Below are 108,690 nucleotides of genomic sequence, written 5' to 3'. Positions count from 1 at the left end.
AATATCTCATCCTTATTTCCATACAGCAAATTATTTCTTCAGCCATGACTCTCGAGATTTCACAATAGTGTTGAAATAATAATTGCATCTCAAGGATCTGAAAGAGGTTTGCAAACCATGGACAAGGTCCTGTCTCCCTTGTCAGGAGCCACCCCAAGTTCATTCTGGAGCCTCCAAAGCTGCAGCGATCTTGGAGACTGAAGTAACCTTTCTGTGGGAAGTAAACTTAAAAGCCAGTATCAGCTCCCGTATCATATATCTGGCAAGATACACCAGAAATCCCTGGACCACCACCCTGAAGAAGCAAAACATTGCTTTTTCACTCCTGTTAGGGTCATTTCTCTACCGTCCTGTGGGATTTCCTGCCCCACACCAAACACTTGCAGGCTGTGGTTCCAGGTCATTCATGGTGCCAAGCAGTGGCAGACACAGCTCAGCATTGTTCACCTCTTGATCCAATTTCCTGAACTTTAGCAGATCCTTTAGGAGTATGGCAAAGGGTTGTCTTCCTTTTTTGTTGCATGTTCTAGAGAAGGAAAACATCTCAATAGGAAAATCTGGAGCAGCGTGGCCTGCTTCAAAGACTGCAGGTCATGTATTTGTGATGAAGTTTTCTGTTCAGAGGGGTCACTCACCCTGCCTCAGGCAGGAGCTCTTTTCTCCCTGGGATCCCTTTTGTGCAGCAACTGGAGAGGAGCGAGGCGACCCAGCTCCCCTCCCCACAGACCATGTCACATCTTTTGCATCTTGGAACATTATTTTTTCACCCAGTTTGCTTGTAACCTTGCGAAATGCAGGGAAAACAATTCCAAAATAAATCTGGAGAGCTGTTAGGCTGAGTCTGGGTGAGCAGTGCAGGCAGTGTGGTGCACTGGTGATGGCTGTGTGCTGTGCAGGGAAGGGACAGTAAATCCCTGCAGTCCAGCACTCTGGTGGCACTTTGTGTTGCCCCTTTGTGATCACTCATTTTCCAGCCCATTCTGGCCACTGGGCATTCATTTTGGTTGTGTCTTGTCTTGTCTGGTGTTTGGCTCTGTCCCAACCACATACACATCTTCCCTGAAACAAACAATACAAGTGAAACATCTGTGCCATCATCTCCACAGTCATTAGCTAACCCCATCCCATACTCATCTGGGTAGAAAACCCAACACTGAAGCATTGCTCTTCCCAAAAGGACACCAAAGTTTTCTGTATCATATTCCTCCTGGGGAAGTTTCACATCCTTCCAGAATAACTGCAGAGTACTGAAATCTCAGTCTCACCAACAGGTGAGCAGCTCACCCAGGGTTTAAGATTCTCTTAAGGCAGGGCTAAACTTAAAGGTAGCCTTTGTCTTCTTTTTCTTCCCTTTAGAACATGGTGTCCCACTGTTGCTATGTTTTAACTGCAGAAGGTTCAGCTGTTAGTCCCTGTTGTGAAACCAAGCGACAGTTTTGTTAGCTTCTGCTGGGTGACACAGGAGAAGTTAACGAAAACGAGAAGCAGAAAGATGCACAAGTGGAAAGATGAAGATGAAAACAAAACTATTCAAACAAGAAGCACTTGAAATGATCAAAAAAAAAAAATCAATCCATGCCTGTAGGGAAAAAAATAAGACTTAAAGACAGAAAATTTGGCACAAGGGCAAACACAGAATTATCACATTCCCAAAAATGGATCCAGTCACAATGCCAGATGCAATGCAGAAATAGTTCAGATCCAGAACATAGCTTTCCAGGGCCTAACTATTTCTGGGATAATCAGTACCATGGGGGAAAGGGAAATAGAAACACTATAAAGTTTATCTAAGGGATGGAAACACACCCAGCATTTGATGGGAGAACAGAAAACGTGCTGCTATCTAGCATGTGTCCTGCAGGAATGGCCACAGGCCCGGGCTGGGATCAACATCAGCAGTCTATGGAGCTGAACTGCCTGAGCACACATGGAGAGGCTGAAGTGAAAATACTCTCTCACCATCTGCTCTGATATCATCTGAGCAGAACATGTACAGACTGGCGGTTTAGGATTTACCCCAGACAGCTCAGAAATTATCTAAAAGTCCCCCATAATTCATAAAACAAAACTCAGCAAACATTTTCATGTTTTGCGATCTTTCTTTGAGTACGTAACAGAAGATAAAATGCTTCAGCCTCTGCTGATCTAAAAACTTACTGAGATCAGGTGAAATGTTCCTATTTGCTTCCACTGGAGAATTAGGTTTCCAAAACTTGTTCATCTGCTCCAAAGATGTTGGAAACCAGATATAAAGTGTCTTGCTGGAGTTTTGGGCAAAGGCAGCAAGAAAGAAGAGTTTGCACTTCACATAATTCAAACAACTGAGCCAGAGAGCCAGAGGAGAGAGGGGAAGAGGATCAGAGAGAAGACCAGACAGATCAAGATTTGAGGAGTGGCTAACAACTTTGACTGTCACATCTTGTGCCAACTCCTGGCTCTGCTGGCTGGACCTTAACTAAAATTCACTGCCTCTGCTTTTCACAGCCATCTCAAGCTGCCTCGATGATACAGCATCATGACCTCTTTGGAGAAGGAATTGCCTTCCATTCTGAATGGGACACCTCCTATCTAAATTTAGATACCAATAACATAGATGTAACTCCAACTTCCCTTGCTGTTGATGAAGAGAAGGATACTTTCTCAGAAGATCAGCTTTAGGGCACTACTTCATGATATCCCACTCTACAGAAACCGTATTTTCTGTACTGTTTCCACTGTCTACAGTTCTGATGTGGCACCCACATCATAAACTTCCACACTTGGCCACCTAAATCCCAGCCTGTGCGTCCCTGTCTCTGTTCCAAGGAGCCCAGATTCCAGTCAGGGACTCAATATACAACAATAACACAAGTAATGTTATATACCTCTGAACACACTGAGAGACTGGGCTCACAGCCACCAGTTTTTTAGGGACTCAGCTCCTAGCTTGCACCATGGCAAGGAAACCACTGGGAGCCAGGGACCTAAATGCCTCTGTGGATAAAGATCCAAATTCCAGACTTACTGGAAGTGGAAGGGCACTGACCTTTACTCACCTTTCAAAGGCTTCAGCAGAGCTGTTGTGGTTTCATACTCCCTCTAACATCCACTGCTGCTGATCTGCTGACCTCAGGGGTCCTGGGATGCAGCCCACATTTGGGGCAGGATGACAATTGCTCTGTTCCTTGTTCCCAAGAGCCAGCCTATAATCAGAAACTGGCAAACCTCAGAGAGGCTGGTGTGCCATCCAAAAAGTTCACATGAAACATTAGGGCCAGGAACTGGGATCCAAATCTGCTGAGACCAAGCAGGGTTTCTTACCATAGCAGGGCAGAAAGTGCTGGTAACAAGAGGCATTTTGTGGTGTTTCACTCTGAGCCCAAACTGGAGCCAAGGAGAGCACACACCATCTGCAGATGTATTTTAGACTGCAATGAACCTTTTTTTTAACTACACGTTGGAGTGAAAAAAAAAAGGCTGGGAAAAGGCTCTGGATTGTCACTTGCATCTATTCAAATATAGCTAGCCAGTCACTAATGACAACCTACATTGAGACATGTCCAAAACACAAACCAACCCTTTGATGGAGGTTTTTAAAAGTCTGAATAATAGAGGTTTGGGTTTGTTTTGTTTTTGGTTTTGTTTTTTTCCTTCTCCTGTCTTTCTTTTCCCTTCATTTTTTCAGGGTCCCTGGATCAGAAGCAGGAGTGCCAAGATGCAGGGGGAGCTGCCCATCCTGCCAGGTTCCCTCAAAGCAATGAATGCTGCTATTCTTCCTGTCCCACAGCAGGCTTTCCCCAAGGTCTCTGCCTGCTTTAATTCCCTGATGTGAACACGAGCACCTCCCTGGTGATCAGAGCAAGTCTGCCATGGGCAAACTTCTGACAGGTAGAGCTGGAATTAAACATCAGCTTGCCGGGCACAGAGCCCTTCTTGTGCAGCTGACCTGACATGTTTTGGGGGAATTTAAGCCCTTCAGATTTGCTCTGTGTGTCCAAATAGCTGTTAAAATATTTCCATCTAGATAAAGGAATCTAAAAAGTATCTTTTCACTCAATGAACTTGTCTCTTCTTTTGACACCTTGACTAGCACCTCTCAAACTTCCAGCACAGAGGGACCTTGATTAAAGCTATTGAGGCACTGCAGGTTGGGACGTTTTACTGGATACAGGCTTGGATTTTTCTCTCTGCTGATACATCTTCAGTCCAGCAAGAAAGAGCTGGCACGTCCAGAAATACCTGAGGATTACTCATTTTGCTTTTCATGCTTTGATGGAGACACAATTCAGGGAAACACAGAACTGCCGCATTTTGTGAGAGGGTCCTGGATGTGAGTGAAGCACCAACGCCGTGCTCCTGACAGTTGTTCTACAGGCCCCCCACTGAAGTCAGAGGAAGCCAAAATCTTTCCCTTTGTGGGCTTTCAGAGAGTGATGATTGCCTTCAAATCCCACCTGCATTTAGAGGTGAAAACCAAAAGCCAGGCAGAGGGGAAGGGTAGGATGGTCTTTGACAGCCAGCTCCGCCTGTAACTGCCCTGATGGGATCATCTTGGAATTTCCACCGCCCAGGCTGTTTTCTGTAATCGTGTGAGGGAACACAAACAGACACAACAGACATCCTGGCTGCCCTGATAAGATTGAGCAAATGTCTAAACATCATCCTTCCAAGAGATACACCAAAATGCCAGAGTTTGTCTTCTTCTTTTTATTCTTTATACCCCTCCCCTGATTCTGAGTAGGAAAAGCTAAACAGAAAGCCTCTGATATTTCTAGACATTTCTATTTTAAGCCTTTTCACTACACTAGCTAGGAAATGCTGCAAAAGTGCCCTAGATGCTCAGAGATAATTGAGCCACTAAGTGCAGGACAGTTCATTGAACCACACAGAGCTAAGGAACCAATTACAGTCTGACCTACTGAAGAGTCTTTTCATATCTATCATTTTAATTCTACTCTTCCTTTTAATTAAACAGTTTATTTTCCAGCAAAGAGGAAATCCCAAATGCCATTACTTGGGAATTGTCAAGTAATTCTTGTCTTGCAAAGTCTATTCCTGGATGCTTGAGGATTTATTATAGATCTATACTAACTAATGAATGTTTGTAGACCCATTTGTAGAACAAATGTAAGTTTGTAGGAAGGTCCTATGGGCCTAAAGAAAGGCCTGCATGGACACCAGATCATTTCTAATCAGTAATAACTGGACTTCAGGCAGATCAGGATTAATCCTACTGTGTTTTTTCCTGAGACTAGAGAGCTTTTCTCCTTCAGCTTTCCATACCTGTCAATATCTCATCAAGGATCTCATGTTATCTCAGCACTTAAAATGTCATTTGGGTAGCTACAATTAATAACACTAACATAAATCATTCTGCAAGACATCCAATTACTCACGGACTCATATAAACCTCCTTCAAGCTGGAAAACAATGTTGCACCAGCCAGGTAAAGACTTAGAAATATTGTCCCTCCATCAGATGTTCATCAGTTCTGGTCAACATGGGAAACGTGCCTTCTCCTCACACCTAGATCTGGATAATGACTTTAAGTTCAGATAAGCAGAGCTTTGGTATAAAAAGCCATTGGAGTCCTGACCATTTAAGGAGAGGTTTTTCATTCTACTCTCTATTGCTTCTATGTGTGCTGTTCTCCCTACTTTTGATTAGCACACTTAAAAGGACTGCAGAATAACCTTTGTTTATGCCCATAAAATTAATCCAGAGGAAGTCAAACGGCTGATGAAGAAAACTGCAAGTCTGCCAAGGCAGCAGATCTCCTTGAGCACTGCAAATCAAAATCAAGAATCAAGGAGTTTGTTGGGGACAAGAGATGCATGGCATGAATGAAATCCAAACAAAGGGTACGCAGGAACATTTAGGTGTTAGGCACAGAAGATAATAAATCATAGCCGTACTTATATCATTTCAGTAATCCCAAAGGAAATCAGGATTACAGATTACATATGGAGATATTTCCACCTTCCTCAGCCTACATTATGACAAGAGAGAATAAGAGAATCACTGCGACCAGAAGTAGAGAACAAAATTGCACCCAGCTGAAGCTAGGGAAAACCTTGGTACAAAATCATTTTACTAGGGAAAACCTTGGTACAAAATCATTGAAAAGGGCTGAAAACAATCCCAGGAGTCATGTACCACCTTCTGCTGTCCCAAGACAGCAGCCCTGTGGAGAAGGATTTGGGGTGCTGGTGGAGGAGATGCTGGACATGACCCAGCAATGTGCACTGGGAGCCCAGAAAGCCAAACATGTCCTGGGCTGCATCAAAAGCCCCATGGGCAGCAGGTGAGGGAGGGGATTCTGCCCCTCTGCTCTGCTCTGGTGAGAGCACACCTGCAGTGCTGCATCCAGCTCTGGGGTCCCCAACACAATAGGTACCTGCTAGAACAGGTCCACAGGAATACCAGGAAAATTATCAGGGGGCTGGAGCACCTCTCCCACAAGGAAAGGCTGAAAGTGTTGGGGGAGTTCAGGATGGAGCAGAGAAGGCTCCAAGGAGCCCTTATTGTGGCCTCCCAGTACTTAATAGAAGCTTATAAGAAAGGTGGGAACAGAAGTTTTAGCACGGGCTGTTGCAGGAGCACAAGAGGTTGTGGTTTTAATCTGACAGAGGGCAGATTTAGACTAGACACAGGGATGAAATTTTTTACTATGAGGGTGGTGAAACACTGGAACATGTTACCCACAGAGCTAGCTGATGACTAATTCCTAAAAATCTTCAACATCAGGTTGAACAGGGTTCTGGGCAATGTGATTCATTTGAAGGTATCCCTGCTCATTGCAGGGGGTTTGGACTAGATGACCTTTGAAGGTCCCTACCAACCCAAAGCATTCCATAGTTCTATGAAACCAAGATTTAATCTGTTCCCACAGATCTCTGTGACAGATCCCACAGCTAATGCTGCTGATGCTTCACTGCCTTTCTACTATTCCTAATGCCTAAATTGTTTTTCTTCTCTAATTTATGCTCATTGCTCCCTGTCTTGGTTTCATATATAGACAATATATAATTAGGAAGCCAAACTCTGAGGTCTTCATAGTACTGAATTCTGGAGTGCCAGACAGCCTAGATCTGATTTGCTGGGGTTTTTTTTGTTTTTTTTGGTTGGTAGCCACAAGTTAAGCTAAACATGGCATCTAAATGTCTCTACTTGCCCTCAAGGGACTGCAGATCCAGCATCTCAGGCTGGGAGCAAGCAATCAAGCAGCAGAGCAAATTTTACTTCTCTTTATTCTGGCAGGAACCACTGTGGAAATGTGAGTAAACTGCACCTTTGGTTTTATATTGCCTAAGAGAACAAGAAATATAGACTGGCTCAGAAGTAAAAGGCTTCAGTGGGATATTGCTGAGCTATGGGGCAAAGTCCTTAGCAAATATATCCCAAGTCCTCAAAAAAGAGATTGCTGGCAGGAAGGAGGAGAGATGGGCAGGCGAGGTGCTAAAGCCTGCTCTATGAGGCCTGGGGCTTCTCCCAGCTCAGCCAGAACACCCTTTTGGCAAATATTTCAGGGCCTCAGAAAAGGTCAGATACCTGCTTAGCCCTCTATAAATAGAGTGCAGCAAGAGGTGGGAAGAGAGGCTGCTCCTTTCAGCTGCCTCTTGCAGTTGCCTGCCAGGCTCCTGGCCTGGCCCTTTTCAGTCTGTTCTATGATTTGGCTCCATGGATAATGACAGAAGATGACATTTTGATAGCATTCCTAATTTTATCTCCTTTCTGAGGCCTTGCTGAGAAATCTGCCCTTTTGCTGTTTCACCAGTTCAAGTCCCCTATGAACTGTGAACCCCCAAATTATGAAATCACAGACATTACCAGAGGAAGCTTAGGAACCAGCAGAGGCATTTTGGCTGGCCCAGCAGAGAGCTTTTGAACCAGCAGCTAATTCTTTTAATAATGTCTCACCACTTCATTTACTGATGCGAGCAGAGTGTCTGTGTGATCGCCAGGGTAGGATGTCTCAGGCTGTGCACTTCAGAGAGCCTGTGAAAACACCCTGGGTTAGCCTGCTTAAAACCCCACTGCCAGGCTGAAGAGAGAGAGAGAGGGACAGAGAGACATCCCGTGTCATCATCAGGCCCATCTATATTGAGGGAGACAAAAGTGGTGGCTGTGCCTGTCCGGGAAGGTTTGGTGATGATTTCTAACTCACACAAAAACATTCCTCTGTTTTGGTGATGGATGCCCAGCTCAAAAGTCAAGGCAAAGTTTGCCCTGCTTGTGTAATCCAAACTTCTCAACTTCCCCCTTGTATTTTGACCTCTGCTTCATCCTCCAAGCTGGGAATGCTCCTTCAGGAATGCTATAAGACTTGAAATGGTGACAATGGCCCCTGGGCTGCGAGGCTGTGGCTGTGTGGTCAGATAGGGTGGCTTCACTCAGCTCTTAGGCTGAAGTCAGCAGTCACTGAGTCCAGACAAAGCACGAGTCCCAGCTCGACCTCAGCACACAACCAGGCTGGGAGAAGTGAACTAGGAGAGTTTGGAAAGAAGTGAAGGATAGAACCAGTTCTTCACCTCTGTTTACAGATGTTGCCACTTCAGTTGATTCATCAGTTACCAGAGTATCTCTCTGGTGTCTGCTCCTCCCACTCCATCACCATGGACAAGTGCATCAGCCAGTTTCTCCCTCCAGCTCCTGCCAGGACTGCTAAAATCAGCAAGATGTCACACCTTTCCACAGTGTCTCAGATATCTCCTCTGGAGGAAGTGAAGGGACCCTGGGCAAGCATCTCTCGCTGCGTTATTGATTCCTCTGCTTCACTCTTCCTTTGATACTTCCACCCATGAAAGGAGTTTGGACAGGGTACAGATTGGGTTTACTGCCCCAGCAGGTGCCTGTCTCTGAGAGAGTGATGGGTAATTTTGGGCTTATAAGCTTCTTTTAACTTATCACCTGGGTTTTCTGCCCCAGCTCTCTCTACAGAGAAGCTGCTGTGCTGCCAAAGCTGCATCCTGAGACTGGGCTGTATGAACATGGCCCTTCACCAGCACTGTCTGAAAGATGTGATGCTCCCTTCAGTCTTTGAAATAAGAAAGAAATTTTTGAGCTTCTCTGCAGTGGCCTGCATACCAACCCACTTCACTCCCAGGGCAGTAAAACAGAGCAATCTGCACCTTTCACCTCAGCCATCTGCTTTTCATTTTCCCCTTTAATCACAAGCAGACTTCAGCTATCAAGTGTGAAAGTTTAGCAGACCCAGAGACCCCTGCAGAGGAGGAGATCCAAACTCAATGCGAAATTCATTTTGTGCCTGCTGATATACCTGATCCCTGGTTTGAAAAAGGGGATTTGCTGAATGTTTTACCCCCATAGAGAGAAAGAAAGAAAGAGGGAAGATTTACACTCGCAGGAAGGTAGTTAAGCAAATACCAGCAGTACTATAGACAGTCTCCCCCTACTTCAGGAACAAAAACCACCTTCTCTGTGATAAAAAGAAACACAAACCACAAAGAAAAATGTGCATGGTGACTGATTCACCTAGCTCAGTGCCAGCTGACCTCTGCTCATTCCCTGATGTGTTCTGCATTTGCAAAGCTCCTTGCACTGTGAAAAAAGAATAACTTCAGCTCCCACGGGATGGGTCCCAATAGCTTAAAGCCCAGCAGCAGGAGAAGATGGGGGAGAGACAGGGATGCACACTGACTGTAGGGTCAGGCATGCTCCAGGGGTGTATTCACATGGAGGTTTCTCACAGGAGGATCTGTGAGATATTTGGGAAGGGTCTCCAGCTGAAGGATGCACGTGGATAGTCGGTGCAATCTGCAAGAGGCAGTGGGTGGCTTCTCAAAGCCAAATCTAATACAAGGAATGATGCAGAGTGCAGCAGGAGCAGCTCCCCAGGTGGGACAGTCTCTTCTGGAGTTGTTTCCATCACCCTGTGGACTGCTCAGTCTGTCAGGCTGGAGTAGGGTGAGGTGTACATGGAGGAACAGGTCTGCTCTGAATGCAGCAGAGCACACCAGGGAAGCTAAAGAAACAGGGAAGCTAAAGAAACAGGGAGCTGTTCCTCCTCAATGCTGAGGGAGGAACAGCTATACTAAAAGACTTTTTTTAAAGTTTCTTTCACAGCCATCAGTGCCAGCTTTGCTTTCTACACTCTTATTTATTTTAGTGACTTTATACAGCTCCAAACACTGTTCAGCTGAGCTTGTCCATACACAGGATATGAAAACACATTATCAGGGCAAAGCATTTGAACCCAACCTCCAACATGCACACCCAGTGCCCATGAGAGTTGGGGGAGCAGAGGGGCTGTCCTGCAGAAAGCTTTTGTGAGCAAGATTTTGGGGACTCACCATTCATCTCCAACCATCTGGTTCCCTAAGGAAAATCTCACAAACACCAATGGCTGCTTCTACTTGTCTCCTCTCACCATGCCTGGCAGCATCCCATGCATTCACCTTTTGAAGTGTGTTCCCAAGGCCATGTTGGCCATGTCAGTCATCCCCCACCCCTGGGCTCTTTGAATTTGTTGACAAATTCTCCCTGCTCAGCATACCAATATCTCACCACTTGCATCCAGCTAAGAAGCCACCTCCCCATTCCTCTTGTTCTTGTAACGTGTATGCTGCTGTGATGCTTGAACTATTTACTATTTTTTGTCTGGGGAGCACACTGCAACTCAAATTGTAGCACGAAAACCCATCTCCAGCAGTGTATCTGTGTGACTTCTATTAATCTCCTCTGAAAAGCCTCCCTTCTCTGAACCATCTCCCTTCTCTGAACCATTAGTTAACATTAATTGTCCAGAAGTCAATCAAGATTAGAGTCTTATCATCTTAATACTTATTTTTGCACAAAAGAGCAACTAGTCTTGTGTACAGAATAGAAAAAAATGTAGGAAAAAAAGGGAAGTGACTTGATAGGGACTTGGCACAACCACTTTTCTCACTGGCTGCATCATGGCAGCAATGGGCTCAGGATGTGTGTGAAGCTGCTGTCAGCAGATGCAAGGTCCTCAGGATCATTCATTTACCAGATTCACTCTCCTGGCCCTACCACACCTGAGCTGAGGATGAAATATCCCCATGCACAGGGGATTTTGGAGAAGTTTAATTATTCTATGTTGAAGTTTTAGTTATTTTGTGCTTATTCTAGCATTAAGGTACTTTTGTACCATAATATTGACAGTGTGGCCACATAGGCACTGTAGTACATATTGTATTAAAATAACATCTCATGGTGCATTTTAATGGGGATCAAGGCTGAAAAAAGTTTTAACACTTTGGTAAGTCTGTGCCTCAAGTTATTTTGCCATGCAGTGAAACAATCCCACATGACTCTATATTTTTTGCTCTCTGACATTTCCTACAGTAAAATGTTTCAGAGAACCAAAAGGGATTAGAATAGACAGGAGTAAGCTCATCCCTGGTGTAGATGGAAAGGATTATTCTAGTAAGCTGAAGTGGCTGGAGGGAGAGGGCATTTCTACTGAATTTGCTGCTCTGGCTAATAAAAGAGCTGAGGCTTCACTTCAGTTGTTGTCAGACTTGCACTGGTCCTGTGTGATGTGCAGCTCCCAAGCCAGCACCTCCCCTGCACACAATGGCACTTGTGAAAACTGGGATTGCCTGCTCCTCTGCAGAGACAAGACAAATGGCTTGTCTGCAGCCAAACAGCTTTGTCACCTGCTGACACGATGGTCCCGAGGGGACACTGCTCTGACCACTTCAGGAAAGCAGGCTGCAGTTTGCTGGGCACAGAGGATGCTGTGGAGACCTGCATGGAAGGGTCACCGAGAGCCACCCAGCCCTGTGCTAGGGGCAGAGGCCCTGGCTTGCAGCAGCTGTTGCCCCTCCAAAAGAGATCCTCTGGCTTGTCTCCTTGGCTTGGACACATGCAGAAATGCACTTTCCCAGCTTTTCCCCCAAATAAGTTGCAGTGGTCAGCTCCTCAGCAGCAGCAGCCACCAGAGGAGAGGCTGCTCCCTGCCTGCAGGGGAGGGCCCACAGCACCTGTGCCTTCAGGAGCCACCCCAGTCCCTTCAGAGGGCCCACGCCCAAAAACACTTGCTCAGATTACCACGAATCCCAAATTAGACACACAGGAAGCACAGCAATTTTCAAGAGAATCTGCATGTGCAAGTAGATTTGAAGTCACTTGGAAATGTCACCTCACTGGACTTGGGGTGGTGTGGGGCCACAGCCTCCCCAGCCATACAAAAATCCTTAAGTTCATGTCCCTCTGTGTCTCCCCATGCTCACCACATTGTAAATACTGTGCTTATATCCTGTCACTGCTATGAACCTGGGACTTTGTTCTGATACATAACATTTTCCTTTCCAAGGACAAACATAACAAACTGGTTTCTAATGTGCTGGAAATGTTAGGGAATAGTCTGTGCTCAAGATAACAGTCCTCTTGTGTTGAAGGCCAGCTATCCTAAATTAATCCCTTGGCTCTGAGCTGGGAAACACTCACTGGCACTGGATAGCTCTAATCCTGGAAGAGTGACAAAAGCAGGGAAACCAGGTAGCATCAACCCACCCAGACACAAACACCCCCAGACTTACCCCCTTCAGAGGAACACCTGCACACTCCAAACACGGCAAAGACGCAGAAGTTTGAGTGGGATATCAAGAGCTGGAGGTACCATGGCCCTGTTACACCCGTGCTGTTTGCTGTATGGAGTAAAAGCAGTTTCTTGCTGCTGAGTTTCAGAGAGGTTAAGGGTCCCTAGCTGATGGGAAAGGTGTATGCTGGAGCAAAAGGTCACATCTCAACTTACTAATATTTGTGGGCATTGAGGCAGAACAAAAATGAAAGTTTGGACCTCAAACTGGGAATTTCAGGAGGCAGACGGTCTAAACCTGCCAAAAATGCCAGTTGCTTGTAAAGCCCAGCCTGGTGTTAATCTCTTGCCAAACAAGGTACCAATAAACTTACCAGCCGTGTTACTGGAGCTGGGCATCAGGGAGGAGAAGGAGGAGGCTCACAGATGAGTGCCAGGGCTGGCGAGCACCTTGCTGGCCAAAGGCAGCGTTCCCTCAGACCTCATTGAATGTGAATTCTGCCGCTGTGCAAGGCTTGAAATCTCAATGTTTCCTGACATCCCATGCTCCTATTAAAAATAAACCAAAAAGGTTTCCAACAAAGCACCACATTTTATATATGCCAGGAAGAAAATGAATTAAAAATGCATATCTTTGTTTCTTCCTGACAGTATCACATTGATTCAAAGCAGTGAGCACACCAGTGAGCAACAATCAGCACTCTGCAAAGAGCTGCCCGTAACCACACAAGGAGGAGGTTTTGCTCCCCAGCCTTGGACTATGCTCACCAACAATCTGGATTTCCATGCACATCTCCCTCCCCGCCATGGGGAAATCTCAAGGCCTATTTGTTTGCAATGACTCTTGAAGGAAGAAAGCTCTTTAAACCATCCCTGACACTGTGGAAAAATCAGGAAACTTTAATTAAGGGAGCAAAAACAAAAAACCACCCACAAGGCATTTTTGTCCTTACTTTCACTAAGTGCAAAAACGAACTTCACAGGAATTTCATCCCACAGGAATTTCCAATATTTTAGTATTTGTTTCCGTTATGACTGGGGACAAAATGTTGAAATAATAAAGCATTTTCATAGGATGAAGTGTTCTGGGAAGCAGAGTTTTTTACGTCATTTTGACGTGTTTCAGGCTTGAACTTGCACCTGGCTGAGCTGCCCAGCCACCTCCATGCTAGCATCTTGTGGTACCAGGCTCCTTTTTTGACCAGCTCAGAACATCCAGGGCTTCCCACCCAACACTCATCACCAGGTCCCATGGCACCACACAGAAATCCAACAAGGCAGAAAGCAGTAGTGCAGCACAGAATTCCTAATCCAGCCAATGGCTTGGTCTGTGTAGGAGAAGGGGCCATCAGATTTCATTCTGTGGGAGCTGAGCATACAGAAATGCTCAACACAGCTGAGCCCAAATGCTTCATTTCAGCATTGTTGGCCTTGTTTATTTTTTAGCATAAATGATGCTAAAAAATAAATTCTTAGCATAAATTCTTAGCCAGCTGTATCAGTTTATTGGTCTGTCAGCACTCCAGGGACATCCCCAAACTGCACAGCAGGACTGCACTCCTGTTGTCTTCCCTGAGACACAGATGGGGGAGAGTGGGGCTGTGGTGGCCAGCGTTGGGAATGTCTGTCCCCATCAGGATGTCCTTGGCCTGGATCCATTCTGGGGGCTGGATCTGTCCATCTATTCCCTCCATCACCATCTTCAAGACATCAGGCTCTCCCAATGAATCTGTCCTCCTCTTGTGGTCATTTGTCCCAGCCCTGCCCTCAGAGTTTTCTAGAGGAGATCAAGGTCAGAGCAGCAAGTAGGGCCATCAGGAATAAAGTAATCTTGGGAGAAAAGGAGAAAAACCTCCTTCTCAGCACAGAGCTGTGACAAAAATTCCCAGCAGGACAAGAGCCCTTGTGCCTTTTTCTCCTGGCCAGTCTCAGCATCAGGTTTTACCTCACCTGAAAAGGATGGCAGAACTGATCATGAGCTTTAATTTTTCAAACATGTCTGGCCTAAAAACTGCTATTGTACATTTTCCACTTCTCACATATTGTTACTTTCTCATACTTTCTCACATATTGTTTTGTGCTCTCCAACCATTGCCTTTCTGGGAATTCAGGTGATGTGTGGCTTTTGCAGGCATTTCTTTGCCTAACTTCATTTTTCCAGACATTTTTGGTATCAAGAAAAATAAGACCCACTCCACACACACACTTTTTCTTTCAAACCTCAGTTTCTCCTGGAGCAAGTGTGGATCAGTAGCTGGCCAGGACCACACACAGCTCTTCTAATATCCCAGCCTGATGAACAAGAAGGGGATGGAGGAGACAACCAGCACACTGTGCAGAAAGGAAGGAGATGAAACCCAGCCATCAAAAGGAATGGACTGTGCATGGGCTTAATGAACAAAGAGAATTTGTTATGTGTTCCATCAGATCATTTCCCCTAAGATATGACAAATTTTAAGGTCCAGACAGTGGAAGATTTTACTTATGAGAAGACTGGGCAAGATGGAGCAAGTATGGAGCAAGTATCAGCTGATATTGACTGGGAGGAGGCCTTTATCTCTCAGAACACTACACTAATTCAAACAGTCCAGATTTCCTCAGAGTCTATGGTGGCAAGCTCAGGCTGCTACAAGAACCAGGAGTGTTCATAAGACCAGACTCATCTGACCAGACCTAAATCCTAGAGGTAATGTAACCTGTTGAGAAAGCACCTGAATTATTGATGGGGTAGTTTATTGATGGTCCCACTGGTGTATCATCTCTCATCCAGATGTCTGATCCCACTTCAGTCCAGGACTTCAACCCTTTTGCTTGCCTCAGTGCCAAGAACCCTGAGTCTTGTGTGCTGGAAAAAGCTGAAGCACATGGCTTCTTTCTAGCCAATCACAAATTTGCAACTTTCCAGGAACCTTAACAATGCACAGCTTAGATAAGCTGGGACAGAGCCTGACATTTTGCATCTTCAAATCCATCTGAGAGCTGCCCAGTAGGAGCTGATGAGGAGCCACTCCATATAGGGAATAATTTGCTGGTGACAGAGAAATCAAATTGACTACTTCTGACTCCTGCAGTAGCACAAAAAAAACTACATACTTGTGGCATCAGGTTCAGGGATTTTGTCTCAAAAAAATTCATCTCAGTTTATTTGAAGAAGACACCCGAGAGTCAAAGGACACTTCTCAAAGTGTGATTCCTAAGGACTGTAAGAATCAGAATTTCCAGATGCAAAGTGCCATCACAAACTCCAAGAAGAAATGTCCACACACACTTACAGACAGGGACAACTGCATCCTGAGCCACCCTGTTTGCTCACTGCTGGCCCCAGCTTTGGGGGGCTGCCCTTTGGTACCCAGTCGTGCAGAGAAGGGTTCCATGTTGGCTGACAGATCAGGTAAAATCACTCTTGTGGTCTGTTCCCTAGCTACACTTTTTCAGGGTAATTTTGCCTCTCACATTTTTTACTCTAGCCATAAATAATTTGTTTTCTCTGCGGTTGTTTCCTATTCTGCTCCCAGACCTTGCCACCGCCTCTCCTCCAACGATGCCGAGCACCTTCTTTGATACTCCATGCTAAATGAATTCTTGCCTTGGAGACCTAAAGGGTGCTAGAAAAAATATTTCCTCATATTGTTTTTTGGGACTGCCACTTTTCAGATGTGCTGGCTCCACCATCGAAGGAAAGGTGAGTCTGGAATGGAAGGAAGAACAGCATAGATGGAGGAGGAATGGAGAGACCTCACAGAAATGCTGCCTGATGGTTGAAGATGGCACCAATACCTCAAAGCAGCATCTTGCACTGGTCAATGGCAGCATTTGTAAGAGAACTCTGTTTCCTGTGCATTTATCACCTCTGGGTCCAGATCTGTAGGAGATGGCCACAGTATTACAGCCAAGCAGAACAGAACATTCCCTAATAACTTTAAAAGTGGAGCCCTTTGACTCAAATATCTCTTTATCTTTATCCTGTATCATCTGCAAAGCTGGAGGTGAGTGTGCAACAGCATCTACTGGCAGGTGGGCTCACTCTCTCTGTATCTTCAACAACAAAAATTTTAAAAAATAAATTCCCAGCACAGACACAGAAGTAGCAGAACTAATTTTCTAACAGATGCAAGAGACTGTCAGCTAATGTAGGAAATTAAATGTTTAAGGAAATTATAGAATGAAAATATAAACTCTTGAATGGGAGCCAAAAAATACAAATTCCATCATTTATCAAAAAAAACTTCCAAAATGGGCCTAAAACGGTGTGGGGAGAGCTGAATGAAAGGCTATATTCAGGCAGCAGCACTGTTTGGCTTACTTTTTGGACCTTTTCCCCTTATTGATGCTGTTGGGAGGTGCTCATTCCAAAACCTGAAATGCTGTCGTGTTCTGGGATGAGTTACTAAAAGCAGCCATTCTTCCACATATGAAAACATTTGATTATTTGCATGTTCGGTGTCTTTAATGCCTCTTTTGTGCCTCTGTTTTTTGTGGGGGGAGGCAGATGAGGGATCTTGAATTTCAGCAGTATTCTGATATAAACTTCCTCTGAGAGAGGGAAGGCAAAGAAGAAAAAGTCTTTGCAAGGCTGAAATGGAGTTGAGGCAGGCTTGAATTTGCTTCTTGATTTGCTTGAATGCTCTGATGAAGGTGTTATTCAGGTCTTGTGCAGTGCTGCCAGCCCTGAAGTAAAGACTCAGCTCTAAAGCTGAAGCATTACCTAGCATTCCTTGAGCCATGTGACAAAAAATGCCCAATCTGAACTGTCGCAAACTGCTGCTGTGGCGGTACCAATTCCAGCACTGTGCACAGGACAGATGAAGGGCTCAGAAAGCTGCTCCTCAAGCATCTCCACACAGAAAGGGGGGGATACTTTCTGTGTAAGGGGTGAGGGTGTGCAGTGCTAGGCATGAAATTGGGGCTGAAAACCTCCTGGCAAGTCACAGCAGTCAAGTCCAATCTATGTGGCCATCGTGGCTCTCTTTTGCATGGGCTAGAAGGTTACAGGAAAGCTGGAGGCACCTGGCCAGCCACAGACATGTTACCAGCATCAGGAAATACTTTAAATACTATCCAAGTGACCTGTGAAACTCGTTGCTACAGGGCATTACCAGGAGTCTGGGAATAAACAGATCATGGCTTGCTCATTAGCACACTGGATGGCACTGAAGCAGTCTGGTGCTGGGGACATCCTCCCCTTCTGTAAACGCAGGCCAGAGCTTGGCTAAAACTGCTGCTGAGCTTTGCTGTGCAGAGGGCTAAGAGCTCTTAAATGGCCAGTGGAGAAGTGGTAATTCATTATGCCATGGTACTTCAACTGCTTGTGATTTTCCTCCCATGCACAACAAACCTAGCAGGAATCCAAAAGAGAATGGCTTGCACTTATGGCTAACAAGATTAGCTGGTCACAAGAGCCAGAATTAAACAAACAAAAACTAAGATGTTTGGATGAAATAAAGTTCCTCAGAGTTTAAACCAGTGAATGGGGATTAGGAAGATGTTTCTCTGAAGTTCAGCTATCCCTGAACCCCTGAGGTGTGCTACATCTCCTCCCAGAGCCTCCAGCCTGTGCCTGGGAAATACTGGCATGGGCAAAGCTTCACCTCAGGCAGGCAGGGTCTGCAGGGGACAGCCAAAGGAGAGTGCCCTGATGAATCCCACAGTGATCCATGATTACTCTCCAGTCTCAGATCCAGTCTCTCTGCATCCCATTTTTGACTGACCAGTGTTTGGCCCTGGAGCTCAGGATTTACCTGGCAAGGTGCTCTGAGCCGCCCTGGTTTTCTCAGTCCCTCTGACTTGCTCATTTTACACTGCTTTTATTGGAGCCTTTATCACCGGTGAATAAAGATCCCAGCTTTGCTTTCCCGGGACAGCAGCACCATCTAGAGCCTCCTCTGACATGTGCAGTCCCCATCTGCCTGCGAGAACACCTTCCAGCCACAGCTGAGAAATACAAGAGACAAAAATAATGTGCAGGTGTTAGGGTGGAAAAGAGAATGTGGCAGACTGAACAGCACCTCTGGGGCCAGTAAAGCTAATGTACAGTCATATACAGCTGGTGTATTGCACTAAAAGCAGGGAGGTAGGCTTTGTACTGTTGGAGGCAAAAGGGGGTGATTTGTAGCTGTAATCTCGTTCTCAGGTAGCACTGTTATGTATTTGGAGAAAAAAGCTCTTCAGGGGTGTATGATCCTTGTATACTGCCTCCATGATGTAAAACAGGGAAACAGCTTGGGCAGAGTTGTAAAAGCAGCTGGTGACAGAGCCAGGGCTGCAGCCTGTGGCCACTGCTCACGGTTTCCCAGCCAACAGTGGGGTCATTGCTGCTTTTCCAAAGGCAAACAGAGAGGGTCACTGCCTCCAGTGTCCTCAAAACTGGTGTCCCAAACACCCACCCAGTTCAGAAGGCACAGTTCCTCCATGCACCTGGGCATGCAGGGGTGCTCTGCAGTGCTTCCAAGGGCCACTCAAGGGGCCAACTGATATCCTGCAGCAGAACACCTTGGGAAATCACTCTGATGTGCCAGTGGAAGAGTGTCACCACATTTCTCTCCACAGAGAAAAGCAAGGCACAATTCTTCCCAAGAATACTTCTGGGTTTCACATTCCCTGAACCTCAGCGAAAGAAAAAACAATTCTTACCTCATTTAATGCTCCTGTGCTGTTCACGAGTGGAATGCATCGTGGAAGATTGTTTACCTGAGGGGAATTGGTAATTGGATTCTGGTGTGAGTGTTTTGATTCACTGGCCAATTGAATCCGTGTGTGTGTGTGTGTTGGGACTGTCGGCTGACAGTCACAAGATGCTGTGGAGATTCTGTGCAGTCGGAGCACAGTTGAGTTCCTGGCAGATCCAGTTTAGATGTAATGTAATATAATGTAATATAGTATAGAATAATATAGTATAATAAAGTGATTAATTAGCCTTCTGATAAGATGGAGTCATTCCTCTCCTTCATCGGGACCAAAAATAGCCACTATAGAAGAGAGCCTGAGAAACCCAGGTCTCTGGGCCATTCACTTAAGAGTCGGGCTCCATGATCCTTGTGGGTGCCTTCCAACTCAGAATATTCTGTGAAATTCAATAGGAAGGGATTTGTAAGACAAAGCTCTGAGATAATGCTGGCAAGCAGAGCATGCCCCATGCTCACAGAGGAGAGCAAAAGTGAGAAAAACACTTCTCACATCTATCTTCTGGTCTGGGGGGAAACCCTGCCTCAGGACCCATCACTTCAAACTCCCTGGATGGCCTCTGAAGGACTTAGATGCACAGGGAACCTGCTACCTATACATCAGTGTGGGATAGTGTGTGCTTCCCCAAAATTGTCTGGAAATGTCATTTCCTCAAACCTGGGTTAGCTGAGGTTTGTACAGGAAAGGATGGTCCTGCATGGCCCCAGTGCTAAAGCCACCGCTGAGGAGGTTACAGCAGCTGGGCACATCTGCACTGTGGTACACACAGAAATGTGGCAGGAAGAGCTGGGTGCACCAAAAAAAAATTGAACAAACTGTCCTAACCTAGCCTCTCTGTTTTTGCAATAAATCTGTGTTTTGTTTTGCTGCTACAGGAGCCATGGAATAGTGACCACAAGGAACAGACAGATTTCTCCCTCTCCTCCACAGAAAGCTGCTGTACTGGCAGCAGCTGAGCCAGGCCCCACCAGCATTCACTGGACAGAGGTCCTGGAGAACAGATTCCACCTTGTGGCTACATCCATACTAGAATGGTAGTAGAATTTTCCTAGGAAAAATACCTGTCTATAGTCCCATGAGTGTCCTTGGCCTCCCACAAGATGCTGGGGCACAACAAAGCAGCATGGGCCAGGAACTGGTTTTCCAATAGGTAATGTGGATAGAAACCTTTGCCCCTCCTGAGGAATAGTTATAATCACTTTGGGGAAGTGGTTATGTGCAGTAGGACAACCACAGTTTTGGGTACCCAGGATCGGCAAGACGCAAGTCCCAAAGCCACAACTGTAAAAATTCCTGGCAGGAGGGAGCAGAGATTTCCCAGGAGATGCTGAAGTGCCAGGACCACGTGTCTTTGATCTTGTTCACTGCCTCTCTCCCTGAGTAACAAAGGACTGTATGGGAATAAATCAGCATATTAATGGGAATGCTAATTGCAGCTGAATCTGGGATGGACTAAAATTTACACGTTCCTTTAAATTATGAATTCTACAACCCAGTTTGAACTGCACTGGGAACAATTAATGAGAACAACTACTATTTTAAAGATCAACCATCCTTTCAGTGGCTTTGATATTTAGATTAAAATAAAAAGTCTGCTAACAGGACAGATCCCCATTTCAACATCACAGCATAAAGCAAACCACCTCACTTACAGTGTAGAAGCCACTCAAAGTAACTGAGGGCCCAGCATTTGAAAGTGTGCCTTTTTAACAAGAGGCAGAAACACACTTCTGTTCCTATTTCTCCTTGGCTGAACAACCTGCAGGGATGTGTAATTGGCATTTCAATGCCTGTGTGCAGTGACCACGTTCTTGAAGTGTCTGTAACTACAAGCCCTAAATATCAGTGTATAGATAGATAGATAGAGAGACACAGATAGAAAGATAGATAGATAGATAGATAGATAGATAGATAGATAGATAGATAGATAGATTGGGGGGGGGGGGGGGGGTGCTGATTTCTTACCATTCCTCCCTGTGCAGAGGAGTCAGGGTGTTACCTGTTATCCCATTTCAGTTTCCCCAGCCCAGAATGGCTTCACAATGGGGCTCAAACATCTTTCCTTTCTTTTTAGGTGGCTTAATGAAGTCTAAAAGAACTGAAGCATTCCCTCACACCCACAGAGCCCTCAGCCTTGCCTTGCCTTGCCTCTGCCCCCACTGAAGCCAGTATGAGTAAACCAGTGTCAAAGACCACTCCCTCATGGGAGCCTGTCTCAGGAGGGGATGGTCTACAGGCACAGTCATGAAGGTAAAACGTGTCTTACAGGACTCTCCTGAGGGCAAGGGGAGAGGTGAGAAACCAGGTTCTGGACCTTCCCCGCCTGATTCCAAGCTCTGCTTATTTTCTGCCTCAGAGTAAGTTCCCAGCCCCCACAGTGTCCTGCAGCAGTGAGCTCTGTCACTCAGTCCACTACTTTGTATGAATTACTCCCAGACTTTGGTTATCTAATGTAGCCCTGTTGTCCAGTCTGCCTTCTCTTGCAGGCCATTCTCCTGCCAGGAGATTTTTCCACCCTTTATTTTATTATGGTTATGGTCCCATTCTCCAGAGTGAGGGTGTACCCCACTGGACACCACTCAAGCCATCCGAGTCTCATCTGCATTGTGCCCATGCATGATATCTGAATCTGCATTAGCTGAGTAGTTCTTGAGCTGGGGATATTTCCAGTAATAGAGAAGCTGTGATAGACCTTGGAAATAATTTTAAATATTCCCTATTTCCTATTTTTCTATTGTCTTTCCTTTAAACCTTCTGTAGGTCCCAAAAGCACCTCACTCAGGTCTGACCTCACTGGCATAAGAGCAGCATCCAAAGCTACTCTCTCTGACCTCTCCAGAATGCCACTGCCAAGAGGCTCCTCCAAATCTCTCCTCCCCCACCCACATATGGCAGTTCTTCATGTCCTTCTGTGTTTGTCACAGACTTCATGCCTTCATCCACCCCAAAATGTTTGCCTGGAAATTAAGACGTTTGGCCAATTTCCCCATTATAGCCTATTCTCATTTCTTTCTGTGTCCTTGTTCAGAGAAAGTGAATCTGTCTCAGGTGACAGCTCAGACCTGAAGGGGATTTAATTGTGATTTAATAGCCCAGAGCTATTATAGCATCTCAATCTGGAATATAGCTCTACTCCTAACAGAAAGGCTCAGAGACTAGGGCCAGGAATACATACATGTCCTTCTAGACTGAATTTAACTTACGGTGTGTTGTCATATAAAGAGCTGTTAAGTGGAGTGCTAATCTTTAAGGGTGAGCTGTAATAACACTGGGGACTGAAGAGGCTGCTGCACATGAACCACCTAAGTCAGATCTCTGCAGACCTTCTGCCCTGCAAGAGAGCCAGGGAAATTATAGCACTGCTGATGTCAGTGTATGAAAATATATTGATTTCTGATTATTCTAAATATCCTGATATCTCTGGTTATCTATGCACGCATATGAAAATTTGCTCTGCCGTTTCATGTTTTACAGGTATAGGCAGAGACTGGCTTTGTTTCTCTTGCAGAAACCTTGTGACTGAAACATCCAGGTGGGACCAGAGAGTCCCCAAGGCCCCAGGGACAGTGGCCCTCAGTGACACTGCTGCAGGCACGTGGCACACAGCCCCACAGGGACGTAAAAAGGAAAAGGCCAGAGGATAAGTGGTGCTGGGATGGCTCTGGATTTACCACCACCAGTCTAACCTCCCTCAAGAACTCCTTGTGGGGACATTCCAGACAATTGTGGAAGTCATCCCTGCCTTACAGGATGGGAATGCTAAACCAGCTTTGAGTCCTCCTCAGCCCTTCTGGGGTTTTGATCCATCCCATCCTAAAGAAGGATGCTGAGAAGGTTGACTCCCCCTCTGGAAATGCCTTTCCCTCCCCAGTGACCAGGCAAAGGGCAAGACAACACACTCATGTCAAGTACATGTTCTCACTTTTAAAGAGCTGCATCCATCAAGAGCAAACCCCCCTCATCCTCCGTGAGTGTGAAAGGACCCTCTAGAAGACATGTCCAAGGAGGGGGAATAAGCCAAATTCTGGGTGAGGATACAAGCCCAGAGAGGGTTTTCAGCCCCAGGAAGGGTCTCCAGCTGTGAGCCCCAGGCCCAGCAGTCCCCACAGGGCTGAGGGAAGGTGCAGACACACATCACTGCTGGAGGTCAGCAGGTTTCTCCATGCTTCAGCTTCCCCATGGGCTGAAGAACATCTGGTTCTAAATAGCTCACCAAATAAAAACTTCAGTTGCTTCAAAATAATTAAGCAGAAGGACCTCACCTCTAACCATGGCTTCACGAGCTCGCCCTGCCACAGGCATGGCTGGAGTGAGTGGGCAGTGGTTGAACTGGGCAAACACGCTGTAAAGTAAATACAGAAAGTATCAAAAGTAAATAGTATGTTTTATAGTTGTTATATTTATTCTGCTGAGGTGTTTTGATACCAGATTCAGGGGGGAAGAGGGTAGAAGTTCAATTCACTTAATGGGAACTGGCTCCAGTATAAATATCCTTTCAAGCTTTGTCAGCCCCCGCTATAAAAGGGATGGCAGGGTGGATAAACACACCAGCTCCTCAGTCTTGCATGTTTACGTTCAGTTTCACAGCCACACACTGGTTCCAGCTCCTTCTGGATCAGCATGCCCGTGGTGTGGGGCTCTGCTCCTCAAACTGCAAGCCCCTGTATAGGTGAGGTTCTCAGCTCCTGGCAGAGCATAAGCTCTCCCTCTGTCATAAGACATCACAATGGGGCAGAAAAACTAAAGAAAAAATGCACAGTAAGGAAGAACATTAAGATTAGAAAAGGCCTCTGAGGACATCAAGTCAAACCAGTAACTCGACACTGCCAAGTCCGCCACTAAACCATGTCCCCAAGTGCCACATCCACACATTTTTTTGGACACCTCCAGGGATGATGACTCCAACACTTCCCTAGGCAGCCCATTTCAATGCTTGACCACCCTTCCAGTGAAGAATTTGTTTCTTAATACCCAGTCTAAACCTCCCCTAGCACAACTGGAGTCCATTTCAAACACCAACATACAAAACCATTGTCACATAAGCCTTTGCTGCTGAAGCTTTCCTCATGACTATTGGCATTTCTGCAAGAGAAAACACCAGGAATACAAACAGGCTCCCATTTAATTTACTGCAAAAGCAGAGCTTTTACCCAATGGTACTATGCAGCACACAAAAAAACCTCAAAAGAGCTGAAGATCCTAAAAAAAATTTAGCCAGGCCCAAGCCTACACAGCAAAGCACCATGGGATTTTAGTTCCATATAAACCTTTACCAAGGAGGCATAGGAGCAAGTGCCTAAATTATAGCACAGGCCAAGAGAAATATGACAAAAATATGTGAAAGTCAATGGAAACACACTGGGGGTTGGAGGGCTCATTGGCTGCTCCCTAAGAAATGGTTTCTTGTGTTTTCAAACGTGCTAAAGCAGGAGCCAAAGAAAACCTGTGGGTTTTCATAAAGAAAACCAATGAGAGTAAATGTCTCTCCTTGGTGCTCTCACACAAGAAGAATTTTGCATTCAATGCCTTGGGATAAATTTTTCAGGTGTGTCCTTCACCCTTGGGCTGGCAGATGTCCAGCCAGGCTGCCACAGGAACTGGCAGGACCCTCCTGCCAGATTGTGTCCAAACAATTCCTAGGTGAAGGTTTTAAAGGCGCTGCTGCTGGGCACAGGAGCAATGGGTCTCTACTGGGCCATAAACTACTCACCCCAGTATTGTATTTTGGTTTCCCCCAGACGAAGGAAGGAATGATGCATCTGACTCCATGTTCTCAGAAGGCTTATTTATTATTTTATGATACAATGTTATATTAAAGAATACTAAACTAAACTGTACTAAAGGATACAGAAAGGATACTTACAGAAGGCTAATAAAAAAAAATGAAAATTATTAGCTCTCTCCAGAGCCCTGACACAGCTTGACCCTGATTGGCCAAAGAGTGAAAACAACCCGCAGCAGAAACCAAAGAAACAATCACCTGATGGATAAAAAAATCTCCAAACACATTCCAAAGCAGCAAAACACAGGAGAAGCACATGAGATAAAAATTGTTTTCCTTTTTCTCTGAGGCTTCTCAGTTTCCTAGGAGAAAAATCCTGGGTGAAGGGATTTTCCCAGAAAATGTGAATGCCACACCCCAGCTCCTCTGCTCTCCTGGCCAGGCTCAGTGGAGGCATCAGGGGCTATCCGGGAGCTGTGCATCCACTGATGGTCTTGTTGGCAGCTCTCACTGCACTTGTGTGGACACTGGGCATTCCCTGACTTCCCCCAGGTGCCTCAGCCTATGTGTGTGTGAGATATAATGATGTGGGTCAGACCAGAGGTGCTCTGGAGCAGTGTGCTGGCAACAAAGCAAACCAGTGCCAGAACTTCTGGGGGTGATTTCCGGAGGAAAAAAAACAAACCAAACAACTTTCAGACCAATGTGGAAGCAAGCACGGTGTATGTGATGGGCTGATGATGGGATAAAGGGGAGCAAACAAAAATGCAATGAATTTTACTGCCTCACTGTGATAAAAAGCATGTGAATTGAAGCACTGGAGGATGATGTCCCAGGAATGCAAAAGCTAAAGAGTCATTTGATGAACACTGAAACTCCATCAATGGGAAGAATGAAAAAAGAATACAATGCTTTGGAGTTTGGTTTTTGTTGTTGGGGCTTGGGGTTTTGTGTTGTTTTTTTCTCACTTGAAACCAAGGAATGGAGGAGAGAATAGAGATTTCTGCTCCACAGCTGAGAACTTTGGCATCTGCAAACAAACCAGGAAGCTCAAATGCTTCCTGACTCAAGAGAAAGCTCTCTGTGGGACCCAAGATTTTCAGGAGGAATTACTGCAGGCAAAAAGCTAGACCTGCAAACAGGAAGGCCATTAGAAATGTCCAGGGAGAGGATGTGATCAACAAACACTGGAGCTGAGCAAGGACACAGCTTCAAGTGAAGGGAGGCTGGGAATGGGGAAATTATCTATTGCAGGGCAGTGCAGGGATGTAGAAAAGTGAAAATGTACTTACATTTTGGACACTAGAGCAGGGAGAAAGAGTTGTACTTTGTGTCCCCAGCTAGTCCTACTTGCCAGAAGTTAGGCCAGGAAAAAGCAGATTTCATGAGTCCTTGGAACCCTCCAGTACAATGGCAGCTGTTCGAGCAGGTCTCAAGGCCAGGTGGAATTAGACAGGGTTAGAGGATTTTCCCCTCCAGTCCCCTCCCCTCTATGTAAAGATGCTTTTACTCCAGGACAGGATGAGTCAGGGACAGGCTGTCCTGAACTGTGGCTCTGAAGTTGTGCTGCCCCCACCATGGAGCAGAGCAGAGCAGGACAGGCTGAGCTGATGTCCCTGGCATCCTGGGCACTGAGAGAAGAGCCTGCATCCTAAAGAAAAAGTAAATGTGAAGCACCTGAAGGCTGACAGCTCTCTGAACATATCCTCAGAGGTGAATCTCAAAGAGGTGTCACAGAGACAGTCTGGACCCAGCTGTGAATGTGCTAAGCAAGAAGCCAGCCCCAAACTTCTGAAACAGTGCTGAGCAACCAAGGACCAGAGAGGGGAAAAGCATAAGGATAAAACAGCCAGCAGCTCCCATGGACTCAGGTGAGGGAAGAGCCCTTGAATGGATCCAGTCCTTTGGCTTCATGAATAATTCATAACTCCTCACCATTCCAAACTCCAGTCATGAGCCTGTCCAACACAAGCAGCCCAATGTCCCAGGAGCTGCTCCTTGGGTCCCCTCCTCCCCTTCCCAGAGGTGTCTTCTCCAGGAGACCTCCCAGACCCCACATTTCACAGCACACAAGCCCAAAACAGCAGGTGCCAGTTTCCCAGGGGCCCCAGCTGAGCAGCAGCACTGCTGTGCTCACCCTGCAGCAGCAGCCTGGCTGTGTCCCCACCCTTTGCCCCTGGTGGCACACGCCAGCCCCAGCCCCATGCCCTGGCACTGCCCAGCCGCTCACTGGCAGACCCAAGGCAGCCCCCTTGTTGGATGGCTCAGAGTATTTTAAAGCATATTCAGCTTTTATGTTTGACAGTGGCTTGCTATGCACATTACAGTATAAAGGATTTTATTTGTTCCCATTGTTGCAATGTTTATTCCCCAAACTCTTTTAATAGTGGGCTTTTGACAAAGTGTTTCCCCAGCAGTGGGAACTACATACACAGCCCAAAGCAAACACTTGCAAGATAAACATCCTTCACATCCCAGGCTGGTCCTAACCCCTTGGAGCTTGCCATTACCTCCCTTGGAGCAATTCAGCACAACTTAATCAAAGTTAAAAATGATATTGTGTGATTTTATTTTTTTGTACTTGCTCAGCGAGCTTTTATTGGCAGCTGCTGCCAGGATCTGGGACTCTGCCAAATTCCCTGGTTATATTGCTCCAGTGTGGACAAACAAAGAAGGCCTATTTAAAAGTTTATTGGACACAAATAAGGTAAAAAACACAAAATAAAAAACAATGAGTAATTATTTGTTTCCTTTATGAAGGGCCTCCTTCAGAGTCCTTTGAAATCTGTTCTGGTTTCCACCTACTAAAGTCACCCAAGTGAATAATTTAATATTAATAGACATTCCTGAACCAGAATGTTACAACCAGAGGCACAAAATCCAGGGGGAAAAGGCCATCTACCTTTCCCTTTCATATTACACTTCCTGAGCCAAAATACTGACTTCAGCTCCCTGCCTTTCCCAGTAATATTTGCCACTTCTAAACACAACTCAAAAAACTTTGTAACTTTGTATTCAAATTATTTAAGCATAATTGCACTAATTCAGAATTTTATAGTAATTAAATATTAAGGCCTCTGTCAACAACAAATGCCTTTAGAAGCCTGGGTTGATGTCCCCATCTTTGGCATTTCTGCAGGAGTGCTGCCACATTCCCATGTCCTCTTGCAGGTAATGATCACTCCTGTGTGAGTGACACTGTGGGCCTGTCACCTTGCTAAGGTCACTGCCATGGCACTGGCTCCTTCAGCAGTTAAAATGTCAGAAACACAAAGGCACTGCTGAATCCACAGCCTGAAATTCATCCCTTGGCACAGCACAGCCCCTCACCCCATATCCTCTACAAGAGGAAGAGGTGCAGAGAGGACAGGAGAGAGGGAAAAGCAGGGAGAGGGACAGAGAGAGAGAGGAGAGAAAGAGAAAAGAGACCAAAAAAAAATCTCAGTTTGACAGGGCTATTTGGCAGTATTTTGGAGCCAAAGTGCCTCCTGTCAACAACACACACAATGTGCTTTTGAAAAACCAGAAATGTACATGTAGTTCCTTGGCAATTGGAAATAATAGTCAATATAGGGACAAACAGATTTTGGAGCATATGTTTTTGAACTCCCTAGAAACTGCAGCTTTTCCATTTTTTTTTTCCAGGTCACAAATTTATTATGCAGAGGCAGTCACTTGCTAGTGTGCACAGTCCTGAGTCACAATAAAGATTAAGGGAAAAAACCACCCCTCTCTCCCAGCAGAAAAGTCTGACAGCAATAGAGGGCTTAAAAAACAAGCTTCTTGTTTCCTCACCAGTGGCTTCAAAAAGGAGATTAGGGAGTAAATAAAATCCCTGTTTTCCTTCTCCCTCTCACTCAGCAAGTTTGTGTCTGAGAGAACCTCTTAAAACTCATTTAAGAAGTTCCAAGTTTGAAAATTCCAAGTCTACATAAAATTCAGGTCATTTGCAAGGATTTCTTGGTCTCTGGAAACATCTGAATTCTCACCTGTAATAGAAAGAAGGAGCTGAGGTGTCTGCCTTCTGTGCTAGACCATCTTCCCCACCTGGACTCCACCCTGGCTCAGCAGGTCCTCGTGCCACCATCAGACACGTCAGCCTGCTCCCAGCTGGCAGCTGCCAGAAGCTACCTTTGCCCATGGACACACTGCACTTTGGGCAGCCTCAGGGACATGGGCACAAGGGCTGGAAACCCTTCCTGCTGCAATTTGGCTTCCTCCACTCCTGGAGACAGAGACAGCCCAGCACCTGCAGTGTCTGTGCCAGGGACATGAGCCAGAGCACACATGGATTCGTTCTGTGCCTCATAAAGATGCTGCTGTCTTATTCTACAAGGTGGGTTTGATTCCCCTTATTTCTATGCAAGGAGATGTTGGCCCTTCCTTGCTTTTGTCAGACTGTGACTTGGGTTAGGGTGGAGAGGAAGAATTGAGACTTCACCTCATTGTTGTTGAGATGATGTGGGTTTCTGTTGGTGCTAACCCAGTCCCCCAAGTTTTGCAGTGGGAATAAAGTAAGTTGACAGTGCACAGTTTGACAGCCAAGGCAGAAGCCCCTGACTCCTTCACACAGCCAGCTGCAGATGGTGTGGAAATGCTGCCTTGTACTTTGCTGTGTCTTGTCTTGATTGTCACAAATTTCCCATTCAGATCCTTCTTGGTACTCTTGTGTGGACCTGGAGACACACTCACTGCTAATCCAGGGAACCACACCCCTGCCTGGGCCACATCAGAGGACCTGGAACTCAAATTGGCCCATCCAGTTAATTTCTCCTGCTATCTTCATAATCTTTAAAGCCCTTACCTTTATATTCTACTGATTGTCAATCAAACCAAAACACAAGCTGCAGTTGGTTTTACTTGCAAGATTGCAGTTGTAAATCCCTTTTATCCATTTCTTTAACATCTTCTGGATTTCACAGCCACAAATCACAGCAAAATCCAATTGAAAGATGCAGTCTGAAGTAATTACTTTGTTGGTTGCCAGGAGGATAAAGTTCCTATAAATAATATTCTTTACAATGCTGAGAAACTGAACATTACTGCGAGCACAGCAAGTAATTAAGCACACAGTAATGTCACACTTGGACAGGCAGTACAGCCAGCCTTGTCTGGAGCTATCAACCTGCTTTGCTCCCTGTCCATCCACGCAAATCAGCTGAAAAACACCTGGCACACATGCAAAGTGCTTTCCTGTCAGTGGATCAGGAGTTCTGGTCAGCTGTGTGTGCTGGGTTTGGCTGGGATAGAGTCAAGTTTCTGCACAGAATCTGCAATGGGGCCATGTTTGGTGCTGGAAGCAGTGTTGATAAGCCAGGGGTGTTGGTGTTATTGCTGCCCAGGACTCACACACAGCCAAGGCCTTTCCTGCTCCTCACCCCACCCCAGCAGTGAGGAGGCTGGGGGTGCACAGGGAGCTGGGAGGGGACACAGCTGGGGCAGCTGACCCCAAATGACCCAAGGATGTTCCACACCACATGGAGGGCATCAGGCTCAGTATGTAAAGCTGAGGGAGGGAGGAGGAAGGGGGGCTGTTCAGAGTGGTGGCATTTGTCCTCCCCAGTCACTGTTACATGTGATGGAGCCCGGCTGTCCTGGGCATGGCTGAACACCTGCCTGGGGAAGAGTTGAATTTATTCCTTGCTCTGCCTGGCTGCATCCACAGCTTTTGCTTTACCCATTACACTGGCAGTACCCTAGACCATAAATTGTCTCACTTTCACCTTCTGATTCTGCCCCCAAACCCACTGGAGGGGTGAGGGAACAGCTGCATAGGGCTGAGTAACCAAATGGGGTTGAACATCACAGCAGGATTTCTGGGAGGTGCCGAGCCCCAGTGGGGCTGTGAGGGACACTTCACATCCCTGGCAGTGCAGGGCATGGGGGGCTGAGACCAGGCTGCCTGACCAGACTACTGCTGATTTGTAGTGGGACCTCTGAGATAAACTTACTAACACCTGCCTGTGAACCTCTCTCCTCCACAGCACACAAAGATTTTGGGATATCATTTGTAGGGTGATCACTTGGCTACTTGCACTCAGGATACAGTTGGACCCTGAGTAAAAGTTGCACACCTATTTTTTTGCAGAGGGCTTTGAAACTCTCTTCTTGTGCAAAGGGGAATAGTCAATTCTCTGCAGTCAGGCTCACGCCCAGAGATCCCCAAAAATGACACCAGAGCCCAGCAGCTCCAGCTCTGATTGCACTTGCCACAAGTTGCATCTTGCCCAGCCAGTGCTGGGATAAAAATGAGTAGATGGATTTTAAAAACATGCTTAACTTCCTAGCAGACAGATGCAGATGTAATCTGCTTCTGATGTCCTAGGAAGCTTTGGTAAGACAGCAAGGAGTGAAACCTACAGATATGTGCATATACATATGGACACATATACATCTATATGGACACATATATGATGTATGGAATGAGCAGAAAAAAGGCAAATATCCTGCCAATATTTCCAGCTGCAGTTCTTTTCCTGACTAAGTTATCATAGATGTTCAGAATAGATCTAATCCTGGAAATTAGGATTAGGTACTGCTAACCCCAAAGGTCCCTGGGAGACTGATTTCTTTCCAGATGGGACTCTTTCTCTCTCAGGAGCCAGCCAAAAAAAATAAATCAATGTTTACTCTCAAGTGTACACAGATACTTCCTAATTTATTTTTTTGTGTGTGTGGTCTGAATGGACATAATCTTCTCAGTCCAGACCAAGGACAGCTCATGGTACGTTCACACCTGGTACAGATATTGATCAGTCACATATTTCTCTGTCACCTCATTCCACATCACCAGCTGGTGTCACCACCAGCATCCTCCTTCTGCCTCTGAGCTCTGTCATTATCCAAGTGCTTTCCCAGGGCTCCTCAAATGGTACAACAGGACAACAGCACTTGGAAGAATGAATTACACATCGCTGCCAGACAAACAGACTCCAGGCTGCACTTTGCATAATTGCCACTGCAGGGATCTCAGGCTCCAGAAGGAGGTTAATAACTCTCACTGCTTGTGAAGAGCCACTCCAAGCACTGAAATATCCTGAGCTAGAGTAATGGATTTGTTGGTACCAGCTGCTCTGGGCTCTGCAAAGGGATGCCCATGAGGAGCTTCTGCCTTGGTGAGGGTCCTAACAGCAGGCACACCTTAGAAACTCCTTAAAAGCACTCATTTTACAGAAAACATGGAGCTGTTTCCACTTTAATTTTGAAACATCACATTTTGCGCATTATAAGTATGTGAAGTTTTACCACGTGCTCTAAGAACAGACACAGCTCCTCTATGGCTTGTCACACCAAGCCATGGAGGAAAAATCGGGAAAAAAGCACCCGAAAAATTTAGATCAGGTTTCTCTTTGGAAGGGAGAGTTCTGGGCATCACCTACATTAAAGAGTTAAATCCACAGCAAATCTACCACCCCTGCTGTCCCAGATTCCAGTCATACTAGATCTGGTCTGGAGACGTCAGATTTGGGACCCAGATATGAGTTCTATTGTTTGGAAACCAACTGCTGGTCAAAACACTCTTTTGGAAAGGATTTTATTTATTTACAGAAATCTCCATAGAAACTACAGCAGAGATTTTTCAAGCAGATGCAATGCTTCATTGTTAATTAGTTCATCTATTGGAACAACAGCTTTCCTATCATGAGATCTGGGCAGCTAAAATTTGAAGTGCTAGCTCCAGGCCACCCCTCAGATGGAAAATCTTAGCAACGCACTCAGCTTTTGGAACTGAAAACCTCAAGTGTGTGGTGTACAAGCAGCAGACACTGTTAATCTCCAGACACCTCCATGGAAAAGAGAGGTACAGAGCACCAAAGTGGTTTCTCCAAGAGCATGTTACTATACAGCCCTCAGATTCCTGTGCTCAAATTCACCTCCTATCACCTAGGTCATTACACCCTGAAATGAACTAAACCCCATCTTCACTGCAACATCCAATAAACAACATTATTTACTGACATTATGGATTATATCTGGTGACTTTCTGCATCTAAACTCTGGGGGCCAGGGTGAATAACATGAAAGAAGATCAGAGTAGCAGCAGATGATGCTGTGATAGGGAAAACAAAGCAGTCATTGCATCTGAGTCTTCTCAGCTTAGGAGCCAGGCTGGATGTATTTTTAGACCAACATTTACCTCTCTTCCAACCCAAACATAGTTCTCCCATGTAACACCAACAATGCCTTCAAACAGAACAGTGAAGCGTGGTGCCATGATCATGAATAAAATTATCAGCTGTCAGGCACAGGATCTCACAAAACTCCTCAGCGTAAAGCCAGGGTAGCTCTTGTCACTTGCCTCCCAGGCCAGTTGGCTTTGCCAATGGAAAGAAAGGCAGGGAATGGTGTTTAAAATGCAAAGAGACAGACAACCAATAGAACTTCCTGCATATTGAAATGTTGCATAATTAACTTCTCCAAAAATGTTCAGTTCCTGGATCTACCATCAAGTGCTGGTTTGTTTCATTGTTTTTGTTTCTTTAATGCTACCTGTCCATTAAATTGGAGACAAATCCCAGATATGCGATTCATGGGAAACATTTGGATTCCTCTCCACCTTGACTGGCACCTTCCTGAGCTCCAGGAAGCACAGCCTGTTCATACTGGCTAATATGGGCTGCTTGATCCCCAAAGCTTTCAGTCAGCTTTGTTATCTTTTTAGCTGGTGCATTCCCCAGAGGAAATAATGGATAACTGGTTTGAAGAACTTATTCTAAAGGAAATGGGTTCATTGAATTTGACACACACATTTACTTGTGTTGGGAGGGGGTGATACAGGCTCTTGATTTAGAGATAAAAATTATATGGCACTGGGAGAAGGTATTAGAAGGAATGAAAAAGTAAAAAGTAAAGTAGTTAACTGGGCTCCAGGATGCAATGTTGCTTAGCAAGCTTGGAAAACAGAGATAAAAGAAAAAACTGAATTACTCATTAGCTAATTCAGTGCCATCCTGCACCATTTCCTCCAGAAGAATCTGAAGCTTATCCTGGCATTCTACAAAAGTCATCAAGTTTGGGACTGAGGTGATACAGAAGTTAATACTGGAAGGGTTTGATCTCCCCACAGAGTTTTGTGCTGCAAGTCCAAGTGGATTTAAAGAGAAGGAGGGAGAAAGAATCACCATATTCGTGTCCCCAGTGGCTTTTTCCTCAAGCCAAACAAGCCATGTGAGACCAGTGAGCACCCCTGGTGCCACAACCTGTGACACTCCACTGAACAGCCCCAGCTGCTCCTGGGCCACCGAGACCTGTCACACACACAGCCAGGCACGCTGGTCCCCAGCTCCAGCAGCTCCTGCAGTGATCTGGCAGGGAGCACTAACCAAGGGACTGTCCCCTTACACACTCAGAGCCAGGAGAGGCTCCATGGAGATGAATCGCAAACCTCTTGAGGACAGCAGAACTTCATTGTGAAACCCTTTCACAACAAGGAGAAGAGAAATCAGGGTTTGACACAGGTTCTGTCTGCAAACTACAAGAGAGACTTTCAAACAGCAGAGACATCACCAGTAAAAACCTGGCAGCAGGAGCTGAAAAGCAAATAGTTGGTGTAAATTGCTGTTATTTGTACATGCACTATCATCAAAAATAGGACAAAATTCACAAGGAACTTCCTTCCCCATGACCAATACAGAGGATTTCGTTTGTCTGTATTAGATGTGCTGGAGAGGAAAAGAAATCTGTAAGAAAGTAGATGCTGTGACTGATCAATTTGTCAAAGTCAAACCACACAGATTTTTCAAAACCATAAAAGGATTATTCATGTCATGATCTAATGACTTTTAAAGAGATGGAGAGCTCCTCATACAGCCAAAGATAGCATGCTGAAATTAAATGCTTTTACCATTTGTTTTCTAATGGAAAACTAGTACTAATTCCCCTTTTCTGCTTTAAGATATTCTGTTGGGTTTTGTTCAGGTAATAAATTCATCCTCCGAACTGAGTAAAAAAAGGAGGCTGTTCATTATTTCTCTGATTTTCTTCTGTGTTTTAATTTTTACTACAGGGAGAAGAAAGATACTTGATTTGGAGGTGTAAGTTGCAACCTAAGAAGTAGAGCTGTATGTTTAGAAGTCCAGCTGAAGTCAGAGTTTGATTCAGCCTTTGCCTGGTTTCAATTTCATACCAAGGTGACTCCTGAAACTCCCTCATGTCAAACTGTGACATTTCTTTACATACTCTTTGCTGTCAAAGCTGCACTACAGGACTGGAAAATTGGTCAACATACAACCCCTGACTCAAGAATCAATCTGGAGAGATTCTCTGACTCCAAAGAGCTTTAAGCCACAATTTCTGAACAGAAGACTTTTAACTGTGCAAGAGACTAAAGTCTGTGCTTGGACCATGATGAATGTTCTGCTGAAAATTGGTTTTGGTGGAACAGGAGTGGAAATGACTGGGAAGAAGGCCCAGTGCCTTTGCTCCACCTTAATCAGCTCTGGGATAAAATACATCCTCCCAAGTACTTCAGCTGGAAACAGGCTGTCTGGAGCAGGAACTGTCATCCTCTGTTTGTACAGCACCTGACAGTTTTTCATATAAGTAATAAATAAAACTAAGCAGGCAGAGGCACCAAGTAGTATCACTTTTATAACCTGCTTGCAGAGCAGACAGTTCACATCAGTAAGTAAATGGCAAAAATGCAAAAAACAAGACAGCTTAATTCTTATCTTAGTAAGAAAACACTAATCCTACTGAAACCCATGTATTTTCCACACAACAGTTCACACAAATTGACTAACATGTATTAGGCACCTCCACTGTACACCATATAGGTGAGTTCTGAGGGGACTGCCCAGCATTAGGATAGTAACAAGAACAATTCTTTAAATAAGGAAGGTAACACTTAAATGATGCTTTCAGGTAGGAATTACAAAATACTAAATTCTTACAGATGGGGTGTGTGTTAAGCTGGAGGTACACATGGCACCTACAGAGAAAAATTAACCATCGTTTCTGAGCAGTTTAAAATTCACATGCCTACCCTACCTCCCAGCCTTTGGCAAGAAAAATAATTATCCAAGGCAGTGCATTGAAGTCAAGCCTCAAGGGCTCACACGTACAAAAGTTGCTCTCTCATCCTGCTCAGTGCCCTGGCATTTTATAGCCATCTCCATTCAAGCATTGCTTTCCATGTATTGTCAGTTTTCTTGTAGGTACTGACACAAGCAGCAAACAAGAGAGCCCTGGGCAGATTTCCCAGGTGGGGTCACAGATTACAGTAGGAATGTGACAATTTCCAGTACTTAATATCAACAAGCAGTAAGTGGACACACAAAGTGCAATTCTTAATACAACTTTTGATATCAGACAAGAATTTTCAGGCACCAAAACAACCCTTGCAACCCTTGTATCTCACATCCTGGGCTCTACTGGCCTTCTGCATTCACCTCCATCAACACTCTGGGGGTGGTGGTGTCTGTACAGCTGCTATATTCAAGAAACAACAAAATATAATTTAACTCTCTTCACCCAGCAAACTGGACCAGAGGTATGCTGCATAAATAACAGAGACCCAGGGGGAAGAATAGAAAGTCATTTTACCCTGAAATACAGGAAGGAAGAGCCCAGTGCTCCCTGATGTAGCAGTTTCCTAGAGGTACACACAAGTGGTGTAATGCTTTGGCAGCTGTAACACAAAAACTCCAGACAGCATTGTCACTATTTACAGTTTACTATTTATCATACATCCCTGTGCAGCTCTTTATCCATTCCAACAGAAATCATAGAGACAATTGTCCTACTAGCATCAAGCACAGCTTGAGAAGAGGGACATCCTCCACCTCTGGAAGTGCTGAGCACCACCCCATAAAGCCCCTATTTCAAAAAGCAGCAGCTACATCTTGTGGAAATATTTAGGATTGCAGGCTTATCCCTAATAAATATCCATTTATCCCTGAAATGTTCTGCCATTTGCTGCCCTCTTTTTAAGCACAATGTACAAAGTGAACCTGCGCCACACATTGACCTATTGTAAAACAGCAGCTTCAGCCAATCCATCAATCCCCCAGACCAGTCTGGCTCATCACAGCACAGCAACGATCCAACAGCAGGGAGCAAAGCACAGGTCTGGCCTCTGGGACTGAATGCTGAGCCCTTCCTAATTGTAGCCAAGCAGCAGCAGCAACTCTGGTGCCAGCCTCATGTGCTGCCCAGAGAATCTGTGGATAATTCACCCCTAGAAGTGTTCGAGGCCAGGCTGGATGGGGCTCCAAGCAACCTGGTCTCATGGCAGGTGTCCCTGACCATGACTGGGGGTTGGAATGAGATGATCTTAATGTCCCTTCCAAACCATTTTATTGCAAATCTAATGAAAAATCCATTTCCATAACTAAGACATGTCTCAAATTAGACCAAGTACAATATTTCTTATCAGTATGGTTATCTCTTTACAAAGGAACATCCCAAGGGCATCCTACAAGCTGACAGTGAGGCAGGGGATAGTGAACTTTGGTTTTGTATGCTCTCCTATGGCTATTTCTTCCCTCTTCCATCTGCCACTTTCCTAAGCTGTAAGTTAAAGAGTACAGCACAACTTCTACAAGGGCCAGGCATTTAATATCATTATTACATGATATTTACATCATCACTGACATCACTGCTGTCACCCTCTCACATTGGTGCAGGAATCACAAAGAACACCCCACAAATCATAAACCATGTTGATTAACTAGCTTTGCTCTATAGGGTGTTCCTGCTACCTACACTGAGCAGTAGCTGCCTCACAGAGGAGTTGACTCTGGATTTCAAGGCACTGCTGCTCATTTTTCCACCTGCCCAGGCAGACCACCCTGATTTAAGGGAAGGGCTCCAAGTGCAGCTCAGCACACTCAGCAGCAACAGCCCTTCTGAGGAAGGTGCATCTACAAGCCAGGGAAGTGAGGGAATAACCTCCCAAGTAATTTTAAAAATCAGAAACCTTAGCTTGCATTGAGACAATCCTGCTGCTGTCTCTGCCAGGTAATAACAGCTTATCCAAGATGTCTGCTATTGCCTAGGGCTGACTTCATCATGGCCTGTGACCTGCAGCCACAGCTCTCAAGGCTCTCCACTACAGGCAGGGCCAGGGAGATTGAACATTTTATAGTCAATAGTGTCAGACAGACTAATGACATGGAAAACCCCAGAGAAGGAGAGCAGCAATCAGTCCTGCCATTAAACCCTCTGCTTAGCTTATCTGCAAAAACAAAATCACTGCAGCTCCTCTTAGTAATAATAAAAACCCAAACCCACAAACCAAAGTCAAAGTTAAGTTCCAAATCTTTTGACATTACTAAATACTTTCCAGCATTTGTGCAGGTTGAGTTTTACTTCAGTCTTGTAACTCTGGAATGCCTTGATTTAAGTGAGTGCAGAGCAAGGGCAAAATAGAGACAGTGCCCATGGCAACCCTTCCCAATAAAGCCAGATAAAGAGTATAGAACTCAAGTTCTTACACAGGTCACAGACTGAAGGTACACTGATTAAAAGTTTTTCTTTTGAGCAATGTGTGAAAATGCTATGAAAGACATTGTTACTTACTGGAAGCAGCAACTGAACATAAGTTGACAGATGCTTCCTACAAAAGATACAGCCAACAATATGGAAGAGTGAATCAAGAATTTTATTTTTTCCCCACATACATTAAAAAAAGTGAATGAACACACAAGACAGCAAGTCAGAGAAAATAAACATATTTACAAGACAGTTAAGATATCAATTTTTTTCCATCTTCAAGATCAAGTCATCACAGATTTTCGTTAATTCATCATTTTCTTTAGTCTGTGGAAGAAAGAAAAGAGTGAGTTTCAGGTATGTCCAAACTATGTTACAACCTTGTAGTGAGCTGATTGCAGTACGTCCTGTTTGCCAGCTTATGCAATAGAAAGTCCATTTACATGATGGTGGCTCATGCAAATTTTATGTAAAGGAGAGTCTACTATGCCAAAGGTCACATGGCACCCTTAGGAGCCTCAGGAAATGAGCCAGAATGCACTATACTGTTTCTGCTTCTTCCACAGACATTCCCATAATACAGGTGACCAACTGACCCAGGGAAACAAGATTATTGGGGCTCAGCTTTTGTTAGGTACACCAAAATTCAGGACATGGACAATTTAATCTTCACAAGACAGACTGTGTAAAATGATGCCTTGATACTTTTACTGACATGTGACAATTTCCAGTTTGTAGAATTCCTTATGGAACAGTTAAACCATATTAATAAGAACTCTTACAGTGTTACTGTATTTATGACAAGAACAAACCTAGTTCTGTGTTAAATGGCTCATCTCATCTCTCCAGTTACAGGCCTACTGTTTCCTCTGCTATGCAAACTTCAGCCATAAACCTGAAGACTTACAAATACGGGTTTTTTTTCCATAATAGAAATCTGCCAGCATTATCAATTTTTGAGTCTTCAATACTGGCAGCAACAAGGATAATGCAGTAAAACTAACAGCATGCACTTCCAGCAGTGACTTTTAATCTTCAAAAAGCTTATTCCTTAGAAGGGTCACAACAAAGGATATGCCTTTATAGAACATTCTAAGACTTGACCTATGCCATATGAAACAATATAAAGTACAAGGACTAATGGCCTGAACAGTATTGAAAACTCGAGTCACATACAGTTAAATATGTGCTAACAGCTAACAAGTCATGTTCATGAACAAGCTGAGCCAGACAGTTATTCAAATTTACTCCCAGATTCTGCTCTGCACCATGTGTAACTGTTAATCACCACCTCCTTCAGCAACCTCCTGACACAGGAGCCCAGACTGGTTTGGAAATGAACCTTGTGCTCCAAAAAAATTTAAACATACAGAGGAGTCCTGACATGACACTTGTCAGGTCTCAATGCCAATTTCCCAAAGCCTGCCAGGACAGCAGCCATCAAAACCAGCACAGTTAGCAAGGCTCCTCCTAGCCCTGATGCAAGGGAGTTCTTAACCCAGTCTAAGGCAACAGCTTGAAGAGACTCACCCACGGTGTTGTGACTGACCTTTTGCTCAAGGCTCCTCTCTAAAGACTGGATCCTCATCTGCTCTTTACGCAGAGTGGCCTGAAGTGCTGCAGTCTCTGACTTTGCTTTGCTGCGAACCTGGGCAATTTCCTCATTGGCTCTGAAACAGGCATAAGATGGTGTTTACACCCCCTTCAGACAGCACAGCAAAACCCTCACAGAATCACACTAGATGCTTGTACTTCAGATTAATAGATGCTTGTACTTCAGATTAATAGATGCTTGTACTTCAGATTAATAGATGCTTGTACTTCAGATTAATTACTAAATGAAATATGTTTAAAGCAGGTTTTGGCACTATTGAACCACATTCTGCAGCTACAGTGAAAACTACGTGTGTCATTCCTGGTACCTGGCTTCTTGACATGGTACTTACTGCTGCAGCTTTTCCTCAGCATGTGCTTTGAGTGCCTGGTATCTCTGCTCCTCTTTTTTAATTCTGGCTAAGTAATCTTCTGCACATTTCTTCAGAACTTCTTCATTCTGTCCCAAAGAAGTTCAGTTAGTTGTTTAAGCAAGTAGATGGCAGAGTCTCCCCACTTGACAAATGGGTTATTTGACTACACCTGAGGGGCAGTATTTGCTCACTGGAGTAAGAGGAACTATGAAATCCCACAGGCCTATATGGACTAAATGGCTTCCCTTTCAACTACCTTAACTTTGCAAACATTTATTCACCATATTTCCCCCAGTACATTATTTAGTTGCAAACTCGAGTAAAGAAGGTCACTAAAATGACAGTCACTAACTGGTTTTGTTTGTTTTGCTCCATTTTTTTTTTTAATCAGCTTTGTATTAAGCTGCAATTGTCACAAGAATAGCTAGAAATCCAACATCTCCAAAGAATCCATGGAAAGATTCAGGCTTTGGACCCTGATGTAAACAAATCCAACACTAACAACAAGAAAGTTACCTTGGTAGTCACACTATGAACATATTTTATTGGCATTGAAGGAAGTTGGAACTGTTGGAAACAATTGCTAAGGCTCTACTAATTGTGGGTCTTGAATTTAGTAATTGCGTTTCCAAGCAATGTTTATCTCCGTGCTAAGCAAAGGGCTTCTGAATTTGGGGTGGAGATGGAAGGGACACAAGATGGAGGAAGTCTAACATGTTAGCAAAGAAAATGAAGTTTTAACAGACACTATGGCTATTTCTAAAACCTAGGCTACCATGAAGCTTCTAAGGGGCTAGATTCTGAGTTTTAGTAAACAGGGGCATTAAAAGATAATTGAGTGAAAAAAATCAGAAGGCACTTTAAGCACCAACTGAATCAATTTTCATGCATTTCATGGAGTAAGAAACCATAGCTTATACTCCTCATTAGGTTCCTTCCTCCAGCCTCTGAAGAAGCTGCACAACGAAGGCTTGACTTTAGCTTTAGAAAAACCCCACAAGCATCTTAGTAGGGAGCACCTAATAACCTATTATTCTGGCTTGTAATTGCACATCCTCTTCAGCATCCATTCAATATGGTGTAGGGGAAACAAGCTGCTCTTAATGCAGCAGTTGCCACATGAGAGTATCTCTATGATTAGCAAAAAAGATGTGCTGCAGCAAGAAACAGCTCGCTTCTGTTTAAGAAACTTTGCCTTCTAAGATACCATTATCTTACTTTAAGTCAGTCACTAAATACAACAAATTAGTAGTTTTTAAAAAATATTTAAATAAACAACTTAGCACCTGTTTTACAGGTAGTCCCTATGCTACCTAATTAATGGTGAAATTTCTAGAGCAGCCATTTCCTCTCCCAAAATAAATGAGACTTAGTGAAGGGTATTATTTGCATTAAATCATCTTACTTTGTGGTAACCCTCTAATGCCTCTTTCTGTTTCTCAAGTCGTTTGAAGATTTCAGAGAAGGACTTCTCCATAGAGTTCAGATCTGAAAGAGCTTGCTGCTTCTCTTCCATCAGCTTCTGTATTTCTTTCCTTGAGGTTTCCTTTTGCTTCTGAGCATCCTCTAGAGAAAGTGGAGTTAACCCATGATAGTTATTGCTTTAGCATAAAACCAGTTCCATAGTACAGACAGACAGATAACCCCCCCACACACCTTCAATTCTTCCCATTACAAAGGTTTCATAACACAGCCTCTCACCTGTAAGGACACCATGTGTGTGCTTTTAAGAAGTCTTTGTATCTTTGTTACATACTACCTCACACCAAACTTAAACATCACAACCATGTGCTTGCCAAAAGCATTTTCTCTCCTGCACTGTAGTCAAAATACTTCACTTGAGTTTACTGTTACAGGAGCCTCGAACATTGTGATAGAAGCAAGGATCCAAAAATATTTTTAATTAAACATACACAACAGCTGGAAGATCTGGAGGAGACTGGGGTAACAAGTCAGACTAGCACAGCAGACTTTCAGAAGACGTTTGGGTTAGTACACCTAAGCTATGTTTCCCATGGCCTTAGAAGAGCACAGAAGAGCTGGCACAGATGTGCCTAATTCAGGTTTGAGCTAAGAAAGTGCAACTATACAAGAGCTTCACTGGATGTCTTTCCTAGTTTTGAAGCCACAAACTTGGCTAAAGCAAAAGGTCACATCTGTCCAGCAAGAACTTCTAGTGATGCCTTGCCACTTAACTGATGTCAGAGAGTAAACATTTAAACACAGAGTGCTGACAACTGGATCTGCCAGTTTTAATAAACCAACAGCTCCAGTGAAGAATAAGAAAAAGTTGTGTTTATGCCTGATTCAAAAAGCCATCATTACCTATCAAGTGATATCATGTCTATTTGGATATGCATAAAATTGTGAAAAAATAAAATCTGTCTTGTCTTAAACCTGACACTTATCCTGGAAGCACTTGAAATATTAATGTCAGAGGTGAAAGAGTAGTAATCTCATTTAGTAACTCTGGGCTAAGCACGTCTCAGCCCCCCAAGGCACTCAAAGTGTAAATAGGGAACTTACCCATAATTTGTGTTATTGTCTGTTCAAATTCAGCAACTATTTTTCTAAAAACCGTGAAAGAGAAAAGTTGAACATAAGTTAGAAAAAGCATCTGGAATAACTAAGTAGATATAAAAGTCAGGACAGATTCATACCCCATTTCTTTGTATTCCATATGAAGCTTATTATACTTCTGAGTCCATTCCTCAATCTCCAGCTCTTTTTCTTGAACCTTTGAGGGTGAAAAGGTAAACCTTTACTTGTTGCACAAAAAAAAATATTAAAGATTTGATACTAAAAACAGTCTGAAGGGCAACTTGGGTATACTTTTAACTTAATACAGAGAGAAATAAGTTCTAATTGCTTAACAGAATCAAAATTGTTTAATTACAAACTTGACTCAAAATTTAGATTAATACATAGATTTTGCATATATGATTCCCAGCACGTTTCCAATATCTTTTCAAGTGGCAAGATCAGAGTCAACTCAGCCAAGAACCCACCTCTTGGCTACTCTTACTCAGTGTCTGTGTAGACTGTAACTTCTGAGAGAACACATTCTCTCAAGTGACACATATTTCCCTCTTATTTTCAGGGAAGACAAAAAAAAAGCACTTTCACAAACCTGCTAATATTAACACATGAGAGAAATACCAGAAAGCTGTTCAACATCAAACTGCTGTTTGCAGTAACCTATACTCAACACTAAATTAGGGAACATGGAAGGGGGAGGATTAAAAGATGCCTCAATTAACTTGAGAATAATGATACCTATTTCACATCAGCTAAACTAAAGCAGAGCTCACAGTAACAAAATTAAGCAGCACAAATACACTTTGTGCAAGCTCCATAACAATTTACGAGGTGTAACCACAGAGCTGACTGCACAGTGGGAGGCCTTCAAAGACAAGAGGCTCAAAATACATAAAAGAAACTGGAATTAAAAAAAAAAGAGAAAGTAGAAGCACATGATTACTGCTAATTTTGTCACAAAACTACATAGTAAAGTGTAGGACACTGATTTTTCAGTATTTATTTTAGAGCAATGTAATTTTTAATATATTGCAATATTTCAGGTGACAGGAAGTAGGACACAAGCAAAACCAGAATGTACTATTAAGAGAAGTAGTGATAGCAAAGCTAGGAAAAAAATATTACAAAAGGAAAAGTATGTGAAGATGGAAACAAATAAGAAACTTGCACTTGCAAGCTCAAAAAGGGTTCAGTAGACCCCAAAAAAAGCAAGCTTTCCTAAGTGCTGTATTTGCTCAGAATGACAACAGGTTCTCACTTTCCTTCTATTTCTGAGTTGTTTCACAGATGAAAAAAAATATTAGCCTGTCTTCCTTTCACGTTGATAAATAAAAAGGCCTGGAATTGCAGTAAGTGACAGCTGGAGTCATCCAGTCACACCTACAACAGTGTTTCCAGGTTTAAAGTAGTTCTTTCCAACATGAAAGAGCAGCACTTTAAAGATACTACAAGCTTTACCCCCTGCTATTAGACAGGTTCTTAGTTTTAGATCAATGCACTAAAAGCTGTCCCCTGTCAAAGCCACATTTATTTTCCTGTACTAGACAATATGCTGAGTGAAAGCCACCTCCTAAATGACAGAAAGTAAGAGTTATTCCTGCAAAAGCCACTACCTCTGTACTCTAAAACAAAAGAAGAACTTGAGCAGCAAATAACCACAGGTCATCTTTGGTGTCCCTAATGCCACTGCCTGCAGTAAAGCAGCCAGGAATTTTGGAAGCTCCACTTTTTGCTGAAGTGACACAATTAGCTTTAAGGACATTTATGCTTAAATCCTCCTCTTACATTATTTAGTGTTTGTAAGGTAACATAACTCAGAAGTCATAATGAATCAAGTACTCCAATTGTTGAAGTAAGTGGATATATAAGTCCTCTTGCATCAGTCAGAAGATGGGCTTCTAAAGGCAATTTCTTCAATTATAGAACAGGCTTAAAATCTTACCAACTACTTCTTCCCTCCTTCACTAATGTATTTATCCTCTGGAGTGAGCTCCAGAGCTCATCTTCACTTTATGAGCAGGACATGTTCTTGTGCATTCAGGTCCCACAAGAACAGAACTGATCATAGCACTGAACAGGTACTTCAGCTTTATCTTGTCTTAGGGAAGTTACATAAGTCACTGTCTTCCACTGGCGTGAAATTGTATTCCTGCTTGTTGAATAAGAAGTATCCAGATCACCGATATCAAGCCCAACTATCCCATCTGATAACATGTGCCTTTTAATAGTGACCAGATATAAGGCAGAACTGGCTAATAATGAAGTTTGTCCTATTCCCTTAGGTATTAGCTCTAAAAAGTCCTATACCTACAGAACCCATCCAGTCCACAGCAAGCTTTTCATAATGAGATACTTATGTCAAGTATGATGAGAAAAATTGCAAAGTAGAAATTTATACCAAATAATCCAAACAAAAGGACCTTCCTATGCCAAGTTCTGCTTTGGAAGGGCCACCATACCTCTCTCTTCACCAGTTCAACAGCTGCGTCCATGTCTTTTTGGCTATATTTTAGCACATCTATAATAGCATCCACTGCAGTGTTTGTAGAAGTAGCAAAAGGGACTGGAGGAACATCACTACTCAGGGAGTCTGGAATTAGGGGACCAGCATCCTGCAAAGAAAAGTAAAATACAAAGTTTCAACAGATTCCTATTGTCATACCACTGATTAGGTGCATGCACATTGTTCAAAGTCAATGTATCTCACTTAAACACACCAGATACCTCCACAACTTGGTTAGCATAAAACTTTCTTACCCTGAAGTTGACCACATAGCTCTAAGAAATACCTGTAAGGTAGAACCAAAACTGCTATTCACCAACTACAGCCATCAGAAACAAAGCAGATGACACCATGCTGCTCTTCACAAGTGAAAGAGATCATTTCAGGATGAGCTGCTGTAGGCAGATCTGTTCAAATTATATGCATCTATGGTAAACTGGATGCTCTTGCATCTATAAAACTAAGTGTTTTTCATCCCACCAATGCAATTACAAAACATAGCTTGCTTTTTGTAGCTTGACTTGCATAAAACAAGATTGCTTGACTAGAGCATTTTCAAAAATAGCTCAAATTCCCTTAGACCGCGTGCAATGGCATCAGCTTCCACAAAAAATACTTTTAATACTCAAGAAAATGTTCATCACAAAGTTCAACTTCAATATAAATGAGTATCCAACCTAGTTTAAAACAACCAATTAAGTAAACATTTATCAGATTCTGCAATCCCTAAAAGACCTGTCTAAGTCTTAAATCCAGAACCTAGTCTATCCCCTTCCTGAACTATCAACATGAAACCTGATAGCATTCCAGACACCCTTACAGAAGTTGTAAATGTCCCCAGAAGATCTAGTCCTTTTGGTTTTTCTTCACTCTGAAGACTCACTAGAGGCTTTCCAGCTTCCTCAGGCACTTTAATTAAATCAGCAACAGGCCTAAAAATGCACAAACATAACACCATTAAATTCAAGTGTTGTCTTTCTTTGCCAAGCTCTTGTACCAGCAACAGTCTGTCCAGAGGGGCAGGGCAGTGACTGTCCCCCTGTACCCAGCCCTGGTGAAGCCACACCTTGACTCCTGTGTTCAGTTTCAGGCATCTCACTCTAAGGACACTGAGGTCCTGGAGCATGTCCCGAGAAGGGCACAGAGCTGGTGAAGGGTCTGGAGCACAAGTCTGATGAGGGGCAACTGAGGGGGTTCAGACTGGAGAAAAGGAGGCTCAGGGGGACCTTCTCACTCTCTACAACCACCCGAGGGGAATTTGTATTGACATGGATCTCCCAAGGAACAAGGCTGGATGAAACAGCCTCAAATTGCACCAGGGGAAGTTTAGATTGGGTTTTAGGGGAAACGGCTTCACTAAAAGGGTGGTCAAGCATTGGAACAGGCAACTCACCAGACCTGCAGTTATTTAAAAGATGTTGCACTTGGGAACACGGTATAGTGGTGGACTCCCCAGTGCTGGGTTAACTGTTGGACTTGACAATTTGAAAAGTCTTTTCCAATCTAAACAACTCTGATTTTATGTACTAAGCCAATACCTACCCAGGCTGAGATGGAGCTGTCATGATACTATCACTTGATTCAATAGTACCATAAACTGGTTTTCTTGGACTGTCTCTCAACAGAGGGTCAAACTTCAAATACAGTGACTGCTTTCTCAAGGCTGATTCTTTGAACTGAAGGGGGGAAAGAGGCATTAACTGACAGATCTGTTTCAGAGCTCAACACACACATCCCACCCACACACAAATAATCCTCTGAAGAGTGGGTGAGCCTATTCTTCAGTGGCCAGAGCACTGTTCTCAGGAGGAAAATTACATAAGAGAACTCTGTGCCCACATGCTTAAGGCCTTATGTAATATCAAGGGAGCTCAATCTGCTCACAGACTGAATCAAAAGGGCAACCATTAATGAACTATTCCAAACCAGAAGACACAGAGGGAAAGAGCATTATAAGCTGAAAAACCAGTGTATGCCATTTTGTCTTCACTTATAAAATCATAAGGACAAACACAATATGACTAAATTTCAATTCAGAACATTCACTGTTCAGAGAGTCTCCTGCTTGGGTCCAGAATAACAGTAAGAATAACTAAATTGAACTGATTAAAACATGACAAGCCCCACTTAGAGACAGATTTTCTGAAACTGGCCATAAAGAAAAGAGCTTTAAAAACTGTTTTTTAAACAATGATCCTGCACTTTTAAAGCATCACGTTTGAGCAGTTTTGGCCAGAAGTGAAACATCATTCACCTCAGTTTCGGAGCTATTAAAAATAAATAACACCTCTGCACACTGACAGCCAGAGACCTTTGATTTTTAGTTCCATTGCTTATAACTACATTTCCTTCTTTGCACCATCACCCCCTACCCAGCCTTGTCATCACATTTCTTTGGAATAGATGAAAATTTCTGCGGACAATTCAAAGTAAAGTTAATTCATGAAAACATTTAAGGCTTGACTCTTTCATCTTTGCTTTCTTCTCCACACTGCCAGGAAGGTAAACAAAATATTTAACATCATACTTACTGATGAAGACCCAAACTGTTCCAGATAATCTATGCCCATTCCAAAAACTGGAAAATGAGGAAACAATACAATGAAGATGCAATACTGCCAAACTGTCCTACCACAAACAGAAACAAACACATATGTGTATAAAGCAAATAAATCCCTGCTCTCAGTCTCATGACTTATGAGCTCTTCATTGCTTAAAATGTCCTTCTCCACATGAAAAAGCAAAGATCTCTAAGCTACGCAAACTTACAACTTCCATTTGTTCCCAAGTACTTGTAAGAACATGTAGGATTTAACACACAGTTGAAGAACTTCTGTTGTTCCATGGCTAGAGTGACAAGCACACTCAGATATTCTGTTACACACAATGCCCCATGAAAGAGCAAGATTGTCAGTCCCATCATTAAAATTAGCAAACAGCTCAGATTTGAAGGATAAGTTATAACCATTTCCCAAATCAGTGATTCCACTCCAGTGTGAAGGTAAGTGACAGACTACACTGCAGTCAAACCATTTGCTCATCCTTCCACACAATGCTCCTACCAGGAATAACCCTTCCAAGTGGTTACGTCACAGTCATGTAGGAAGCTCTCAAGACAAGCACCCTTGTCAGGAAGTTCACTCGCTGCAATATGAAAGCAGTAGTGCTAAGGCCTGCAGTAACCTACAAGACTCACAAACACACAGCTGTGTAGCTCCCAAGCTCTCCATTTACAAAGTCTTTAACACCAGAATTTATTTTAAGGGAGCAATTTTTCAGCCCAAAAGTTGCCACTGAAACTCTAAAAAGATAGTTTCTGTACCGGCCTAAATTCCATCTTCACAGGCCACTGAATTCTAATAGCCAGCTTTTTGAACTTAGCTTAAACCAGAGAAAATCAGAAATAGGCTTAGATACATTTCCCAGCACTGCCAGTCTTTGTGGGTTCTGGAGTCCTTTCAGAGGGCAGAATGAGAGAAAAACTATCCATAATAAAAAACTTAAGTAGAAAAATATCTATATGATTGAATCTACGTTATTGAAATCTACACTATTGAAACAACACATTGTCAGTCTGCTTAAAAGAAATGCCCTTACCTTCTGATGATGGTCTGAAGAACTCTTCAGGTTCAGCATTAGCTGTCTCCTCTGCTCTTACTTCAATTCTAGGGGAAGTCGGTTTAATTTCTTCTGCAGACATTGACTTTTTTCCACTGTCAGTGGAAACCAAATTATCTTGAGAGGGGGCAACACAAGCTGGAGACGTTTTAGATGGGCTCATTTGCTTCTCCTGATGAGAAAAAGAAAATCCTTTTAATTATTAAAATAATGATTTTAAAATGCAATGAGAATCATTTTAATGATCAAATTGTTTGTCATAAACTAACTGGGCAGCCAGTATAATAAAACAAGAATTCACAGGCATAAAAATTAAACTACCAACACTGAGAACAGCTCAGGAGCCACTTTTCTAGAGTCCACACCCTTATGTTTTTCCTTATATGCAATTGATGATCATAAAAGATACTAAATACCAAGGCACCAAATTTGGCTGTCTCTGATGTTACCTTCAAAACACAGGTCTGCACAGTTGACATTCCTTCTAGAGCTGCTGAAGAGGCATAAACCCACTAATTCTTAGACAAAATATCAGAAATAGGTTTCACAAGATTAAGTTATTAAGCCAGAGAACTGTTTCATGGAACAACTTTGTAAGAACTGGCTGTCTTTCCTATACCTTACCACTTCTCTTTTTCCTGGAAGTTCAGCTTCTGCTTGAACTCCTGGCTTCTCTTCTTGAGCTTTTGGCATGTCTTCTACCACACTCTGCTCAACAATTCCCCTAAAGAAAAACAGAATTTCTAAAAATCAGTATTTACATCACACAGTTCAGATTCTGTATTACCAGATGAATTGAACAAAGATAGCTTCCTTGAGAGATTCTACTGCCACAGCACAGGAAACTTTACAGAGGGTGGGGATGTAAATTTACTGTCTTGCCTGGTCACAACTTAGGTGACAGAAAGCTCTCCCATCATGGCAAGTATTGTTTCCTGGGAAGCAGAAAGTCACAGCAGCATCATTTATTTCTATTCACTTCACATTGCTCTCTTATTTTCATTTGTTAGGCTCATTGTTTTTTTAAGTTAAGACAGGCTCTTTGTTTAATTAAGAACAGAATTACATGCAGCCTGCTCCTCTTTCCAAGGCAATGTTGTGATTATTGGTGTGAACTTCATTAGAGAAGCCCAATACTCCACTTATGCTGTCAGCAGTAAGTAAACTTTTCACCTTGGTACACAGGAACTGATCATGTTACACAGGGAGCAAGAGAGCAAACATTTCTGTCAAATGAACAATTTGTTCCAGTCTAGTTCTGGCAAGCACCTGACTGTCTATAGTAACATTAACAACTAGACTTTCTAGGAAAGGTAACAACATATTCCGTCCTCCTTGTGTGCTGCCAAGAAAAATGCAGCCTCATAGCCAGGTGTTTCTACTGGAGATGGCATTTAGATACAAAGAACATGCAGCGAATAAATAGCACCTCGGAGTTCAGCAGAGAACAAAATTGCCTGATCCCTTCCCATGCTGCACCATGCACAACACTGCTGCCTACTTCCCTGTTTTATTTAAAGACAGCAGCAGTCACCTGATTCTCCACACTTTAATCTTGGAGAAGCAGGGAAAGCACCACTTGGACAGTGCTCTTTCCACCTAAGCCTGTTCTCTCCCTTTCTCCCAGACTTAAGAACACCTTTTGCCTAAAGCGAGTCATCTCAGGAGTTTCCCCAATTACAATCTTTCCTGTTGCAACATAATTGTGTTATAGACAACAACAGACTCTGCCAACGTGGGAGGGATGCAGTCTAAGAAGTAGGAATGGACTAGTTTGAGATACTATCTAACTTTCCTCCCATGAATTCAAGGTGCTCCTGCACTCAGCTACAGATTCACTTACAGATTTTTGGGTTCTTCTTTCTCAAGAGTTTCACAGGTACTTGGCCTGTTATCCTGCTCCACTGGAAGAGGTTCCCTTCTTGGTGATTTACTCTCCTGTTCCTCTGGCAGGTGAGCTTTCCGAGAACTGGGTTTAGAACGCTTGGGCGAGGTGGAAATTTTAGAGCCTCCTCCAAATGGATTAAAGTTTGGATCATCAAGTTTGTCCCAATCAAACTGATAAGATGCTTTAGGAATAGGGATTTCATCCTCCACATTACTTTTATCTTGCACTTCAGTATTCTCCGGTTTTGTTTTGGTAACAGGAATTTTTTTGGAAGGTGGCTTAATTCCAGGTCTTTTACCTAGTTTCTTAGGAGGTGGTTTTCTAGCAGTGGTATTATCAAAGTCAAATTCCAGTTTTACTGGTCCAGCCTTGGTGATATCAGGCTTTTCTGCAGGTTTCTCTTTGGAGACACCCAGCTCTTCATCAGGCTTTGACTCTTGTGCAGAGGCTTGTTCTGCTACAGAAGCATTCTGAAGCTTTGATTCCCCAGTTTTAAAAGAGTTACTCACATCAGAACTACTGGGACCTAAGCTGCCAGGTGACTGCACAGGAGGTGTAGGTGCCTCTGCTAATACCACTGAATTATCAGTTTGGCTTGCATCTGTGGAAGCAGACTTCACACCCTGCTCAGAGTCACCAACTGCTTGCTTAGGGGACAGCTTGGATTTGTTAGACTCCAGCTCGCTCAGTGCAGATTCTTTTTCAGAGATGAGAGCCTTGTCTTCACTTAAGCACTCTGTACTTGCTGTGGTTGAAGCAAAAGGAGCTGCATCATCCCACAGAAGAGAGTCACTACTTTTTTCAATAGTTTTCTCAGGGCTGGGTACTTTTACAGGAGACTTTTGTAGATTTCCAGGAGAATGAGGCAACTGTACTGAACTTTGAAAAGGATTGATGTCGTGTAGGTTATCAAAATCAAGATTGTAGGAACCTCGACTCTTCACTGGCATCTCATCATCAGGGTAAGGAGCCACGCTGACCTTCTCTGGCATTTGTGTAATGTTTGTTTCAGCTTCGGTCTTTTGTTGACATGTGCTGCATTTAAAAGAAAAAAAGATGACGGTTACTTTGCAGGCATAGTTTGAAACTATCTTTAGAAAGATTTGCACAAGTAGCTTTGCATGGTCAGAGTAATCAGATTTTTTTTTGGCAATAAGACAGCTGACAGCAAAATATAACAGCCAGAATTCAGTTGTCACCTAAACAGCCAAGGTTTATGAGCTCTGGTACACGTGAAACATAGGGAGATCAACCCCTGAAGTTAACCAATGTTCTTAAGCCACCTGTTTTACACAGCCTTGATACCTTATGCCAGTCATCCCTGGAGACTGCTGTACTCACCCCAGCATTTGGACACTGCCCTTTCACTAGGCAGTGAAACACACACTGCTTAGGAGGAGTGATTGACAGTCAGCAGCTCAAACACAAACACAGCTTGTGGTACCATCTTCATGCAGATTCATCTGAGTCATGACAGACTCAAGTCTGGGACCAAACCAAGTCATGATTCAGGTTCTCCCACACTAGTCATTACTTTGGCTGGGCATTCTGGCAAATGTTTTTCCCACTGAAAGTATGCACCACCATTTGATTTTTGAGGGCCTACATACAAAACAAGAACCTGGATTTCAGGCACTCTAAATTCTGTAAAACAGCAGATCTCAAGAGCAGAGCCATATACAAGAAAATACTTCTCCAGTAAGAGAATGGTTAAGATTTTCTACCAAAAGACACAGGTTAAAGAGTTTGTGTACTCACTATTGCTGAATATTCTACAAGTTATTGCTGCCCACTTTATTTCCCCAAACTCCAAACAACTTCTGAAAGCTTAGCCTCAGACTACAGAGAGTTAAGCCATTACTTCCTGAAAGAGGATTTCCTCCCATTGTTTTGTCCCTCCATAAAGTTATTATTTCTATTTGCCATCCTTATCTGCTGCAGAACAGAACATGATTAAAAGCCACTCACTAAAAACTCCACTTGGATAAACTGGAAAGCAGAGGCGGGAGATAAGAGCTGAAGAAGTTGTTCTCACCCGGTTAGAGCACCTCTTCCCGGCAATAGCTCAGCCCCAGGCTGCGACTACTCGGGTCCCTCCCACTTTCCTTCAGCGTTTAACCTAATAAATGCCAGTCAGGAGCGAGGCACCTGCTTGGAACGTCAGTAGCTTGTGCCGAGGCCAAAGTGACCCCGTTCAGCAACACGGAGCCCTCTCATTTATTTGTTACAAACAAATCCTCACATTTTAAAACTAGAGAGGACACATTCAGCACAAACAGTGCATTGATAGAATCATGCCCTAACTGAAACAATTTGGTGCTGATCCTTTAAACCCACTCGAACTTCATAAGTACTAAATCTTTGTTTATTTGTGCAAGCAATGAATTTGGGGCATAAATACCATTATTTAATTGTGGTGGTTAGTTCAGAAATAGCTTTCTGAACTAGACTGTAGATGGAAATAAACAGTTGAAGCAAACATACACACTTAAAGAACATTTAAGGGTTGCCATCTTTTTCCCTTTTTTTCCCCTCCCAACAACAAAAACAGGGATCAAATGAAAGTATTGGGTAGTTAAAAACAAACAGAAGGGTGTATTTGCATGCAGAAGGCAAAACTAAGACCTGAGACTTCTTGCTGGTGGGAATTACAGATGTCAGATGTCAATACTAGTTTGAAGGAGGGCTAAAAGGCAGTAACAAAATTTGCATTTAATATTGTCACGACACCCCCAAACTGAAACATTGCAGATTTTATGCTCTTCTACAAACAGCTACTATGAGCCACTTTGAGACTCAGGCTGCTAGACTATAAAGGCACATAAACATGTTTACACTTGTGACTGATGGTATATTCACTTTGTGCTGCTAGATTAAAGAAAATCTTAATACTCCCTGATGCAAGGTGTCAATTCAAGCTAACCTTTCAGAAGACTTATCTCTATAGATTTTACTCAAGATACAACAGTACTTAACATACAAGATAAGATATTTTAAGGCTTAGCTTCAGAATAGTTGTGTTCTCACACAGAAACCTTACATCAAGTAGAGAGTACAAAACTGTTTCCTACAGTATCTCTTCTCAAGATACCCTAAGTTACCTTAATGAAATCAGTTACAGAGGAGTCAGGAATAAAGTTCAATAATTAATATTACAATCAAGATAAAATTTTCTTAAAAGTAATGAAAGTTATCTTTGGAAAAGTTAATGCATTAGTCAATATTAATTTTGGTCCTCTTGCACAGTTTACATTTTATTATAGAATAGAAAATTATACTTTAACTATACAGGTTTAAAATAGGGAACGTTAACTTGAGCATGGGTAACACAGCAAGCAGTGGATCCACTACTCACTCAGCATCAGAGGGTGCAAATAAAACATCTGCCACATCTTCACGGCAATCATCAAGTGCAAAAGCAGTCTGAAGTTTGTCTGTCATAGCAGGACTCAGGATTTTTCTGGTATGAGGATCTCTTTGAGGAGTTTGAAAGGTTACCTTTAAGAAAGGGGTGGAGGGAAGAAAAAGGAAAAACATGAGCACAGTATTTTTCAAGCACCAAATAGCACATGCATTCAGTGGCAGATATAGAAGGAGAAAGAATAAAAATAACACAGAACCAGAAGTTTACCTTCATCACTTTTCCCCCACTTTTTGGTGGCAAGTTTTCCTTCTGGGACAGGCGAAGAATAGAAGGTCTCCCTGTGGGTTCCGGCGGCGCAAAGAAAAAGTCGCAGTCTTCCGCTGTTAAATCATCCTTAAGGCTTCCTCCATTTTCTCCATTTTCTGCATTTAAAATCTGCAGACTCATTCTAGAACATCAACACACACAGCACCGCAGCATGAATGAGAGGGTGTGGTCAGCCAGATGCGCTTTGAGATAATGCAAGAAGTTGGCAGCCCGGCACTGACTAGCCAAGACTAACAGCTTCAAAGGGAAAGTTAGAAGCATGGAAAGGCTTCACAGGGAAAGGTCTATCTCGGGAGACTCTGAAGTATCTAAAAGCAGCAGTGCACAGCCCCTCTGCTTTTGGTAGGGGCTTGAAAAGCTAATTGTTGATGATAGGCCTTCCACGGCTCACATTCTAGCCTTACTAATTGCGTGCCTGTCCTTTAAAGGGAGCTCTGTCACCTGCAATGCTTCCTTATTCCCAGCTCCTTCAGCCAGTGACCTACAGCCTGTCTCTTGTAACAGGGCATCCAGCTAAGCAGCACAACTGCTCCTGCAAGGGCCACATGAGACAGATGACAATCACCTGTTTACTCCCATGGTCTCATGACTACATTGCACACCAGCAAACAGCAGAAACAAATTTGGCTAGTTAGGGAGTGTTTGTGATCAGAGTCCTGGATCAAATTAAAATTAGCCTTTTCCTGCACTGTCTGAGCATATGCTGCTCTTGTAAAGCACATAGTACTTAGGAATCCTTTGCAGCATAGCCATCATTGGTATGCAAATGAGAGTGCCCTCATTAGAAAGGTGTTTCTGAAATATTGCTCTTACACTGGACATGCACAAGCTTTAGTAGATTGTTAAATACTGATGTAATTGTACTAGTGTGAAAGACTGGAAACTAAAACCTGGGCTGCAACTAAGAGTAAGCATGAAAATAAATTAGAAATAGAGAAAAAGCACACTTAAAATACACCAGGCAAGCCACCGTGCTGTATTGTACTTGAACTCCGCCTGCTTTTTATTCCCATTGGAGCCACTGCTGTACTTAAAGGTTGAACACTAACACTCAGCGAGGCACAGCTGCTTTTGAAAAAAAGAGCTAGACAGAAGGCAAGGAAGATCTGAGCATAACCACTGTCCATGAAGGATGACACCTGAGAAGTGCAGTTATTTATTTCAAAAACTGCTATCAAAGCAATTTATTTCATGTGAGCTGATGTATTATCTTTGTCACTTGTGCAAGATAACCAGTATCAAGTGGAAGAGACTTGGGCTTTCTGCAATGTTTAACCATTCTAAGTGATCTCAAATGCTTGATTTGTCCAAACATGTCATCCTTAGCCTGTTTTCCTTCATACATTAAGGATTAATCTGTACAGATGATTGTTTTCAGTGTCATAAAGTGGTAACAAGAACACTTGGACTGAAAATTTTAAGTAATGTTTTCAGTCTCCTTGCCCCTATGTATTTAAATTTCTGCACATAAGCCTCCAAACATTTCTCCACGTTAATGTAGGCATTAAGCCTTATGGGAAAATTTGCTTCCTACTCTCCACAGAACTCAGCTGCTTTGTCTGCAAGCCTGACAGAGGCACTTTTAATCAGCAATGGAATGCAAACAATAGCTGCAGAAGCAATGGCATGCAAAGCACGTCAGTATTAGCTATTCCTTCATTCCTTCTTTATTCATCATATTAATGCTTCAGTTCAGGTTATTTTTTGTATTAAGTATTTTTACATTAACCACTTGTAGAACTTGAAGTGAATGCCATTGCTTTCCTTTATTCCAAACTAAAATTGAGACAACAGATGAAGTGAGTCTTTAAAAACTGTATTTTTATGGTAATTACTTTAGAAGCAAGCCGAGGACATGGTAAAGTTGTCAACTTCTAAAGCCAGCTCCATAAGCAGGGGAGGTTTGTTTGGAGACTTTTTCAGCTTTGTCATTGAGCTACTTGTGCACCATTGCTAAACCAAATCCAAACCAAATAAATTGACACCATATACGTATACCACTTTAGATATTAAATCTAAAAATCAAATTTCTTTCTAGGATTAAAATACTAAAAGTAATTAATCAGTTTATTTTTAAAATTTGCAGTCAAATTTTGATCTAAATAAGATTCCACAAGTTCATCAGCTAGCAGCTGTGATAAAGTGAAAGGGTGGCCTTATTCATATCTTTGTTTAAAGTGGTCAGCATCCAAGGCACATAAGTGTTATGAAAGGCAGAAGGTTTTCCCACCATTGCAAAACAAAGCTCAAGGCCAGGCTGGATGGGGCTTGGAGCGACCTGGTGCATTGGAAGGTGTCCATGTCCCTGTGAGGGAGGTTGGACCTAGATGATATTAAGGTCCCTTTCAACCCAAACTTTTCCATGGATCTGTCAAAGTTCACAAAAATGGAAATGCTCCTTATTTTAGAAGGATATTTACATGGCACATGCAGGAACCTCCATTCTACAGTTAAGAATTTACATAAATTTAATGACCTGACATCAGGTAATTAATCCTCAGTTAAGCATCATTTGTAAAGTGCTTCAACCTAACCTGTTGTTTAACAAATACCAGGACACAATATCCAAAACACCACCGTGGTCTCAAATGCCTGAAAAGCCACTGAACATGCAGGGCAGAGATGGAATTTTTCTACTTAATTATCCTTCTGAACTCCTCCAGCAGCTGATGTGCAGAGCACTCACTGATGGCAAAGCAAATTGGTGCTGTGAATATTTCCATACAAACTGACACACAGCTGACTGATGCATATATATATATATTTATTTTAGCGCAAATATCTCACTTCAGAACAAATAAACACTCTCCTGAGAAGCAAGTCTCTCATAATCACCTTCTCCTGACTGCAGGGGAAGAGCAGGAAGGCTGGGGAGCGCTTTTTAGGAGGTCCATCCCTGCCTATCACGGCACCGAAACATGTTTTAAGTCAAAAAAACAAACTCCAAAAAAAACCCCAAAAATCCAAACCCAAGCCTGCCCAGCCCCTCTTTATTCCTGCCTCACCCCGGGCTCCCCATCAATCCCGTATCATCCTAAAAACACAGAGATGCTCCCAAAATCCTCACCTCCCACTTCAGTGGGGCGGAGCACTGAGCTCCACCCATTACCCCCCCAGTTCCTGCTTTTCATCCTTAAATTGACAGAAACAACCCCCAAATATCTTTATCTGAAGCTCACAGAGCTGCCCCAGACGCCCCTAGACACGGAGGTACCCCCGGTCCCACAGCACCCCAAGCGTGAATTTCATAAAGGGGTCGCTAAACTCCCCAAACACCACAGCACCCCAAGCTCACTGAGGAGCCCTCAGCCAAATTCAATTCAAACCCCATCAAATTCAAACCATTCCAGGAGCAGAGGGGTCACCAAGCCTCCTCCCAAACTCACAGAGCAACCCCAGAGCTCCCCTGGCCTGGCACTCCCAGGCCCCTAAACCCTCCCCCAACCCCAAGCTCCTCAGAGAGGCCCCAGAGCTCACCCCCACAGCACCCCAACTTCCCAGAGCGGGACCCGAGCCCTGCAATCCCACAAAGAACTCCCGACACAGCCCCTCCCAGCCCCACACTGCCTCCAGCGCTAACAGAGCCCCAACCTCCCCGACCCCGTCCCTCCCCCCCCGCTCACAGAGGGCTCACCGAGCCACCTGCGGCACCCAATCTCACAAAGGGAAACCTAAACACTCCGCCCCGCCTCACACCGGGGTCCCCGAGCCCCCCGTACCTGCCGGCAGTTCCCGGGACGAGCCCCGAGGGCGCCCAGCTGAGACAGCACACAGCACGAACCGCAGCCCCCGCGCCGCCGCCTCACGATTTCAAACCCAACGGAAGCCCCGGCCCGCCAATGAGAGAGCGGCGTGCGGGGCGCGCCCGCCAATCGGAAGAGCGCCCTGCGGGAGGGGGCGGGGACAGCGGCACGCGTGACCGTTGCGTCCCCCGGAGCCCGCCCCCGCGCGGGGCAGAGCGGGCGGCGCAGGCGCGGCTCCGCCCGGGACGCGCTCCGCTGGCTGCGCCCTGTCCCCGTGTCCCCCTGTCCCCCTGTCCCCACGTACGGCCCCGGCTGGATGGGGCTCTGAGCAACCTGGGCTACTGGAAGGTGTCCCTGGCCCATGACGGGAGGTTGGAATTGAGATGAGCTTTAAGGTGCCTTCCAACACAATCGTTTCTATGATCCTGCAGTCTCAGCTATTCTGCTGAATTCTTTTGCATGAAATCACAGAGAGAAACTTTGCTGCTTCAACAACCCGTTTTTTATTACTGGACTTCACAGTCTATTTAGCACATTAAAACAGTCCTTACTGTTGAGTCACCAGACAGCAACAACGAAATGATTGTTAAAACAATAAAGTTGTCAACAAGGATGTCTTTTAGAATGAAGTAAGATGCACAGAATCCAAGCACGATGCCTCCTCAAGAGTCACTAAACCACCATGAATTCCCGATCTCCATCACAGCAGTAATACATCAGCCATCTGCCAGCGTTAGGATGCCACACTCCATGGGTGGCATTTACTGTTGACTTGGTTTCCCATCATTAGTAGCACGTAACATCACATGCTGTTTTCTGTGCTGTGCTTTTCCAGCTATACAATCTCCCCTTTCTCTAAAATAGAGAAATATGGAAGTTTGTGGTTATAACAGGGTGTGTGCAGGGGGTTTCCTACATCCCGTAAGAAACAGGAATCTTGTGGCTATTAGCTATTGCTTGTACTTCAATAGCAACAACATATTCCAGTCAGGCCTCTCCCTTTACTGTGTTTGGGGGTGTACGAAGATACTTTGAACCTCCCATTAAGGCATTTTAAGGTGCTACATCCCTGTCTTTATAGAAATTATTAGGAAACAATTACATAAAATACACAAGGAGAAACAAAGAGAAGCTTTTCCCGACGCTTAAGTAAAACAGGCCGTTTCCCTGCTTCACAAAGACGCTGCCTTCATCCAACAGAGCTCTCTCACGTTCATAAAGAACTGGAATCGGTTCCTTCTGCCAGGCCTGTGGAGCATGACCTGGAGCACGCACAATGCCTGGGGCCACGGGCAGGGGCTGCGCGTCCCGGCCGGGCTGGGCTGGGCGGGCGCGGGGTGCGGGCGAGCTCCGGCTGCGGCTGGAACGGGGACGTGGCTCGGGGCTCGCAGCGGGGCAGGCGCGGAGGGGCGGGAGGAGATGGATGGAGGGGCGGGAGGAGAGGGATGGAGGAGCGGGAGGAGAGGGATGGAGGGGCGGGGACCATCCGTGCGAGGGGAGGCGGGTCCCGCCCCGGCGGCCCCGCCAGCCCGGCAGCGCCCGCGCCGCGCATCCGGGGGTGCGGCGGGAACTACCGCTGGAGCGGGGGGAGCTGCCGCTGGAGCGGGGGGAACTGCCGCTGGAGCATCCGGGGCTGCCGGGGAACTACCGCTGGAGCATCCGGAGCTGCGGGGGGAGCTACCGCTGGAGCGGCGGGAAGCACCGCTCCCCGCTGGAGCATCCGGGGCTGCGGCGGGAACTACCGCTCCCGGGGACCCCGGCGCCCCACGGGGCGCAGCATGGAGAGCCCCGCGGTGACCTTCACGCTGGCCTACCTGGTGTTCGCCGTGTGCTTCGTGTTCCCGCCCGACGAGGTGCGCTCGGCGGGGCTGACGGTGCAGAGCCTGCTGTCCGCCTGGCTGGGCAGCGAGGACGCGGCCTTCGTGCAGTACCACCTGCGGCGCAGCACCGGCACGCTGCTGGCGCACTCGCTGCTGCCCCTCGGTGAGTAGCGCTCCGGCTTCCTTGGAGTGAGCACCCCGAGCTTTGTGACCAGCGGGCTGTGCCAGAGCACACGCACTCACCAAGGAATTGCAGCTTGAGTGCAGCCTGGGGAATGAGGGGCTGGAGAGCAGTGCCAGAGAAAGGGACCTGGGGCTCCTGGGCGGTGGAAAGTTGAACGTGAGCCAGCAGTGCCCTGCAGCCAGGAGGGACATCCCTGTCCTGGGGACATCAGGCCCAGCACGGCCAGCCGGGCAAGGGAGGGATTGTCCCGCTCTGCTCGGGGCTGGAGCGGCCTCACCTCGAGTGCTGGGGGCAGTTTTGGATGCCACAATATAAGAAAAGCATTAAACTATCAGAGAGGGCCCAAAGGAGGCCACCAGGATGGTGAAGGGCCTGGAGTGGAAGCCGTGTGGGGAGAGGCTGAGGGCACTGGGTCTGCTCAGCCTGGAGGGGACAGAGAGGAGACCTCAGTGCAGTTACAAATTCCTCGAGAGGGGAAGAGGAGGGACAGACACTGATCTCTGCTCTGTGGTGACAGTGACAGGAGCTGAGGGAATGGCCTGAAGTTGTGTCAGGGGAGGTTTAGGTTGGATATTAGAAAAAGGTTCTATCCCCAGAGGGTGGCTGGGCGCTGAACAGGCTCCCCAGGGCAGTGGTCACAGCACCAGCCTGACAGAGCTCAAGGAGTGTTTGGACAATGCTCTCATGCACATGGTGTGGCTCCTGGGGTGTCCTGTGCAGGGCTGAGTGTTGGACTTGATGATCCTTGTGAGTCCCTTCCAGTGCATCATCTTCTTAACCAAGGAATGCAAATTTGCTTTCTTTAGCCATATAATTCTCCTAAAACCAAGTGGCATCTCACAGGTAATTTTATTCAACAGCCAAATTCAGATCACTTTCCTTAAGGTATATAATGTGGGTAAAAATCAGTGATGCCTAAGAATTTACCTCAGCTTGCTTGAGACAAGAGGCCTGAATTTGAAGCCATGCAGAAATACAATACCTCTCTTGGAGGTGAGCTCACTGGTGAGATAAGCATATGATTCAGGGGTATCTGCTTTTGCAGGTACTTGTTTTCTGAAAGTAAGTTCTTTTTCCTTTGCAGGTTATTACCTTGGTATGTGCTTTGCTGCACCTGAAAAACATCTTTGTTTTTTCTACCTGGCTTCAAAAGAGTGGAAAACTTTCTTCTTCTTCGCCGTTCTCCTCCCGGCAATCACCAGTGCCCTGGCATATTACTGGTCACAGAAAGGTTGGAATAATCATCCGCTAGCCCGGACACTCGCTGTTCACGCCCTCCCACAGTCAGGCTGGAGGGCAGTAGCTTCTTCCATCAACACAGAATTTAGGAGAATCGACAAATTCGCTACCGGAGCGCCAGGAGCGAGGGTGATCGTTACGGACACGTGGGTGATTAAAGTGACCACCTACTGTTTACATGTTGCCCAGCAGCAGGACATTCACTTGACGGTGACAGACTCCAGACAGCACGAACTCACCCCAGACTCCAATGTGCCTGTGCAGTTCCTCACCATCCGCGTTGCCAGCGTTAATCCCTATGTCAAGGCATTCGATATCCGGTAAAAGAACTGCTAAACCTGTTATGTTGCATGTGTGCTGTCTGATGGTGCTGAGGGAGCACTTTTGTGACCAATCTGAGACTCCCTCGTCTCATCCCTTCCTTTCTGGTCCCTGCCTGGTCTTTGGGGCTGCTGTATGTGCAGTTGTGCCATGCAGTGCAGGGAAGGTTGTTTAGAAAGCTTTGTACATGTGCAACACTGAATACACAAGGGATAAACAAAGGGATTTGCCTCTTTGATCCATTCTTAGGGAGAGGATTGTGCTGGAGGCAGAAAGAAGTAACTGGATAAAATTAGGTGAGAGATGGAGAACAGGAATGAAAGATAGAATTTTTGGTCTTCTAAATTTTGAGTGAGGAGAAATAGCTACTCATCTGAAACTGTCTGTTGTTCATCCACGACTTTGGATTTTTCCTTGTGTTTAATGCTCACAATTTCATCGCGGCTCAGAAGAGCTCTCACTCTCACTGAGCTACTGCAAGCCAACTGCTCCTAAAACAAGGAAGAAATTTTGGTCACTTTCTGACTTATGTGTTCTCATAGCAGTAAATCATAAAAATTGTGAACTGTTAGGGCTTGTTTTGCAAGGGCCCATGCTGTTTATCTCATCGGTCTCTGTGCAACCAGGCTAAAGTACAAGTTCGGCAGAAACCTCTGAGTAGAAGGGTGCTAAAGTCTTTGTTGCTGTGTTGTTAAAAGCCATCTTAGTGCTCCTAAAATTATATTTGAAAAGGTGTCTTTTTGCTGTAAATTTGTATGTCAGGAGCATTTATTAGGTAATTAAAAGCATGCAGATCACCAGACTTGTAGGGGTGCAAGTGGGGCAAGCACGAGGAATGCAGAGAGGTGATTATGGTAGAGATCCAGGTGAACAGAACTCAGAACAAGAGGTTTCTTAAGGAAAGCATGACACTGCTAAGAAAAGAGACTTTTATAGACCTGTGACAGTGATGATCAAATTAGTATTAAACAACTAATGATCTTCTTCTGCAGGCACTTCAGTGCCAGAGTAAACTACAACCCAGCTGAGAAAATCACGACTTGTTTGACAATTCCTTTTATGGAAAAAAAGTCCTAAGCCCAAACTGTGTTTTGTGACTAAACAGAATAGCATCAAGAACAGTGTTTAAAAGCTGTTCTAATAAGATGTCAGTGATAGTGAATCTCTGCTAGAATGTAGCAGAATCATACAGGGTCACTGTATATATTCAGAATCAGAATCAAATACAGTGAGATGTTTCTGGAGGAAAAAAGCTTTTGTGCAGGTGGGCCACATTTCTCTGCATGTTCAGTGTGAATTGTTCCTCTGGTTATACATGTCTCTGATTTGCATGGACAGCATCTGTTAAATGACATTATCCTGTAGCAGTAAAAACAATGGAGACCACTGAGAGCTAGAGCTAAGCCAGCCTTGCATTGTGCTGGGCTCTGGGAATTCAGAGAGTGGTAGGAAAATGAGGGCAGTCTTCCAGGGACTTCTCCATGAAAGCTGTTTAATGAGTGGAAGCACTGAGCTGGAGAGTTTTGACACTATAGTTCAGAACTCTTAAAAAGGGATGACAACAGGGATATATCACTGTAGGACCTGTGTGAGGTCTCAGGTGCCACTTGAGTGCTGTGGACATCACTTAAATTTAATTTACAGAAGCAGCTGGTGTGAAACACAGCTTGCTGCAGCCTTAAATCAGCAGTGGTTTGTGACCTTTGTGAAATTTCTGTGATTTAGATTGTATCATAAAGTCACAGAACCTGATAGATTGACATTTGTCTGCTTCTTGTGTAGTACTATATCACCTTGTGATGCCTGCTGCATGATGTAACTAATTTCCCCTAACTAAATTCCTTAGAGTTTATAATTGAGGATTTAGATATTGTCTGAGTAAATAGGCATTAAAAACGTGACAGAAATGGTGCAAACAGCACTTTACAGTTAATGATTTACTTATATTGCTTTTGTTCATGCTGATTACTTCAAAAGCCTTTATTTTTGTATGATGTTTTAGCTGATCTCTGACATACTCTGCTGGCAATCTTACACAGATACGAATGAGAACAGCATGTTCTGTTGACCAAGTTGTGCCAAAACCTATAACTAAACAGCAGAAGAAAACAAGAAAACACAATTCTGTGTATTTATTCTGATTAATAAGTACCAGCTTTTCTGTGGATTCACTTCAGGTGTTAACCTCTGCAAGGTACTATCAAGGTATTTGGGTGGATAATTCATGGTAACATTTTGCTCCATCTTCTCTTCTTCAGGTTGAACTCCACAGAGTATGGGGAGCTCCGGGAGAAGCTCCGTGCTCCTATCAGCAATGCAGCTAATGTTGTGATCCATCAAAGCCTTAGTGATTTATTTTTAGAAACCTTTACATCTCTGGTGGAAATAAACCAGACATACCACCTTCCAAGCACTCAGGTGAAACTTTCTATCCATGTGAGACTGTAACAACTATACTTTCAATATAGATGAGCCTGTGATTACTGTGTAAATGATAAATATTTGCCTAGGGCTATCTCAGGTGAATTGTTAAGAGAATTCATGGTGGTGAGGTTAACAAAAAGGTTTTATTAAAAATATGGATTAAACGACAAATTATGATTAAATTAGAATTATCATGTGATTACTGCTTAATAATCCTCATTTAATAATTAAGCAGTATTCAGTCAGTAATTAAATGGTAATTGAACAGCAGTTAAGCACCCTACTGCTCTCTAAACTTGTAATAATTCAGCTAGCTTGCATACAATACGTTTTAGATCTAATATAAGCTGTCACTTACTTTGCTGTAGATAACAGATATCAAGTAAGGGATCTCTTGATCCCGTGAGAGGTCTCCTACCTACCTGAGGCTGCCCTACAGGAGAGCCCCATGGGCTTGGGGGCTGCAGTCACTTCCTTAGATGTGACTGGTGGTTAAAGTGCCTCTTGGTGTGGGTGTACAGCTGTAGGACTTAGAGTTTCATCTCACTGGCCCCTGATAAGACATGGCCTAGATTCCTTAACTTCCTGAGAAGATGCAGCCAAGCACAATTTCTTAGGGTCTGCACAGCCAATGCTGATTCGAGTCAGGCCTCCTGGTCAGTGATGCCAGGAACCCAAGTGCTCTTTGCTCAGTCTGCGTGATGCTTCCTTCACAAATGCTCACCTGCTGTGTCAGTAAACTCGTCATAAACCTTAACTCTGGCTGCTGCTTCTGTTCCTGCTACGGGGAACAAACTGTATTGTGAGCATTACAGTTTTGAGACATAAGAAATTACATCATGAAATAAAGTCCCCTGTAATAATTGCTACTAAAATGTTACATGAACACATTTGGAAATGATGACCTTGCACTTGCAGAAGGGATATGGAGAGCCAGAGCCACAGCTGCTGTTGCTGTTCTTTAGGCAGTTTGCTCCAATACAGCTTGCTTTTCTAGACAGCCAGGTTTTGCTGGATCTTCTGCTGAAATAAACTAATGACTCTTAATTGGAGTTTGCTTTAGTCGTAATTATTACGTCTATTATTATATGGTGTTAATTATAACAGCACAGAGTCCTACTTCCAGTAATAGTCACAGAGACCTGGTCATTATTATACCTGTGCAGCAGTTGAAGTGTGACTGCAGCACTGTCCAGTGTACCAGAGGGAACCAATTAAACCAGTACAGGTGACCCTGCAGAGAGTCTGTGTCCACTGGTTCAGCTAATGGAGTGAGGGGCTGGTATCTGTGGTAATGTTGTGCAGCTTATATGGTTTGTGAACTAGCTAAAATAAAACTGGATCAGGTGTGTCTGCACATTATGTTGTGTGTGTGATTTGCACTGCCAGCAAAAAGAGATGGTCACAGTAAAGAGAAGATATTAAAGCTGCTTTCTTGCAGAGCATTTAATTTGTGACACATTTAAGTGGCAGCTGAGCTACTAAACTTGAGTTTGACATTGTGTGATAAATTACATCACAAATGATGATAAGGACATTAAAAATACAGCATTGAATTTTTCCCCATTCTGAAACTCCATTAATATGTTGAAAAAATTAGTTAATATTTCTATGCTAGTTTTTAAGCAGGAAAAATTCTGAGATAAGACCTAATTTCACAAGCTAAAGCTGAGTAGCTTGTGTTCATATGGGTCTGCTCCACAGCCCAGCTGACAGTGCAGCTGGGCAGACACTTGAGCTGACAAGGGAAGAGTCACTGGAGATGGGAACTAGAGGCCACATAGAGAGCTGTTTTTTGTTCCACCAGGAGCGTTTTGAACAGATTCAGGTCTCTGTGCCTATTCAGTATGCTGTCTTTTGAGCTTTGTCAAGTTCTTGGACAGCTGGAAGACATGAGAAATGCTAATTATTGTTTATTAATTGTAAAACACTTCATAGCAAGATGTTGTCCCCATATGCAACTGCAAGTTTATGTGGCATAATTAACTGTGGGCAAAATCGGTTATTCCAATTTTATCCAAAAAAATTAAGTAAGTTTCTGGACCTTCAGGTTGAATGTCCTTGTGTTCAGTACAGCCCTGGTTTCCTCATTTATGTCTCTTACTTAGAAAAATGGAAGATAGGAACAGTCATTTGTTGTTTAAGTGGTAAGAACTGTTTGCTTGGTTTGGTTTCCTTACTTTATACTGGGCTGTTTTTTTAAAATCAGCTTGAATGACAAAGCTGGCTGCAGGCTTACCTTGCTGTGGCTGCTGGAAGCTCGTCAGAGAGTGAAAGAACATTTATTTTTCAGTCATTTTTGTTTAATCATTAGTCTCATGCAGCAGTTCTGGGTTTTCTGTTCAGAGAAAAGCTTTGCTGTCATTTGTTAGAGAGTGTTCTAGTAAAACCATTTGATACCCTCTGGTGGGGCAGTTCAGCCACAGATGATTTTCTGAAACCCTTTGAAAAAACAGTAACAGGAACCATTCAGTGCAGCTCACAACTTTGATGGTTTTTCTCCTCCCTCAGGAGCTGGAGCCGTGCATAGGGTGTATGCAGACTATTGCCAACATCAAGCTCATCAAGAACTGCCAGGAGCCCAACGAGGGGGAATGCCAGCAGTGCTACTGCCGGCCCATGTGGTGCCTCACCTGCATGGGCAAGTGGTTTGCCAGCAGACAGGACCAGCAGCACCCAGAGACCTGGCTGTCCAGCCAAGTGCCTTGCCCGACTTGCCGAGCCAAATTTTGCATTCTAGATGTTTGCCTAATACGATGAGTAGTAACTTGGGTATGTTTTAACTTTTTAAATTTGACTGCATTTCATAGTGGGTTTGGTTTAAGGCCTGCTAGATCTGTTTCTGAGACTTCCTGTTCCACCAGGGTACAAACTCTAAAGGTTTCTTTTACAGTGTTGAAAACAGATGTAAATCTTTTCAGTTCTTTTCCACTTTTACCTTATCTGTGGATTTTACTCACCTGATGTCAGCTTCTGGATTTTAATTTTGTTTAAACCCCTGTTTTCCTTTCTTACATTTTGGATGAAATAAGGTTATCCTTCTATATTTGCAGTACTGTTGTTTTTTCAGGTTTTAACGTAGGTTAAATTCTTTATATTTTTAAATTTAACTTGGGTTTTGATTCTTTAATAAAGGGCTAACTGAGAAAATTGCTTTGGTTAGACTTCATTGATACTTTTGTTATTCTTTAACCCAGTTGTAAAGTTATTACTCATCTTTGCAGTTGTTTTTCAAACAAGTGCACCAGTTGTGTTCCTTCAGCTACTTCCACTACATCTACCACAAAGGGTTGCAGTAGGCTGAGAAGTGTAATCCCTGAAGATTTACAAATCCTTTATGGACCTTTAATTCCATTAATTTGCCTCTAGCATACTTTTTGATGGATATCTTTATTTCAAACAACAGAAGGATTTGTCAACCCATTTACCTACACTGCTAATACATGGTTAAAATCTGTTGATTTCCAAGAGCTGCATTGCTTAGGGTTTCAATGTTCTTTAGGAGGTGGGACTTTTTTTACATGCATTTGAAGGGCATGCAGCAATCATCTGAGCTTTAATTTGTAAATAAAAATCCCAGGTGGGTCAGATAGAGAAAGGAATACTTTAAAGCTTTGGTCTACAAGAAAAGCTCTTAATACCTCCCATCTGAATAATCAAAATAATCTTACCAGTAAATCATGGGCAGAGGTGGCATGACAAGGATTACATGACCACCTCTTGATTACCATGACAAGCAGCTGGTTTGAGCAGGAACAGGTGGCAGGATGTAAAAATGGTACAAGTATTGGAAGCACAACTGTGAAACATTTCATGAGTCTCAGCTGAGCTACAGGTGGTGAATGCACTGACCTTGCACTTGAAACCAGCCAGGAAATGGTTACAAATGTGGCTGCAAGCAAGAATTCATAGAGGGGTAAGGAATTGAAGACAGATCTGATAGCATTGCTTGAAAACTAACATTTAATTGTAGGTGTTGGATTTTGACTTTGGAATTTTTAAATAATATTCTTTTGTAAAAAGCCAAACTGGTTGAGTTTAAGAACATTGATTGCTTCAGCATATCTCAGTTGCTTTATATACAACATCTACTATGCAAAAAAGTAAACTACCTGTTAATAACAGTGGCTTCTCTGTTTCCATTACCTGCTGTTTTGGATTGTACGGACGTACAGAGTGAAAATTTGACACTGAGAGGGGTTGTGTGGATTTCTCTCTTTCCCAAAGAGATCTTCAGTGGCATGTCACTCTTCATCTGAATAGAATTAAATGGAGCTCTGGAGTTTCAGACAGATTTGTTGGTAAGTCTGAAAACTAATGAAAAAATCTAGGAGTCAATTAGCAACTGAATTTAAAATACCTCCCTAGTACTTCTGTGGGAAAGTTATTTCCCAATTTAAAATAGTCTCTGCAGGACTTTTTAATCTTTGACAGGGTCTTGCAGGGCTGGGTGGTGTTGTCTGACATGCACCTATCACTACGCAGCAGCCTTCACAAATAAGCATTTTGTAACATTTGCTTCTGAAAAGTTTACATGATGTGGCACGATAGAAGGGATGTGGCTCTTGAAATAAGTGCAGAAGAGAGGGTAGGATTTTGGAGCTGTGGTTTTGCCACTGCCAGTCATTCAGTCCCTACAGCACTTAGCTTGTTCAGAATAAAAATATTCATTGTAAAGAATGTGAGGCTAAAATCATAAAGGCCTTGAGAATCTTAGATGCATGTAGTTGCAGATGGTGTTATAGACTAAAGCCAGGTCAGTTGCCCATAGTATCTCATGTAATAAAAGCTTTAAATTCCTAATTACTACTGCAGTAGAATCTACTCTGAGGTGACTGGAAGTTTCCACTTCAGTGGAATTTTGCTTTTGTTCATCCTACCTCTTTTGTCAATATAAAAGTACAACAGAGTAACAATCATAAATGTTTTATACCCTTGCATCTTTTAATACACAAAAGTGCCTCTTAGAAAACTTAGTAATAATTACCAAAACAAAATTATGGTTTATGTTAATGAGACCACCTGACTTACATTCCTTAAAACAAGTAGTTTTCCCCAAGTTTAAATTTTCAAAGTAATCTAACATGCCTCCAACATCTGTGAGCTTCTTAAAAGCTGTGTAAGACGAACAACTTGTTAAAAATCCATATGAACATGAAAATAATAGAGTACAAAACTAGGCATTTGTCAGTGTGATAGCTTCAGGATATCATCCAAAGAGCCACAGGGCCTTTGGATGCTTTAAGGTCCCTTCCAACTCAAACCTTTCTCTGATAATGTAAAACTTGCTAGACTGCAGCTAAGCACCATTCCATTCAGGACGAACCTCAGTAAGGCTGAAGTTCTCAGAGCCATTTTTAAAGAAATGTTTGTGGACTTTGAGCTGTTCAAGGAGTTGAGGTATAAATACTCAAGCTCTTACATGGATTTCAAGACATTTTCTTCCAAAGCCATACTGCAGGATTTCTCATTTGTGGTTTTTGGGCTTCGTGGGGGTTTTTTGCTAGATAGCTTGCCTGTATAAAATGAAGAGTGTTATTTGGATAGCCCTTAGGGAAAAGGCTTAATTAATACATGCAGTTAATCTTAAAGCCCTCTCTCTGAAGAGCTCAATAAAAATACAGTCAGTTCTTTGTAAGACTTCTGGTTTTAATTTTAAAGTTACGTATACCAGGTGAAACTTTATATGGGTGGAAATCAGTCTGACTTATCTGTATGCAGTGTCTTATCTGAGAACATGGGAATAAATACAAACAGGGCTTAAATTCTCCTGGAGGTGTACATGGGAAGTCCTCCTTGGATGGATTTTCCTACTACAGCCAGAATGCAGAGGGTTGCATAAATGGAAGAAGGTGTGTATGAAATCTCTATAAGCACTCCAGGGGGAAAAAAGCCTCCAAATACATTTCAGAACTACCAGATGGGAAGGAGTGACACTGGATGTCATGAAATCAGCAGGGGCAGTGACTAAAAATTTGTTTTTCCAAGGAAGCACTGGCATGTAGCAATGGTGTGTCCTATATAAAACACTTATTTCATCGTGACCTTGCTCAGATTTATTACTGAGCATCAGCAAAAGAATCTATCACATTCCTATATCACATTCCTTTAGTAGAGGACCTGTTGGAGTGCGTTCAGAGGAGAACTGTGCAGATGTTCAGAGGGCAGGAGCACCTCTGCTATGGAGACAGGCTGAGAGAGCAGGAGCTGTTCAGCCTGGAGAAGAGAAGGCTCCAGGGAGACCTTGGAGCACCTTCCACTACCTAAAGGGTCTCCAAGAAGGCTGGAAAGGGACTTTTGACAAGGCCATGGCATGACGGGACAAGGGGGAATGGCTTTAAACTGGAAGGGACTAGGTTCAGATTAGATACAGGGGAAGAAATTCTTTACTGTGAGGGTGGTGAGGCACTGGTAGAGGTGACCAGAGAAGCTGTGGATGCCCCATCCGTGGCAGGGGTCCTGTTCTTGGCCAGGCTGGATGGGGCTCTGAGCATCCTGCTCTAGGGGAAGGTGTCCCTGCCTACAGCAGGGGAGTTGAAGGTAGATCGTCTTCTATGTCCCTTCCAACCCAAACCATTCTGTGATTCTGTGAAACTAGCTAGCCTGCAGCTAAGTACCAATTCAGTCAGGATAACCTCAGTAGGACTAAAGTTCAGAGTGCCTTTCTTAATAAATGTTTGTTGACTTTGAGCTATTTAAGGAATTGAGATATAAATATTCAAGTAAGTTATCTTTAAGGTCCTTTCCAAGCCAAACTGTTCTCTGATTCCATTAATGGTATGAAATGTGGGACATTGTGGTGTGTACATTGTGGTGGCCACCAAACCCTCACGACGTCTAGGAGAAAAATGACTTGTCCCAAAACGAACCCTTGGCTATTGCGTGAGGTAACGCCGTGATGTGGGACCTGGATTTTCCCTGCATTTGCGAGCGGCGTGGGCCGGGGATGCAGCCGGAAAGAGAGGGTGTGGGAGCAATGGTGCTCTCTATGTGAGGGAAGCTCCGCCCGGGCTCTCACAGGGGCCGGGACGCTTTTCTCTCCTCCCATCAGACCGAGCAGCGCTCCCTCAGCACCGTCGCCGTCCCGGGCTCTCCCGGCCGCGCCTGCGCTCCCCGCGGGAGGACGGGCCGCGCCTGCGCTGCCGCCGCAGCCGGGGGCCGGGGCCGGGCCGGGGCCGTGTTGGGCCGGGCCGGGCCCGCCTCAGCCATGTCCGGCGGGCCGCGCCGCCCGGGTGCCGCGGAGGCGGGCGGGCTGCGCAGGTGGGAGCGGCAGCGGGGGGACGGGGAGCGGGACGGGCAGCGCCCCGCTGGGCGGGCGGGGGTGCGGCGCTGCCGTCCCGGGGCGGCTCCGGAGGGAGGTGCCGGCTGTGCAGCCCGTGCTCCTCCGGCAAACGCCCCTTCTCCGGCGGCCTCGCCCCCCGTGCAGGGGCTCCTTCGGCCTCCTCTGTCGGTGGCGAGGGAGGGACGAGCAGCCCCGGGCAGGGCGTGTGGGCTCGGCGAGACGCCCCAGCCCGGCTCGGAGCACCGGGGCTTGCTGTCAGGCTGGAGGGCGGGCAGTGCAAAGCAAATACTGGAATGCTTCTAAAAGACGTAATTTTCGGTTATCATTTTCCCTTACAAACAGTGTCGTACTTAGGGTATGTGTTATAGTGTACCTAAGCAGGATTTCTTTCAAGTGGCTAAATCGAGTAATTGTTTAAGGTGGCTTAGGGAAGGATTGTAATCGTTTATTGCCTTGGCAAAAACTGAGCGGGTTCGGAAGCTGACCATTTGCCTGGGTCTGAGACTCTGAGGAAGCTGTTGGTGCTGTTTGTGCCGTGTGTTGTTGGTAACTTTGAGCCATCTGGGAGCAGGAAATTCCCGCAGCCGGGCAGGGTGGAGGAAGAAGGGAAAGTAAACATGGGCGGTTCACACAGGAGTAAAACATCAAAAATACTTTCTTCTCCCTTGTTGATCTTAGGGCAGAGACCTGGTCAGTACAGAGCAGTGTGTTTGCTGTTAGTCACACATGCAAAAACGTGTAACAGAGGCTGCAGTACCAGATCGATCCCTCGGGAAGGTGTGGCAGTGGATCTGCACCTGCCGTCCTTAGCCCAGAAGCCAGGGCTGGTGTTGGGAGATGCTATAGTTGTGTTTTGTTTAGTAGGCTGCCATTTAAGATTAAAAGCCACCAGAACTGAGATGGAGAATGTAGAGAACTCAAGGAGAATGTAGAGAACTCAAGCCTTAAGCAATCCCTGGCTGACCTGCCAGTGTGTTGGGAGCACTACAGGCAGCTCCCTGTCCCAGGCTTCCTTGTGAGGGCTCCAGAATTTCCTGTGTAAAAGTGTTTCCACATAAACATTTGACCTACTTCTCCCTAGCCATTGTGTTGAAGTGTAGTTTCTGGACTTGCCTTTTCTGTGAGTTTACTACTGGCTGGGGCAGTAAATAAATGTAAAGTAATGCACTGCTGACAGAGGATGGACGTGTCCACAAGTCCATAAACGCTGGTGGCAGTCCTCAGTTAGGTTTTTCTTCCCCACCAGTTTGTTTGCAAAAAGAGTCTATTTGTTGTTATCAAAATATTAAGTGTCTATTTGAAAACTGTTGATGTCTTAATTGCATTAGTCAAAGATACTTCCTCAGCAGTTGCACAACACCTTTGTTAAGTGTGTGTTGCCAGAGTGAGTTGATATGAATCACATATCTGTATGCCAAATCAAATTGTCCGTCTTTGATTTTTATAGGCCATGTTCAGTGACTACCAGTGACTTGGTTTCAGATGAAAATTCTTCTTTTCTAGTTCTGTGCAACATCCACACTGCTGGCAACAAGAGCAGGAACGTAGAAGCTGCAGCGATTCCGATTCTCTGGCGCTTGAGGAATATCAATGTGGCCATTCAGACCACTGGCTGGAGAGGTAAGAAATAAGTGTAATTTTTTGTTTAATTTCCACTTTGCTGCACTCTCCTTTAGGACTCCAAGAAAAGCTTGGATGTGTTTAGGTTGAGTGTTCTCTTCTAATGGAGTAGCACAGGGTTAGGAGATGATAGCTGCATCATGCCTAAAGAGGACCATCCAGTGTGTCTCATGCCACAGTATTAGCAAGTGTTCAGAATGAAAGGGAGAAGGGCTTTGTGCTCAAGCAGTAGTTTAAGGCCTTTATTACTGGAGTCTTCAATATTAGTATAAAACTCCCAATGAAGCCATTTGCTGTTCTTCTTATATTTTTCTTTTGCATCTTTATGTGTAAATGTGGGCAGAGCATCTTTGTCTCTTCACAGTCCAGTTCAGTATATTCAGCTGTACTGCAGTTTTTAGTGAGCCCCTTTTTTTTTCCTGTAGTTCGTTCCTGAGGACAATCTGAGATGGGATAGAATGCTATACATAGGTAATTCTATGACTGTTTTCCTTGGCTTTTGGATATTCGCGACCAAAGACCTGAGGTGGAGGAAGTGGTTGAGACTAGTTGAGACTTACCGTGTGATAGCAAGGGTGAGAAGTGGTGAGTGCTGAGATATGTGCAGGAAACTGAACAGAATGTCAGAGGAAAGGATTTACTGAGGGTACATGAAAATATTTTTAATGCAATTCATACATTTCTGAGTATGCCACTGTATGAAGGGATTTTAGGTTTGGATGGCATGTTTAATTTTGCATCATTTATGAATGAGTGTTTTGAAGAGCTTAGGAAAGGCCTTGTATTCAGGAGTGTTTTCTGTGTCTTTGATGTGGTCGTAAAAAATACTGAGAGTATGGCATGAGTGTGAGACTTAAGTGGATGTGGCAGCAGTGTTTTGTGTTTCTGTTTTGCTGAGTGGATCTGTTCCTTTTCAGTGTGGAGTCTTTGTCCTGTGTTAAAATGACAATGTCAGCTTGCATGGTAATTTCACCTGTTGCTGTGAAACCATTTAGGGAAAGTAAGACTGTCAGCTAAATCTGCTTCTGTATTGTGTTCTGTACATGTCCTCTTACATGCCTTGTTAAATGTTGAGGCCATAGAATTGTCAGAAGAGGACAGGCTGAAAGTGACTTAGAACTGAAATAGAGAAGGAACATGCTGATGGTCTTACAGTGGTGGAGCAGGTTTTGTCCTTTATTGATGTTTCTGTTGATAAAATGTGTTCCAAGCAACAAACATTGCTGTTGAATTCCCATTATTTTCTAGCTCTACAACATCAGAACATTCTAGGCTGCTTTCCAGTTGCCCCAGCTGGGAAGGTAGAACTGAAGAAGGCAAAACAATGAGGACATCAAGTACAAAAATGACCAAGTAGGTATTGAAGTATTGCTGCTTATTGTTGCATTTGGTTTTAGCAACAACCATCTGATGATGTCTGCCTGCTTCACGTGCAATAATGAAGATTTGAAACCACAGACAGGCTGTTTCATATCAAGCCTGAAGGAGGCCTTAGGGAGGGAGTAGCAGTGAAAAGCTTTATCTCCAAAGCTACTTGTGTGATTATTTGAGATGCAGATTTGATTAGCACAGCTTTCACTTTTGTGAATTAGTTGTGCTCACTGTCTGACATTAAGAATAGAGGGCAGTTCTAGAATATGTGTTAATGTAAATTCCTGTAACGCTATTAAAGTTGATTTCAACTTCTTTTTTATGTTTATTTTCAAGTTCTGTTTCAAGCAACTCTGCCAATCCAGCAGAAAGGGAAACTGATGAGGTGGTCCTGAGGAGAAGACAAAAACAGATCAATTTTGGCAAGAATACCCTGGCATATGACAGATACATTAAAGAAGTTCCAAAGTAAGTTGCCCTGTGTTGCAGAGTTCCAGATGAACTCTTAGTTGTTCCTGGTGGTTGTAGAATAGCACACAGCCTTAGTTCTCTTGAAATTCTTCTTCTTCCTGTGTTTTTTACTGCTGAGAGTGACATTATATGGTGTGTGTTATCTGTGGGTAATTTGAGTCAGCTGTCCCAGCACTTTTCCCTCTCAGCTTAGTGTTCACTCTCAGCTTAGTGTCTGTGGGGAAAGGAGAAGGCCTTGAAGCTGTGCAAGCACAGTTCAGTCATGCCCAAAAATGAGTGTGTTTATCAGCACTGTTTTGGCAATTAATGCAAAACACAGCACTGCAGGGACAGCTGGGGAGGAAGGTAACTCCATCCTTGAGAGACTGAGTACAGTACTAAATAAAATAAGCTGCACTTGACTCAGGAAAAGTAAAGTAGGAGGAGCTGGTGGTAAGGGAGCATTGAAGCAGTATGAGTTCTGCTTCTGTTTCATCTTTGTTCTTGGGCAGCAGGGCTCTGCATTTGGCAGCTGTCAGAGTGCTGGACTGGATGAGCCTCCAGTCTGACTCAGCACATTATGGTTTGTTGTTGCTTTTGTGATTTATTTTTGGTGATGTCTTACAATGTACACCTTTCAGTAAAGTGTTTAAAAATATGAAGATTTATTTATTAGGCCAGTGATGCTTGTGTGAGCTGATGGACTAAGGATTGTTTTTAAGGAAAGCACTCCTTATGTTCTGAAATGACAAATTGTCACGGTGTGTTTCCAGGAACCAGCGACTTCCAGGAGTTCACCCTACAACTCCCAACAAGTTCAGGAAGTACAGCCGTAGGTCCTGGGACCGGCAGATCAAGCTGTGGAAGATAGCACTGCATGCCTGGGATCCTCCTGCTGAGGAAACCTGGGATCTGCAGCCCGTGTATGTTCTATGGGGGAATCAAGTCAGGGCTTAAGGAATTCAAGGTGGGCTCTGTGGTTCCTTTAGAGCATTCCTAACGGGGAGAAAAAAGACCTGAATCAACAGTGAGAGTGGTCTTGAATGCTGTGTTTTCCATTAGAATTCTGTTGGTCTTCAAGATATTGCAGTTATTTAGTCTAAGTTAATCTGCAGTCGGGTGTTATGGGGAGAAAGGCATTTGGTCTGCCTGCAGTAGCACATTCCCTTCCCCTTTGTATTTACCCTGGTGGGCACAAGGTAGTGTTTCTTTTCTGGTAAGCGACAGACATGAGCAGAAATTTGGTGATTACTGTTCCTTGACTTTGATAACTTTCCATGTTTTCTTTTCCTGAAGTCAGTGGAACCACATGTGTCCTACCCTGACAATATGTGAGAGGATTTCAGATGTGTTTAAGATGAGGAGGGAGAGATTCCTGTGCTCTCTGCAGGATGGTTGCAACTGTCTTTAAGAAGGAAATTTTTTTATCTTTTCAAATCTTTGAACTTCTGTAGCAGGGCTGGTTCTGCTACCTAATGCCACCTCATCGTTTAAAAGATTTGGACTGTTAAATTGGGAGGAGAAGAGTGAATGGAATTCTCTTAGCTGTGTTCCTGCACTGTGTAAATAGTTTTACTGTGTTCTAATTGACCTGTGGTAGAAGTTGCAGTTTTTACACCATTTGTGTGTCAGATAAACTGGTAATTCTTACTGCAGCTGAACTGTTTTCTCTTTGGAGCAGTAAGCCAGATGGATAGTTTTTTTAAGCTTTTTCTTTTCCCCTGCTGTGTTTAGCAGTACCGAACCTTCAGGTAGTTCCCAGGAATGGTTCTGCAAAGATGAGGATGTTCCTGGCTCCTTTGTCTTTGAGGAAGAGCAGAAGAGAAATGAGTGTGAAGATGAATGCAGACAGAGTGCCCACACACCTGAGAGGTATGAGAGCAAACTTCTGTGCTTGACTTAGGGAAATAACTCAGTACAGGTCCGTGGTGTCAGGTTTTTGTAGGAAATGTTTAGTGTGGAAGGGCCACTTTGGAGTTTGACCCTTTTGCTGTTGAATGTGATCCATCAGTGGTACAGAGCACTAAAGGTGGAAATTTTACCAGCATTGCTGAATTACATGATTTAGCAGAAGGAAAGGCAGTGTTTTTTCAGCTTCTCAGTTTATACTGCGGGGCACTGAGGTTTCTTTAACCATTGCTGGAGTGTTCTGAAAGTCAGGGAGCTTTTTCAGGCGCAGGAGTCCCCATCCTTCGTAGTGTTGTGCCTGCCTGCAGCACAGCAGGGAGGCTGACTGTGTCATGCACTTCCCTAAGAAGTGAAATGTCTTGTCCTGGGGGGATGTGTGTGAAGCTCAAAATGGTTTTGCTTCTAAACTGTGAGAGTTTTGCTCAGTGTTGCTCTGTGTCACTGAGGAATCATAGCCCAAAAGAAAACTTCCTCAGCAGCATATGCTGTTATTTAGCAGAGCCGTGATAAACATCTAACCATAGATCAAAAATGTTACGTGTGTAAAATCTGTTTTTGTAGTTCCTGTTCTCCCAATTCTTCTCCAGTATGGAAGCGCAGAAGAAGAAACAATTCTGACTCCTCTGTGGTTTCAAAGAGCAAAAGCCATTACCTGCAGATGTACCACACTCTGGAAAGGTATGAAATGATTCTCCATGTGGGAAATCATTGATACTATGAACTGACTTTTGGGATATGGCTGGTATTTTCCCCTCCCTTTGTTAATAGCTTTACTTGTATCTGAATGTGAGCAATTGAATGAGGAAGGGTGATCATGTCAGAAAAATTGTGGAGCCCTGTAAATATTTGCTAAGTGTCAGAAGACACAGCTCAGGTCGTATTTTGTGTGTAGATTTAGGCAACACTAAGGATTTTGGCAGTTTAGTGGACATTTCACGCTAACCTTAATAAAAATGTTCATGCAGCTATGGTTTCTTCTCTCTGCTTAGCTTCCTTCGGAAAAATTAAGAGGCGCTGTGTTGCCACAGTGCAGGGATTCAGACATTTTCATTTTCTTTCCAGCCTTACTGACTCCGGACATCAGGATGCTTTTTCAAAGTGCTCAGAGTGGGAAGCCTTTGGTGAAAAAGATGAAGTAATGACAGTGCAACCAAGTATAGAAATAGCAAGGTAAGTCCCCCAGTGATTATGTTGTTATTTCTGTTTGTTGTTTATGCTGTAAAGGTGTCCTTTCCTTTTCTTTTTCATCTTTTCCTTCACTGGTTACTCCCTTTTTTTTTTTTTTCCCTTCTTACATTTCCTCCAGCACATGTTATGTTTGGTTGTTATTTCTGTTCTTTGAGTTTACTTGGCTTTTTGCAATCTGACTCTCCATCTGTTGCTTTCTGCTGCCTCTGCCATCCCAGGTAATGCTGGAAAATGATGAGCCCCTTTCACACTCTGTCATGTGGAAAGAATTGGAAGTTTGCCTCTCACTTGTTCAGCCTAAGAGCTGGAAACTCCCTCTATCTGTCTCCCTAGAGATTAAGTTGTTTTGTAGTGATAACAAAGAATCAAACAAAAAAAAAAGGAAAACAAACCAAAACTAGGAAAAAACCCTAAGTATTGCAGGTGTCTAAAATATTTGTTTAACAAATTTTCTTTTTTTATTATTGTTTATAAATCACTAATAGTGATTTACTTTTGCATTTCCAGCTGTGTGTATGCTTTTCCACATCACTGATTTGTGGGTGGGCGATGTTAGTAATATGAAGCATATTATTTACATGTGATATCATAAAATTAAAAACAGTCTGTGGGTGGACTGTGTCAGTACAAATGCCCCATATGAGTGTATCATGTATTGCCCAAATTTCCCAGCATGCTGCAGCTCAACAGGTCTTTCTCAAAACATGGGTCATGGCTGTATTATTTATTTCCACATTTTTTGGTGTTCCAGCCTATAATATTTTTACTCCATTATATGAGTACCGGTTTTCTATCATGAGGTTTGGCATAGCTTCAAAGCAAGATAGCAAGTTATCGTGTGATTTCTACAGTATGAGTATTTTTATTGTGTCTGTGTAAACTGGACTGAATTGCCCAAACAATTTGTGCCTGTCCCATTCTTGGAAGTACTAAAGGGATTGAACAGGACTTTGAGCAGCCTGGTCTAGTGGAAAGTCCCTGCCCGTGGCAGAGGGCTGGAACTGGATGATCTTTAAGATCACCTCCAACTCAAACCTCTCTCTGATATTGTAAAACTTGCTAGACTGCAGCTAAGCACCATTCCATTCAGGAAAAACCTCAGTAAGGCTGAAGTTCTCAGAGCCATTTTTAAAGAAATGTTTGTGGACTTTGAGCTGTTTAAGGAGTTGAGGTATAAATACTCAAGCTCTTACATGGATTACAAGACATTTTCTTCCAAAGACATACTGCAGGATTTCTCATTTGTGGTTTTTGGGCTTGGTGGGGGTTTTTTGCTGGATAGCTTGCCTGTATAAAATGAAGAGTGTTATTTGGATAGCCCTTAGGGAAAAGGCTTAATTAATACATGCAGTTAATCTTAAAGCCCTCTCTCTGAAGAGCTCAATAAAAAGACAGTCAGTTCTTTGTAAGACTTCTGGTTTTAATTTTAAAGTTATGTATACCAGGTAAAACTTTATATGGATGGAAATCAGTCTGACTTATCTGTATGCAGTGTCTTATCTGAGAACATGGGAATAAATACAAACAGGGCTTAAATTCTCCTGGAGGTGTACATGGGAAGTCCTTCTTGGATGGATTTTCCTACTACAGCCAGAATGCAGAGGGTTGTATTAATGGAAGAAGGTGTGTATGAAATCTCTGTAAGAACTTCAGGGGGGAAAAAAGCCTCCAAATACATTTCAGAACTACTTGATGGGAAGGAGTGACACTGGATGTCATGAAATCAGCAGGGGCATTGACTAAAAATTTGTTTTTCCAAGGAAGCACTGGCATGTAGCAATGGTGTGTCCTATAGAAAACACTTATTTCATCGTGTGAGTAACACAGCTCACTATTTAAAATTTGTATAAAATTTTTTTAAGGGATAAAATCTATTGCTAGGGTGCTTGGCTATTTGCCAAAAGCACACCTTTGACATAAACCATGTTCTCCCTGTTCTGTTACATTACAGGTGGTACATGCATATTCATAAGAGGTTATACATACTCAAACATTTTTTTGAGTTTAGAGTTCATTTGCTTGATTTTAACCTTTGACTTGTCTACATGCCATCTGGTAGCTTAAACTAATGTATTTTATTTATTCTTGTGGTTCCATCGTGTTGTATTTTCACTTCCTGATAATGAGAGTCAATAAATTCTTTTTTTTTTGGTGCTCTGGTTTCGGTTTCAGATATCTTGTCTTTTAGATGAGATAGTCCCCAAATGTGGAGATCACCTAGTTATTTTACACCATTTTCTGAGTTAGTTACATGAAAAATCATTTCAACATTTCACAGTCTCTATTATGCTATGGTCTAAAGTATTATATGTTACACTACTCTTTATAAAAGCTATATGGTGCATATATAAACTGACAGATTATACTATACCAAAAGCAGTAATTACAAATCGTACTATAGCAGGATTTTTGTGATCTATAATAACTTGCAAACAAAAGTTCATATGTAACTGTGAAATCCAATTAACTACATTTATTATGTGTAACACACACATACAGAAACACAGTGTATTTACAGTGCAGAGGCTGCAGTACCAGATCGTTCTCTCAGGCAGGTGTGGCAGTGGATCTGCAGCTGTCATCCTTAGCCCAGAAGCCAGGGTTGGTGTTGGGAGATGCTACGGTTGTGTTTTGTTTAGTAGGCTGCCATTTAAGATGGAAAAGCTGCCAGAACTGAGATGGAGAATGCAGAGAACTCAAGCCTTAAGCAATCCCTGGCTGACCTGCCAGTGTGTTGGGAGCACTACAGGCAGCTCCCTGTCCCAGGCTTCCTTGTGAGGGCTCCTGAATTTCCTGTGTAAAAGTGTTTCCACATAAACATTTGACCTACTTCTCCCTAGCCATTGTGTTGAAGTGTAGATTCTGGACTTGCCTTTTCTGTGAGTTTACTACTGGCTGGGGCAGTAAATAAATGTCAAGTCACTGCTGACAGAGGATGGACGTGTCCACAAGTCCATAAACGCTGGTGGCAGTCCTCAGTTAGGTTTTTCTTCCCCACCAGTTTGTTTGCAAAAAGAGTCTATTTGTTGTTATCAAAATATTAAGTGTCTATTTGAAAACTGTTGATGTCTTAATTGCATTAGTCAAAGATACTTCCTCAGCAGTTGCACTAACACCTTTGTTAAGTGTGTGTTGCCTGAGTGAGTTGATACGAATCACATATCTGTATGCCAAATCAAATTGTCCGTCTTTGATTTTTATAGGCCATGTTCAGTGACTACCAGTGACTTGGTTTCAGATGAAAATTCTTCTTTTCTAGTTCTGTGCAACATCCACACTGCTGGCAACAAGAGCAGGAATGTAGAAGCTGCAGCGATTCCGATTCTCTGGCGCTTGAGGAATATCAATGTGGCCATTCAGACCACTGGCTGGAGAGGTAAGGAGTGTAATTTTTTGTTTAATTTCCACTTTGCTGCACTCTCCTTTAGGACTCCAAGAAAAGCTTGGATGTGTTTAGGTTGAGTGTTCTCTTCAATGGAGTAGCACAGGGTTAGGAGATGATAGCTGCATCATGCCTAAAGAGGACCATCCGGTGTGTCTCATGCCACAGTATTAGCAAGTGTTCAGAATGAAAGGGAGAAGGGCTTTGTGCTCAAGCGGCAGCTTAAGCCCTTTATTACTGAATCTCCAATATTAATATGAAACTCCCAATGAAGCCATTTGCTGTTCTTCTTATATTTTTCTTCTGCATCTTTATGTGTAAATGTGGGCAGACCATCTTTGTCTCTTCACAGTCCAGTTCAGTATATTCAGCTGTACTGCAGTTTTTAGTGAGCCCCTTTTTTTTTCCTGTAGTCCGTTCCTGAGGACAATTTGAGATGAGGTAGAATTCTATACTTAGGTAATTCTATGACTGTTTTGCTTGGCTTTTGGATATTCGCGTCCAAAGACCTGAGGTGGAGGAAGTGGTTGAGACTAGTTGAGACTTACCGTGTGATAGCAAGGGTGAGAAGTGGTGAGTACTGAGATATGTGCAGGAAACTGAACAGAATGTAAGAGGAAATTATTTACTGAGGGTACATGAAAATATTTTTAATGCAATTCATACATTTCTGAGTATGCCCCAGTATGAAGGTGGTTTTAAGTTTTGATGGCATGTTTAGTTTTGCATCATTTATGAATGAGTGTTTTGAAAGGCTTAGGAGAGGCCTTGTATTCAGGAGTGTTATCTGTGTCTTTGATGTGGTTGTAAAAAATATTGAGCGTATGGCATGAGTGTGAGACTTAAGTAGATGTGGCAGCAGTGTTTTGTGTTTCTGTTTTGCTGAGTGGATCTGTTCCTTTTCAGTGTGGAGTCTTTGTCCTGTGTTAAAATGACAATGTCAGCTTGCATGGTAATTTCACCTGTTGCTGTGAAACCATTTAGGGAAAGTAAGACTGTCAGCTAAATCTGCTTCTGTATTGTGTTCTGTACATGTCCTCTTACATGCCTTGTTAAATGTTGAGGCCATAGAATTGTCAGAAGAGGACAGGCTGAAGGTGACTTAGAACTGAAATAGAGAAGGAACATGCTGATGGTCTTACAGTGGTGGAGCAGGTTTTGTCCTTTATTGATGTTTCTGTTGATAAAATGTGTTCCAAGCAACAAGCATTGCTGTTTAATTCTCATTACTTTCTAGCTCTGCAACATCAGGACATTCTAAGCTGCTTTCCAGTTGCCCCAGCTGGGAAGGTAGAACTGAAGAAGGCAAAACAATGAGGACATCAAGTACAAAAATGACCAAGTAGGTATTGAAGTATTGCTGCTTATTGTTGCATTTGGTTTTAGCAACAACCATCTGATGATGTCTGCCTGCTTCACGTGCAATAATGAAGATTTGAAACCACAGACAGGCTGTTTCATATCAAGCCTGAAGGAGGCCTTAGGGAGGGAGTAGCAGTGAAAAGCTTTATCTCCAAAGCTACTTGTGTGATTATTTGAGATGCAGATTTGATTAGCACAGCTTTCACTTTTGTGAACTGGTTGTGCTCACTGTCTGACATTAAGAATAGAGGGCAGTTCTAGAATATGTGTTAATGTAAATTCCTATAACGCTATTAAAGTTGATTTCAACTTCTTTTTTATGTTTATTTTCAAGTTCTGTTTCAAGCAACTCTGCCAATCCAGCAGAAAGGGAAACTGATGAGGTGGTCCTGAGGAGAAGACAAAAACAGATCAATTTTGGCAAGAATACCCTGGCATATGACAGATACATTAAAGAAGTTCCAAAGTAAGTTGCCCTGTGTTGCAGAGTTCCAGATGAACTCTTAGTTGTTCCTGGTGGTTGTAGAATAGCACACAACCTTAGTTCTCTTGAAATTCTTCTTCTTCCTGTGTTTTTTACTGCTGAGAGGGACATTATATGATGTGTGATATCTGTGGGTAATTTGAGTCAGCTGTCCCAGAACTTTTCCCTCTCAGCTTAGTGTTCACTCTCACCTTGGTGTCTGTGGGGAAAGGAGGCGGCCTTGAAGCTGTGCAAGCACAGTTCAGTCATGCCCAAAAATGAGTGTGTTTATCAGCACTGTTTTGGCAATTAATGCAAAACACAGCACTGCAGGGACAGCTGGGGAGGAAGGTAACTCCATCCTTGAGAGACTGAGTACAATACTAAGTAAAAGAAGCTGCACTTGACTCAGGAAAAGTAAAGTAGGAGGAGCTGGTGGTAAGGGAGCATTGAAGCAGTATGAGTTCTGCTTCTGTTTCATCTTTGTTCTTGGGCAGCAGGGCTCTGCATTTGGCAGCTGTCAGAGTGCTGGACTGGATGAGCCTCCAGTCTGACTCAGCACATTATGGTTTGTTGTTGCTTTTGTGATTTATTTTTGGCGATGTCTTACAATGTACACCTTTCAGTAAAGTGTTTAAAAATATGAAGATTTATTTATTAGGCCAGTGATGCTTGTGTGAGCTGATTGACTAAGGATTGTTTTTAAGGAAAGCACTCCTTATGCTCTGTAATGACAAATTGTCACGGTGTGTTTCCAGGAACCAGCGACTTCCAGGAGTTCACCCTACAACTCCCAACAAGTTCAGGAAGTACAGCCGTAGGTCCTGGGACCGGCAGATCAAGCTGTGGAAGATAGAACTGCATGCCTGGGATCCTCCTGCTGAGGAAACCTGGGATCTGCAGCCCGTGTATGTCCTATGGGGGAATCAAGTCAGGGCTTAAGGAATTCAAGGTGGGCTCTGTAGTTCCTTTAGAGCATTCCTGATGGGGAGAAAAAAGATCAGATTCAATAGTGGGAGTGGTCTTGAATGCTGTGTTTTCCATTAGAATTCTGTTGGTCTTCAAGATATTGCAGTTATTTAGTCTAAGTTAATCTGCAGTCGGGTGTTATGGGGAGAAAGGCATTTGGTCTGCCTGCAGTAGCACATTCCCTTCCCCTGTGTATTTACACTGGTGGGCACAAGGTAATGTTACTTTTCTGGAAAGCGACAGACATGAGCAGAAATTTGGTGATTACTGTTCCTTGACTTTGATAACTTTCCATGTTTTCTTTTCCTGAAGTCAGTGGAACCACATGTGTCCTACCCTGACAATATGTGAGAGGATTTCAGATGTGTTTAAGATGAGGAGGGAGAGATTCCTGTGCTCTCTGCAGGATGGTTGCAACTGTCTTTAAGAAGGAAATTTTTTTATCTTTTCAAATCTTTGAACTTGTGTAATAAGGCTGGCTCTTGCTACTTTATGCCACCTCATAGTTTAAAAGTTTTGGACTATTAAAGTGGGAGGAGAAGAGTGAATGGAATTCTCTTAGCTGTGTTCCTGCACTGTGTAAATAGTTTTACTGTGTTCTAATTGACCTGTGGTAGAAGTTGCAGTTTTTGCACCATTTGGGTGTCAGATAAACTGTTAATTCTTACTGCAGCTGAACTGTTTTCTCTTTGGAGCAGTAAGCCAGATGGATAGTTTTTTTATGCTTTTTCTTTTCCCCTGCTGTGTTTAGCAGTACCGAACCTTCAGGTAGTTCCCAGGAATGGTTCTGCAAAGATGAGGATGTTCCTGGCTCCTTTGTCTTTGAGGAAGAGCAGAAGAGAAATGAGTGTGAAGATGAATGCAGACAGAGTGCCCACACACCTGAGAGGTATGAGAGCAAACTTCTGTGCTTGACTTAGGGAAATAACTCAGTACAGGTCCGTGGTGTCAGGTTTTTGTAGGAAATGTTTAGTGTGGAAGGGCCGCTTTGGAGTTTGACCCTTTTGCAGTTGAATGTGATCCATCAGTGGTACAGAGCACTAAAGGTGGAAATTTTACCAGCATTGCTGAATTACATGATTTAGCAGAAGGAAAGGCAGTGTTTTTTCAGCTTCTCAGTTTATACAGCAGGGCACTGAGGTTTCTTTAACCGTTGCTGGAGTGTTCTGAAAGTCAGGGAGCTTTTTCAGGCACAGGAGTCTCCATCCTTCGTAGTGTTGTGCCTGCCTGCAGCACAGCAGGGAGGCTGACTGTGTCATGCACTTCCCTAAGAAGTGAAATGTCTTGTCCTGGGGGGATGTGTGTGAAGCTCAAAATGGTTTTGCTTCTAAACTGTGAGAGTTTTGCTCAGTGTTGCTCTGTGTGACTGGGGAATCATAGCCCAAAAGAAAACTTCCTCAGCAGCATATGCTGTTATTTAGCAGAGCCGCGATAAACATCTAACCATAGATCAAAAATGTTACGTGTGTAAAATCTGTTTTTGTAGTTCCTGTTCTCCCAATTCTTCTCCAGTATGGAAGCGCAGAAGAAGAAACAATTCTGACTCCTCTGTGGTTTCAAAGAGCAAAAGCCATTACCTGCAGATGTACCACACTCTGGAAAGGTATGAAAGGATTCTCCATGTGGGAAATCATTGATACTATGAACTGACTTTTGGGATATGGCTGGTATTTTCCCCTCCCTTTGTTAATAGCTTTACTTGTATCTGAATGTGAGCAATTGAATGAGGAAGGGTGATCATGTCAGAAAAATTGTGTTGTATGATTGCAATGGAGCCCTGTAAATATTTGCTAAGTGTCAGAAGACACAGCTCAGGTCGTATTTTGTGTGTAGATTTAGGCAACACTAAGGATTTTGGCAGTTTAGTGGACATTTCACGCTAACCTTAGTAAAAATGTTCATGCAGCTATGGTTTCTTCTCTCTGCTTAGCTCCCTTCGGAAAAATTAAGAGGCGCTGTGTTGCCACAGTGCAGGGATTCAGACATTTGCATTTTCTTTCCAGCCTTACTGACTCCGGACATCAGGATGCTTTTTCAAAGTGCTCAGAGTGGGAAGCCTTTGGTGAAAAAGATGAAGTAATGACAGTGCAACCAAGTATAGAAATAGCAAGGTAAGTCCCCCAGTGATTATGTTGTTATTTCTGTTTGTTGTTTATGCTGTAAAGGTGTCCTTTCCTTTTCTTTTTCATCTTTTCCTTCACTGGTTACTCCCTTTTTTTTTTTTTTTCCCTTCTTACATTTCCTCCAGCACGTGATATGTTTGGTTGTTATTTCTGTTCTTTGAGTTTACTTGGCTTTTTGCAGTCTGACTCTCCATCTGTTGCTTTCTGCTGCCTCTGCCATCCCAGGTAATGCTGGAAAATGATGAGCCCCTTTCACACTCTGTCATGTGGAAAGAATTGGAAGTTTGCCTCTCACTTGTTCAGCCTGAGTGCTGGGAGTTTCCCCTCTTTCTCCCTATAGATTAAGTTGTTTTGTAGTGACAACAATGATAGTTGTTTGTTTTTATGCAGTGACTCAATTCCAGCCAGTTGTTCTTCCGTATGGAACAATCCAAAACAGCAGAAATCCAGCTTCTTTCTTCCTGACAGCAAGACTTGCAGAGGTGCAGACTTCAGGCTGGAGAGGTATCAAATGCAGCTCTTCAGCTGGGGTTTGAGGGGTATTTTTGCATTATATTTTAGTAGCTTAGTTGCTTTCTTCCTGTAATTCAATCCAAGCATTTATTATAAACATTTGATTTTTAATTTTTATTTAGCTATTTCTTACTATTTGCTTTAGGGATATGTTGGTCAATATTTATATGTTGTGTGGTAAAATTCTGTCTTTATGTTTTCATGTTATAGTCTGTGTTAATGTAAAAGGATTATGGTAATGTAAAAGAATTTATTATTCAAACGTTACCATAATAAAGCCACTTAGTCGTTGTTTTTTGTATTTTTTTTTAATTTGTAGGCTTAAACTTTGTAGCAGTTTATTGGATGGCCATCAGTCAGAATACCCTGACAGAGGATGGGAAAGTGCAAATGCTGAAGATACAATACTGAGGAAAAAAATCTAAATACCAAGGTGAGTTTGTGCTGACTACTTACTTATCTGTTCTGTTTCAGTCGCCCATCCACAGTATCATTCTACAGAATCCATCTGCTCAGTTCAAGCAGATCATTTTTTCTTAGATTTTATTAGTGTTTTGTCCCATCCTCTTGCACTTAATACAGCGTTCTAATTAAAAGACCTAATGCTTCAGCCTTGCTAAGTTGAAATTGTTACCTGTCAGCCAGAAAATGTGTTTTTATCTCTCAAATGAAAAGTTCCAATTTTTTTTAAGTATTTCAGTAGCACCTTTTCTGTGTCTTAATATTTTTGTGATGAAGTAACAACTTGGCATTTGCAGCAGTAGATTTTAGTGAAAATTTTCTCTTGGACTGTAGATTCCTGTGGTGCATTAATAGGATGGTGGTAATCTGTGTTAAACAGATTTTATTAGTAGTTAGTCTTTTGTGTAATTAGATTGTCTTTGATCTACATTCAGTGCAGGCTCTGAAATGTGAACTAGGATATAAATGTCTGTTAATCAGTGATCTTTGAAAATTTTGCCTTATAAAACTCATTAAGAATATGGCCTAAATTAGTTTTACACTTAGATTTCGGGTTATAACAATGTGAGCAAAAGGCAGCTAGAGCTTTTAAAAAATTATGCTGATGACATTATTCTTTTGACTTTGTCGATTTTTAATTTGAATTCTTTGAACATGAATAAGATTTAACATGCTTTCACTTTTTTCAAGTGCTAATTCAATGTTTGAAAATATCTAGTCTCTCTTTGTATATAGAAGTATTGAAGAAGGAATTTCTCCTGTGGCAGAAAAAGACTTGAAGAATAGGGATGTAGTCTGAGATCAGCAGATTGAGTCTTGGAAAACTGGTGCTGTCATGTAGGATCTGCACAGAAAGAGGAGGAGATTTGCAGTCAGCATACATGCAATCAACATAAGGTGAAATTATTCAGGTAAAAGAAGCATCTCTAAGTGACAGTTAAGAGCCTGTCTGGTTTCCACATAGTTGATATTTAGCTTTTTTGCAGTGGTCTTTGGAGTAAATAAGGCTGTATTAAGGATATTATTCAGTGTTATTAAATAAGGATATTATTCAGGATATTATTCAGAGCCCTTAAGCTTAATATATATTCAGTGGGTTTGTAATCACTTGTTCTAATTGAAAAAAAGGCTCTGTTAGATGGAGAATGTGTAAAGTGAATACCTTCTCTGTGGAGCAGCACATTGGTTTTCTGAGATGGAAAGATTTTAGAGCAACATTGCCTTTAACCTTGGCTTTTAGGTGTGATGAGCTCTAACTCTCAAGTGTCAGGAGCTTTATCTATGGAAGTTTAATCTTGCTTGAAAACCAGATAGTGGTTTACACGGTAGTATTCCACACTACCTTCCCTTTTGCTAAAAGAAACATTCACATTTATTCCTGTTTAAGACAGAAATTATCTGGTTGATTTCTAGGGAAAAACCTTAGTCAATAGGACACTTAAGATATGTCAGAAATGTGTTAATTATTGAGATAAAAGTTTGTTTTATGAATTAGTAGTGACATTTAGATGAAAATGAAGGGATTGGGAAAAATAGGCTCAGCTGCTTCCTTTTCTCTCTGACAAATACTTTAGGAATTTAGGGTATCTAGTACTGTATTTTTTTCAGTAATTTATGTTCTCAAAATGTTCATACTAGCTGTAACACTTGCTTTAGTATGGGACAGTAAGGGTTTCTCCTTTATACTGTGCTATAAGCTCACCATATGCAGTGCTCTCTTCCATTTACTGCTACTGTAACACTACAGCTTCAAAGAGAAAAGAGGAGAATGTTTTGTTGTTAATGCCTGGATATAGCATGTTTACAAAATGCTGTTACCTGCTTTTTTGTTTAGGTTTCTCCAGATCTTTATAAGGATAGATTGTTTTCTACAAGCTGTGCCTCAAGTGTAAAACTCCAGATTTTGTGACGCCTGTGCTGCAATGACAATGGATGTTCCTTAAAGCTTTTGTGAGGACATTCCTGCTGTGCCTGCGTTGGCAGGTGACGTGTGCATTATATTCCAAAGGCTGCTTCAGGTGATGGATCCTGCCATTCCCTCTGGAGGTCTTGTTCCTCAGGGTGTGCTGATGCTTCACCAGTGAACTGGTCCAGTGTCAAGTCAGACTGAAATCCAGCCCCTCCAACCAAGGAACCTCCTCTGCTCCACTGGACCAGAACTGGACATCCAGCCTGAAGAACTGCTTCAAAAGAATGTAGATAATTTCAGCCTTCCTCCAGTCAGTAAAGACAAGCTGCTCATAACTTTTGGATGGGGTGATCACCCATTTGGCCTATTTATTATTCCCTGAGATGTATTAAAGTGGCATTTTCCAAAGCCAGGTGAGAGAAGAGAAAGGAAAGGTCAAAATCAGATGCATTTCTTGAAGGAGTTGAGTGACTGTTAGAACAGAAGCACAGCTTAAATACCTGGATTTTGCTTTTATGTGTGTTGCAGCCTGACCCAAAGAGCCAGTCTACAGTTAAAGAGTAGGAGAGGATGCATTCAGTGCCTGTTGTTCCTACAACTATTGGGGATAAATAATAGTATTTGCAGGTGTGGAGCTGCTCTTGTCCAGACTAAGGGTTGTGGTGGTGTTGGGATAGGCTCTCCTTCTTTTGTTCTGCTAGCACTGTGTGCAGAAGTTTGAAGTGAGAGCTGTGGCTACAGTGGTTTGGACTAAATCCAGATGCCAGTTACAGGAATTTTACAGTCCTTGTGTAGCATGTACTGGAATACCAATGGCTGCTAGAGCTGGGAGTTGTCTCTGCAGGAGTTTGGTTTTGCTTTGCCTTGCTATGGGGCTGGCAGTACCCTGGGCCAAGAGCCCATTGTGCTGCTGACTTTGAAGTAAGCTGCTTCCTCAGAAACTACTCTCACTCCCAAAATGTAATTTCCAGGCATGCTCAGGCATTTTTCCCAACACAAGGGTGTACCAGTCACACACCACAGAGCACAGTGTGTGTGTGTACAAGGGACACATCTGTACAGCACTTTCCTAAGAGGTAATATTTAGAACCTTGTTGTTCCAATGTGCATGTTTCCTTGTGATTTATGATGCTTGTAAATAAAGGGAATGTGTTACGTTTTTGGCAATTTGCCTTTATGCAGAAGAATAAAAGAGTTGAACTTTAAAAATCCTTGTTCGTCTGCTTTTGCAGTTGTGTTGTCAGTTTGATTATAAAAGGAATATGTGGGTTCAGTTTCTTGTTTGTTTTATGGTGCTTGCTTGGTTTGGGTAGTGATTTTGGATTTTGAGTCCTTGCTAAAATGGGAAAAGAGGAGTGTTCAGAGATTGAAGTTAGACTCTTGAAGGCAGTTTACAATCCTGTTTTTGTCCAGCCCCTCAGTTTTAAGGCATTGTAACTTAGTGGGAGGGAGCAGCTGAAGTCCCAACACCCATTCTGCCATGGAAAGGGGTCCTGCTGGAGAAGATGGAACTGCTAGGTGAGAGTAACAGGCTGTCAAGAAATACTTAAACTCATCTTAAGTATTTATTTAAGTATTTTATGAGTATTAAGCTTTTGCCTGTGATGGACAGGGCCTGCAGTGGATCCATAGGATCTTGCAGTTCAGCAGTCTTTAAATATCTTTGTATTTCTTGGTTGAAAATATTAGACTAGACACAGCATAACCAGTCTGCCTGTGGCAGTTAAATTTTGGGCATATTTATTCCCTAATCCAGATTCTCTGTGCTTGAACAAGCTGTGGTAGCACAAGGGAAGGAATGAAACAGCAGATGAAGTCTGAGGGCTGCTAAAATCATTTCATGTAGTGCTGCCACTGGATGTAGAATCATCCTGTGTTCTAATTAGTAACCTCATTAGTCTAAATAGAGCAGTCAAAACTGGAATGCAGCCTGCCATGCACTTGTTTACCTAGCCAAGGCTGTCTGACACAGAGCTTGCAACTGAGGTAAGTGAAGCAGAAGTCTGGCACTCCACCCCCAGTTTTTCCTTTAATTTTGCCCAACTTAATTAAATCTCCTCTGCATAAGTCTGTGCTCAGTTTATAATTACACCAAAATATACCCTGAACTTCAGCAGACAGGATTCAGTTTCTCCCTAGAAGTGACAAGTATCTTCTGTTGGCATGCTTCCATTGGGAGAATCTCCTTATAGATGATACATTATCTGTGTTTGTGGAAACCATCCTTCACTGCCAGTTCTGAAATGCCAGGGGTTGTGTGTATTTTATTTTGTTTCTAAAACTCCTTTGAGGTCACAGCTGAGGATATCTCCTCCCTTTAAATTCCCACCGTGCTGTGAAACTGCTTTTCTGAAGGATTTTTGTTGCTGACAAGGACAGAAAGATGCAGTGCAGCTGTAATCCCTGAGCTCTGTCCCAGCAGATAGTTCTGCTGGATAAACTGAATTTAATTTGTAGATTGTGTCATGCTAAAAGTACAGTATGGCTTCCAGGCTGTAGCTGTCCTGTCTGCCCTGCTTGGGTGTGTTCAGGTAAACATGCTAGTCTAGCTTTTAGAGCCAGGCTGAAGGGAGGGGAGTTTGTTTGTGCATGTTTTGAAGCTCTGCTCTAATTCAAGCATGACCTTGGTGCAGGAACACAGTTCTGTTCTCCATTGTAGTGTGTGGGAAAGGAGGGGCTCCAGCAGAGCAGACTTTTCTGCAGGAACGTGGGTGTTCATGCAGATGCCACACAGAAGATGTGTGAGTTTGTACAAAATTCAACTCGGTAAGGCCAGGCAACGGGAATGGAATTTTCAAAGTAAATCCCTTCATGCATAGCAAGGCTGAAGTGCATCTTTATTGAAAAAAAAAACCAAAACAAAACCAAACACCACCTGTTATCGTGCGCTCAGAAAGTTTCTCCAAAACCATTGCTGCACTTCAATAGTTGCTTTAGTGTTTTAAAGCACTATTAAGTGATTAGACTAACCCACCAAAGAAATTTTTGTTTGCTGCTTCTGCCATCTGTTTTGGTTCTTCTGATGTGGTACTTGGGACATGGTTTAGCAATGCACTTAGCAGTGCCTCGTTAATAATGGGTGTACTTTATCAGCTTAGAGGGCTCTTCCAACCTTAATGAACCTGTTATTGTAAGTCTTTTTCAACCTTAGTAATCCTGCCATTGTAAGGCCAGAAGAAAACCATCTCTCTGAAGCGTCCCACCAGTCTTCAGGCTGCGAATGTATTATTGTTTAAAGCTGTTTGTGTTCTGCTACAGTTCTTCAGGTTGTTTCTAAATTACTGTTCTAAAATGTGAGTGTAGCAGGACCAACGGGATCTCACTGTGCATGCATGTGCGAGTAGAAACCCCAGAAAGGTCCCCGAACCAAGGATAACCACCTCGTGTCGTTACCCAGCCTTCCTCACTATTGATACGGAATTTAAAGCCGTGCCATTGTGAAATTTAATCAGCGACTGTCTGGAGTGGGGTTTGAACTGGCCCTGTGCGCTTCATCGACTGTACAGCATTGCCGGGGACCGTCATCCTTCACATGTGAATCGCGGGAATTCGTGTTTTCCTTTTTGTTTGGGCTGGATTTTTCCCCGTTGTTTCGCGCGAGTCCCGCCGCCGCCGCGCGCCAAAACCGCGCGCTGCCGCCCTCGATTCTCCCGCCAACACGCCCCGGGGGCGGGGCCGGGCGGAGCGGGCTGAGCCATTACCCTGGCGGGGGGGTGGGGGATGTGTGTGAGCGGGTAAGGGCGCGGGGCGGCCGCGGCGCTTTCCCGCTCGCCCCCCCTCCGCACCTGTCCCCGTGGAGGCGCCCCGCGGGGAGGCGGGGCGGGCGTGTCGCTCAGCGCCGGCGGGAGATGCGAAGGGGCTGAGCGGGAAGGCGGCTGCGCTCCCTCGGCTCTGCCTCACCGCCCGCCTCAGCCTCACCGCCCGCCAGTCCCTCACCGCCCGCCTCTCCTTCACCGGCCCCCTCAGCTCCCCGCGCCCGCCTCTCCCTCCAGGCCTCCCTTTCGAGCATACCCCGCGCCATGTCCTTCCGCCAGAGGAGCCCGCACGGCAGCACCAAGAGCAGGTAGGGCCTGAGGGCTGGGGCGGGAGTGGCGGCGCCGGGCCTCGTTCCCCCCGCGCTCCCCGGCCCCCGCTCCCCGCCGTCCCGCGGCGGAGGTCTCTGAGGGGGTGGGGGGGCCCGCGGAGCCCCCTCACAGGGCCCGCAGCGAGTGGCGTCGCCTCCCCGCGTTTGGTGGGAGTGAAAAGGGTCAATAAGCGCGGTGTCGGAAGGAGGTTGAAGCCCTAAAGCCCAGCCGGGTGCTCGAGTGTCGCTGTGTTTGTCCCCAGCCCGCAGCACCCCCCGCGCTGGGCCCAGGCGCGGAAACGCGGCGCCGATGGGAAGCGGCGGAGGCAGAACGAGCCCGAAGCCTCCGTGTTCGAGGAAAACAAGCCCAGGCCTGAGGACAGCCGGCTGGACAGGTGAGCATGGTGACAATGACAGCGTCTTCCCGCTCTTTTGTTCGCCGGGAGCTGCTGTACTGACCCTTTCCTCAGTTTTCCTAGCCCTGCCCGTTTATCAGTCGCTCATCAGCCACTGATAGCTGGTCTTGAAGGAGGGAAAGGGATCGAGGGCGGTGCTCTTATCTTGGAGTCAGTTCTTAAGAGTCAGCCTGTTTCATTCTTATTTCTTGAAATACGATAATTGATAATTATCCTTGATAATTTATGTCCTATTTCGTGCTGGTTTACTGCCATTTATCGAGGACTAATACTGTACAGGCCCATTATATTTGTAAATACAGGCTGCACAAACAGTTGTGGTAAAACTGAAGTAAATGACAAAAATTCAATTCTTAGAAATCATCTATTTTCTGTTTCTGAAGGCAGTACAGAGAAGGTGTGTTATATTTCAGCACATTTGTGGGGGGATCCAGTTCTGAGGTCACCCCATAAAATGCTGCTTTCTGTGTTTGTCAGCACAGCTAAACTTAAATATCTTATTTTATATCCCACCTACACTCTGAGCTATTCATGCCACGGTCTCTTTAATCACTTTGATCTGTGGATGGGAGTTGTCCCCACAGCCCAGTTGATTGAATCGAGGTTTCTTGAAAAGGGGGTAGGTTGTTCCCACCCATTTTCCTTTGCTGACAATAAGCAGGGAACACGTTGGTCAGTGGCACAAGTTACATTATCCAGAGTAGCTTAAACTAATTCCAGGAAGCATGGTTGAACAGCACTACAGGGATGAAACTTTACAGTTAGTTTCAGGGTAAATAAGCAACACTTCTGTGTGTCTCCCAGTATTGAATTGTGCAGACATACTTCCTGGTTTCATTTTGGATTGAGCTCTGAAATTGTTCTCTACCAAAACTGCTTTTTGTTTATGCCAATCCGACCATATCAAATTACAATTCTCAAAAGTAAAGAGGATCAGGATGGAGGCTGAGTCATCTTGATAATCACAGCACAGGTACAGAATCAAGCAAATATAAAAAGGTATCACATCACAGTGTTGAGGAAAAAACTCAGGAGTTGGGACCAGCTGGGATCCTGCTGATTGTTCTCTACCACGGGAGAGCAATAACAGAACGTGGCCTGTATTCTCTGCAAATCTAGAAACTGGTATAAGCAAAAGTTGAAAATCCTTGGAGCTTGAACAGATCTTTGCAGAGGGACCTGTACTGTATGCTATGGATTTTTAATTTTGCCAAGTTGGTAACTGGGTTTAATCTAAAAATAACTTTTAGTTTGAAATTAACAAACCACTTAAAGTTGTGCAAACCAATTTAGGAGCAGGGAGGGAGTTGGAGCTGCTTTTAGTGCAGATGGATCTAATTCCCTGACTCCAGGGGACATGTTTGCACAAAATCCTGGAAAGTCTCCAGAGCATTTCCAGATCTGCTGAAAAAGCTCTGCTCTAGGATACAGTTTGGGGTTTTGTTTAGGGAAAATTGATCATCAGGAAGACAGACAGGGAAAACATTGAATAATCTGGATACAGGCAGCAGGAGATGGTTGGGAAGGGGTATGAGCTTATTCCCCACAAGAGCCTGAACCTGCTTGTGATGCTAATGGACTGCAATAAAGTTGTTAAAACAGTTTGCAAAGTCACAGCAAATCTCTGTTTCCTAGCTAAAATAGGATGGTTTTGTGCCTTTGCCTTCTCTACTAGACATATATTTACATGAAGCAACTCCTGGTGCTATCATGCAATTTTAATTAATTAGCTTTGCAACTTAATTCTGTGCTCCAGCTTTTATCTCTCATGTAGCTAATGAGTCTGCAGTCATCAAAGTATAAATAATTGCGAAGTCATTTAGTGGAGTGAAAACAAGTGAGTAACTGAATAAAGTTGGTGTTTCATGTACCATTTTGTGAAGAACATGAGCTGGAAGTTACTGAAAGCATGGGCTGGGTTATCAAGCTGCAGTGGTATGTTTCTATAGATACCCTCATCAATTTGAAGAAAACCCAACACAAACCACACAACCTCAAGGTGGAAGCCACGACTGATGCTTAATTTTACAGTGATAAAATTTAAATAAAACACAGGGTTTTCACAGCCATTTTGAGTATTGTAAATAATTGTGTTTAAGGCATCAAGCTGTGAGTGGGGGAGGTAAATACAATAACCCAAACCTAACACAGAACCTTAATTTTATTTTTTTTTCTTTCTAGTTTTACAACACCAGAAGGTCCTGGACCCCTTTCCAGGTGTTTAGACTGGGGAACTGCAGTGGAAGAAGATGAAATGAGGACCAATGTTCACAAAGAAATTGCAAGGTACCCCTGGGTGTTTAAGATTAAGTGGTAAAAGGAAGAGAAATGGAAGTTATCTTGCAGAATCTGTTTCAACTTGTATTTTTAACTTCACCATTGTAGTAAAATCAGGCCAACCTTACCCTCTTGTCTGCTGCTTTTAGATCAGCTTTGGGTTCAGTCCTGCAGGAATGTCATGGGATACTCTCTGGAGATTGGATGGTGTCCCTAAATATCTCCCTTTTGGAAGAATCTTTTCCTGAATCTCTTAGATTAAAATACTTAAAATACCCTCTCACTAATGACTGGGTTTTTGTATCATTGCTATAAGAAGTTGCTTTAGGGAAAAAATAGTCAGGAAAAGAAAGTCCTTGTATTTTTATTTTTTAAGGGAAAACTGAGACATCCATTTCATAGCCAAAAGGCATTTGCAATGTCTGGGGTGCTGCTGCTTTTCTGAAAAGTTAATTCAGTTGTGAGCTATGACAGTGCAACCTTCATATTCCTCTTTATATAATTTCTTAAAACTGATTTGAATTCTTACAGACACAGAAGAAAACTCCTGATAAACGAATTTTCAAGAGAAAGGAAGTCCTCCTCGGGAAGGTAGGTTAAATTTCTAGCTTAGCTGAGGAAAATCTTGAAAATGGAATTTTCACTTTCCAGTGTTGTTTCTTAAAACACACAGTTTAAAATAGTTCATCTCGAGTCTGTTCCAACACCATGGTTTAGTAACACCCTGAGCATTTGTTTGAAAAGTTTTAACATGTTTATTTATAGCCTTTTACAAGTGGGTTTGTTTGAGTGTCACTGGTTTTCTAGTATTCCCAAACCTGCAATGTTTTTTTTTTCTTCAGTTCTGATTCAAAGGAGTCCACGGCGACAGTAGAACTTGAGACAGATGAGGTGGTGTTGATGAGAAGACAAAAACAGATAAACTATGGGAAAAACACGATTGCCTATGATAGATACATTAAAGAAGTTCCTAGGTAAGCTGCTTGACTTTCTGGAAAACTAAATGTCCACCTGCAAGTCACACCTGTTCTTTATAAGCACATTAATGTACAAAAATTGGTCTCCAATACACATTCAAATAGAAGGCATCTACAAATTAAACTTTTAAGACATTTTTGAACTCTTAGATCACACTAACAGTCAGCTGAGGTGTGGCTTAAGGGTTTATGAGTCAGTATGTAAGAAACACCTCATGCTGCTGAAATGGAAATGAAAGTTCTTTTGGATGTGCTTGTCAATGAGAGGAAATGAAACTGCTTTTTGCAGTCAGTTTTCTCATGAGTTAACTACAAGACAAAATGGGCTGCAGTTGCTGTTGAGTTTGGAATTAAGTTTTCAGACCTGTGAATGATAATTCTTTATTATTATTTCATTTGACTTGGAGTCAGAAAAATTAAGAAGTTCATATGGAGCTGGCAAACCTTTGCTTGAGTGCTGAAGTTGCACATTGGTCTTTTCTCATAAATCACACAATCAGTTAACATTTAAAGGTATGGTGTGTATGTGTGAATAAAGCACTGATAATTATTTTTTCTTGTCTAATATATGAATAGGTGCCATCGTATACCAGGAGTTCATCCCAGAACTCCAAACAAATTTAAGAAGTACAGCCGTAGGTCCTGGGACCAGCAAATCAAACTGTGGAAAGTTGCACTGCATTCCTGGGATCCTCCAACTGAAGGAGGATGTGATCTGCAGGAAATGTATGTACAGAGTATTCAAAATGCTGTTACAGAAATTATGATGTGAAGTCTCATGTTTAGGAAATAAGCACCACCCCCAGCATAGTTCTTTTTGAGACAAGTCAGTGAGTGCTGAATGTTTTTCCTAATTATTTATCCACACTTAGTGCTGTTCAATTCCTTCTCAATCAAAATATCCAACAGCTTCCTGGTTCTTGCCTAGTGTCCTTGGAAGGGCATACATCCATATCCCTCACTTTTTTATTGGTGAAGGCATAGCCAGTTCTGCAGTGCTCTGTAAAATAATCACCACGCCATCAACAGGAGCCAGTTCTTTCCAAGCAATCTTCAAATTATCTGGTAGGAGCAGTGCTGGAGAGTTCTCACCAGTGGCAGGTCTGAATACTGAGCTTGGACCTATTCAGTGTACAGGAGCCTGCCTCACTCTTCTCACTTGCTAGTTCAAGAAGAGTGGTGTAAAATGTTTCTACTCCTGAGAGGGAGAATTGTGAACTCAGCCCAAGCTCTACAAGATGTAGAGAGATGCCCGAGTTATTTTCCTCTCTAGAAAGCAATACAGCTGATCAGCAACATGTGACATAAAAGTGGCAGTAGAGCATGAAGGGGACAAAGATGGAACTTAATCCCTCAGCAGGCAGTTTTGTGTTAATAAAAGTAGTGTTTTTCCTTAATGGAATGCTGGTTTTAAAACTACTGCAGAGCAATAGGATCTAAAAGAAAACCTTCTTTTAGCTTCCCTTTACTTGCTGTCAGTGTGAGGGGAGTTGGTCCTTCAGCCAGAACTCTGCTGTGTGCATTGGTGTTGAAATACTACCTTCAGATGCTGGGATCTAGGTCTGTGTAATGGGTATTAAATCTTTGCAAAACAGAAAAAGAAAATTCATTCCTCTCCTTTAACATTTTCATTGAGGCATTGCTTGAACACTGGGTTTGTCTTGGACAAGTTGCAGTATTCAGTCTCAAGACCTTTAATTCAGTCCTTGGCCATTTTGGCAGCACTGAGCTGTCCTGCAGTTCTGCTTGTCTCCCCAGTTTGCCACCACTGTCCCTGTGATCTCTGTCGGTCTCTTTGCTCTCCTCTGGCCACTTTTTTCAGAACTGCACAACAAAGTGCATCTTAACACTAAAAAATCAATTTGTTTTATGCTCTGTTCTTCTAAATGATTTTACAGTTGTCCTGTTGACCTTGGTGAGATGGAGACCGAATCTGTTGGAAGCAATTCTACTGAATCTCAAACGAGCTGTCAAGATAATGATGTAAGCATATCTGTCATTTGCATAACTGTTGATAATTGTTTCATTGCTTAGAATTACATCCAGAGCAGCCTGAACACCTCACAGATCCAATCATCTGCTCTGTTTAGGGACTGTTTGTAAAGCTGAGCAATTTTGAAACTCAGGTGTTTTCCAGCTATAGCCATTATCTGTCTGTAGTCTTGTGTTTAGAGAATTAGAAATTAAATTATCTCATATTAAAAATATCCCATTTTTTCATAGCCTGCAAAAGAAAATTTTATTTGTTGAAAGCAAATCAGTTATGAACTGTAATGTACAATTGAAATACTCTCTTCAGATTGCAATATCTAATATTAAAATAGGGTGGAATTTCTTTGTCACACAGAAGTAGGCTCCTTTTAGGTCCAGAAAGCACTTGGTACAGCTGAGCAGTGAAGATCTAGGAATGCTTTTCTTACTGGATTTATTTTTCTAATATTAAATCTGTATAATGTTTTAATGTGTGCATGTATAGGTCCTTGGAACACTTGCAAGGTACCTTCAAATGTGGTTGGATGGGCAGAAGCCTACATCTCTTTAATATTAAGACTAGCATTGACTTTTTATGGCTTTTAAAGCATTTGTAAGCCTTTGTTATAGGGTGGTCTAAATGAATTACAGAAGTTAATTGAATTACCTGGACTAATAACCTCTAATTAACTAGTAACTATTAATTACCTTTCCTTTCCAGGATACCTGTTCTGGCACTCCCACCAAAGTTAGACATGTTGACTATCAAGCAGAAGGAGAATTTGACTTGGAAGTGTGTTTGAGTGAGCCACTGAAAGAATTTGATACTGTGAGTTAAATAGACTTGTGCAACCTGTTTTAGAGAAAGTTTCTTTTAAATTTGAGAGGTTAGCTTGATCCATAACCTGTTAATAGTAAGAAACCTTAAGCAAAGTTGAAGACTGTTCTCAAAGCTGTGATTGGTCTAGGTATTCTCCAGACCAAACTTATGTAAAATTACAATTAAGTTGTGTGACTTCTTGTTAACTTTTAATTTATGTATATCAGATTTTTTTATAAAACTTTTTGATAGTAAAACTAGCCAATGGCAGTGCTATCCTAGTAATTTTAAATAGCACAGCAAGATCTTACAATTTCCCCCACTCCCTCCCCCACTGTGAACATGATTTCAGTAACCCACCTGCAGATCAAGAGCCCAGTTGGGGGATTTTTTCTTTTATGTTTCCTTGCTTTTACATATGGCTCTTGTAACACACCTGACCTGAAGTAATGCCTGTGGTACTGTGCATGTGGCTGATTAGTACTTGTAAGCCCATCTACTGCAGCTACTGTAAGTTTAGCTACCTTAAAAAAACACTTTTTTTGCAAAAAGATTTCAGAAACAATTGGAAGTTTAATACCCTCAAGAAGTTGGAGGTCGACATGGCGAAGTCTATGCAATAATGTTGGGGTTTTTTTTAGAAGTAGTAGCCTTAACTTGAAATTTGTAAATAGTCATCAGTCATTTATTAATGCAGTCAAGAAAACAATGTCTAGGGAAAGTGCTTGATTCTTTCAGTTTTCTGGTTTTAAATGTGAAACTGTTGTAAATGTTACCAACTGTACAGATTTTCTGCTGAGAGCAGTTCGTGTTTCTGTCGCTTTTGCGTGGGATGTTGCTGGAAAATAAACAGAACTGCGTTTACTTTTACGTACGACTCCTCATTTCCTGCTAGCAGTGCTCTGTGCATCATGAAATGCAGGGAATGCTGAAAGCCAAGTGTCTGACATTGGTACTAAGCCAGGATATATCTGTGTTAGCACCATCCTCTGGCTTTGAGGAGACCTTAAAATCTATTTACATGGCCACCAGAGTGAATTTGAGACAATTTGGTTTAGTAGATGTCCATTAGCTGGTTGCCAAGTCCTGTTCTCTAGGAAAAACTGCTGGAAGAGCTGTGTGAACAATTCTTTACTTACAGGACAGCTTTTACGGTCACCTCACCTGGTTTTATCTCTTAAAATGGAATTCCTGCGTGTTGATGTTACACCCCTTGAACTCATCAACTCCAGAGAGTATCTTAACTATTAATATTGCTTACAGCTGTCTGATTTGTTAGGCACTTCTGAAATCGGGGAATCTTCCAGGAGGAAGCAGTGGCATTGGGATAAGGTTGGTGCTCAGCTCTGATGTTAAGGAGACAGCCTTCCTAACATGTATTTTTGCCAGAGAAGGCAACCAAATGGCAGTTGCTTTCTACTTGGACTCTGTACCCTCTGTCCTTCCCAGATTGCTTTTCTCATGTCACATTTTCTGGCCACGCTGTTCCTGGTTGCTCTTAAATATTTTTGATGTGTCATCTGTAGCTGAGTATCAGAACTACCAGTAGAATTGTGTTCTTTAAAAGAAGTTTTTCTATCTTGCTGTAGCTACCCAAACAGGTTGGATCAGTGGGCTGTTCAGGAGATTGTTTAGAGGCTTCTGAGGGGTAAGGTTACTTACACCTGGTTTTGAAACAAGGAACCACATGAGTTGGGACAATCTCTTGAGCACAAATGCAGGCTGGGGGATGAACAGATGGAGAGCAGCCCTGAGGGGAAGGACTTGGGGATGTTGGTGGGTGGATGAGAAATTTGAAGTGACTCAGCCATGTGCACTGACAGCTCAGAAAGGCAGCTGTGTCCCGGGCTGCATCAGAAGCAGCGTGGCCACCTGGGCAAGGGAGGGGACTCTGCCCCTCTGTGAGACCCCACCTTGAGTGCTGCTTACAGCTCTGGGCTGGAATGTGGGGAAAACATTGTGAAGAGCACTAATTCCTGGGCAGAGTTCAGGCAAACAACTGGGATGCACTTCTCTGTTACAATGGAGCACACAACAAATAATTCTCCTTAGGCAAATGTCTTGAGGTGCCTTTAAATTTCTGCAGAGTAACTTCTCAGTAGTTAGTCCATAATGTAGTATATAATTAGAGATTAATCCAACTAACCTGCTCCTACTCAGACAAGGTTCTCAGCACAGGCCTTGGGATATGACCCTCCTGCATTGCCTGTGCCCTGCCCTCTGATCTGTGCCCTCCTGTACATGACCCTGCCCTGCTGAGATGGGTGTTGCCTCTCACTCTGCTCACTCTGTTCCATCTCTGCTCTATTCTGTCACATTTCAGTGTGCTCTGTCACTCCTGCTTCAGACTGTAAGATTCTATGTCACTAGTTTTTGGGTGGTTTTTTGCTAGTTTATCCCTTGTTTTCCTGTGGTGTGCTCCAGCTTGCTTACAAATATCTTAATTCTGTTATCTCATTAAAAGCAATCTGAGGTGCTGTTCAGCTTTCACTTCCCTGCAGCACACTCACCCAGGAGCCAGGTGGGTATGATCCAGACTAGAAGTGCAGCTGGTCTGTGTTCAGTAGCTGTTGGTGAAACAGGCTCAGATTTGTTACTTTTTCCTGAAGGAGCTGGCCATCCACAGCAATGTCTTCACTACAACAATTCCCCTTTGTCTCAGTTACTTAGATCACTTCGTTTTTGTGGTTGGTATTTAAAGAGAGCACTCTGTTTGGATGTTTTTCCAAAGGTCCTGAACACCAAATTGGAAAAAAACACTGAGTTTTTTGCAATAGAATTAAGCCCTCTAGTGGTTAAATGTGGGCTAACCTCATCCATTTAGGGCAGTATCTGGTAACAGAGGAATCTTAGGGAAAAACAATGTCCATATGTTCAGTTGTGCATAGTTGCATGCAGTGGAGTTTGCCTCAGATGGAGAACAAGCACTGCTGTCAAATTTTAGCCTTATTAGGTTAAATTCCTCTAAAAATAAAACTGAGCAGGTTGTTCTGTAGGCAGCAGAACCTGTCAACCCTGCTTTTTATAGACCTGTGCCTTCTGGTTTGTGTTTCTCTTACTCCCTTCACACCAAGCCCTGTCCCCTTTCAGTGTCCTCATGCCATGCCTGGCTGACAGCAGTGGTGGCTGTGGCTAATTTAAAGCTCCATCTGTTTTGGCTGGGCCATTGGTACCCGTGTGTGGGTAGGGTGGAAAGCAGAACATTAAAGAGCTGAGCTGCCCCAGCTTGTCCTTCACTTGGGCATTAATTGGGTCTTCCTTCCTCACTCAGCTGTTGTCACATAAACCATAAGGGAACATATTTACCTTTCTGTGCAGTTCTGGGACAGCCAGTTCAAAAATCAGAAGTGACAGGAAAAGACTTGCCAGTACAACAATTTAATGCTCTAAGGAAGCCAAGCTAAAACCAGCTTTCTTCCATGAATCCATTTTTGAGTCCAAAATACCATTCAAACAACTTTCTGTTCATGCAAGTATTTACTGGAGTTATTTTCAGGATTATCTGTTTTATTGTGTTCCTAGTGTAAATCAGAGCAACTGCATATACCTGAGGATGGGTCTACATGGAAACCTGGGGAATCAGGCACCTCTTTATCAAAACTGGGCTAGTAAATGGCCCCTTTTAAAAGAATTTTGACCTTACTAGAAGTTCTTGCTCTTCTGTGGTTTCTTCTATAAGGTTTCTCATAATGTGAGAAGATTGGTTGCTAGCTGTTGAATACTAAGTTTGAGTGCTTCCTGACAACTAGGGATAAATTTGCCAAAATACTATATAAATAGTTAAGAGATTGAAGTTACTTTGTGAAGTGTCAAAAATCCATTTTGCTTTCAAGGAAAACAGTGTAGTTAGAATGTAATATATACACTTCAGTTAGATGAAGTGGTAATGCTGAGCAGAATTTACTCCAGTTGTGCACTGTTTAGTTTTGTGGCATCGGGTTAATACCTAAATGCAAAACATGCAAGGGACCAAGATATAGCAACTGTCTCTGGTGGCCCCCACTGTATATTTTGATTACCAGTCCTGTTCACTCTGAGCTTGCCACTTACCTCTTGGATTGTGTTCAAACACAAGAGGAAACTAATTTATTAAAAAAAAATGTTGATTCATACACTCAAGGAAATAATTTTGAGTGGAAATTTGGAACTGGTTTTGTGGGTTAAAGTGGGGCCCAGCTGCCTGTGTTGGGACCTTTCTATCTGTCCAAGTGTATTGAGAAAGTTTCTGGGAGGTTCAGGAGTGGCTCTAATTATTAGCAAAAACAACGTTCCCTTTTGTGTTTCTGTGGAAGGGGGCTGTTCCATTTCTGCTCAGAAATACTTTGTTTTCAGAAATATGAGTGCCATATAGAGATGAAGATTTGGGCCTGCTCTTTCATTCCACTTTCATGTGCTGGAATCAAAGATACTTTGGAGCACTGCAGAGGGCAGTAAAAGTGCATGTTTAATTACAGGCACACAAAAGGGAGCTCTGAGTTGCTTTACATTTGTTGTAAATGCCAGGAATCTAATTATACTTACTGATTCTGACCTCAGGAGCAACCCATAGTCCCAATAAAGCCCCTTCAAGTCTGTCATCTTTCACTGTTCTTTCCATTTCCAGTTTCACTTGATCTTAAGCCCATTATTACAAAGAATAGAAGATAATAGTAACTTAACAGCAGACAGAGGAAAAATGGACTTCAGGGGGGAGAAAAAGTTCTGACAGACAGTACGAGCCTGCTTGCATTTGAAATCCTCAGTGATCTACAGTGGAAGTATCTGAAAATGCTTATTTAAGTTGTTTGAGCTTCACTTGTGTGAAGAACAGAAAACTGTTTTTTCCTGAGGAGTTGAGATTTCCCAGGGAAAATGAATTTCAGGATTTTATCCACAGCTGAGTAGTTTCAGAATATTCCTGGACATTGAACCCATATTCCTCGACATGTGTTACAAAGTGTTTGTCTCATACACTTACCAAGCCCTCACTGCTCTGAAACTGTTGCTGTCTGAGCTGAAATTACACATTGGAGTTGGAGTGTTGGATGTGAAATTGTAGCAGGGAATTAGCAGCAACTGAAAGGAGCGTGTTGGTGTGTGCACAGAGGAAAAGAACATCAGAAAAAGGAACAGAGAGAGAGTCAGTCCCTCCTAGAGATTGCTCATAGCCTGAGCAGCTGCTGCATGTTGAATTGCAAGGATATGGCAAAGCTAGAATTGATAGGTATATCAGGAATAAAATGTCGTTTTGGTGAGCCCCTGCACTACAGCACTTATCTTGAAATGAAAAAGACAAAAAATTAACCCAGCCAGGCTTATCTGGAAGCAGACTCATGCCTCAATATGCTGCTAAAATTTCTGGAACAATGTACTCCAATGATAAGACTAGTAAGAAATGTGCAGTATTGATTAACAAAGAATGGCCTGACAGTGCTTAAAAGAATTTGATACTAAGTCTAGTGACCTGTCAATTAACCCAAAAAAATTATTATTTTTCTGACATTTGAGAATAAAACTCCTTCCCCTCATTCTTACTGACGAAACTAAACTGGCAGCAACAATCTTGATGCTAGACCATGTGTAAAGCATAGAGGTCAGGCTTAAACTAACTGATCCTTAATCTATTTTTAATGGATTCTGACCATTCCTTAGAATACTTGTAAAGAAACATTCTGATTTGGTCATGTTGTCCTCCCAATAGTAAATTTAGATACACCAATTATTGGAATTTTTTAAATATTTATTTATTTACTTATTTCTTTATTTATATATAGTTATATATAAATAAAGAATATTTTTTAAATCTTCTGAATTGTTGACGGAAGTGCTTCCAGTATGAGTGGATCCCATTATTTCTCTGAATTATGATAATGCTATTGACTAAGTCAGACCTAGTGCAGTTTTACTGTTGGGAACTGAAGAGCTGGATGGATGGAATTGCAGGTTTTGCAGATCATAATCCAGTCTGGTTGAAGTAGTTATGTTCAAGTAGATGGTGAGCTCTTCAGAAAGTGTCTACAACTGGGCAGGGACAACCTTCTCATGGTGTAAAAATATCTACATTAAAAAATTCTGGGTTTAATGAAAAAAGCAAAACTATCACTAGGGAAATTGGATTCAGATCCTTGATGTGCCTGTTGTGGGAAATCAGCTAAACCAGGGACTCACTTCCCTGCAGGCTCTTAGCTGGGGACCAGGGTCTCCTCATGGTCAGAAAATATTCCCAAAGGACCTGCCTATAAAACATCACAAAGTCTATGTTTTTACAGCAGTTAATAAATGATTTCTGCTAAAATATTCCCTCAGAAAAACTCCACAGCAAATCTGAGGTGAATTTTCAAGCTCTAATTCGAAGAGGTGAAGTAGATTTGGGTAGCATGGAAGAAGATACACTTTGTCTGCCAGCACAAATCTGTTTCACTGGATCCACAGTTAGAATTTAGGCTGTTTGCTGGAATTCAGCATAAAGCTGTTTGTTTGTTTTATATTAATGCAGTATTTGTAAAAGTTATGAAAACTTGTGTCTCTAAGAACGCCAAGAAAATGGGACTTCTTTCACTGAAGAATGTGGTTTTTCTTGCTTTCAAAGCCTTTCTTGGTTTGGCTGTGATGCATTCATAAGGGAACAATACCAGCAGCTTTGGAAAAATGTGTTTTACAAATTAAAATGGGTATTGATGAGGGAGAAAAATCCACATTCTTGCTGGTCAAATAAGTATGTCTGACTATTAAGAACAAAGTAGAGCCCCTGCATGAACTTTGTTGTAAATCAGCTAATAATATATTTAAGCTGAGAACAGTATTTTGCTTTCAGATTCTTGCTGCTGGGAGTTCTGCTTTTCATGAGGATGCAGATGAAAAAGGGATGATCCCTTTAACAGTTTGATAGGTTAAGTCACAAAATTCATATCTCACACACCAGGCAAAAAAATATGCCAGCAACTGCTGGGAAAATGACAACTGCAGTGTCTGATCGCTTGTCAAATCAATGAGGCTTTTCTCTCCTTTTGGTGAGAATTTATTTGCAGGGGTTGGTGAGCTGAGAAAATAAGATTCCTGACCTAATGGTCACCCCCATTGGTATCTCATTGTGGAAAATACTCTCTGCTGCAGTCCATTCAAGTGATTGGCAATGACAGCTTGGATGGATATTGTCAGTTGACAGGGCTTTGCACTCTCTCTGTTTTAAAAATGATGCGAAAGATCCCTTCCCCAGCATGCCGTGCCACAAGTTGGGTTTATGAATGAATGGATGAATGCATGCTTCTCTCCTGTCATCTGCAACAAAAAAAAAAAAATATTCCAATCCTATCCCTGAAATGATATGCTAAGTAAATTCACACACATGCATTTAACACGCAAATGGTGCCCGAAGGCAAGCTGAGCAAGCCCTTCCAAACACTGGGGCTGTATTTTTTTTGTAGTCATTAGGAATTTCATGGAAAATGTGAAACTGCCCATTTGATATGGAAAATCTCCATGAAAAATGTGAAATTCCAGTGTTTCCAGCGAGGTTTTGCTGACAGCTCATGCATGGAGAATAGCCTGAAAGACATGCATGCAATTAAGGGATCCATATAGGCAAGCTGGAGAGAACAACACAGGCAGTGGGGGATGTGGCCTTTGCTAGGGCCAGCTGGTGTCTGCTCCTGGACTCTCCGAGGGCACCAGACCATTGAGAGAAGTGGGGCGAAAGGGGAAAAAAGAGAACACAGAAGCTTCAGAGAAAATGAACCAAGTCTCTCGGAGAAAATCCCGGAGCTCCTAGGTAACCCTGTCCCTCCCTGCCCCCCCGCCTCGGGATGCTCTGAGATGCAGCTCGGAGTGTGACATGAGTTTCTTGTTTCCACAGACGTGAGAGTGAGCATGCAAATAGCAGAGGAGGTGGGGAGCTCAGCCAGGGAGCCAGGTGCTGGGCTGGGAAGATGAGGATGAATGGTTTGGGAAGGAGGGCGTGCAGCTTGTGCTCATGTCAGGCCTGTCAGGCCGCTGCTTGGCTGCAGTTGAGGAGATGCGTCTGCATGCTCTCCTTTCTTTGCTCTTTCTGAACGGTTTAGCCCTTCTGATGCCTTTTCCTGGTCTTAAAAATTGAGAGCCAGGCTCGGTTAAGGGAGAAGGGGTTTTTAGCTTGGTATTTTAATAAGGATCCTTCTTGGTACACCACTTTGCCAAGGTGGGATGCGCCACAATGCACACACATGGTAGATCACATATACAATTTACAGACCTTACAAATTAGCTTATCTAACAAGGATGCCCCAATGGGAGGAGGATGAATGGCATGATATTCTCCCATTCAAGGAATTCCCCCCCTGGATGGGCCAAATCTCTAGTTTACAGGATATGTTCCAGAGAGGACCTTGGTTTTCCAAGATAGTGTGGGGTTTTCCAGCCTCCTACCACGAGGCCTTTAGGATGTTTGGTCTCCTAGTGTAACAAAACACTAAGTTACCAGACTTAAGGAATTACAAGTATGCATGCTAAGAATACTGAGGATACATAAAAGTTATATAAGAGGTATATAAAAGAAAAGGAAAAAAAAATCTTGGCATCACTTCCAGGAAAGGCTCAGCTGCACTATTTATTCTGGAAGAGGTATTGAAAAACCTTCATGGGTGTTGTTGAATGTGGAGGGTGAAACAGAATTCCAACCCTCCCCTGCCTCCCCCCGCTGCTGCTGCAGTAAAGCCACAGAATGCTGCAGGTGCTGACTCCTTGCCTTGTCTGCTGTCCAGTGACACCAGCCCAGTGCTGCAGCACTGTGTCACCTTAGCTCCTGATTTAACCAAGGTTAGAGGGAAATGGCTGGATGGGTTGTGAGCCGGGGGCTGCAGGGTGAAGGAAGGCAAGGCTGGAGCACAGGAACTGCCTTGCAGTTTGTGTTCTGTTCTGGAAACATCCCCT

At 43.3% G+C, this 108,690-nt stretch overlaps 4 protein-coding genes across 10 annotated transcripts; 3 read left to right on the top strand and 1 right to left on the bottom strand.

The window, feature by feature from the left end:
* Window positions 1–38,493: 38,493 nt before the first annotated feature.
* Window positions 38,494–58,380, bottom strand: TACC3 (transforming acidic coiled-coil containing protein 3). 3 transcript variants are annotated; one of them, XM_038136373.1, is made up of 16 exons: window positions 58,270–58,380; window positions 54,491–54,671; window positions 54,215–54,357; window positions 50,815–51,894; window positions 49,596–49,695; window positions 48,951–49,143; window positions 47,885–47,931; window positions 46,896–47,029; window positions 46,174–46,285; window positions 45,310–45,462; window positions 42,973–43,049; window positions 42,839–42,882; window positions 41,718–41,878; window positions 40,292–40,398; window positions 39,895–40,015; window positions 38,494–38,672 (listed from the first exon to the last, which is right to left on the bottom strand). In XM_038136373.1, the coding sequence occupies exons 2-16, from the start codon at window positions 54,668–54,670 to the stop codon at window positions 38,607–38,609; spliced, it is 2,718 nt and encodes a 905-aa protein (XP_037992301.1). In that variant the 5' UTR covers window position 54,671; window positions 58,270–58,380; the 3' UTR covers window positions 38,494–38,606. The 3 variants fall into 3 exon arrangements, with proteins under 3 accessions (XP_037992301.1, XP_037992302.1, XP_037992303.1); XM_038136374.1 differs by lacking the exons at window positions 54,215–54,357; window positions 54,491–54,671; window positions 58,270–58,380 and adding an exon at window positions 52,828–54,200; XM_038136375.1 differs by lacking the exons at window positions 54,215–54,357; window positions 54,491–54,671; window positions 58,270–58,380 and adding an exon at window positions 52,895–54,200.
* Window positions 58,381–59,816: 1,436 nt separating this feature from the next.
* TMEM129 (transmembrane protein 129, E3 ubiquitin ligase) lies at window positions 59,817–67,426 on the top strand. The gene is made up of 4 exons (XM_038135995.1): window positions 59,817–60,276; window positions 61,382–61,856; window positions 64,116–64,275; window positions 66,793–67,426. The coding sequence occupies exons 1-4, from the start codon at window positions 60,072–60,074 to the stop codon at window positions 67,039–67,041; spliced, it is 1,089 nt and encodes a 362-aa protein (XP_037991923.1). The 5' UTR covers window positions 59,817–60,071; the 3' UTR covers window positions 67,042–67,426.
* A 142-nt stretch (window positions 67,427–67,568) lies between these two features.
* Window positions 67,569–89,716, top strand: LOC119700611. Of its 5 annotated transcripts, none has more exons than XM_038135994.1 (19): window positions 67,569–68,582; window positions 73,067–73,183; window positions 74,432–74,536; window positions 74,891–75,022; window positions 75,778–75,927; window positions 76,739–76,876; window positions 77,474–77,590; window positions 77,975–78,082; window positions 81,360–81,476; window positions 82,720–82,824; window positions 83,179–83,310; window positions 84,066–84,259; window positions 85,028–85,165; window positions 85,763–85,879; window positions 86,280–86,387; window positions 86,790–86,903; window positions 87,232–87,345; window positions 88,093–88,285; window positions 89,209–89,716. In XM_038135994.1, the coding sequence occupies exons 1-12, from the start codon at window positions 68,551–68,553 to the stop codon at window positions 84,247–84,249; spliced, it is 1,437 nt and encodes a 478-aa protein (XP_037991922.1). In that variant the 5' UTR covers window positions 67,569–68,550; the 3' UTR covers window positions 84,250–84,259; window positions 85,028–85,165; window positions 85,763–85,879; window positions 86,280–86,387; window positions 86,790–86,903; window positions 87,232–87,345; window positions 88,093–88,285; window positions 89,209–89,716. The 5 variants fall into 5 exon arrangements, with proteins under 5 accessions (XP_037991922.1, XP_037991921.1, XP_037991920.1 ...); XM_038135993.1 differs by lacking the exon at window positions 67,569–68,582 and adding an exon at window positions 70,314–71,541 and having other exon boundaries at window positions 76,742–76,876; XM_038135992.1 differs by lacking the exon at window positions 67,569–68,582 and adding an exon at window positions 70,891–71,541 and having other exon boundaries at window positions 85,789–85,879.
* Window positions 89,717–91,998: 2,282 nt separating this feature from the next.
* LOC119700900 (histone RNA hairpin-binding protein-like) lies at window positions 91,999–100,671 on the top strand. The gene is made up of 8 exons (XM_038136606.1): window positions 91,999–93,346; window positions 93,610–93,741; window positions 95,944–96,048; window positions 96,571–96,630; window positions 96,882–97,013; window positions 97,593–97,742; window positions 98,915–98,999; window positions 99,709–100,671. Exons 1-8 carry the CDS (start codon window positions 93,303–93,305, stop codon window positions 99,823–99,825), a joined length of 825 nt encoding a protein of 274 aa, XP_037992534.1. The 5' UTR covers window positions 91,999–93,302; the 3' UTR covers window positions 99,826–100,671.
* The last annotated feature ends 8,019 nt before the right edge of the window (window positions 100,672–108,690 follow it).

Source organism: Motacilla alba, chromosome 4 (genome assembly GCF_015832195.1).
Source record: "Motacilla alba alba isolate MOTALB_02 chromosome 4, Motacilla_alba_V1.0_pri, whole genome shotgun sequence".
NCBI classification, from domain to species: Eukaryota; Metazoa; Chordata; class Aves; order Passeriformes; family Motacillidae; genus Motacilla; species Motacilla alba.
The sequence above is the reverse complement of the archived record's forward strand: the minus strand, read 5'-3'. Positions and strand labels throughout refer to the sequence as shown.

Excerpts from the sequence above, each read along its gene's own strand:
- TACC3 (XM_038136373.1), bottom strand. The coding sequence starts at position 54,670 with ATGAGTCTGCAGATTTTAAATGCAGAAAATGGAGAAAATGGAGGAAGC. Across the intron at positions 54,358-54,490 it reads GTGGGGGAAAAGTGATGAAG|GTAACCTTTCAAACTCCTCA; the intron begins GTAAACTTCTGG and ends CCTTTCTTAAAG. Across the intron at positions 41,879-42,838 it reads GACAATAACACAAATTATGG|AGGATGCTCAGAAGCAAAAG; the intron begins GTAAGTTCCCTA and ends CACTTTCTCTAG.
- TMEM129 (XM_038135995.1), top strand. The coding sequence starts at position 60,072 with ATGGAGAGCCCCGCGGTGACCTTCACGCTGGCCTACCTGGTGTTCGCC. Across the intron at positions 60,277-61,381 it reads GCACTCGCTGCTGCCCCTCG|GTTATTACCTTGGTATGTGC; the intron begins GTGAGTAGCGCT and ends TTTCCTTTGCAG. Across the intron at positions 64,276-66,792 it reads ACCACCTTCCAAGCACTCAG|GAGCTGGAGCCGTGCATAGG; the intron begins GTGAAACTTTCT and ends CTCCTCCCTCAG.
- LOC119700611 (XM_038135992.1), top strand. The coding sequence starts at position 71,489 with ATGTCCGGCGGGCCGCGCCGCCCGGGTGCCGCGGAGGCGGGCGGGCTG. Across the intron at positions 77,591-77,974 it reads ATGTACCACACTCTGGAAAG|CCTTACTGACTCCGGACATC; the intron begins GTATGAAATGAT and ends TTTTCTTTCCAG. Across the intron at positions 82,825-83,178 it reads TCAAGTACAAAAATGACCAA|TTCTGTTTCAAGCAACTCTG; the intron begins GTAGGTATTGAA and ends TTTATTTTCAAG.
- LOC119700900 (XM_038136606.1), top strand. The coding sequence starts at position 93,303 with ATGTCCTTCCGCCAGAGGAGCCCGCACGGCAGCACCAAGAGCAG. Across the intron at positions 93,742-95,943 it reads GAGGACAGCCGGCTGGACAG|TTTTACAACACCAGAAGGTC; the intron begins GTGAGCATGGTG and ends TTTTCTTTCTAG. Across the intron at positions 96,049-96,570 it reads GTTCACAAAGAAATTGCAAG|ACACAGAAGAAAACTCCTGA; the intron begins GTACCCCTGGGT and ends GAATTCTTACAG.